The sequence below is a fragment of the Pleurodeles waltl genome, chromosome 6 (genome assembly GCF_031143425.1).
Source record: "Pleurodeles waltl isolate 20211129_DDA chromosome 6, aPleWal1.hap1.20221129, whole genome shotgun sequence".
NCBI classification, from domain to species: domain Eukaryota; kingdom Metazoa; phylum Chordata; class Amphibia; order Caudata; family Salamandridae; genus Pleurodeles; species Pleurodeles waltl.
In genome coordinates, this window is record NC_090445.1 from 1,559,431,945 (window position 1) to 1,559,576,123 (window position 144,179).

Here is a 144,179-nt window from a genome sequence, read left to right on the forward strand (position 1 = left end):
CATTATTCTCCACCTACTGCAGGTTCAGTTGTTAACTGGTTGAAGGATTGAGCCCTCTGCATGACATGCTGTGACCATGCTTTCTCCAGGACACCTCTGCCTAAGTGGAAGAACAAACACACACCATATCCCTACACCCATGCTGCAGTCCCTTCCTAGACGCTGGAGGACTCAACCCTCATGCTGTTCTGGACCCTGAAACCTCCAGCATATTTAAACATGGGATTCCCTGGCTTGAGTTCACCAGAAGATTATATGACTTTAAAATCATTGGCCTTCTTTTGCAAAGCTATTGAATTCAGGCCACTGGATTTATGCAATTCTGTGGCAGGTGGGTTTTTCTGATACCCATGTTTGCTGCATTTGCGCCATAATTCATCATCTGCTGCGTAATCTGCAGATTTTAACAATATTTTTTGTTTCTAGTTCAAGCGGATCAAAAGTTACTAAAACACAGCAATGTGTGTTGTCACACAGTGGATAAAGGTTGATTGGTCAGCTTTCAGTTACTTATTTATGTCTTTGGATGTTAAACTGGTACTAATGACATGAAGCCTTTCCCCTTACAGTGTTAAAATGTGTAAAAACAACAGACTAATGAAGTAACGGTATCGCAAAATGTGCCGTATTACGCCACATATTTTGCCTTTTCTTCCCACAGAATATAGTCAACAATGACGCATAATTTGACCTACTTCTGCCGCAGAACTCCAGTGGCTCTGGCTATAGCCTTGGTTTACTTCACGTAACTAGGCTCGCACCCTTCTAAATAATGATTTGGAAGAGGAAAGCACAGGAAAGGAATATTGTGCCCTTCGTCTCATTAGCATAGACATCAAACCCAAAGCGGTATATCTCGTGGCATTACCATCTGGTAACCTTTCCTTTGAAGTTCTACGACCGACCAACTATCAGTCACCGAATTCTGAAAAGCCTCTCACATGCAAATGAGCTTTGGGAGGACAAAAAAACAGAGGCGCTTGAGTTCTCCCGTTAGTAGACTGGTCTGTCCATGAAAAAGGAAAACAAGTAGACATCACTGTAAACAAGCAACGCAACCTTCACATTTGGTAGAAACCACAGTTGGACTGGAATGCACCATTTTCATAAATTATTTTATTATTAATGTTTTAGACCGATGACTAATAGTTGGATTGTGTCGAATATAAATAGTTTATACTAATAGGGTTTAAGGAACTTTCTTTAATGTTTAAACAAATTAACATGATGCATTTTATTTACAGAAATAAACTTTTGAAACAGACTGCTCTCAATTTAGGGACGAGTAATGTCTAACTCTTTTGAGTTGCGGATATTCCAAAAAAACACAAGCCGGCGTTTGTGCACATTGAATTGCATTCCGTGTATTTACAATTCAACTGTGACGTTGATGTATTCAGGTCCAGCGTAGCTCGCCTAATGCTTCTTCGGTGTGTTCATTTGCTGAAAGGACGGCTGTCTATTGGGGGGGGGGGGGGGGGAAGGGAGGAGAGAGTTAAAGCAATGGGGGCGGGGGGGGGGGGGTAGAGTTAAAGCAATGGCGCAGCAAGGGGGCCAGGGGCCCTAATGTTTGAAGCCTCCACCCCCTTTAGCGGCTCCCAAAATATACCCTGGCTTGGTAGTTAAAACAACTATAATGTTGATGCTGGGGGTTGGGGCTCAAAGAAATCACTGTGCCCCGGTATCACTGCACTTGCTGCACCATTGATAGCTACGGCCCAGGTTAAAGCAGTGCGCCGCACTTGTCGAGCCAACGCGTGATAGCACAGACTTTGTTGAACAAGAAACCACAGTTTGCCGGTAGGTGGCAGACTGCACTCTTATTTGGCAGTGTCGCCTATTTCGGTGGACATATTACGAATGGCACAGAAGTCTTTGGGTGCCAAAGGGAGAGAAGGCGTTTAAAATAACAAACATTATTCCAGGCGGCCATCTGAAATGGCAGAAAGACTGCGTTTGTGAAGCCCTGGAGTTTACATTGGCAGCTTGGTCTCTGACACACAGCCAATCATGTGAGCGCACGAGGATGTCCCGGCGCTGGAAAGCACCCCTCAGGTCGGTGGAGGGAAAGGAGCGGCAGTGGTGGCTGTGAAGAAGCCACACACCGTCAAGCACCGGAGGCAGCGGGAGAGAGCCGCACCGGCGGACACAGGTCAGGCTGGTACTCCAGAGACGCCCGGGTGTTAAGAGGGGCACCGCACTCCTTCCTCCCTTACTTCTTAAGTCATCTTTCTATTTTGGCATCGAGCAGCCCTAGGGCGTCTCATGGAATACGGTTTTCTGGAACACAGCGATCCCGGGGCCAGGGTCGGTGAATCCGTAATGTTGATTACTTTCTGCACCCTCGAGAGCAGAGATCTTCAAACTTTTCTTCCTCTGAGCCCTCTTAAGCGAAATGTTTTAAAGTTGGCCCCCCAACCTCCGAAACTTTATGACAAGGGTTGGGTGAGGGGCAAAGCTGAGGGCAGGGGGTGGGTCAAATTACTTCAGGGCTACTTTTTCGCCAGCTCCGAATCCATAGTAAATGTGCGAAATATAAAGGAGAACACGAATCAAACTGCTTCCCTTATTTGAGGCGATTTGAGCCCCTCGCTCCTGGGCCCCGACACAACCGCACCTGGTGCACGGATGACAGCTGCTGCTCCGAGTAGGATGTTGTCCCCTGTGCCTCTTTCATCCTTCCCCCACCATCGCTGTTCATCACTCCAACGCTGAATCACTGTTCCTTTCGCGGAAAAAGTTAGCTCCCACGTGTTGCCCCCTCTGTGCAGCAAGTTAAACGAGCCTCCTATGGCCCTTTTAAAGTAAGGCAGTTACAACTGTGATATAGTGGGCCCCTCACATCCCTGAGCCCCAGTGCTCTTGCTTCAGTAATGATAGCTGCTGCCACGAGAAGTGGGCTCTGTCTGCCTGTTATTAAAAACGTGTGCCCCATCTTGCCCCACTCCCTCCCCACCATCTGCGCCCACGCCAAGGTGTCTCCTCTGGTTCAATGTTCCCCTCCCTTGGTCCATTTCTTTGAGGCTCTGGCAGGGTAAGGAGGCATTGGTCCCAAAATGCATGCAAAAATGGATAACAACACTGCCATCATGTGGGGTTTAGTGGGCACTTCAAAGCTCTTTGCCCTAGTCCCTCTGCACCTGTAGTACCAATGATACCTACAGCCGTATCTCCTCTGCCCACTTCACTGCACCATCACTCCTAGGCCTGAAGCCCAAAGCAGGCTGTCTGCCCCTTAAAAGATAAAGAGAAAAAAGCTCCACATTTCCCACCCTGTTGCTTGCGCCCTGTTTCCTGCACAGCAGTGGTCCCAATGCTACCAAGAAAACTGGGTCCCCATTTCCTTCTTCTGGAGTAAAACAGCTGCAGATAGGGTGCAGTGACCCCCTCACACTCCTGGCTCCTGTGCCACTGCACCTGCTACACTAACGGCATGATGGCCCTTTGAAAAAAGCAAGCCCACATCACCCCGTCCTCGGGTCATCTGTCCGAGGAAGCTGTCTGTCTGTTCGTAAATTAAATAAGCATTGTCAAAGCTAATAGGACTTGCCTGTGAGAGCAATTAGTCTGCAAATGATTAGAACCCATGCTTTAGTGCAGTGCAGCTGCTGTGGGGCATGGCTAAAAAGATTTAAACAAGTAAGCAATATGACACAGCAAGCGACAATGCATTATTTTTTTAAAGAAAAAATTGGCATTAGTGCTGGGTGCGCCATAGCGCTTAAAAAAAATAATTTTAACTGTCTTCTCCCCCAGTTCCCTCCTTCTCTCCTGCCCTCCTTCCCTCGATGTTGTCTTGTCTTCCACCCCACTTTTCTCTCCAACAAACGGGGAAGTGAGTTTGGGGATGAGGCAACACTGAGGGAGGAAGGGCGAGAGAGAAAGGCCCGGGTGTAGTGAGGGTACGGGCGAGAATGGAGTGGAAGCACACAGACAACAAAGGGTGTGAGGTGTCTGGGACACGCACACGTACAGTAAGTTACAGTACGGTAAGAACCTTGACAACGGATGGTGGGCCTGAGGGGCTGAGGGATGCCCTCAGACAAGGGGGGGGTGGGCAAGAGGGGCTGTGACCAGCACATGGACAAGGAGGGTGGGCGAGAGGGGAGTAGGGGAGGTACACAGATGGAAAAGTAGTACACAAAGGAGACAGCTGAAAGCACATGCACTCCCTTACAGTGCGTAAACTAAAAGAAAAAAGAGAAGCTCTTGAAAAAGCAGACAGAGTAGAGATACAGTAATGTGTTTATGCCTCAGTGGAGGGACAAACGCAAGAAGAGAAAGGAAAGCTTACAGAAAAAAGGTAATGAATAAGAAGCAAGCTAGAGTAACAATGAAGCCAATCAATGGTAAGCAATGGAACGACCTTTAAACCCACTGTAAGGTAACCAAAAATTATCCCAAAAGACAGTGCATGCACTGTCTTAGGCAAGACCCTAAAATTAGCGCCCAAATAGTGCCCCCTCCTCTGGGCCACGTCTTTGATGGTATCCATGGGTCTCGTTCCTTTCTTCTTTCCCTTTGGGCCGTTATGGTACAGAGGTCTGGACTATCAGGTCTCTGCATCTGAATGCAACTCTGCTGACTTCCTTCATCCACAGCATTGACTCTCCTGAATGTACATCAATGTGAATAGAGGTCGGAGTGGGTGGGATCCGTAGGGACAGACGTGCATACGCTTTTTTCAATTTTACATAATTTTTGTTAAAAAAACAATCATCCCTGGACAGGTAATATAGAGTTGATATAGTGGTGCTTCTTACTGAAAGCGAAGGGGGATTCGGGCCTCCTGTGCATTGAAGCCAAGAGAGAGAGAGAGAGACAGTGAGCTAAAGAAATATATGCTCTCAGGGTGCTTGCTACCTGAATAAATATATTTTTGTGCTATTGGTACAACATCAAATGTAAGGGCAGCTTGGTAGCTTTTATGAACTTTAATTGAGTCACTTGAAGCTTCATGATGACAAAGATTTATTATTTTTGAGCGGTAATGCAAGTGGTATCAGCTGGGGTCTGCAATGCATCGTTTTAAAGGGCACATATAAAAATGCTTGCACTACGTACAGTATGTATTACTAAAATATATACTTTGAAGCCACTTGTTTTTATCTTAAATACTAAATCACGTGGTGGCAACCATCTTATATTTTTCTAATATAATTTTAAAATAATGACTTACACATTCAAAGTGCTTCTTGCCCCAGGCTGAGACCTCATAGCACTGGGGGAGTGGGCATGGCTAAAGCAGCCAAGATGGCGGACACATCTTAGAGATGCTCGCGGGACCTGCTCCGCCATCCTGCTGCATCCGTGGCACTGAGTCCTCTTTGATGGTAGCAGAGCCTTCACCATTCCCTCCCAACTGCAGGTGGCTGTCACTGGGACCAAACGACCCTCGCTGGGAGCCCCTTGGGAACAAGTGACAAAGCAGGCCTTGCGGTGGCCCAGAGAATTCCCCCTCCACTGTGTACACACCCCGGCAGGGGCCTGGAGGAACCGCTGAAGGATCTGCGTCTGGTGGAGAATTTGGCTGGCTGGCATGCATGCAGTGGGCGACCTCCTTGCCTGGACTGAGCAACACCCCAAGGCTGTTTAATCTGCTGCTTGCACGCCCTGGTGGAGGCCCGGGGGACTACTGGGGGACCTGAGGTGGAGTGCAGTTGGAGATCTGACTGGCCAGTGAGGGTCTTGACCCGTTTCCCCACCCCCCCACCTATGTTTTGTCTGCTTTGCCTGAGCGGCGCAGAAGATATGGGGAGGCCTCAGAAACGGGCCTGGATCCAGGTGGTACCCGATGGCCTCTTCATACGAACTTTCCTCCATGACCCCCCTGAACTCTTCTGCTGGAGAATAAGACATTTTCTAGCTATCACATCTCGAATTTTCAATTCTATTAAGGGCAGGGAGGCGAGAATTATGCTTCTCTTTCCATGCTTTTAATAACTCAGCAGCCAATAGGAAAGATTTTAGTACAAAAACTATAAATCCCATGAACCCATTATGACATAACCACAACCATAGAGACCAGCCCTATAAAACCCTTGTGACCCAGTGTCTCTTCCTCTTTCTTTGCAAATAGACACAGTTAATTCACTGATGCCCAAAAGTCATATAAACGAAACCTCAAGTCCAGAAAGAAACAACGGAACATCCAAACCAGGATGAAGCAGCAGGCAACAGAGAGGAAGGAACCGGGTCTTAAGGAGGTATCCAGGCAAAGAAATGCAATCACTTGTCCTCTTGACCTAAGACAAGAGCAAAAATACAGAGCCATAAACACTGCCTTGAGTGACAAAAGCAAAGTTAAATCACAACAAACTTATTTAAAATATGATTTTTTTGTGGTTTTTTTTTACATATATAATACAATGTTAAAATCAGGGTGGGAAGAACAAGTAATAACGCATGTAAAATACTTCCAGAAAGACTTTATTAATGAAATTTCCAACAAGGGAGGGATAATCCTCACCTCCATGTCCTTAATAGAATTGAAAATTCTAGACGCAATAGCTAGAAATGTTTTTATTCTATTTCAGGACCGGAGGCTCTGATTATGCTAGTTTAAAGTTTAGCCATTACCACTGAAGACACATCAAGAATAGGTTTATAATAAATCCTCTTAAACGTGGAATCAGATGACCAATCTGCTGCATTTAATATGTCCTCTAGACGAGAACCTAAGGCAAAGGATTTTGATGCCATAGCACCTCTCACAGAAAGTGCACCAAATTTGAAAACGTCAATGCCTGCTTCAGATAAAATCCATTTCACCCATCTGGCAAGGGTTGCCGAAGCAACCGGGCGAAAAGGCTTTCGAAGAGAAATAAGCAATTGACCCGACATATCAGAACGAAATTCGGCCATACTCACCTCATAATCCTTCAAACATTGCACTACGCAGAGTTTCTTGTTATCAGGAAATGCTGGATAGGATACTACCCTCGTATTGCATTTTGTTATTCTGGATATGACAAAAGTAACACCTTCTGGAGATAATCTTCTTCCTGCCAAGTCCAGAGCTTTAACATCAGACACTCGCTTACAAGATACAAGACAAAGTAAAAATGGTAAGTTTAGAAAACAGTTATTTCCTGGAGAGATACTTATTGGAAGGCCAGGAGTCTAAAAACTGCAAAACAATGTCAACATCCTAAAGATCTGAGTATTTGGGAAAAGGCGGATTCAACATTCTAATGCCTCTAATCAGTTTACAAACCATAGGCAATTGACCAATAGGTCTACCCTCAACGAACACATGACCATCCGAAATGGCTGAACGAAAATTGTTGATCGAGTTATAAGCCATCCCAGAGGCAGCCAGGGAAGCTAGAAAATTCAAAATCAAGGTGCAATCCGCAATAAGGGGATCTGAACCCCGTGAAGAACACCAACTACACCAGCATCGCCAAGCTGAGGTATAGCGTTTATGAGTGTTGGGGTCCCAGGATTGATTGATGAATTCCTGAGCTTCGCTCGAAAGGCCTGGGAGATTCCAATTTTGCCTGAAAGACGCCAGGCCAGAAGAGACAGTTGGCCTGATAAGATCAAAGGATGAGGAGATTTCCCCGGGTCTAGGAGGAGATTCCAAGACCAAGGTAAGAGGCAGAGAGGAGCGCAGGCCAACTCCATAATGATGGGGAACCATGGTTGTGCTCTCCAAAAAGGGGCAATCAACACCATTTCTGCCTCCTGTCCCCGAAGATGTGCTAGGACCCTGGGGATCATTACAAAGGGGGGAAAGACATATGCGAGGAAAGGAGTCCAATCCTGGAGGAAGGCGTCTGTAACTCTCGCTCCCGGATCTGGACGGCAACTGAGGTATGTCGGGAGTTGAGTGTTCAGGCGGGAGGCGAAGAGGTAGATTGAGCACGGACCCCAAATCCGCATGACCACTCTGAAGAAACGAGGATGCAATCTCCAATTGCTGGCATCCCTCAGATGACGGGAGTGCCAATCCGCTATTACATTTCGTTGACCCGGATGGTACTCTGCTGTCACGGAAATTTGGTTCTGGAGACAGTAATGTCAGAAGTCTTTGTCAATCTCCGTCAGTATCTGTGACTGGGTTCCCCCAATTTGTTCACATATCGAACATGTCCATCCGGAGTAGAATGCAACATTTCGCTCTGCCCGCAGAGAAACTGCTGATAGCAAAGGAACCCGCTAACAGTTCCAGGCAGTTGATATGCATCAATAGCTCCTCCTGAGACCAGCGGCCCCTGGCGGAAAGGGGGCCGCAACGAGCACCCCAACCCCAAAGGCTGGTATCTGCCTCTATGATCAGGTCTGGAGAACTGTGAAAAATGGCTCTGCCGTTCCAAGCCTCTGTGTGCGTTAACCACCAAGATATCTCGATTCTCGCCTCCTCCGAGAGAGGAACTAACTGGGAATAGGACAATCCTTTGTTCAAGTGTAAGATCTTCAGACGTTGGAGTGATCTGTAGTGCAGAGGGCCCGGAAAAATCGCCTGAATAGAAGATGCTAGCAGTCCCACTAAATGAGCCAGGAATCTCAAGGAGACAGTCGTCTTGGACAATGCTAGTCTCAATTCTCTCTTGATTTTCTTTACCTTCACTTGGGGAAGAATCACTTGAGCGGAAGGCGAGTCCACCAAGAAACCTATGAATTCTATAGATTGAGAAGGAATCAGGATGGATTTTTGGACATTGATAGCAAAACCCAGATACTGAAGGAGAGATATCACCCATTCCAGGTGGAGCATACTTGTTTGGTGGGACTGCGACATGATTATGATGTCGTCTAGGTAAATGATCAAACGAACACCCCTGGTTCTAAGGTATTCCACCACCGGTCTCATCAACTTCTTGAAGCACCACGGAGCCAACGACAGACCGAAAGGGAGAACCTTGAATTCGTATATCTTTCCTTCCCAGCGAAATAGCAGGAAGCGTCTGTGGGGGGGAAAGATAGGACTGGACAGGTAAGTGTCCTTCAGGTCCAAACGGACCATCCAATTTCCTATCCGAAGGATGTCTCGAAGTAAGTGGATCCCTTCCATTTTGAAATGTCGGTAAAGGATCCACTGATTGAATTCCTTCAAATTGAGAACCAATCTTGAACCGCCTCCCTTTTTGTCTTCTAGAAAGATGAGACTCACAAAACCTCTGGGGTGTAAAATTGTTACTTCTATCGCCTCCTTTTACAGGAGAGCAAGAATTTCTTTGTGAATGAAAGACTGATCTGAGAGGGAAAAATACATCGTGTTTGGGGGAGCTAACTGATGTGGAGATTGGAAAAATTATATTTTTAATCCAAGAATGGATTCGAGTACCTAAGGATTGTTTGAGAGTTTTTGCCAATTGTGGTAGAAAAGGCGAGTGCGACCCCCTAACGAAATCTCTTCCCAAGGAATAATTCTCACCTGCAGGAGAGGAGTCTTGGATGGCGGCTGCTGCATCTCTGAACCTTCCTCTACGAAAACGGCCTCGGAAGGACCGCCTTGAGGGATAGAAAGTAGAGGACTGATTTTGGTAACCACCTCTGCCCTTATGGCCTTGGAAGCTATCTCCGGTGAAATTCTGATATCCTCGACCGAACGGTCGCCCCCTGAAGCATCCGGCCCAAGAAAAAAGAGGGCGAAGAGCTCTCTTGATAGAACTCTGAGGTTTATCCAGACTGGAAAAGGTAGCAACAAACTTGGAAAGTTCTTTCAAGAAGGGAGCTCCGAATAATAGACCTTGGGCCACTGGGCCCGCTTCCGAAGATGCAAGATCAGCTAACTTGGGATCCAGTTTCATAAGAATGGACAGGCGGCGTTCATTTGAAATAGCGCAGTTGGTATTACCCAACATGCAAATCGCTCTTTGTGACCAACCAATAAAGGTTTCCATGTCTATCGGAGAATTGGATTCCTTCGCTTGGTAAGCCAGTTCCAAAATCTTAGTCAAGGGGCCTGACAAGTCCAAGAGTTTATCCTGACAGGATTTCCAGGCCCTGTCGCTTCCTTTCTTAGGATCTTTTGTATACTTCTTGAGGTAAGTAACCATGGAAGGATCTACTTCTGGGGTTTCTGTTACTTTGTCAGGAAGATCCGGTCTGGGACACTCAGAGCGTAAACGAGCCCGCACTTCTTTATCAAACTCTTGACGAATGTTATTTTTTACATTATCTGTTACCTCAGGGGGAGGAATCCAAGCAGTGGATCTGGGGTGGATGATCTCCCCTGGTTCAAACATTAAAGGTTTAGCTTGGTTGGCGACAGAGGTATGATGAGACTTTGCTTTATGCTTGCAGGGTTTGGAGTCACCCTTAGGCGAGCTACGAGATGAATTAGCATCAGAGTCCTCTGATAAATCATCTGAGTGCGGAGCTGTAGGAATACTATAAGGGTGTTCAGTCATTAAAGATGCCGTTAGTTTTTCGAAGGCTTCTGCATGAATGTCTTTGGTGGGAGGATTAGAAGAACCTTCAATCATGCCCCCCATGGGGGCAAGCCAGCCCTGCTGCTTTGCAAACCCGTAAAGAAGGTGTTTTAAGGGGGTTATGGCCTTGGCTAGTGCATAATTAACCGCCTGGCGCACACCTGCGTCCAGCGCGTGCACAAGGTCTTGCTCAAAGGAGCTTGCGTGGGTTTCTTCATAAAAGTAGCCTTCATCCCCCTCAAGATCTTCTTCATACATAGTCAGTATTTAACAGAATCTCTTTAAATTGGTTGAAACACCACTAAGGTAGGGGGAGAGGGCGAGCTTATCAATATATAAATATATATGAATGAACCCCAATGCAGGTGAAACTAAAATTCAAATGTGGACGGAGCACCTGCACAAAAGCTCTATGCGAAAGCCTACAAACAATTTTACAACCCTGCAGACAAATATGGCAGGGAGTTCAAAGGGAGCTCATGGCTATTAGGCAGTAGAGGTCTGACTAAGACCTTAAATTCAGGCCCAGAACACGCTGTGTGAAGGGGTACGTCTGCCAGGAGAAACGCGCGAGTCCGCAAGCCCTCAACAAGAAGAAAGAACGCCGGCCGGCTGGCGCGTGCACCGCCCGTATTAAAAATAGAAATAGGACTGCACGACCAGGTCACGCAGTCCCGCTCCCCAACAAAGGCTCCCGCTCCACATTAGACGCGGGCGGCAGGCCGCCCGTCGTCGTTACAAGACTCGCACAGGCAATAACAGTATAATACACGTGGCAAACAAACGTTAAATTTTGACAGCAAGCATCGTAACGCGCTAAGAAGAAAGAGTGACTTAAATGGCTGCGGAGCAGCAAAGAAAGTGGAAGAGACACTGGGTCACAAGGGTTTTATAGGGCTGGTCTCTATGGTTGTGGTTATGTCATAATGGGTTCATGGGATTTGTAGTTTTTGTATTAAAGTCTTTCCTATTGGCTGCTGAGTTATTAAAAGCATGGAAAGAGAAGCATAATCAGAGCCTCCGGTCCTGACATAGAAGTGACTGTGGTGCCATCGAGATAAATCCTGAGACAGGGAATGCAGCGCCTAGACAGGAACGCAACATACCATGTTGCTGGTGAGTGCTTGACCATTAGCCACCTGGGGCCTTGCTGAGAGTGCTGTGGGTGCCACATACATCGTTTGGGTTACCCCCTAGACCTAGATCTATCTGAAAGTCACCATGTAGGGAATTTGCACCATGACATGGAGCCAGTTAACAGCTGTGCAGTATGTATTATTGGGATATTGTAAGAATACTATAACACCATTTGCCCAGGTAATGTCTTATCCTTAGCTGCAAGGTCCTACTGTTGTTGCATTTTTAGGAGCAACATTGTCAACCATTACATTATTAACATAGTCTTGTAATATCACAAATTATCACAAGAGGATCTAGTGACACTCCTAACCTACTCGAGGAGAGGGACAGGGGTGGGTGTGAGCGGAAGCAAGTAGAGCCACCCTTGGTAGGAGGGGTGTGTGTCGGGCAGTAAGCTGCAGCAAGAGCGGTTAGACCAAACAGGGGAAGGGGCTCTCAAGTCTGAAAGAAGTGTGATGATCTAGGGTAGGGCAAGAGTAAAGTGGGAGTCACCTAGACAAGTAAGAGACCAGTGGGCTCCAAATGTACTCAAAACTGCTCCAGGCATCAGAGAGAATGTCTGACATGCGTTCCAAAATTAGGGCGTGCCACTAGCGAGCATGCCATTGCGGGGTAGAGGGGGACTTTGTTTTTTTCCACATGCCACAAGAGCCATCTTCGCCGCTTCCAGGAAGAGCCATGTGATGAACCTATCTCCAAAGGTCTGATGTTTAAGAGAAGGATTGCGTAGTCCCAGTAGTGCAAACGTGGAAGTGGAGGGAATGAGGAAGCTTAAGATGGACTTAATTTGGGCCAAGATTTCACTCCAGTAGGGCTGAAACATGTCAGAAGTCCCCCTGAAGCCTTCACCCCACCCCAGCATAGGTCGGAGGTGTTTGGAAATATTTTCCTTAGCTAAACTGGGTACAGGTACCATTCATAAAGTACTTTATTGTGTGCTTCGTGCACCCCCTGGGAATAGTTGAATTTAGTATTGTCCCTCCACAGTGACTGCCATTGTTTATCTGTAACCGGGGCTCAGAGTACGTATTCCCAAAAGGTAATAATGGCGGGGAATGTGGTTGCGTTGTGCTGATATTAGTAATGCATATAGGAAGGAGATATTCCCCTGGGTGGTACCTGCACGTTGCATAAATTGTTCTATGGGTAGGAGGTCTCGCGAGCCTCCCAGCCTCACAGTAGGTTGTGAGAACCAATGTCTTAATTGGGTATAGCAATATTATTCGGAGGGGGTAGGTTGAAGTTGCGACAAAATTTTTCAAAAGTGAGAATTTCCTCCCCATGGAATAGGTCAGAGATCATCAGGCATTCACCTTCACACCACCGATTAAAGGGCCCTGACTGAAGTGCTGGGGGAAAATCCACATTGTAGTGAATTGGCATAAATGGAGAGGGGAGGGTTGAAAGGGAATGTGATCTTGTTATTTGGTCCCATGTTGTTAGTGTAGTCGCGGATTGGAAGCTTAAATAGGCTTTGGGCAGTCGGGCATGTCTAGGTCTCCACAAAACATCCCATATTGTCCTACCAACTATTGCTCTATCCATGTGGAGCCAGAGTGTGTCAGATTCTTTAAGGGACCATTTAGATATTGAGTTGAGCTGCTCTCTATTAGGAGGCCAAGGGCCTGATTACGACCTTGGCAGAGGGGATTACTCTGTCCCAAACGTGATGGATATCCCACCCACCGTATTGCAAGCTCCATTATATTCTATGGAACTTGTAAAACAGCGGACGGGATATCCGTCACATTTGGGATGGAGTAATCCCCTCCGCCAAGGGCATAATCAGGCCCCAAGTCTTGTAATGCCAGTCCACCTGCCTCCTTGGGAAGTGTCATCAATTTGTGGAGAGGCGAGGTGAGCTCTACGATTTTGTCAAATAAAGTTGGTTAGCATTGCACGAGTAGTGGAAAATAATTCTGTATGTAGTTCTATAGGTAGGCCCTGAAAAAGATATAACAGATATGGAAGCACTGTCATTTTGGTGGCGTTAATACTCACCAGCCAAGAAATATATAGTGATGCCCATTGTTTGAGATCTAAATGTAATTGCTTAAGTAGGGGTGGGTAATTTGCTCTATATAGGTCAGTTACTTTAAGGGTGATTTTTATGCCCAAATATATAATTTCTATCCTTGTCCACTGAAAGGGGAAGGAGGTCACCAATCCTTCCATCTGCGCAGTGGGAATTGTAAGGCCAAGCATGTAAGACTTCTGTAGCTACATTCTAAAGCCCACCACTAGTTCAAATAGCTGGAGTGTTTCTTGCAGAGCTGGTAGAGAAGTCTGGGGAGAGATCAAAGTCAGAAGGACATCATCTACAAACAAGGATATCTTGTGTTCTACCAGCCAAACATGAGACCCGAAATGGAGGAGTCTTTCCATATCTTGGCCACCAGTGGCTCTATGCTGAGCGCAAAGAGTCATGGCGACAGAGGGCATCCCTGTTGCATACCCGAGTCAGTTCAAAACTGTCCAAAATAAAACCCTTTACCAGCACTTGAGACCGGGGGCAGGCATAGTTTGCCTGAATCATAGATACGAACTGATCCCCAAACTCAAAGCAGCACATGAAACAGTTCCAGTCAACACGGTCTAAGGCCTTTTCGGCGTTAAGTGTTGGCAAAAGTGAAGGGATTTTCTTTTTGGTAGCTTTTTCAACTTGGTGAATTGTCTGGCGCAGGTTATCGTGCGTCTGCCTACCCATAATAAAGCCAGACTGGTCCAGGTAGATCAAGTCAAGCATGGTGTCCACCAATCAACTCAACAATATTTTGCTGTCCAATTTGGCATCAAGATTCAATAAAGCGATTGGTTTATACAAGGAGCACACATGGATCCTTCCTGGGCTTGGGAATTACAGGTATGAGCGCCTCTCCCATTTAGGGGTGATTACATGGGCACTCGCTATGTGGTTAAAAGGGGCCGTCAGTTGAGAGACAAGGTCTGAGCTAAAATGGAGAGAAAGGAGCGGGAGAACTCGGCCTGTCCCGTGTTGGGAGAATAGAGTGTAGCAATAGTGTATAGGTGGCCTTTGATAAACCCCTTAACTGTAACGGCCGTCCCTGTTGCATTTGTGGCCTGAAATTTGAAATTGTAATGATGAATGGAAAAGTAGAGCCACACCATTTTGTTTAGTGGTGGCAGATAATTTGTAAATCAGTGAATATGTTTTATGGCGTAATCTGTGATCCTCACTTCATTTTAAGTGGGTTTCCTGACGGCCTATTATGTCAAGGTTTCAATCTAGGTTATACCTCCAGACCTGCTGCCTTTTTGGGGGAGTTAAGACCTTTGACATTCCATGTTAAAGTGTTACGTACCATAGCAAAACTATAGAGTCTGTCTGAAAAACCACCCTCTATTGGACTAAGTAGCTGGATAAGCAGATTTGAATCAGTCCTGCGCCACCCATAGAGCCCTTTTGAGCCCCCCCTTGAGTCCCCCCACCCACCCCAAAGCTCCCCTTCATCTGGCTGTCAAACCAACAGTTGTTAAACATGAACAGTAAATCAAGCAAATATAACACATCCTTACGTATTTTACAGTCCATTGAAAGGACATAATGGATGGGTATGTGAGTCCTACAACCACCCATCCATCCCATCATCTAAATTTGTATGTTTGGAGTGATCAAAATGTCGGGAGCTCATATTCAGCCCTGCCCTCAAACAACCTTAGGGGAGGGGGGAGCAAGGAGGGAGGGGGTAGGAAGCAAAAGCTGTTTGCTAAATCAAAAGTCAATGATGTCCAATCATGGGTATCTTGGAATGCCAATGTGTGGCCTGGACCTTGTGGGAGCCTCTGTAGATGATAACAAATGATTATAGTTCCGAGACTTGTTAGAAACAGCAATTGTAGGAATGAGCAGTGAGTGGTAGTGAGTAGTGGCCGGGAGCTAATCATCTTTTACTGCCTCTGCGTCCTTTCCTGCATGGGAGATAGTTGCTTGGCCCGAGGCCAGCGCTGGGGTCTGTAGATGGTTCGCCACTCCCCTTGCTGGGGGCTGAAGGCACCGTCAACGAGAGGCATCGCTTGAAGGATGAGCTCCTTCGTTTTGAAGGAGTGCACTTTGGCTAGTATGTCTCTGGGTCATCTGATCTCTGTAATTTACGGTGGATCCATTCTGTGGACCCCTCCAAATGCTCCGCCGGATGTTCATCCCCTAGGAGATTTGAAAATAGGCCAACTATGAATGCCTCGAGTTCGGGGCCTTACGCTCCCTCTGCTAGGCCTCTCACACGAATATTATCTTTTCAAGACCTGTTTTCCAGGTCCTCGCATTTGAAAAGAGTTCCTTGTAGTTGTGATTGTAGCTCTTTTGAGGTGTGTACTACCAGGCTCAGGTGGCATTCAACTTCCCAGTCTTTTGTTTCTAGATTCAGTGTTTGGGTGCCCACAGTCAACAACAACCGGGAGGGAATTGAGGCATAAGATTAATTTTGATTTGAAGGAGTTCAGAGAATCAGCAATATCGGCTTTGAGTTCTTCTCTGAGTTCATTCTTGAAGTCTCTCAGTGACGAGAGGAGGTCCTCTTTGGTTAGTGCCATCGTTTTGGCCACTGTAGTAGTTTTGTCTAAAGTCTTCATGTTTGTTGGAGAAAAGTAACTGGATAGCATAGAGGAATCCGGGGTGTGTCGTGTCTAGCACTGAAGGCTGGAGGGGCTCGGGGTATCAAAGCTCCCCTCGATTACTCTCTGGTACCTGTTGTCAGAGGTGTGACAATTGTGACTCTAATGTCACACTGAAAAATGTATCCGTGCTATTCTTTTCCCTTTCTGGTTATACCGCAATGGACCACTGTCCCTAGAGTATTCGGTGAGCCTTCAGTTCCTTGCGGAATATCAATATATCTGGCGGGCTATTTGATTAGTTTGCAGTGAGGGGCTCCCCTCACGACCAGCCCAGTCACTTGACAAGAGTGTCTTGTTATGCACATTTACTGATCTATAGGTTTTGTCACATAAGAGTATGGATGTCCCTATGTAAGCTGTTCCACTGCAATCTCAGGCTTCATCAATGGCAGGACTCCAAGGTCAACTAACCTACGGGTTTCGGTGTGGTGTTGAATCACCGCCTATTTCCTCTCATGGTCGAGGCCTTACCTTTTCGGTTAAAAAAGTGGGGCGTGAACACTGGCTTCCATGTGTGAACCTGAGTGAGGCGTCAGCAAGGTTGTATCAATCTTTACCCACTCGTAAGGCCCTGGGACATGCCATACTGAGCACCGTGGTGGTTGCCATGTCTGGGTCAGGCATCATGCCAGTTTAGGCCCCACAAAGTATCTGGGCGTTATTCCGACCTCCCTCCCCAAAGTCCTCAGTAAGTTCAGTTGCGGCTGGCATGCAAGAAGGTGCGGTGGTGTGGGAGGGTAGAGATGGACTACAAGGCGCTCGTCCCATCCGTATAATAGAGACCACTTGCTACCCCCAGCACTCCTCGAGGCGGTGAAGGGCCCTGGCCCGAAAGGTATTACTTGCTGTGCATCTCCCAGTGCTGACGCTGGCCTGGGTAGTCCATCCGATGCTGTCAGAGAGTCAGGGGAACATAATCACTAGCAGTCAAAGGTCCAGGCCTCCCAGCCCCGATCACAGGACAGCACCGCCGTCATGATGCTGAGGGACTCGGGAAATGAACGCTCACACTCTCAACTAATTTCTACCTTCACAGTGGCCACTATTGAGCCACTGCTAGCCCCTCGAAGTCCTATCTCTCACTGGGGCCAAGGATGGCACCCAATTAGGGCAAACGTGGGATCAATGAGCGGAGCCGCCGTGGATTACATCCCATCTGCCATGATGGCTGGCCATGCCCAGCACTTGCATTTTTCTATCAAGATGTGTAACTTTTCACATAGAAAGCAGGGGGCCCCTTATCATGCTGGTCACCATCACATAGCCCAGGTATTTTAGCCTAAAGAACATTGCATTCTTGTGTTTTCAGTTCCTTTCTTCAAATATAATGGGTTTAAAATCCCCAGTATGGAATGAGCTGCCAGGTTAGAAGGCAGGACTCGTTCAAGGTGTCACATATGACATGAATTTAGTTGGCAGATATGCTTTTCTTCGGTGCTCCTCCTTAAATATGATTTTGTTCTTGTGACTTACAATGGAAAATTACAAGTTGACCTTCATTTCAATTAGAAATCACACTTAGGGGGTCATTCTGACCCCGGCGGTCTAAGACCGCCGGGGCCAGGGTAGGCGGGAGCACCGCCGACAGGCCGGCGGTGCCCCGCAGGGCATTCTGACCGCGGCGGTTCGGCCGCGGTCAGAAGAGGCAAACCGGCGGTCTCCCGCCGGTTTACCGCTGCCCTTAGAATCCCCCATGGCGGCGCAGCTTGCTGCGCCACCATGGGGGATTCTGACACCCCCTACCGCCATCCTGTTCCTGCCGGTTCACCCGCCAGGAACAGGATGGCGGTAGGGGGTGCCGCGGGGCCCCTGGGGGCCCCTGCCGTGCCCATGCCAATGGCATGGGCACGGCAGGGGCCCCCATAAGAGGGCCCCGAAAAGTATTTCAGTGTCTGCTAAGCAGACACTGAAATACGCGACGGGTGCAACTGCACCCGTCGCACCCCTGCAACTACGCCGGCTCAATTCTGAGCCGGCGTCCTCGTTGCAGGGGCATTTCCTCTGGGCCGGCGGGCGCTCTTTTGGAGAGCGCCCGCCGGGCCAGAGGAAATGTCTGAATGGCCGCCGCGGTCTTTTGACTGCGGTGCGGTCATTCAGCGGCGGTACCCTGGCGGACGGCCTCCGCCGTCCGCCAGGGTCAGAATGAGGCCCTTAGTGTCACTTCTGTGCATTTGTGAAGATGTTGGAAGCAAGTCAGGCAAGAACACTTCCAGTTAACAAGGTTTATTGTCACTCCCGGATCTCACAGGGTTGGCAGTTGTTATGGGAACAGCCGTCATTTTAGTGTGTTATTGAAAGGACATCCTTAATTTCAGTAACAGAGAACAGCAAAGGTCCGCAAATGCAATGCCTGTCAAAAAAAGCCTAGTTCCTTGTGCATGAAATTACTGCTTCAAATGGAAGAAATATACTAGCCATACTCGCATATAGTTGCCTGATGATTTCATGCAATGGTGGTTCTTTGTTCCTAGTCTTTGGCTTTAATTTAACAAGTTAGTGCATCATTTGAGCTGTAGACGTATGCTGTAGTGGTCTTTATTCTGTCTGACAGGGTTGCGGAGGACATTTTTTGCACTGTGAGAGTAGACCACCAAATTTAGAGATCACAGTCAGCCCAGTAGTGATCTCTGTATTTTCATAGGAACTGTCATCATGGTAGCTCCTCTAAACGCACCAAACGATTGGTGGACAACCACTGTTTTGACAGCCATCCATCAAACCTTTTGTTTTTACTCAATCTAGGGTTATTAGTTTGATATTTCTATTAATCACCACGAGCGGGACAGCAAACAGAACATCAGGAATTCAGCTCTAAATAGGATGAAAAGTTTATTGCCCCTACTGCCGCGGCCTGCACTCATTCAGACTGTCCGAATAACCTTGCCATCGAAGGAGTCAACAGAAAGCTGAAGGTTCTCCTGACTTAGAATAATGTGGCTGGACTTACTGGTGGACAGGGTACTCCGTCACGTTTGTGATATACTACTCTGTTCAGCAAATTCTAAATTTAGCTTCTAGTGTAGTTCTATTGAACTAATTTGATTAACACACCTAGTGCCAAGCATTTGCAATGGTAAAGCCCAGGACTGGAAAAGCAGTGCTTCAGTGACATGGCGTGAACCTGTAACCATATACTTGAAAGTTAGAGTCCCCATCTTCACAGTGACAGTGCATTTATTATTTCTCAAATCCCAAATGAATATCTCATTTGAGGAGGCTACGCTCAAGCACATATCTACAATCTGTCTCATTTGGTGATTGAGGAGGAGATGTTACCAAATGCAGTCTTAGCTTCTTAACCGCCAGACACAACCATGTCTCACTGCTCAACTAAGACACTGATGCCAAAGAAGGAATGGTGGCTTACACCTGTAGGTAATGATACATGTTTGCAGCTTCACCAGGAAATATGGCCCAGGTTTTGGCATCTTAAACCCTATGGAAAGTGCAACTTACCACCTGGAGTCAGGACATCTGATGGACCATGGCCGCTGACCCACCGAAACACAAAGGAGTTTTTCAGCCAACCAAATAAAGTGATCACCTGTTATATATATATCTGTATCCCAAATGGCAGACGAAAGTCTCCACGGGGACCAAATGACAGTGGAGTTGACAGGTGTGGTTGACCATTATAGACAGTCCAGCTCTGGATATATATCAAGTACTGTTTTTTATATATACGTAGGCTCACTTTTAAACATACAAAACTATAGAAATTCACCAGTTATAATTATCTTAAGTAACTATAACTCGTGCCCTAAGGTAACTATAACTTGTGCTCTGTCATGCACAGTTACTTCATCAAAACTTTTACTGCAAATATTATAGTGATATCAATGATGCTATCAAATATTTCATCACTGCTGTAATTTCTGGAGTAATTAGCAGTGCATGGCAAAGGCATCAGTTATAGCTACCTTATGGCATGAATTATAGTTACTTGAGATAACTCTAACTATAACTGGTGAATTTCTTTGGTTTTGCAATTTTAAAACGTGAGCCTAACTATAACGTCCCTGAAACCTTTGTTTTTTTAAAGTAAATTTCTGTGTTTTTTTCAATTCTATTTCCTAACTATAACATCCTTGTCACCTTTGTTATTTTCAGTGAATTTCTATGTTTTTTTAGCGTATAGTTATTTTCATTACCATACGTTAATTCATCCACCACTGTGCACGGCCTTTGGCCGTGCACGGAGGCGATTGGCCATAAGGATTGGCCTGCAGCCAACCCCCTATAAGTACCCAAACTTGCACCGTGCATGGCCTTTGCAGGCCCCCCGTTAAACAGTGGAGTGTTTGCTGTGGTTTGGTTGCAGCTTCAAAGCTGCAGCCAAGCAACAGCAAACAGCATTGTCCCGGGAGTGGGCAACCCAGGACATAGCAGGACCCGGCCCTGTGGGATGGCGGTCCCCATGGCCATCAGTGGCTCCATAAGAGCGGCCCCTCTCCAACGTGACGGGAGTCCTGGGGAGGTGTTGGTCCTCGAGCGTAATGGGGGCCAGAAACAGACCCGTTTTGGATTGTTTACGGGGCTACGTGGACAGATTGGCCACCCGCAGTAAATTTTAATCAAGCCAATTTTTATCAAGCCCTGGGGAGGTGGCGGTCCCTGGGGCCCACTCCATTAATAATGTTTGCCCTGGGGAGGTGGTGAACCCCAGGGCATGGGGGGCAGGCAGGCCCTCCACACTTCATTTTAATAATGCCCCTGTGGCTTGAAAATGAAGCGCAGGAGACCGTGCTTCATTTTGTAATTTCTTTTTGCCAGATTTGCGGATCCTCCACGAATCTTTGTGAAAATTTGTTTTAAAAAATTGATTTTAGCCCTGGGTAGGGGGTCCTTCTGGGACCCCACCACTAGAGCTAAGGGGTCAGGGTGTCTGTACTCTGGCCACTTTTCTTCATTTTTTTTGTTTTTTGTGGGAGTCGGCTGAAGCGAGACCCACCATGGCTGACAATACTTCCTTGTTGAAGTGTTGTCACCAAATAAGATCTCAGCACAAGATCGGGAGGGGTCATGAATCCTTCGCGTCCCTAGATATATAAATTTGGATTTTCCTTAATTTCTCTAAATCTACTGAAAGGATTTTCACTAAATAACAACAAACATTTGAAATGCAATGGGTCTCGCATTTGCTCAGGTTACAGTTATTAGCGTTGCAAAAATGAAAAGTAAAACAGTTGACATAAGCAAGTCAATTCAAAGCACCACAGCCACCATGAGTGCGAGTGCAAGAGTTATTGGCTCCCTGCGTGAATGTCTAGAAAGGATCATGGCTGGGATGAAAGGCAAACCAAAACTGGAAGAGGGGCAATCACACGCTGTAACAGGAGAAAGCGTGAGGTAGGGTGATGGCCAACAAAAATGTTCACTTAGTGAAATCGCCTGGCAGGGAACTCAGCACACAAAGGAGGGACATTTCACCAAATGCACCAATAAAAATGAAGCATTTAAGACAAGCACAACAAAGAATGAATAGCAGTAGTGGGTGTGTGTCAGGAAGACCAGATCCTCGGGCCTGTGCACGATCCCAACATGTCCACCACTAGACAGCTCCAAAACTCTGATAGAAATATCACAGAGCCTGAGAGAGTCCAAGTGGGGGAAAAGGGGATTAGGTAGGGAACAGCTGGGAAGGAGACCTGTAGGAAGCAAAAGGTTCAACAACACAATATCAAGATATAATCACAGTGGCTTTCACTAGACTATGGTTCTAAGCGTTCTCATACTGTAACCATGGATAACCTAAGATGTTTCTATCACTAGACCTCAAGAACTCTGGGTACCTGGAAAAAATCAGGAATGGTTAATACAATGTTTCATATGGGCTTTTCATGAAATGTCACATACTGTCTAGGAATACAAGAACCTTCTAGAATAATGTTTCAGAACAAACATTGCATTTTAAACATGAGGACAAAGGCAATCTGAAACATTTCCAGGAAAACAATAGGTATTGTACTAGGAACTTAATTTGCACAAAGAATGTCACATTTTGTATTTAGCGTCTTCACAGAAAATCCAAAAGCCCAGGATAAATGTGTGCACTTCAACAAACACTACACATCAAAGTTTTAATTGCCATGAAATGATCGCGCACACTGTTGCTGATCTGAACATCAAGTTTTACATGCTGGAAATGAATCGCGCACACTGTTGATTCTAACAAGGATATGCAAATGCCACAAAATGATCGCGCACACTGTTGCCGATCTGAACATCAAGTTTTACATGCGGGAAATGAATCGTGCACACTGCCGATTCGAAACAAGAAAATGGAAATGCCATGAAATGATCATGCAAGCTTTTGCCGATATGAACACCAAGTTTTACATGCGGGAAATGGATCGCGCACACTGCCGATTTGAACAAGAATATGCAAATGCCATGAAATGATCGCGCAAGCTTTTGCCAATCTGAACACCAAGTTTTACATGCGGGAAATGAATCGCGCACACTGCCGATTGGAACAAGAATATGAAAATGCCATGAAAAGATCGCGCAAGCTTTTGCTGATCTGAACACCAAGTTTTTACATGTGGGAAATGAATCGCTCACATTGCCGATTCGAACAAGAATATGTAAATGCCATGAAATGATCGTGCAAGCTTTTGCTGATCTGAACACCAAGTTTTACATGCGGGAAATGAATCGCGCACACTGCCGATTCGAACAAGAATATGCAAATGCCATGAAATGATCGCGCAAGCTTTTGCCGATCTGAACATCAAGTTTCACATGCGGGAAATTAATTGCGTACACTGCCGATTTGAACAAGAACATGCAATGCCATGAAATGATCGCACAAGCTGCCGCCGATCTGAACATCAAGTTTCACACGAGTGCAATGACTCGCATACTCTGATAGTTTCACGAGTAGACCCAAAACTCAAGAGTCTTTGAGAACGGGGTCGGGGGCCCAGCCCGACCTCCGCCTTACCACCCTGCTCAAGGATCACCAATATAATGCGGGGCAGGCCTGGAACATCAAGGTAGGCCTCCGGAACAGGAGCTCAGGAAGTTGCTGCTGCTCTGCACCGGGACCTCTGAATACTGAGCACATGGAGCTGGGCTGGCTCCCTTATATAGAGTCTGGCCCAGCCCACAGACCACACCCAGTCATGCTGCAGGGAAAGCTTCTAGAAGATCCTAGAAAGGGACCACACCCTAACACACTCAGTAAGCCTGCAGCAATACATTGCAAATGAACAGTTATTGCAAAAATCATCAATAGTGTTTTTCAAGGTCAAAGTCTGCAATGCAAAAGGTTAACATACTGCATATAAATACAATTCATGAATTATGCTCTTGCATAAAGGCTGGGTTTTTGCATTTTTGTCGCCTGTAGAGCACGCACTGTCCTGATGTTGACAGTACTCCCCTCTCCCAAACGCGCTCTAGGGCCTGGTTTGCCTGGGTTAAGACGATGAAAACGTCTCACTTGTCGTGGAGCATGAATGTCAGATGCGGAGACCCATGAGTTACTTTCAGGACCGTATCCTTTCCAAGAGATCAGATACCACAGGTTACGACCTCTAGGTTTGGAATGCAACACCTGTTTAACTTCGTATTCCACTTCCCCCTGTATTAGAATTGGAGCTGGTTGTGAGCGTACCTTCTGGACTGCCTTTTTCAGGAGGGAAGTATGGAACACCGGATGAATACGTAGTGACTGGGGTAACTGCAGTTTATAGGTCACTGGATTAATTTTCTGGAGGACAGTGTAAAGACCTATGAATTTGGGATTAAACATGTGCTTTTTTGTGAAGTCAATATCTTGTAGAAAGCCACACTTTATCACCTGGTTGATACTGAGGTCCTTCACAATGTTTCTTGTCATAGTGCTTTTTGTATTTTTGTTTAGCTTTTTCTAGATGCTGTTGAATCAGTTTCTGGGTTTGGTGGAGGTGTTGAATGGTTTCCGACACAGCTGGTGTAAGAGAACTTTCTCGAGGAACCGTGATGAGCAAGGTATCAGGATGATAGCCAAACAAGCCAAAAAAGGGTGTGACACCAATGGAGGTTATGAAACGAGTTATTTTAGGCTAGTTCAGCTAACCAGAGCATTGATGTCCAGGAATGAAGTGCTTTCTCAGGGTAAGCAAGCAGGTATTGCTTCAGTGTCTGATTCAGTCTCTCAGTTTGGCCATCTGTTTGAGGATGATGGCTAGTAGATAGTGTGGATGTAACTTGAAGCATTTTGCAGTACGTTTTCCAGAAGTTGAAGGCAAATTGCGACCATCGATCGGAGAGAATCATTCTCGGCAGCCCGTGATAACGGACCACTCTATTCAGTAGGATGGTTGCCAGTTCACTGGAGGTGGGCAATTTCTTGCAGGCAATGAAATGTCCATATTGCGTGAGACTATCTACTACCACAAGGATTATTTAGTGCTGTTGAACCACTGGTAGTCCTGTAATGAAGTCTAGCGAGATGTGTTCCCAAGGTCGACGTGGAGTTGGGAGTGGATGCAACAAACCTTTCGGTTTTGAATGACTTGTCTTGATGCGGACACAGACTTCACAGTTAGTGACCATTGTTTTGACGTCTTTTGTCAGAGTAGGCCACCAAAAGTAGCGTTGGATTAATTCAAGAGTTTTAGGAGTGCCGGGGTGACCTGCCGTAGGTATAACATGCAGCCAATGAAATGCTAACTTGCGAAGCTTGGTAGTGGGCACGAACAAACGAGCTTGATGGAAAGGTAGTCCTTGCTTAATTGATCTTTTGGGATCTGCTTGCGCCCATGCTTGCCATTTCTCAATGGTGAAGGAACTACGGATGTCTTCAAAGAAGTCTTTGGTCTTTATAGTGCAGAGGACTTTGTCTGGAGCAATGATAGCTCTGGAAGGCTGGATTGTAGGCAACGTGGTAGACTCTTGGTGGGACAAGGCGTCTGCTTTGCGATTGTCTTTACCAGGACAAAAAGTTACCACAAAATCGAACTTGGCAAAAAACAGCATCCAGCGTAATTGCCGAGGAGTCAAAAGTCTAGCTGAACTCATGAACTGGAGATTGCGATGATCAGTATATACTGTGATAGTGTACTTGCCACCCAACAAATGATGTCTCCACTCTTTAAAGGCATCACGGATCACCAGAAGCTCTTTTTCAGCAATGACATAGTTCTGTTCGGCTTCGTTCAGCTTTCGAGACATGTAAGCTACAGGATGAAGTTGGCCAGTGTCTTTACTTCGTTGTGACAAGACTGCACCAATTGCCACATCTGAGGCATCTGCTTCAACTATGAATGGACGATCCACATCAGGGTGAATCAAGACTGGAGCAGTGGAAAAAGCTTCTTTCAAAGTTGAAAAGGCTCGGTCAACTTCTGGAGACCATACACATTTTTCTTTCTTCCTCAATAAATTGGCGCCACTGTTTGAGAAAAATGGTTTATAAATCTGTGATAAAAGTTTGCAAAACCTAGGAAGCACTGTACATCTCAAACAGTCTTTGAAGTGGGCCAATCAGATACAGCTTGTACTTTCTTTTCTGCCATGACCGTACCTTGAGGGGTAAGGATAACCCCTAAAAACTCAACGGTGGTAACATGAAACTCACACTTGGTTAGTTTGCAATATAAGTGATGCTTTCGAAGAGCTGTGAGAATCTTCTTGACATGTTGTACATGTTCGGTTTCATTGTCAGTGTAGATAAAAATATCATCGATATAGACTATTGCAAATATGTTGAGATACTCTCTAAGGACGTCATTCAGGAAAAATTGAAATGCTGCTGGAGCATTGCACACCCCAAAGGGCATGACGGTGTATTCAAAGAGATCATATCTTGTCTTGAACGCAGTTTTCCATTCGTCACCTTCTCTCATTCTGACTAAATGGTAAGCACCTCGTAGATCGAGCTTAGTGTAAATCTTTGCTTTTTTAAACTTGATCCAACAAGACAGGAATCAGAGGCAAGGGGTATTTGTCCTTGACTGTGACCTTGTTTAAACCCCTATAGTCGATACAGATTTGAAGGTCCCCATTTGCCTTAGGGACAAAAAACAAAGGAGAGGCTGCGAGAGACTTGGAAGGGCGAATGAAGCAATTCTCTAAGAATTGATCTAGGTACTTTCGTAAATGTTGATTTTCATGTTCTGACAAGGCATACACACCACAGCTAGGGAGTATCGCACCTGGAGTTAGATCAATTTTGCAGTCATAAGGTCTATGAGGAGGCAAGATTTCTGCTTCTTTTTCATAGAATACATCTTCATAGGATGAATACTACCTGGGCAACTTTACTTCTTTCTCCGCTGCAGTGGCTATGTGAGAGTTGAAATTTTTGGCAACTTGAGATGTCTGGAGACATTTCTTATTACATAGGGCGGAAGAGAACACAACTTTCCGTTCTGCCCAGTTAATCTCAGGATTGTGATGAGTTAACCATGGTAAGCCAAGGATAATTCCATACTGAGGAGCATGGATCACGTCAAAGATGAGCTTCTCTTCATGTTTGGTTCTTTGATTTCCCCCATCACAGATCACCGACAAGGGGACAGTCTGAAGAATTACTGGGCCTCCAGTCAAGAGTTTTCCATCTACTGCTTGTATTATCTCTGGAGTCTTCTTCTTGGTGCATGGGATCCCCCATGCGTGAACCAATTGGGCATCAACAAAGTTCCCGGTAGCCCCAGAATCTACAAGGGCCTTCTTGAAATGGTTCTTTTTCTTTAATTGAACTTTTATGCCCATCTTGAGATGTCTAGACTGTGAAGGGTCCACGGTGACACCCAAGAGCAACCCTTCTTTACATCTTGGGTGATTCAGTTTTCTGGCTCGACTTGTACATTGGCTGCAAGTTTCTGGACAGGACCTCGTTTACTCTTTGGTTTGATTGGACAATCTTTGGCGAAATGACCCTTGCGTCCGCAATAAAGACATTGTCCATTCTTTCTACGCAGGTCCTTTTCGTCTTTGGTCAAAGTTCTCCTGATAGTTCCGATTTCCATAGGTTCAGGAGTTCTCTCTCTCTGGGTTCTTGATTCTCTATGATCGTGAACACGCCAGGAATATTTCTCAGTCTTTTTGCGTGTTCCCCTTCGTTCTGCTAGACAATGATCCAGTCTCAAAACAAAGGTTTATTAGATCTCGACAATCTGTAGGCTGCGGGTCTATCTGGGCAAGAATGTCCTTTAACTCGTCCTTGAGTCCTTTGTAGAACAAGGCCACTTGCTTTTCTTCAGGCCAGGATGTCTCGGATACCAGCCGATTAAAATTCGCTAAGTAAGAAACTAGATCTTGCTTACCTTGTCGCAAGTATAGTAGTTCACGATCTGCCGACAATGTCAGTGCTCTTTGATCAAACACTCATTTAAACTCACAAACAAAATTTCTCCAATTGTAAAGCAGGAGACTGTCTTTACGCACAAGAGGGATTGCCCAGGTGGCTGCGTCCCCAGTCAGGTAAGATAACAAGAAGGCCACCCTGGATTTGGAATCAGGGAAAGTGTTTGGTCGGCAGGTAAAATGTAATTCCACTTGAACCAGGAAAGATTGCGCTTTCAGGGGATTGCCTGAAAAACGTTCTGGAGGAGCTAAGGGAATAGCTGAGGGAACGTTGAGGGAAATGTTCATAGGAGGATTACCTCCAGAAGCTTGAGAAGGAGGACCAGGCCAAGACACACCCAAAGGACTTTGTTCCTTCTTTTCTATCCTTTCCTGCAACTGACTCACTCTCTCAGCTAAGCTGGCTGCTATATCCTTTGATGACACTACCTCTGCTTGGAGCTGCGTGATAACCTTGACTAGCTCGTCCAATGTGGCCATGTTGAGAACACACGCAAATCAGGAGGATAATAAATTAGTGGGCTCACTATTCTGTCAGGGAGACCGGATCCTCGGGGCCTGTACACGTTCCCAACATGTCCACCACTAGACAGCTCCAAAACTCTGATAGAAATATCACAGAGCCTGAGAGAGTCCAAGTGGTGGAAAAGGGGATTAGGTAGGGAACAGCTGGGAAGGAGACATGTAGGAAGCAAAAGGTTAAACAACACAATATCAAGATATAATCACAGTGACTTTCACTAGACTATGCTTCTAAGCGTTCTCATACTGTAACCATGGATAACCTAAGAAGTTACTATCACTAGACCTCAAGAACTCTGGGTACCTGGAAAAAATCAAGAATGGTTAATGCAATGTTTCATATGGGCTTTTCATGAAATGTCACATACTGTCTAGGAATACAAGAACCTTCTAGAATAATGTTTCAGAACAAACATTGCATTTTAAACATGAGGACAAAGGCAATCTGAAACATTTCTAGGAAAACAATAGGTTTGTACTAGGAGCTTAATTTGCACAAAGAATGTCACATTTGGTATTTAGCGTCTTCACAGAAAATCCAAAAACCCAGGATAAATGTGTGCACTTCAACAAACACTACACATCAAAGTTTTAATTGCCATGAAATGATCACGCACACTGTTGCCGATCTGAACATCAAGTTTTACATGCTGGAAATGAATCGCGCACACTGTCGAGTCTAACAAGGATATGCAAATGCCACGAAATGATCGCGCACACTGTTGCCGATCTGAACATCAAGTTTTACATGTGGGAAATGAATTGCGCACACTGCCGATTGGAACAAAAATATGCAAATGCCATGAAATGATCACGCAAGCTTTTGCCGATCTGAACACCAAGTTTTACATGCGGGAAATGAATCGGGCACACTGCCCATTCGAACAAGAATATGCAAATGCCATGCAATGATCGCGCAAGATTTTGCCGATCTGAACACCAAGTTTTTACATGTGGGAAATAAATCGCGCACACTGCCGATTGGAACAAGAATATGCAAATGCAATGAAATGATTGCGCAAGCTTTTGCCGATCTGAACACCAAGTTTTACATGCGGGAAATGAATCGCGCACACTGCCGATTCGAACAAGAATAGGAAAATGCCATGAAATGATCGCGCAAGCCTTTGCTGATCTGAACACCAAGTTTTTACATGCGGGAAATGAATCGCTTACACTGCCGATTCGAACAAGAATATGCAAATGTCATGAAATGATTGTGCAAGCTTTTGCTGATCTGAACACCAAGTTTTACATGCGGGAAATGAATCGCGCACACTGCCGATTCGAGCAAGAATATGCGAATGCCATGAAATGATCGCGCAAGCTTTTGCCGATCTGAACATCAAGTTTCACATGCGGGAAATTAATCGCGTACACTGCCGATTTGAACAAGAACATGCAAATGCCATGAAGTGATCGCACAAGCTGCCGCCGATCTGAACATCAAGTTTCACATGAGAGCAATGACTCGCGTACTCTGAAAGTTTCACGAGTAGACCCAAAAGTCAAGAGTTTTGAGAACGGGGTCGGGGGCCCAGCCCGACCTCCGCCTTACCACCCTGCTCAAGGATCACCAATATAAAGCGGGGCAGGCCTGGAACATCAAGGTAGGCCTCCGGAACAGGAGCTCAGGAAGTTGCTGCTGCTCTGCACCTGGACCTCTGAATAGTGAGCTGGTGGAGCTGGGCTGGCTCCCTTATATAGAGTCTGGCCCAGCCCACAAACCACACCCAGTCATGCTGCTGGGAAAGCTTCTAGAAGGTCCTAGAAAGGGGCCACACCCTAACACACTCAGTAAGCCTGCAGCAATACATTGCAAATGAACAGTTATTGCAAACATCATTAATAGTGTTTTTCAAGGTCAAAGTCTGCAATGCAAACGGTTAACATACTGCATATAAATACAATGCATGAATTATGCTCTTGCATAAAGGCTGGGGTTTTGCATTTTTGTCGTCCGTAGAGCGCGCACTGTCCTGATGTTGACACTGTGGTTAAAAGCCCACAGAGAGATTACAACAGGGCAGAGCGCTAGCGTGCTTGACCCTAAAAAGGGCTCTTTCTGGACCAAGAGCTACCTTTCTGCCAAATGTGGTGTATTTCCATCCAATGGTTTTACCGCTATCGCTGTCCAATTTTTCTTATGGGAATTAACATTGGAAATGCTCTAAATTTCACCCCCTCTTTATCTCATCCCCAGCTTCACAGATCACCCGAAACTTTCCAGACAGCAGCTCACGTAACTGTTGAATTTGTTTTGAAATTTTTCATGAAGATTCGTCAAGTAGCAACAAAGATATAGGCAAGCAAAAAAACACTTTTTCTATAGAAACCATATATACATATATAAAATGGTGACCCCCCCCCACCCCAGAGGCGTAGCCAGGGAAACTTATCGGCCCTTGGCTACACTTTGCACCATTTAGTAGCGCCTTGTAGGTAACTTAAATTTGATAGTTAGGGATATAGAAATGTTATTATGTTGCAAGGAGGAGCAGGGAGAACCTACACAGAGTTCTACAAACACCAAAGAAAAGTGAAGGAATACGTGTGATGGCCCACCACACAGAAAATGGTAATTTGCTGCAGAGTTCAATAAGTCAAATTAATGATTGATGAAACCAACTAATGATAAAACTCCTCCTTTCTAACCCATGGCTAAATCTACTTTAGCACCAAAGTGCTTCTATTAGTTACCCAGATGTCCTTTAACTTGAATACCTCTGTTAGATAACTAAGTTGTTTCTGATCAGCTATTGCGCTTTGCAAAGGTTGCAGCCAGTCTTCATAATGGTTACCAACGGGAGATATTGAGACGAGCAGGTGTGTTTACTTTGAAAATAAATGTATCAGTACAGTAGAAATCAGAAACACAATATTGTAGTGGGGTGAGAGGAGAGGTGCAGGATGGCAAATGCACACTATCATCAAAGCAGAAGTAGGGTTTAGCAAACAAAAAATTAACATTGTTAATGTTTATGTTTACGAAGAGCAGAGATATGACTTATGACTTTATCATATAATGGTCGCACACTGTTTTATAGATGTACAATTCATTTTATTTTTTTAATTGTACTACCTGTCAGCACATATAACAAAATGTAAGATTTATATTTACAATGTACCCACAGCTGTTCACATTTTAGTTGGTGTGTACAGAAAAGTTTAAGTAACCAGTGTGCAATGTTCTTTCCAGGGGTAGAATAGTTTGAGAGCAACAGAATCAAAATTCCCATTTAGAGCTTTAATCACTTTAAGAAAACAAACAGTGCATAATCAGAAAAGTTCACTATCCCCAAATATAGCCGAATAACTGTAAAAAATGTTAGATGATATGATTAGCAAATGTTTAGTACTGTACGCTTGAGCTTGAAATTGAAAAAAAGATTAAAATAAAAATACTAAAAGAATGATGAACGTGACTGAGGAGGCATCTCAAACGTGAACTAGAAAGCCAAATAGAAGAGAACTATGTTGGTTGCTTTTCAGCAAAGAAAGCATCCTAGCAATAGTATCAAAAGAGAACATGGAAGCAAGACAGACCAGAGTAGACAAACACAGCCTACCATCTGAAAAAATATTCAGATAATCAAGGAAGGTGGGAGGGATGCACCTTGTTGATTTTAATTAGATCTCAGGTTTTCTTTACACATGAAAGAAAATCCCAATCCATTTTAAGGCAAGGCAAGAAGTTGCACATTATATGCCATTTTAAAGATCTTCCACAATGCCTGAAGCCACATGGTTCACAGGCATTCAATAGGAGGATGCTCAAATAGAGTTGTGGGATCAGTCTGCATACCTGAGAATATCATCAGAGGTCTCAAAAGTCTGGTCTGGAAGAGATACATCTGTTGCCATTAAACAACGCAAGGGGAATCAAACGAAAGGCAGTATCACTAGGTGACTCAACAGCAGGCCATTGTGGCCCTCCAAGAGAATCGAACATCATCCTTGGGAGAGAAATAGACATTTAACATCAATATTGTTTTGACAGACACTCCTGAAGGAGGCAATGCTGAGGAGGGTGGGCAGTTTCAAGGGAAGTTCATTTTGAGAAAGACCTGAAACATTCACAAAGGAGCCTACTCTGTCAACATTTATATGCAATCAACATCCCAGGTAGAGTGGTAGCTGAGAGGGGTCCTTCAAAATTCAATCCCTTTCCTGATATTATCCCAAGGTAAAAGGCATTCGAGTAAGGATGGCATGCAGCTACAACTAAACTGTAAATGTTAATAACTCTGTAAGAAAGACCCTTATGGTACTGGTCCGACAAGACATTTGTGAGGTTGCTTGAACAAGCAGTAACTGGATCCATGCTTCCATTAATCAGCAAACAAACCCAGACAGAATGGTGTAAAGGTGTACTTTCTTAATGGACTCAGCGTTCATTGGCAAACTCTTGAGTGTGTTGCCAAAGGTCTCACCATCATGCATTCCCCCTGAGACTAGCCAAGTGATGAAGATGTTCTCAAGGATACTTTTTTACAATCAGATACATTTGTTATGCATACAAATTTCTATGGATAAATGCATTTGCAGAAAGCATTTTTTTTAAATTTGACTCTGGTAAAATATTTACATTAACTGTTTGTCAAGAACATTTTGTTATTTTCACCTCTGTACTGCAGGCACAACGAGAAATGCTTAGGCCTTAGGACTAGAACTGCCATTCATTATTAAGTGGCTATGGACTGGATTGTGAGACTTTTTTTAAACAAATGTGGATTAACTCACTCTCTTTGTAGTGATGTCTCCCCTTTATGATACGGGATTTGTAAAGAAGGCAATACGGTCTACTGGGGAAATGTTTCTGAATAATACATTCTGTAAATTGATAACGTTCACCTACAGATGCTCTGTAACCCTGATGGAGTACCTTTCCTCTGTGTCTAGAGATGTCCAGTGGACACCTCTTACATTGCCAGGAACCACTGTCATGGTGATTCCTGTCAGTATATCCAAAGTTTGTCAGATGGCTCCGGTAACATGATGGTACCATTCATCAAATGTTTAACCTGTTTTGTTTTCAAAAACAAAATCCCAAAGCAGCACCTTGTTTTTAAAAAAGTAAAATAAACAAATTACCCCCGCACAATCGGAGTTGTCTCCCATTATGTGCAGGTCATTTTGCAGTTTTCACTGCCCCGTGTTACCAGGTTTTATCTGGCAGTGATAGACAGTGAAAACTAGCCATTTGACCACCCTCTCTAAATTGTGTGTGCAGTCAAACCTCTGTCAGCTCTTGCTCCATTGGACTGTCGGAGGCGTATGTCAGTAGCAGAGATGGAGTTGTCTCTGCTGACATACTGAAGTTCCGCCTGACTTTAAATGAGGCAGGCAGAACTTCAGTTTGGCAGAGAGGGTACTCCGTGGCAAATTGAGACAGAGTACCCTCTCTGACAAACTCTTAATCATGGCCCTTGTGTTAGTCAGAGTCGTTGCAAAAGAGGAAGGGTTTAAAATTCCTGGAAATTATGTCAGAGTTGGGTAAGTTCTCATCTCGATGGAAAGTGACATCCAGAATTAAGTTGCTGCTATGGTGAACGACTGTTTTATAATCCGCTCGGTTTTAAATTTGGATGTTTTGAGATGTAAGGAGCATCTGTTTCTGAGACCTGTTTGGCTGCCCAAGGTGATCAGAAGTATGGACTCCTAGGGCATTTGTTCATTTGACGAGCTTTGAAGGATAGAAAAGCTAATTAGGAAGTCATTATGACTTCGAGGGATAGCTTATGAAGCTGTTTGAGGACTGGTAGTTATTTGGTTGGTTTTTGCCAAAGTAAGGTCAGATTTCAAAAAGGTCAAAACCATTTGAGGTAGACAAATGAGCATGTTCAAAGCCCAATGTATGTCCCAAGTGGATGAATCCTAATATGTTAACTGTGTTTAACATGAACGGATTACATTAATATACGCTTTATTTGTGTTATAAATTTTGTTATCCTACTTTATGTATTCTGCTATGTTCTTTGATAGTTAAGATATACAGCTAAGAACAGTAATTGTACAGCGTGTTTGTAGTGTTGACACCTGGAGCAAGTTTAAAGAATTATCTCAATATTAAATTGATGTTGGTTAAAACATGTTTAAGATAGCTTTTGTTTTAAAGATTGTATGCATTAGTATATCTAGAATATGAAGATGAGTGTGCATGATATTCCTGTTTTGCTTCCATTGCAATATTATTTGGGTCCTAGACCTTGCGAAGGCAATTGGTAGGTCCCTGCCATAGAGAGTCCTTTGTAAATATCCTGAAGAAATTGTAACTTTGGGTTCACTGGGAGACCAGCCTGGAATTTCCTTATTATGACAGCACTCTGAACCCAGCTGGGATCTTTATGGCTTGGTCCTTAAAGTTTCAGTGATCAGGGGTCGGTTATAATTCCAGGAGAAACATACAGCCTCATTTCTCAATAATGCATGAATAAACATTTGCATTTGGCTTTATTTAAACCTTGTAAACCAGCGAGAGTGCATTTTGAGATATAAGCCTATATAAATATGTGTGTTTAGACAGAATATCAGAATGAAAAATATTGAGGGATTAAATATTGTGTCAATATACCTTCACAATACCTATATATTGAGGGAACCTAGATGTGGAGTTAAGAATAGTTAATCTATACTTACCTATTTGCACTTATCTTCTGGATATTGTGGTCCTTGATATTTTTGACATGATATTCTGTCCACACAATATTTGTGATTTCAATATTATGTTAGTGATCCATAAATATGCCTATGTATTGCTGGTAACTGCACATTTTTGGATTGTGAACAAACACATTGCCTGTATCAGTGCTGTAAGATCACTTTCATAACAACCCTCACTAGTCAACAAATCTCAGAGTGAGCAATATGCAAAGGTTACTAAGAGCAAGTTTGTAGTTTACCTGAACACCTGACACAAATGGCCCAGCATCAGGGAGTACATGGTATACACAGTATCTCTTAGGATTCCCTTCTAGACTAGACTCAGGTTTCGGCAACTTTGCGGTTTCTTTTCCATTGAAAAATATGCAATGATGAATGGATGAAATTCAGAAAAGGGGAGCGGACTGCGGTTGACCCAGTGGAGACCACTGCGCTGATATTGTTCATTTTCTTCACTTTCCAGACTGAGACGCTTCCACAACTACTCCTGTCCAAGAGATTCCAGCAGCCACCATAATGAGCAGCATCAATGATCTTCCTGAAGATGTCCTGGAAGAGGTGCTGTCCCGTGTTCCTGGAATTGACTTGATCCATTGCTGCAAACTGGTTTGCTGCAATTGGAGGGACATGGTTGACATGCCCACTCTTTGGAAAAGGAAGTGCCAGTTGGAGGGGTTTCTTTCCAATAGGGTCATGCAGCATATTGGTGACTGGAAGAACTTTTACTTCCTCTTCAAGTTGAAGAAAAATTTAATACGGAACCCCTGTGGAGAAGGTTGGTGTTCTTAAGGTGGGCCAGTTCTCTCCAGAGAACGATGGGAAACGTGGGCTTTGTAAAATATCATATATAATCATATTTTAATTGAGTGTTGGTTCCTGGTGAAGTTTTTGCATTTTTGGGTTTCAAGATAATGTCCCCCATTATGACTTTGGCAAAGTCATCCCGCCAGCAGACCACACGGGTGGCCTGAACACCACCAGCCCTCATTTGAGTTCCCCGCTGGGCCGGTGGGCGCTGGCCCAGTGGGGAACAGGCCCTTAAAATTGCAGCCTAATGGAGCCGGCGGCAATGTGGCACCGTAATTCAGGCACTGGAATGCTCAACAGGGCTGTGCATGGGGGCCTCCTGAGACCCCCATTCCGCCAACCTTTACTTGGCAGTGTAAACCACCATGGACAGGCTGGCGGATGGGGACTCGTAATCCCCAGGGCAGCACTGCTTGCAGGGCTGTCCTGGTGGATTACAACCACCGGGACCACCGGGCTGCATGCTAGCAGCAGCATGACGGTGTCTGCAGTTGGACCGTGGCGGCTCTACCATGGTCATAATGTGGCGGTCGGACCGCCATGACCCCGATGGTCCGACCACCACAACGACCCCCAATATATCAGAAAGGGAAACTGTCATCATCTAGACTCTAAACAAGAGAAAGATGAGGGGTTAGTCTATTGTACTGAACTTATTATAGAAAATACTATGGGGGTCATTACAACATTGGCGGTAAAAGCTGCTTACCGCCATGCAGAAGACCGCCAACACACCGCCGCGGCTGCGGAAATCCGCCACAGCTATTATGACCCACAGCATGTATTCTGCCAAAATTCAGACACCCACACAAGTCTGCCACACCAAAGGTCAGTGATAAACTGGCGAAACAAATCCTCCACCGTCACGCCAACAGAAATACGCCCACACTATCACGACACACGAATCCACTTGGCGGTCTTTCAATCGTGGTATTCCATTGGTGGTACACACCGCCACGCTCAAAATACACACACATATACAAAACACAGCCACATTGGACAATTCCAAATACACACACCTGATACACATACACACACTACTCCCACACACCCAATACAATATAAAACACACACCCACATCACCCACAAACCCCTACGACACAAATACCAAAAGAAGGCCAGAGAGAGACACTACAAACTACTACCAAGCATCCACAGGCACACAATACCATCACCCACATAACTTCCACGCACCTCACACAATACACCACTACATATCAGCACACTTATCACCCCACACATCACCCACACCACCCCATGGCACGGCAAAGACACCCCAGGTTCTCGGAGGAGGAGCTCAGGGTCATGGTGGAGGAAATTGTCCGGGTAGAGCCACAGCTATTCGGATCACAGGTGCAGCACACCTCAATAGCTAGGAAGATGGAGCTATGGCGAAGAATAGTGGACAGGGTCAACGCAGTGGGACAGCACCCAAGAACTAGGGATGACATCAGGAAGAGGTGGAACGACCTACGGGGGAAGGTGCGTTCCGTGGTCTCAAGACACCACCTTTCGGTTCAGCGGACAGGCGGGGGACCCCCACCTCCTCCCCCACAACTAACAACATGGGAGGAGCAAGTCTTGGCGATTCTGCATCCTGAGGGCCTCGCAGGAGTAGATGGAGGAATGGACTTTGGTAAGTCAAAACTTTACTATTACATCCCCCACCCTACCTGCATGCCATCACATACCCCCACCCTCACCCTCACCCCCATGACTCCAACTCCTCACAAATGTCCCAATATCACAAACCACCCATCCCAACACCAAGCCCTGCATGCAACAACAAAGCATGGACACCCATCACTAAAGCATTGCCACTGCACATACCCATACACCCCCCTAAACCATCATCACACAAGGTCCCACACAGGAATGCAAGCCCTGGGGTACACGGTCACCCACCCATTGCACACCATGCCACACACAGATGTAATAAACATCCTTTTATACCCCTGCAGGACCCCTACCCAACGTCACCGGACAGGAGGGTCCACACATGTCCACACCTCCAACACAAGAGGCCCACAGTGATGACAGCACCTCTGTCCAACTGGATCTAGATGACCAGCCCGGCCCATCAGGGACCTCTGGACAGTCGGTTCCCCTCACACAGTCACAGGCCACTACAGAGCTTCCTCCTTCTGGAAACACCAGCACAGCACCCACCCAGCGGGCCCATACCTCTGTCCCCAGGACACGTCAAGCAGCAGTGTGTCCACCACTACAGGGAACCCAGGCTAACCCACCACCCCAACAACAACAGGGACCTGGGGGCAGTGGTAGTGGGCACATGGTCCAGGGGACGGAGGCCCAGGAACACAGGGGAACTGGGAGGGCTGCTGTGCGACAGGGGGAGGACAGGCCAAGGGAACCCACTCTCCACGAGGCCCTCTCCTCCATCATGGTAGCCTACCACCACTCCCAGGAGACGATGGCAACGGTACTGGAACAGTATTTGGGCTTCAGGGAGGAACTCAGAACCATCAATTCCACCCTGGGCACCATCGTAGGGGTGCTGAAGGAAGTACTCAACACCAGGAGGGACACTGTGGCACAACAAGGGGCCCCTGACACTAGCATGGACGATGAACTGCCCTCCACCTCCGCCGGTGCTAGTGGACAGGACACCTGCCACAGGACCACCACACCAGCACCCCACCCCCTGCAGAGGGAGAACCACCCCGCAACCGGTCCCTGAGATCCAGGACAAAGACAGAGAACGATGCCAAGACCCCCGCCAAGAAATGAGACCACCCTGAATGTCATCTTTCTGTCCCACTTTGTCACCCTGTCCATCCTCAAACTGCCCCAGCTCCACTTCCTATGCCCATTTGGGCAATGCACCTGTGAGACTAATAGACTGGACTCTGCCATGGACATTCCTCCACCATCACCCCTGACCATTTTACAACACCCTCCAATATTTAGCACTTAAATAAACACCCTTGAAGCACAAAACAATCTGGAGTCAGTCTGTGATTTCGAAATTGTGTATTAGCAATTACAGTGACAAAATGCTCTTTCAATTGTAATGTCAACATACCTATGTCACACAGCTCTAGTCCATGAGGAAACAAAGCAGATGTCACACAGTGTGACCCACATCTGTGAAATCATAAGGGAAAGTGACAACTCAGTGACCATACACTGGGTGAAAACGACAGACAGTAGAGAGGTAGTAGTGTTAAATTACATGTAGTAGGCAGGTGTGTACTCTTACCTGTGTCTCACTGGAAATATTGCAGGATCACTGAGTTCCTGTTGTCCATGTCCTCTTCTTCTGCTTCCTCCTCTTCACTGTCCACAGGCTCCACAGCTGCAACAACACCGCCATCTGGACCATCCTCCTGCAGAAAAGGCACCTGTCGTCGCAAAGCTAAGTTGTGAAGCATACTGCAGGCCACGATGATCTGGCACACCTTCTTTGGTGAGTAGAATAGGGATCCACCTGTCATATGGAGGCACCTGAACCTGGCCTTCAGGAGGCCAAAGGTACGTTCTATAATCCGCCGAGTTCACCCATGGGCCTCATTGTAGCGTTCCTCTGCCCTTGTCCTTGGGATTCCTCACTGGGGTCAGTAGCCATGACAGGTTGGGGTAACCAGAGTCACCTGCAAATGGCGATGGACAACTGTTAGACACACACTAACCTGTAGGGATATCCTCAGACAACCATTCCTACTGTCTTGCTTCCAGGTGCTCACCTAATAGCCACACACGGTGCCTCTGGAGTTGACCCATCACATAAGGGATGCTGCTATTCCGCAGGATGTAGGCGTCATGCACTGAGCCAGGGAATTTGGCATTCACATTGGAGATGTACTGGTCTGCCAAACACACCATCTGCACATTCATCGAATGATAACTCTTCCGGTTTCTGCACACCTGTTCACTCCTGCAGGGGGGGGACCAAAGCCACATGTGTCCCATCAATGGCACCTATGATGTTGGGGATATGTCCCAGGGCATAGAAATCACCTTTCACTGTCGGCAAATCCTCCACCTGATGGAAAACGATGTAGCTCCGCATGTGTTTCAGCAGGGCAGACAACACTCTGGACAACACGTTGGAAAACATAGGCTGGGACATCCCTGATGCTATGGCCACTGTTGTTTGAAATGACCCACTTGCAAGGAAATGGAGTACTGACAGCACCTGCACTTGAGGGGGGATGCCAGTGGGATGGCGGATAGCTGACATCAGGTCTGGCTCCAGCTGGGTACACAGTGCATGGATTGTGGCACGGTCAAGCCTGTAGGTAAAGATCACATGTCTTTCTTCCATTGTCGACAGGTCCACCAGCGGTCTGTACACCGGAGGATGCCGCCATCTCCTCACATTTCCCAGCGGACGGTGCCTATGAAGGACAACAGCGAGCACAGAGTCAACCAACTCAGAGGTACGTACCCACAGCTTGCACAGAACACAAATCCTAATCTGAAAAGTGGCCTGTATGTGTGTTGAGTCTAGGATTAGGTATGTGTGACGCAGTTAAAAATGAAGCCATGTGGGCCCCTGAAATGGCGGCTGCCTGACCTCTAAAGTGGGACAATGGGATGTGAGGTAACTGCGCTGGCGCTGTACACCGTCGCGGTAGGCGGTCGAAGATCGCGGTGCAATGCTGCATTGGTTAACATTGGACCCTATGGGTCCCAGGAGCCAATGACGATGTACGTGACCGCCATTTTCTATCTGTTCAATCACTCAATACCTGATCTTTGACAGGAGAGGACCTACACTGCAAGTGCTGCTGTGACCTCGGTCTGGAAGAGACAATGGCTCGAGTGTCTGGGGAAAGGGCCCCTGCCTTCACATCGGAGGAGTTGGAGAAACGTGTGGATGGGGTCCTCCCCCAGTACACGCTACTCTACTGTCCTCCAGACAAACACGTAAGTACACTGGGAGCATGCTGTATGGGCTATGCCTGTGTGGAGTGGGGTGGAAGAAAGATGGAGGGGGAGATTGAGGCGTACATGAAACGACGATGAATGCATGTGCCACATGGCAAGGGTAGGGATGGGGGCCAATGACTGTGATGGTGCAGTTGGTTATAAAATTTCTCTTCCCCCTGTACAATTCATGTAGGTCAGAGCCCACCAGAAAAAAGATATTTGGCGTGCCATCGCCAAGGACGTCCGGACCCTGGGGGTCTACCACAGACAGAGCACCCACTGCCGTAAAAGGTGGGAGGACATTCGCTGCTGGAGCAAGAAGACGGCGGAGGCTCAGCTGGGGATGACCTCCCAACGGTTGAGGGGTGCCCGTCGCACCATGACCTCCCTGATGTTCAGGATCCTGGCGGTGGCGTACCCGGAGTTGGATGGGCGCTTGAGGGCATCACAGCAGCCACAAGGGGGTGAGTACACTCTCATCCTGCTGATTTTGCACGCAGTGGAGGTGTCTGGGTGGGGGAGGTGGGCTGTGGGTTTCCCTAGGCCAGGGCGAGTTTAGTAGGCAAGGTCACTCCGTAAGGCAGGCCATGTGGCACCCCACCCCACCTCTGTAGAGTGCCAAGTACACCTAGTCATGCCTCTGTGTCATCCATCTGTGCAGATGTCGTCCATAGCCATGTAGGCCATGTCCCGGGGATTGAACAGTGGAGCCCAAGAGCGCGGCGTAGTGCAGGGGGCTTCTGTGTCTGTCGTGTCCGCCAACGGTAGCGGTAATGCATGCACTCAACATGTCTTTCTTCTGTCGTTCCCCCCCCCTTTTTGTGGTCTCCCTGTTCTTGTGTGCATTAGCATCATCAGGCGGAGGAGCAGGGGCACCAGAGCAGAAGGGAACTGCGGTCCACATGGCCCTGGAGGGCGACACTACGGACTCGGAGTTGACCAGTGGGACGGAGGGCGAGGGGAGCTCCATGGCGGGGACAGGAGCTGACACCAGTGACACGGACTCGCCCTTTGATGGGAGCTCCCTTGTGGTGGCTGCAACATCTGTGCCCCCCGCATCTACAGGTACAGCCGCCACCCCCCCTACCAGCACTGCCCTCCCAGCAGCCCCTCAGCCTTTGCCCCATGCCTGCTCACCCAGGAGGGTGGGCATCACCTTCGCCCCAGGCACCTCAGGCCCTGCCCCAGTCACCCCTGCTGCCCTCAGTGAGGAGGCCATTGACCTCCTCAGGTCCCTCACTGTTGGGCAGTCTACCATTTTGAATGCCATCCAGGGTGTAGAAAGGCAGTTGCAACAAACCAATGCATTCCTGGAGGGCATTCATTCTGGTCAGGCGGCCCTTTAGCGAGCTTTTCAGACTCCGGCCTCAGCACTGATGGCAGCCATTGTCCCCATCTCTAGCCTCCCCCATACAACTTCCTCCACCTAGACCCAATCCCCTGTACCCCAGCCTAGCCCAAGCACACCTTCAGACCAGCATGCACACACGTCAACATACAAGGGAAGCTCAGGCAAACATAAGCACCACACATCCCACAGGCACTCACGCAAGCATCACACACATGCAGACACACCAACATCCACTGCCTCCACTGTGTCCCCCTCCTCCTCATCTCCCTCCTCCCTCCCAGTCTCGTCTACACTCACACCTGCATGCACTGCATCTACAGCCACTACTGCCATCACCAGCACACACACCACCACACCCCGCTCACGTGCAGTTACCACCCCCACTCCCATTCACAAGTCCCCTGTGTCCTCTCCCAGTGTGTCTGTGACGCCACCTCCCAAGATACACAAACACAGACACCCACCCACCCAACAGCCATCCATCTCACAACAGCCTCCAGCGCATGCACCTTCACCCAAAGTCACCAAACGAACACCTCCTACAACCACAACCTCTTCCTCCACTCCCAAACCCCCTCCATCTACCTGTCCCAGTGTCTCCAATAAACTTTTCCTGTCCAACCTTAACCTCTTTCCCACACCTCCCCCACCCCGTCCGTCTCCTAGGGCCAGATTCTCCAGGTACCAACCTAGCACCTCAGCCACAACATCTCCGGGACCAGTGGTGCCTGTAGTCACCGGAATCTGGAGTGCACCAGCCACCAGGGCAGCCAGTGTGGCACGGAGCCACAGCACGGACAGTCCCCCACCTGTCAAGCATCAAAAGTTGGCCAGTGCCCGGCGGGAGAGGGGGAAGACTCCAGCCACCAAAGCCGCTCCTAGGGGTCCCGGTGGGAGTGTGGAGTCAGCTGCAACACCTTCCAAGGTGAAGAAGGGCCACAAGAAACCCGGCAAGTCTGGGAAGGGCAGCACAGCGGAGAAGACCGCCCTCATCTCCGCTGCCCAGGAGGCCATCGCCAGCACCTGCCCTGCTGCCCAGGAGGCCACCGCCAGCACCAGCCCTGCTGCCCAAGAGGCCACCACCATCATCCCGCTGCCCAGGAGGTCACCGCCATCATCCCCGCTGCCCAGGAGGCCACCGCCAGCACAAGCCCCGCTGGGCTAAAGAGGACCGCCAGCACAAGTCCCGCTGGGCTAGAGAGGACCGCCAGAGCAAGCCCTGCTGAGCAAGAGAGGACCGCCAACAGCTGAGTCACTACAAAGGAGCCCGCCCCCACAAGCACCGCTGAACAGGGCACCGCTGAACAGGGCACCGCCGCCTCAAGCACCGCTGAACAGGGCACCGCCGCCTCAAGCACCGCTGAACAGGGCACCGCCGCCTCAAGCACAGCTGAAAAGGGCACCGCTGCCACAAGCACCGCTGAACAGGGCACCGCCGCCACAAGCACCGCTTGCCCTTGAGCGCCAAGGGCACTGACGCTACTGAGTCCGTCACGAGCAGTATGAAGCACTCTGGGCACAGAGCCCCCTCCAGAACCAGTGGAGACTGTCATCCACTACCTCTGCCCTTAGCAGGATGAAGCACTCTGGGCACTAGGCCCCCTCCAGAACCAGTGGAGACTGTCATCCACTACCTCTGTCCTTAGCAGGATGAAGCACTCTGGGCACAAAGCCCCCTCCAGAACCAGTGGAGACTGTTATCCACTTGAGAGACTGTGGCTTTGCACTCCCCAGGATGGAACAGTGGGCAACCCACCCACTGGAGAGACTTGAGAGACTGTGGCTTTGCACTCCCAGGATGGAACAGTGGGCATGTGGCCCTCTCGTGGATTTGGCGTAGTGCACTCAACGGGCTGAGGTGCCCCCCCTTTCCCTCCCCCTGAGGTGCCTGTTTTATTGCTCTCTGATGCCCCTGCAGTGTTCTCTCCGTCATGGTTGGGGATCTTGTGTGGGCCTCGCCCATACCGTGTGGGCCCTGTGTTCCACGGACTTCATTGGAGCACTACCTGGACTACTAAGCTTGGTGTATATTTTGTTTATGGTGTATATATATATTTTTGCGTACTTGATTTTAATATATTACAATGGTTACACTCATTTCCTTTTGTCTTTGCATTCTTCCGGGGGGTGTTGGGGGGCGTAACTGTAATGTATCATGCTGTATTGGTGTGTGTGTTGTAGTGGTTGAGGGTGGGGGTGTTGCGTGTGTGTGTCCCTGTTTTTTCCCTCCCCCCTCCCCTGTGTTGTAGGTGCAGTACTCACCGTTGTCTTCGCCACCGGCGTTCATGCTCCTGGTAGAGGAGCAAGAAGATAAGGGCTGGCAGGATCTGCAGCTCTGGTTCCATGGCGTCCGGATTCCTCGTGGGGTGTGTAGAGGTGAGCGTTTTCCCTTCGAAGTCCTGTTTCCGCCATGTTTTTATCTGCGGTGAATCCACCCCAGAAAAGGTGGCGGATTGGTAGGTTGTGATACTGTGGGTGGTACTTTGTCTTCCGCCTGTCTGTTGGCAGTGACCGCCGCGCTGTTTGTTTGTACCGCCGTGGCGGTCGGAGTGTTAAAGTGGCTGTCTTTGTTGGCGGTTTCCGCCACGGTCGTAATTCCATTTTTTTTACCGCCAGCCTGTTGGCGGTCTTACCGCCGCTTTAACATCGTCCGCCAGGGTTGTAATGACCACCTATGTCTTGTGTGGTAGAGTTCCATTGCATATCCAGTGGCCAAGTCAAGTCATACCATGAAGCCAGTTCAATGAACAATTAAATACAAATTAGGAAGCAAGTTGGTCAAAGAACCTAAGCCAAACAAAGGCAATCCAAAAAGGCATATTTTATGACAGTGTTTTCAAATTCTGGAAAGGAAATGAGAAGACGAGTAATACAAGACAAATATTTTGAAAAAGGTACTTTGAAGGCAAAGGAGAAAGAGTGCAAAACAATGATATCCTTGCCTTTGCCCAGTTAAAGTCAGTTTGCCAAGAGCAATATGCACTTTTGGTACCTATGCTATATAGTTCAGTATGTCTAAGGGACCTTTGCTTCCATTTGCACCTCTCATTTGCACCCTGCAGTCCCTCTTGCATCCTGATCACTCTCCCATGGCATTGATATATCCTTTTGCACACTGCGCTCCTCACTTCACAATGACAAGCCATACCATAGCATATTATACCATACCATAATATACTATAAAATGACATACCAGGGCATATCATACTATCCAGTTCAATAAAATGCCACATCATACAATACAGTACTATACAATACAGTGACAGGCTGTGCCATACCATAACATACTATAACATATAATGACAGACCACACTATATTATACCATATCATACAATAACAGACCATACCATACTATTCAAAGGCAGGCCAGGACATATATACCATACAATTACAGGCCATACTATACCATATCCTACCATACGTGTATACAATACAATGATGAGTCATAACATATCATACCAAACTATACAATCACAACCCATACCATACCATAGCATACTGTACTACATGATAACAGGCCATACCCTACCATACAATAACAGGCCATAACCTACCATAACATATATACATCAAAGATATGTCAGCACTTCAAAATAGTTCCTAAACAACAAGTCATCCAGATGAGTTTGGTTGTAGTAGGTTCTGTTTATTTGTAGACATGGACATCAAAGTAGCAAGATGAGTGTTGTTCCACAGTCACAGCCAACACATGTTTCGTCACAACAGGTTATGTTTTCAAGGCTGTAAGATACACAGATATAAGGTTGCCAGACCTAGTATGCAGATGTTGAGGATGATAGCAAAGAGATCTAAAGTGTGGAAATTTATAGTTAGGTATGTGTCCATCCAAATAAGGGGGCAGGTGGTGATGCACCCCTATACCCAAACAAAGGGAGCCAAAAGGTTGTGAAGCATGAAAGACAATAAGTGTGCAAACAAAGAGCAAAAGTTATCTGTGCCCGCTGCATAATAGTGCAATTCGACCCAAACTTAAATGGGCTTGGTCTAACCAAGCCAAAGTTAGTGGAGTTAGTCGACTATATAAGCCCATAGAAGGTGGTGGTGATTCTTGAGGAGGATACAGCGTAGTGTTGCAAGTCAACAAGACAAAAAGTCGAGAAACTGAAATGAAATGCCGTACCTAGTTGGGTAAGCCAAGTATGTAATGTAGAAAACTACACCAGCATGTGTCTGAAACAGAACAAGCACTAATAGTCAGTAATGATAGAACAGGGCAAATATAAGAGGTATGTGTAGTGAACACCAAAACTTCCGGAAACAAACCTCTATATCACAAAGTGTAACAGAAGATGGAAAAGAGATCAGTCACTCATTCATGCATCAAGGTAACTGGTCGTCCCTGAAGCAACAGATCATGGTAAGCCTAGAACCTAGAGGGGAAACAGAAAAATTGAAAAGCCCAGGCATCGATGAAAGTGATGTGCCCAAAGGAGATGCCTCATGTGAAATAACTGAGCACCAACCACAGTATCTGGTAGGTAGGAATGTTCATTCGAGTGAATGCCATTAAACCATGTGAAGCCAAACAGCTCAATATTAACATACCCATGGTGAATGGTGTGTAACCTGACACCAGTAAAAACAGCAAAAAATAGGCAAAACCCCCACGTAGCAAGGGCAGGGATATGAATGGGCATGGGGTCAAAGCAAGTGTGCACCGCTAGCATGTAACCAGGACACGGTTAAGACAACAAACAGTAGGTAAAAACACAGCAAATCAAGGTAGGAATCTGAAATTGTACATAAGAAGAGGTGACAGAATCAGTAGAAACAAGATGAATGTTGCATAATGATTGCGCTCACGTTATGTAGCAAATAGGCATGTCCCTGTATAAAAAGCAAGCAGTAGACATAGTCGGTGAGTGGTCTAATGTGAGGCAAAAAAACAGGGTAACCCGATTTAGCATTCTCTTAAGAGCGACTGGTAGTATTGACCCCAACTATGCGTGCTCCTGTATAAATAGCTAACAGTAAACATAGTCGTGAGTGGTCTAATGTAAGGCAAACAACCATGGTAACACCCGATTTAACGTTCTCTTGGGAACGACTGGTAGTAACTAACCCCAACTAGGCGTGTTACCATATAAAAATAAAACATTAGACAAAGGTCTGATATGAGGCAAGTATTCAAGGTAACACCCGATTTAGTGTTCTCTTAAGAATGACTGGTTGGTAGTCACTGACCCCAACTATGGTTGGAAGTCGTAAGAAAGTGCAGAAACATGACCGCAAAGGAGGGGGGAAAAAGTGTAAACAGAAGGGGGGAAATAGTAAGGATATTAAATAGAAGACTGTTACAAAATTGGATGTCAAAGAAAGTCTGCAATACATCACAAAGTCCACTTACCTATAGTGTCATGAGCAATAGTGTGAAAGTGTTGTCCAAACAGAGCGCTTAAATAGCCCATTGTAATAGAAGAAGGGCACAAAAGTCGTAGGGCACCCAGAGGGATGCTATGACCATCTTAAACGTGGCAGAACAGAGGTGAAGTGCAGCAAAAAAAAGGTGGCAGCTGCATTATATTAGTCTAAACAAGTAGGTAAGAGCCACAGAGTCAACTTATTATTTAATATCCACTGGAAAATGGCATCTAAAAAGTAGGATGGCGCTAAACGGAGCGCTGTAAAGCTCAATGGAGCTAGAAGAGGGAACAAGAGGCTGAAGGAGAGTTAGAGGGAAGTGGCGCCCATCTTTAAATTTACCAATAACAGAAAACCGCAGCAGAGGGGGTGAATGCTGCGTACAGTTGCTAACCCTCTTACTGTGCTCCGAGAGCAGTAACGTAGCACAAACACTGAGATCAATCTTGAGTGGCTAACAAGTAGCTAACAAGCATTCAGTAGTCCGCATGAAAAACCGAAGGTCAGAAGGGTAAGTAAACTAAGCAATAGTACAGATGAGAGGTTAGTGAAGGCCGGAAGAACCGTCTCAGTAGTGGACATGCAGTGAGGTGGGTAGGGACCCAAGAAGGGTGTGAGACTCATATGTAAAATTGTCTACATCCAGGGTACTGATGAATACACCTAATACCAAGTCCTGCGAAGCTGTTCATGGTTCAGCACAGTATAATAAATCATAAAAATTGATGATGAACAAAGTACAACATTCCACTGAATGCTTAACAGTGACAATCACATTGAGATTTTAGCAGGATAAATACATTCAATAAACTATTTGTGTGCAATGTATTCATAGAAACACATGCAATTCTCTGTCCACGTTAGGACACAGGTCAACCGCACGTAGTTTAGGATCCATTTAGCTTCACACTTTCTAAGTTTGGTAACCATGTCACCACCTCTTACATCATTAGTAATGCGTGTAATACCATGAAATCTGATGCCCGTAACCTGTGATCCTGCATGTACAGGGTTATAGTGGGCTGCCAAAGGGTAGTTAGGGTGCTTGTTTCTAATAGCTCTAATGTGTTCCTGGATACGTTCTTTCAGAGGCCGATAGTGCTGCCCACATAAATCAAACCACATTGACAGACAATGCAATACACTGTAAATTTGCTATTACAGTTGATGATATGAAAAGTCCGCCAGCTTATCCATAGCGAATTGTCAAACATTACAGCATGTGTATTTGAAGAAACCACATGGTTTGGTGCGTAACCAGTTCATAGAGGGGTCTTGTTTCTCTGACCCAATGTAACTAGGACAAAGCTTGTTCCTGAGTATGGTTCCATGGCTGTATGTGATCTGGGGTCTACCGTTAACAAATTTATGTAGTGTTTTGTCAAGTAACAATAAATGCCAGTGGCGTTTGAAGATGCGGTGTATTTCAGAGTTCTATGCATTAAACTTGGTGATCATGGTTGTGTGTCTGTCTTTGGACCATTTACCAGTTCCATGAGTCAAGAGGGATTCTCGTGGAGTGTTCAAAATTCTAGTTTTGGCTTTGGCTAAAACCTGGTCCGAATAAAAAACCTGGACCAAATTGCAAGCAGTGGATTTTCTGTACAGTTTTGACATGATTTTGGTACTGTCATTGTATGGGGTGAGATCAAAAAACTCAATTTGTTTCTTATTGATGTGTTGGGTGAATCGTATATTATACTCATTACAATTGAGGTGATCACCTAGCAGTTCAAAGTTTTTCGTACCTCCCGTCCAGATGATAATAATTTCATCTATGTACCTCCCCCAATACAAGATGTGGTTGATTAATTCATGAGGGCAGGATGCCCATAAATGATGTTTCTTGAAATGTCCCATGCATAGATTGGCATATGAGGGTAAACATTTAGCTCCCATAGCTACACCCTGCACCTGCTTGTACCTCTTGCCATCATTTAAAAACATGTTGTGTTTCAAGATCAATCTGGTAAGTTCAATCAACATTTCTGTGTGCTCAAGGAAGGTGGCACCCCTACCAGAGAGAGAAATGAGAACAGACATACCCATTTCTAGTGGAATGCACGTATACAAGGAGACAACGTCAAGTGTGGCAATGCAACATTCGGAAGTCCAATCAATATCCTCCAATTGGCACAATAAGTGCTTTGTTTCACACATGATCTATTTTGGAGTGCTGCAGTATCTTTGATAAATATATATGTGGTGTTTCTCTGGAACACTGTATTATGCATTTGGGTAGTGGAGCATATTCCACCACTGAGCACTGTGCTCTACCCTTCTTGGACTACCTTCAATACAAACTATCATTGACTGTACTTTCATAAATCCTAGGTAGTGCACCCAGTTTACCACCACTACCCATACCTTTCTATGTTTACCATACCATATGTACCCTAGCATACTATACAATTAGAGGCCATGCCAAAATATATCATATCATTCTATACAGTGACAAGCCATACCATACCATACCAAACTAAATAGTGACAAGCAAAACAATACCATACCATACCATACAGTGATAGGCCATACCAAACCATACTATACAATTACAGGCCATACTATACCATATTGTACAACATAATAAAAAATAAAAAAAATCCAATAAACCTTGTGTAGGTGAGACCCAATGCTTGTTTTTCAAAGGAACGTGTTTAAGCCGTAAGCTAGCCTATCACTAAAAATCATCAAATACTGTGGTCTAACTGATACTTAGACCATTGAAGTCTATCAAATACTGTATGATATCAGCCCATTCTCTTTCATTGGAGTTTTCTAACAGTTTTTGGTTTGGATTGTTCTGGAATACAAATGTAAAAGCATATCTCTCTATTCCCTCTCTCTGGCTTGACCACTTGAGGATGGGCACTTTAATATGTACTTGTATATTACGCAGACTGAAAAATCAATTAGACATTTGGCCTTTATTACAGCCTTAGAGCCCGCTGTAGTGGGCTCTACTGGCCATTAAAGGCCCCCTCCAGCATTACCGGCCCGAGTCGAATTCTCTGCAGGCCTTTAATTGCTGGTATAGCCCAACTATGAAGGACTATAAGGATATTAGAACATTCTGCTACTGGAGGGGCTAATGCCTAATGTTCTAATAAATAAAACAATGTTTTCACTGAGCCAAGAGGGGATTAAAATCCCCTCATGCTCCCTGAGGCCTTTGTTCACAGCTACTGCTGTGAACAAAGAACATTGGAATGTTGACGCTCTTGGCTTTTACCAGCGAGTAAAAGCCCAGAGCACTCCATTGTCTTCAATGGAGCTCCCAACATTCCAATGTTCTAATATGTGCCGATTCTTGTTCTCTTTGAGTAAAGTGCAAACCTTCTAAATTTATCATTGAAGGCCTTATTTACAAACCCTTTTGCAATCTCAGACCCAGAGGGTCGCAAAATCACAGGGTTTGCAATCACAAAAGGGCTTCTATGTACAAAGTCCTTTTACAATCCTGAAAAATTATCTGACTCATAAAAGTGCTGTTGCCATCTGTTTTTTAATCGCGAACAGGAGGGGGTGTGAAAGGGCCCCAACCTCCAATTTCGGATTCAGAAAGTAATCCATCAGTGGTTTATGAGTGTGTTTCCAATTGCAAACCATTATTCAGTTGCCGACCTCTGAGTTGAGGTGGTAACGATTCGCAAAGGGAAAGGGGTCATTTTAGGACCCGTTTCTCTTTAGGAATTGTTTTGGCAGCCTCACAGTAAAAAGGCAGAGGTCCAGGGGAAAAATGACTTCTCCCACTGAGGTGTTCCAAATTAGGACACATTTTGTTTAAAAACAACACAGGTTCCTTTAAGGAACACAAAAAAAGTTTGCAGTTTTGGAATGCGATCAGAGGGAGTGGTCTACTGTCCCTTACAAGCCACCAACTCCATCATTGCAGCCAATCACTGGGGGTCACACATTGCAAACTAAATAATGAATATTAATTAGGCTGATCATTCTGCAACTACCCGGTATTTGGTATTTTCTGAACAAATCAGTTAGTACATAGGCCACTTTTCAAAATACTATTAAATTTGCAAAAACTTGGTGCGCAATGGAATAATAGTACATGAGGCCTCATGTTCTAAGTGATGGCTGTAAAGACTTTAAAAGGTAGCTGCATTTTTTATATCAATTTTTCAAAAGAGGCATTCAAGATTAGGAGGAATTACATTTATGAGAAGTTAGTGTGAAGTTTATTGGTCAGCTAATTCATATTCATTATACACATTTGGTTCCTCTATAAATCAAAGACAGACAATGCCATTAAGGCATTTTACATCAAAGCATTAAACTGCAGAAGGAAAGCATAAAAACTTAAAATATAAATCCTCCTTCTCAAGGGTTAGAATACTAAAACACAGCTTGACAAATGTAATAAACACTGCCTTCTGGCTTGGCAGCAAAGATGCAAGTATATCTACAAAACATCATGTAATGTGTCTTCAGGGGGACAATGCTGATGGGGCTTGCTTGACAAATTATTAGAAGACACCAATGACATGACGTCACACAACTTGGAAACTAGAAACACAAAATGTGCTCATTTGTCTAGTGACCACGTCTTCCAGTTGTAGCAGAGACAGTAACAACTGTTTTTTTTTATTTTTAGACCACAGTTTAACTCCTCCAAGTTTCCTGGATCTTTCTCTAACATGATAGTTTTAGATTACTGAGTCAGAATAAAGTCCAGCTGTTGTTTATTCGGATTTTTATCAGGACCAGGAACTCTGGTAAGCTTAGACCACCCAATTAGTCTGTCTATATCTAAAGTTGGACGTCACCCAACATGAATTTCTTTCTACTGAAGTGAAGCAAAATGTGTGTTTTTATATGGTTTCTTTCAAATTCCACTGGCAGGGTCTAGCAAGTAGAGGTCCTGGACATGCTGACATTTATTTATTTGTTTGAGAACTTTGGGCCTGATTCAGAGTGTTTTGAAATGGAGTATGTGGTGTCTTCAATGTGAGGGTACTCTGCCTGCCAAATTTAGAGATGCCCATCGGCCCAGAAGACATCTCTTGCATTTTTAGGAACCGCTGTCACAGCAGTTCCTGTAAATGCAGTGAAAGTTTGTTGGATGGCTCCATCAACATGACTGATGTGTTTGTCAAAAGTGGGATTTTGGTTTTGAAAATAAAGAAAGCAATGCCCCCCCCCCCCCCTCACCCCGCCACAGAGGATATCTTCCATAGCGTGGGAGTCATTTTGCAGTTTTTACTATCCTCTTACTGCCTGGTTTTAACCTGGTGGTGTCAGACAGTGAAATCTTGCCATTTGTTTGCCCACTGTAAATGAGTGTAGGGAACAAATTGCAAAACCTCTGATGACCCTTATTCTGACGGACCGTCATATGTGTATGTCGGTGGAGATTGAGTAGTCTCTACCATTGCATTCTGAAGGTCTATCTAACTCTAAATAAGGCAGGCAAACCTTTAGATTAGGTACTCCATTGTGGCTGCGGTGGAGTCAGTGCCGTAACAAAACATGTCTTGCAAGGGGCTGAGAGGGCCTTCCCTCCAGTATAGGTAAGCCTCCCCCCCCCCACCATGGGGACTTCAGGGACGCCGTTACACCCTTGGATGGAGTACAGTCTCCACCAAACTCTAAATCTGGCTCTTTGTTCCAAAAAGCCTTTTCGATTATTGCTACACTGATTCAGCACTGAGATTTTGTGCAGCTTTGTTTAATGCATTTGTGTCTTTTGGAGGATTTCTTACATTTTTGCCAGAACTTGTTGAATTCCTTACATCTCTTACTCTTTTCCCTTTACTGTTTGATTTGCATATTATATTTACAGTATGCCATTTAAAAAACAGACATTTCTCATCATAGGTCTGATTTGCTCTTTAACTCTTACTATATCTTTTGTTAAATTCACTTACAGTAGATCAGCTCTTCAAATGTATGTTTAATGCAGGCAATGCATTTCAACAGAGGACCACAAATATAATCCCCTTTTAAGTATAGGCCTTCGGTTTTGGACATATTCAAATGTACATTTTATCCAAAATGCCTTTTACTGCTTACTACAATTGAGCATTCCTAACTGTCATGCAATTGTCTGCAAAGTCGTCAATTTCGAGTCCTGGTGGTCACTTTATGCCTCACAACTTTTATAAATGTTTAATCTGGGATCAGAGTAATTAGGCTATAGGAGTAATCAGGAATCTCTGATACTTACCAGGTAGGGTAACAAGATATGTTTTTATTTTACAAATGTTAAGGTTCTGAACGTTTTTGTCACTTCTGATGTTTTTAATATGCTGAAATAAAAGTTATATATACGTCAATGATATTACGAATGTTCTTGCTTAGCATCATATGTACAAGCCAACATTATATCTAAGCTCTGTACACTTTACCCCCCATTTTTTCTTTACGTCATGTTCGTATTATTCGCACACTACCTTCCAATGCATAATCTTGAAAATGTGAGAAAGTCTGGTTAACTCTATTACACTCACTGTGGCAGACAGTGTAGAAAACCCCCTGATTTCAGCAGTTCCAGAAGGAAATAATCGGATGCCGGGAGACAACATGATGCACACCTTGCCCATGCAGTTGCCACCAGCACACCTTCTACACTTTTCCGGACTAGCCTGAGGAGCGGAATGTGGGATTAGGATTATTTTTAAAGTCAGCAGAGGAAAGAAGGCTGGATTGTAGTCCTCTGTAAAATGTGAAGGACAATGTTTGGGATCACATTCCTAATAATTGACTAGGCTAATACATTGCTAATTTTCATAGTTCCCTGTAATTGTCTGTACGTGGGGTTGGTGTGTAATAAAGATTCTGAGTTATATTATCACTTCTCAGAACCCAAAGTGGTTGCCCCATATGAACAAATTATCATGCAAAAGTTTGTGGCATGCCTTGAGCAGCGTCCGACCTGTTTGAAGCCCACTGGCAATGTAACCAGGGGAAGGGCTAACACTGTCAATCTAACAGGCGGAAGGGCCAAAACTCTGTGGCTAACATGATTAGTCCTTTTATTTGTATAGTCCTCTTCAGCTCTCACATGATTCTGTCCAGTTGTGACATGACGTGTAAACTGTTAATCCCCAGCTTCTAGAGTCACTGTCTCGCTCTCCATTCTAAACAGGCCAGCGTGTTATGTTTCAGATACATGCTGAAATTCGAACTGGAAGTGCTTACTTGGCTATCTTTGGAAAATCTACCAGGATCTCCATCCTGAGATGCTCATGTTAAAACTACAGGGGGTTCCATGTACCTAACTTACCCTTAAATCCAATATATTTTGGCTTGTATTATTTTTCCAACGTCATGACACTGAACTCTTTAAGACATAGTGCAGGGGAAATCTACCTTTACCCTTGCTGCTGGATTGGAGGTTGTGATTAGCATTTGCAAACTTTGTTTTTGAGGGAATTACACTGTACGAGCAGCATTCATTATTATAAGAGTGAGTAATGAATCATATTAAACAAGTGTCTTTCCAAGAGCAGCAAGTGTCTTTCCAAGAGCACGGCTACATCATGTTGCTGTTTTGTGTCTCTCGTCTGCTGCTGTGAACACTCCGTTCACAGTGACTTGCCCTCTAACATGCTGTGGTGTCTTTGTTTTCAGAGAGTTTCAATTTCTGGCAAATTGATGAAAATGGAGGTGATAAATGGGCAATTGAGAACCTTCCTGGGGATCATGGCCAGCCGTTTCCTCAGCCAGAAGTCCAGAAGTACTTTGTCACATCCTTTTGGTAAGGTGGAGCCTAAGGGGAACGGGTTAGTGACATGAGTATAGTGTACAATAGAGTTGCAGTGTGTATTCACATACTATTCATTTTCCTGGTATCTAGTTTTTAATATGGAAAACTACAAGCTGTTTTTTTAAATTGCTTGGTCAGCATCGGTCTTCACTGGAGCGGCTCAGCCTCACATTTTTAGGTCTTGTCTGAGAGAGCGCAAGCACTGTCATTTGCAAGACATTTTGTTTTCTTACAGGGGACTTAGATGTTGCTCATTGCTTACTATTTGTTTGCTTCATCATCACTGACAATTGCTGGCGTGTCTTTGGTCAAGGTGTGTCAGCTTCACTTCTCATCCATTTGACACTCCTGTGGAGCGTGGCCAAAGTACTTGTGGCCTACTTGTGTCCTTCCACTGTACGTTGAGGGAGCTCCTTTTCTTATTGTACGCTTGAAGCACTTGTGAGACATCTACTTTAAAATGAAAAGTTCTTGTGCTAAGTATTACACTCTGTATGGCTAAATGATTTCTACTTGCTCACTTCATATCCACTTACTCCTCTTGTACTTGTACCCGAATGCATATGATCGCAAACAACAATACTTTTAATTTGCGTCTTTGATGTCCAGCAGTTGTCCAACTGTGCTCCCAAGGGACTGCACCATGTGTTGTTTTACGCAATCCGCATAGTACAAAACGACATTTACAAAATTATAGGTATTGATTGTTGACAACAAATATAATAATAATTGAACCCAGGCACTCGGTGAGACATTTACTTTGACATAAAACACTCTTGTGTTAACACTCCATATGGCTGTATGATTTTCACTTGCTCCCTGCATGTCCACTTCCTTCCTATTGCTCTTGTACCCATGTGCATACAGTCTACAAACCATTTTTTAAGCTATCCCCATCAAAAACATTTAGAAATAATACATGTTACGAAACTACATTTAGGAATTTACAGGCATTGGTTACTGCCAAAAATACAACAAAAATGTAAACCAAGTACTCTGTGAGATGTTTACTTTGAAACGAAACACTCTTGTGTTAAGTATTACACTCCATACCTCTGCATGATTTTCACATGCTCCCTTTGTGCATGCTTCCTTTCCTCTTGTTTTTATGCCCCCTTGCATGTAGTCCGCAAATAACAATACTTTTCATTTGCTTCTTTTTTCGTACGCTATCCACTTGTTACAAAACGAGTGATAGAAAATTACAGGCATTGATTATCGTCTTACTTGTGTGAAATCATTCTCATGCTCATAATATAAACGTAGGAAGACCCTCTGTAGGAAGCCAGGCTTTTTGCAGGTTGTTTCCGTTACTTTTTGCCCCATTTAAGCTGCTAGATGCTGGTTTTCGACTCTGATAGTGCCCTGAAGCCTGCAAACCCTAAAAGTGAAATACCCAATTGTAACCTAAATGGCAAGCACTTTAGCACCCCTGTAAGTCCCTAGTAAATGGCACCGCTGGTACCTAGGGCATGGGTACTAAAGAGAACCCCTATAGCATGTATTATGCCACCCTAAGGGACCCCCATACAAATTACACGCAGACTGTCACAGCAGGCTGCATGGTGTGGTGCAAATGCTCATTGTGTGCCATGCCAAAGTCACTACATATAGTATATCACCTCTGCAGCAAGCTAAAGGTGCCCTTGAAAACCTACTAGTCCTCTAGTGTGCTGGCTAACTGGTATCAACCAGCCTGCCACCAAAGATGAGAGTCTGACCCCCTGTAGGTGACAGCCTGCTCTCTCAGAGGTCAGAAACAATGCCTGCTCTGGAGGGAGGTGTTATCACATTCTCCAGCAGGATGGCTTGTAAATCTGCTTACCAAGGCAGGGACTTCAAAGTCCTTGCCGTCTTTGATATGTAACCCGTCTTCCCCCAGACTAAGAGATGTCACCTCCTGCCCTGAGGCCCATTGGCACCACGACAAGCAGAAAATTAGCTACGCACATAGGCATGTTCCACTACCAGGCTAATCATGAAGGAACGGTTCGACCATTTTTGGTGGAATTAAGAATTCTGGAGCAGAATTATGCCCACTCCCCACAAGATGTGGTCTTTTAGCGGGTGTAGTTACCCCAGGGGTAAGTAGTCCATTCGCTACTACCCTATGCTCCCCTAAACACCCCTAAATTGAGTATTTAGTTGATCCTGACACCACGACTTCAGATTCACTAGAGTAAAAAGAGAAGAAGGACAAAGAAGAGCCGAAGACATAAGAACGGTGGACTAACTGAGGAGTTGGCGCAAAAACCCTGTTTGCCTGCTCCTGTCCCGATAACTGCAAAGACTTTACTCATCCTGTTGCTGTGCAGGGCAGGTAACCCAAAACTGCTGGTGGTTCTAAGGATCTTGGCCCCTACTGACCTTAAGTCCAGAAGAACAGACTTTGTAAGTCGTTGACAAGTGACTCTATGCAGTGTATGTTCTCCACATAGAATAACATTACAGCATTCGATGCTCATGCCTCAAATCTGACAGCTGTATTTTCTAAATGTACAAATATTGCTAACTCGAAAAGTACTCCCCTGATCTTGTAGATCTTGGTATCTAAATTAGGATAAAAAATCTATGTTATTTGTCTAAATTGGTCTTGAGTTTTTTCTTGAGTTTGTGTGTTATTTATAAACTCTGTGTGTTCAAAAAATGCTTAGCACTACTCTCTGATAAACCTAAATTGCTCGCCCACACTACCACCAAAAGAGAGCATTTAGGGTTGTTACTTTAACCTCTGTCAACCAATAAGGGCTGCCTATATCATCTACATAGGGTATCCCTACATAGGTGCACTGCATAGATAGCCAGCTTCCCACACCTTCGAGAACCAGTTGGTGATGAGGAGGAGCGTTACTCGTTGCCTCAGACCTGGGCACTTCAGCTTCAAGCCCTGAAGCGCCCAGGGCCACGTGTCAATCAGTGACACATCATCACAGAGTGGGGTATGGTCAGCAGTCTCACTGACCCCACACCATTCTGTGACAAGGTTGGGACTACTGCTTTCCCTCAGTGGCTGACCTAAGGTTAACTAATAAGGGAAGGCAGCAGTCCCAACCCTCCTGGAACCTCTGAGGCTGAGCTGCAGGTTATGTTTTTTTTTTTTTTTTTAAATGAATGCTTGATGCATGCATGCATGTATGTTTGAATATTCAGTAATGAGTGTTGTGAATGGATGTGTGTGCGTGCATGTGTGGATGAGTGTAAAGGAGTGTGTATGTGTGCGTGTGTCCCGTCCGTCCCCCTCCCTCCTAAAATTAACGGCCGCCACTGATATCCCTAAAGAGTGCTGCACTCTGTTGCAGAGCAATATACAAATTCATTGCGTACCATATGTCAGGTGACTCATGACATGGGTCTCTTCACATAAAAACATACTGGGTGTGCCAGAATAATAAAATGAGCAGCATGTTTTTAGATGGACAGAACGCCAGAGACTTTTCTCTGTACAACCTGTTACTAAGACCAGGTGTAATGGCAGGAAAATAATGATATCAGTGAAGTTGGTCTCAGGTGGGATGAAGGAACATTTGAAATCATTTATTTCAGCCCACTGGCTTTAGCTTTTACAAGGCTTTGAAGTTGGATTTTGACCTCTTTGCTTTACCTTATAATTCTGACTTTCATAATTTTTGGGAAGAAAACCAGTGTTTTATTAAAGACATGGAGGCTAATATTCTCCTGCCCAGTCAGGTTTAGCATTTGCTTGCAGCCTTCCGGTGTTTGCAGTCATCGTTAATGCAACAATATACAAAATATAGAAATTAAAAAAGAGGGAGGCGGAAGGGTGAAATACATTTAAAAAACTTGTCTGGAAAGCCTCTATTTCACATTTTCCGAATTCTTGTTTTGATTTAGTGATTGAGAACACAATGATAACTGAAGGTGGCCAGTGGCTCAAGGAACGGTGAATGTCACTCTGCACTGATCCCCAGGAGATGGATGATGTCCTTATAAGTGAAATTTCATGCAAAACATGCAATGCCGATTCTCTACTGTTTGCAGCGCCAAATAAGACATATTCTGAGTCTGCTGCCTTTGCTGACTTTAGGTTATTGTAGTTCAAAAAGTGACTGAAATATTTGTGATCTAGATTCTGCTGGTGAGTTGGCATGAAAGTGTTTTGCATGATACAAGCATGATAAACAGGGTAAAATATGATTTTTCTTTCAATCACAACTCAAACTGGATTGTCAGGACCACCAATCCTCCTCTCACCATCCATTAATAACAATACCTAATTCATTCCACCACATGATTCTTTGTCAATAACCTTTCGCTACCGTCTTTGTTAATCTGGTATCAGATGTGCTTCACTATGAAATGAACTGGCACATCATAATTTATTATCTATTATTTTCTGAAGGAGGGAAAGCTGCATATTATTTTTTTAATTTTATGTTCTGTCTTTTGGTAAGGTACGAGGTGATCGTAGTGACTTGGGCGTCCTTGGTTGTGTTGATTGTGAGTGCAGAACAAGAATTTGACACTGCCTCAGCCTCACCATTCTCACACTTACCTTTAGGTACTGCCTAAAGTCCCAGCTCATTGACCTGAGGAAGGAAGGATACTGGGAGGAGCTACTGGACGAGGTGCAACCAGACATCGTGGTGACAGACTGGTGAGTGGGAGAAGCTTTGTAGAACTGAAGTGGAAGGGCCTCATTTATCCTGGTGAGTGGCAGCATTTAAGGGACTTGTGATTGAAAAGGTCTCTTGGAACTTTTGAGTTCTTTGGCCTCTATCAGACTTATGGGAATCAGGATCCTTCTTTTGGAAAGGGAGAGCTCTTATTTGAATAGTTAAAGGGAAGGATCCTGGTAAGGCTGGGTTCCTGTAAGGAGCTGGTGATCAGTATCCTATTTCTTGTGGCCCTTGTGGATGTGCTGGCTCACTTTGTCACTTAGCTTTGATCTATAGAACAACACTTGCTTGCTGTCTTGCCTCTTACTTAAATCCTTAGGGTACTGGGGGTGTAGGGGGCATGCGTGTATATATGCGTGTTTCTGTGTGAGTGTGTGCATGCTTGGTGCATGCACACCCTTCTGCTGCAATCGCTAGGAGACTGTAACTTTCTAGAGAATTTACAATATAGGCCTTTTTCCATTAGGTTTCATCTGGGCCCAAATCAGATGTTTGATTACTTCTCATTGGCTTTTCGCAATTGCATTGTATTTTTTTAATTACTATAAATTGTATGTTTAAATTCTGATATAGTACGTTGATTGTTCCTTAAGTGACGCTATTTCATGTTTTTGATTGAAAGGTTCATTAGAATACTAATTCCCAAAGCAATGTTATCATAGAAACGATTTTAATATCCTTACTAGTATGGCTGATAGCCGGGATCATTGCAAGTGAAGAGACATTAAAGTGTAACCTTTTTCACACTGGAGCAGTCTTGTAGTCCTCTCTGCAGACGGTATGTTACACTGTGACTTCACTTTAATTTACCTGTGATGCTGTGTTGACCATAACGTTGTGACCATTCAGGTATGCTGCCAGACATGACTGCGGGTGCAAGTACCAAGTATGTGTACAGCTGCTCTCGGATGATTACACTGTTCTGCAGGAGCTCCAGCCAGAGCCGGTGATGATTGAGCAGTGGAGTGACGCCAAGTGGAGAAAGGTCTGAAATGTCTCTTGACTAGACCCAAAGGTCATGCGCTTAATGTTCTTTCATAGATTGTAGCAAAATCAGCCACATATTTAGTAGGGGGCAGTGGGCATTTATAAACACAGCTATCCCTCATTGGACCTTGCACGGGCTCATATGCTTGAAAATCCACAGTCATCAGACTGGGAAGTGTAGTTACATTAATAACATAGGCGTTATAAAATAACACTAAGACAGTAGACTATTCCAGTCATTTAGTCCTTCTTCAGTTTCTGCAAAACTATGGACGGCCTCGCTCTCTGCCACCACAGGCCACCTTCAGATTCTTTGATGCTCCTCTAGTGAAGCAGTGTTCGGAAGAGCATTACGTCAATTTCTCTATTATTATTTTGTACATGACAACATTTCCTTTTTTGCCTCCAAGGAACGTTTAGACTAGTTTTGAGCCCGTCTGTTCTAAGGTAGATGCCAATGTTTATGGTGCTCTGCTAAAGGTGGAAGGGGGCAGTGATCTTGAGTGCATGAGGCTCTTCTTATTATCAGGAACAGCTCTACACAGCCTCGGCCGAAGTCCTGCAAACAAATGGCGAATGCTGCTAAGGCGAAATGTATGTAGTATCCCCAGAGGTGTTTAATTCCGTAATGTCTCCACTCTGACTGGCTGTCACATAAAAGTAATGTTAAAAAAAAACAACACAGGAGGGGCAAGAAAAATGGGATATTCGGAGAATAACTCCTGGTCCCGTGTGTAAGGTTCCCAATAGATAAGAAATCAAAAAAGGTTACACACGGTTCCACCTAGTGCTAAAGGGTTTCTTTCAAGGAAATAGTTCAGCGAGTCATTGAAAGGCGAACTTTATCGAAGCAAAAGCCCTCACTCACCATCCGGTGACATGCTTCATCATAGGGCCAGCTCCTCGTCTGGCCGGCACTGCAATGCCTGACGGGCCCCACAGGGGGGCTCTTTGCCGGAGATCTTTTTTAGAAAACTCGTTTCTGGCCGGTTGAAAAAAGGAATAAAGTGAAGGATTGGTAAATAGGAAAACAATTTTTTTTTTTTTTTTTTAAATATCTAGAGGTAGAATCTAATAATTTTAATGCTCATGACTCAACCTCTGACAAGATTAAAATCAAATAAAGTTGGGAATTGGTGGAGTAATGACCACAATTACCATGAAAGCCAGGTAGGTATAAACCTCAAAAGACAGAGTACACAGGATCCCCTGTGTCACTCTATATGATTGGTCAACATGTTTCTCGCTTGTTATCAAGGAATTACCTTATGCGATTCGTCAGGACCCAATAATATACCTAATCCTTTGAATTGCGAAGTTTATCACATATAAAAGTCAAAAACCTAAGGAAATATAAAAAGCAGAGAACCTCAATTAGCATTAAACACAAAACAATATATATACTGTGCAACCCCAAGATTGAAGTGCAAATTCACTCTAGTGCCAAGTGGTATATGAGTGACTAGGAAAAAATAATAATAAATAAGAGTGCACAAGCCAATTTAGGAATGTAAATATTCACAATAGCTTACCCTCCAAAAATTAATGGTAGGGCCACATCGGGGAAGTCCAGGCTAGAAAGGTCAATTCTGATCTATACATATATAAATAGATAAGGGGACATAAGATATCATTAGCGTGACTCTCATAACACTAATTAGAATAATTCAATTGAGAGCCCATGATGTAATAATAGATCATAGAGCCTACAAAGGAAAAAAACTAATTATGATATGGCCATGAGTTAATAGGTGAATGCGCAGTCAAAGGTATGTCAAGACTCTTGCGAAGAAATGCAACCACGGGACCCAGCACGTGTGTTAAAATTATTGAAAAAGAAGATACGTGTCTAGAGATTACACGTGTATCCCTGTACTGCCGAAATGGCAGGGGCATCCATTTCTTACGTGTCGCTCTAGGAATAGCTATACACTCGGGGTAGAGAGACTAATACGGGTCAGGACAGCAAGGTGCATCAAATCGAAGGCGCGTGTTATTATTGGCAAAGATATGCCGAAATACAGGGAACGCGCATGAACATCAAGTCGTTCTTAAATGTGTAAGCGTGCGAGGGCTGAGGAATAGGAATTAATCCCAGAGCCCAGCGTCACGCGTGACTCCGTAGGTAGCTGAATAGATAAAGCGGGCAATAGCAACGCTGAGGCCGCAGTAATGCGTCGAATCAAAAACATACATAGTGGACCTGTTAGTTGCTTACTTTAAAATATGTATGGGCATCGTATAAATGAAAGCGCAAATCACATACGGCAATGATGTGCCGAAATCAATAAAGCGCGCACGGACACCGAGTCAATCCTAAAAGTGTCAGCGTGCGCGAGCCGAGGAAAAGGATTAGCCTCAGAGCTCAGCGTCACGAATAACTACATAAATATGTAAGTTGCTGGGTAAACAAAAAAAGGGGCAGTAGCGAAGTTGAGGTCGCGGTGATGCCGTCAAATCAAACACATACCCAGTGAACCTGTAAGACGACACTTACTTTCAGTATGTATGGGCATTGCCAGTAAACCTGCGTCTGGATCTGCAACCCGGGATCACAAAGTTTCTGTAACCATGGAGTTTATAAGCAGACACTGGGAGTAGTGGAAAGTGAAAAGGGACTGGTCTGGAGCTATGGGAAGGAACAATGGCAGCCATTATGGCATCTAAATACATGTAAATCGAGAGCTAAAAGTGTCGGCCATTTTGGAGTATGTCAAGCACCAGGAAAACTGATCTAGGCTCTCCAGTAAGAGTTCAAGAAAATTTGTTTGAAATAAAAAGAAGAAAAGGAAACATGTCAATATATATATATTTTGGAATATGTATATATATAATCGCGGGCAATATCACAGGTAAGCATGGGAAAGAGAAATTCAGTATGATCAAGAAGGGTCTCCCACGTAATTGAGCATATCCTATTCAATTCAAGGTAAGGTTAGGATATAGAGAAGAAGGGTTTTAGTGAATGAAGTTAACCCATTGAATATCATCGTTTAGGCCAACTATGTGTGTCTTAAGTCTGAAGACCCACCGTTGTTCCTTTTCGAAAAGTTTCTTTGTGATATCAATGTTGTCTCTCATAGTTTCCAAAACAAACCATTTGATATCGTTTGGGGTGTGCTGTTTTTCGATAAAGTGGTTGGTCAATTTTGTGGACGATCTCTTGCACCTAATGGTGCTCCGGTGTTCATTAATACGGATCTTAACCATTCTTGTCGTCATGCCAATGTATTTTAGATCACATGGACAAGTGATCATGTAAATGCAGTTCTTAGTCCGACAATTGGTATGAGATCTTAATTGCCAAGTTTTTTGTTCCCCTATGTCCACTTCTTGGATGTTACGAGTCAGGGGGCACACATTGCAAGAGCCACAGGGATAATGTCCTTTAACTCTAAGCCATTGACTCGGTCCCAGGTGGTCAGGGGGCCGAACTACTGTGGGTCTAGTGTGAACCACCAAATCTTTGATGTTAGGCGTTCTTTTGAAGGCAAATAGAGGACGTTCTAGTGTAGCACCTGCACTGGTGAGAATGGGCCAGAGCCTACGGACAATACCCTTTATTCGATTACTGAGAGGAGTGAATGTGGTAACACAAGTTAATCTGTTCTGTTGTGACCGAGTGTTGTTAATCAATAGCGTGTCTCTGGGGATATTGCCAGCCCTCTTTTTTGCTTGTCGAATATTCAATGGGGGATAGTCCCGGTCATTCAGTTTACGACATAGAGTGTCGGCTTGTGTATGAAAGTCATTCTTGTCAGAGCAGTTACGTCGTATCCTCAAAAATTGGCCAAAAGGTAAATTATCTCGTAGGGCTTTGGGATGATGGCTGCTGTAAAGTAAAAGGCTATTGCAGTCCGTAGGTTTGTGGTATACAGATGAATTAAGGAAACCATCCTTAAGGGTAATTTGTAAGTCCAAAAAGGAAACTTCCTTGTTAGAGACAGTAGAGCTAAAGCGCAGATGGGTATCTAACGTATTGACCCAATGGGTAAAGGCTATTGCATGTTCCATCTCGCCCTTCCAAATTACCAAGATATCATCTATATATCTACGCCATAATTTAATATTGGAAAAGAATGGTTGCTCAGGAGTCAAAATGTGGCGTTGTTCAAAGGTAAACATGTAAAGACATGCCAGACTAGGCGCAAATGTGCTGCCCATCCAGAAAACATCCACCTTTTTAAAGGACACGAAAGATACTCTTGTTCTATTGAACAACGCCACATTTTGACTCCTGAGCAACCATTCTTTTCCAATCTTAAATTATGGCGTAGATATATAGATGATATCTTGGTAATTTGGAAGGGCGAGATGGAACATGCAATAGCCTTTACCCATTGGGTCAATACGTTAGATACCCATCTGCGCTTTAGCTCTACTGTCTCTAACAAGGAAGTTTCCTTTTTGGACTTACAAATTACCCTTAAGGATGGTTTCCTTAATTCATCTGTATACCACAAACCTACGGACCGTAATAGCCTTTTACTTTACAGCAGCCATCATCCCAAAGCCCTACGAGATAATTTACCTTTTGGCCAATTTTTGAGGATACGACGTAACTGCTCAGACAAGAATGACTTTCATACACAAGCCGACACTCTATGTCGTAAACTGAATGACCGGGACTATCCCCCATTGAATATTCGACGAGCAAAAAAGAGGGCTGGCAATATCCCCAGAGACACGCTATTGATTAACAACACTCGGTCACAACAGAACAGATTAACTTGTGTTACCACATTCACTCCTCTCAGTAATCGAATAAAGGGTATTGTCCGTAGGCTCTGGCCCATTCTCACCAGTGCAGGTGCTACACTAGAACGTCCTCTATTTGCCTTCAAAAGAACGCCTAACATCAAAGATTTGGTGGTTCACACTAGACCCACAGTAGTTCGGCCCCCTGACCACCTGGGACCGAGTCAATGGCTTAGAGTTAAAGGACATTATCCCTGTGGCTCTTGCAATGTGTGCCCCCTGACTCGTAACATCCAAGAAGTGGACATAGGGGAACAAAAAACTTGGCAATTAAGATCTCATACCAATTGTCGGACTAAGAACTGCATTTACATGATCACTTGTCCATGTGATCTAAAATACATTGGCATGACGACAAGAATGGTTAAGATCCGTATTAATGAACACCGGAGCACCATTAGGTGCAAGAGATCGTCCACAAAATTGACCAACCACTTTATCGAAAAACAGCACACCCCAAACGATATCAAATGGTTTGTTTTGGAAACTATGAGAGACAACATTGATATCACAAAGAAACTTTTCGAAAAGGAACAACGGTGGGTCTTCAGACTTAAGACACACATAGTTGGCCTAAACGATGATATTCAATGGGTTAACTTCATTCACTAAAACCCTTCTTCTCTATATCCTAACCTTACCTTGAATTGAATAGGATATGCTCAATTACGTGGGAGACCCTTCTTGATCATACTGAATTTCTCTTTCCCATGCTTACCTGTGATATTGCCCGCGATTATATATATACATATTCCAAAATATATATATATTGGCATGTTTCCTTTTCTTCTTTTTATTTCAAAAATTTTTCTTGAACTCTTACTGGAGAGCCTAGATCAGTTTTCCTGGTGCTTGACATACTCCAAAATGGCCGACACTTTTAGCTCTCGATTTACATGTATTTAGATGCCATAATGGCTGCCATTGTTCCTTCCCATAGCTCCAGACCAGTCCCTTTTCACTTTCCACTACTCCCAGTGTCTGCTTATAAACTCCATGGTTACAGAAACTTTGAGATCCCGGGTTGCAGATCCAGACGCAGGTTTACTGGCAATGCCCATACATACTGAAAGTAAGTGTCGTCTTACAGGTTCACTGGGTATGTGTTTGATTTGACGGCATCACCGCGACCTCAACTTCGCTACTGCCCCTTTTTTTGTTTACCCAGCAACTTACATATTTATGTAGTTATTCGTGACGCTGAGCTCTGAGGCTAATCCTTTTCCTCGGCTCGCGCACGCTGACACTTTTAGGATTGACTCGGTGTCCGTGCGCGCTTTATTGATTTCGGCACATCATTGCCGTATGTGATTTGCGCTTTCATTTATACGATGCCCATACATATTTTAAAGTAAGCAACTAACAGGTCCACTATGTATGTTTTTGATTCGACGCATTACTGCGGCCTCAGCGTTGCTATTGCCCGCTTTATCTATTCAGCTACCTACGGAGTCACGCGTGACGCTGGGCTCTGGGATTAATTCCTATTCCTCAGCCCTCGCACGCTTACACATTTAAGAACGACTTGATGTTCATGCGCGTTCCCTGTATTTCGGCATATCTTTGCCAATAATAACGCGCGCCTTCGATTTGATGCACCTTGCTGTCCTGACCCGTATTAGTCTCTCTACCCCGAGTGTATAGCTATTCCTAGAGCGACACGTAAGAAATGGATGCCCCTGCCATTTCGGCAGTACAGGGATACACGTGTAATCTCTAGACACGTATCTTCTTTTTCAATAATTTTAACACACGTGCTGGGTCCCGTGGTTGCATTTCTTCGCAAGAGTCTTGACATACCTTTGACTGCGCATTCACCTATTAACTCATGGCCATATCATAATTAGTTTTTTTCCTTTGTAGGCTCTATGATCTATTATGACATCATGGGCTCTCAATTGAATTATTCTAATTAGTGTTATGAGAGTCACGCTAATGATATCTTATGTCCCCTTATCTATTTATATATGTATAGATCAGAATTGACCTTTCTAGCCTGGACTTCCCCGATGTGGCCCTACCATTAATTTTTGGAGGGTAAGCTATTGTGAATATTTACATTCCTAAATTGGCTTGTGCACTCTTATTTATTATTATTTTTTCCTAGTCACTCATATACCACTTGGCACTAGAGTGAATTTGCACTTCAATCTTGGGGTTGTACAGTATATATATTGTTTTGTGTTTAATGCTAATTGAGGTTCTCTGCTTTTTATATTTCCTTAGGTTTTTGACTTTTATATGTGATAAACTTCGCAATTCAAAGGATTAGGTATATTATTGGGTCCTGACGAATCGCATAAGGTAATTCCTTGATAACAAGCGAGAAACATGTTGACCAATCATATAGAGTGACACAGGGGATCCTGTGTACTCTGTCTTTTGAGGTTTATACCTACCTGGCTTTCATGGTAATTGTGGTCATTACTCCACCAATTCCCAACTTTATTTGATTTTAATCTTGTCAGAGGTTGAGTCATGAGCATTAAAATTATTAGATTCTACCTCTAGATATTTAAAAAAAAAAAAAAAAAAAAAAAAAAATTCCTATTTACCAATCCTTCACTTTATTCCTTTTCTCAACCGGCCAGAAACGAGTTTTCTAAAAAAGATCTCCGGCAAAGAGCCCCCTTGTGGGGCCCGTCAGGCATTGCAGTGCCGGCCTGACGAGGAGCTGGCCCTATGATGAAGCATGTCACCGGATGGTGAGTGAGGGCTTTTGCTTCGATAAAGTTCGCCTTTCAATGACTCGCTGAACTATTTCCTTGAAAGAAACCCTTTAGCACTAGGTGGAACCGTGTGTAACCTTTTTTGATTTCTTACATAAAAGTAATGGACAGACTCATTCAACTCTTTGAACATAATTCACTGAGAGACCTCATAAACAAGGGATTTGCGTCTAAAAATGAATCACACGGTACCTCTCACTGATGGCCTGCCACGTAATTACAATAACACGAGCCGTTCCCAAGCCCTATTAAGTTAAACATTTCTGGATATGATCACCTCTCCCAGCAATGAAAAAACAGTGTTGTTTACAGTTTAGTGCATAGACAAAAATACTTTGGGAAATGGCTCTATCTTTTGAATGCCATTTGAAAGTCCCCTTGTAAATGTACTCTCACTTTGCACAATCCCTCTGTTGCAAATAGGTACTTCAAGCCTGAGCAAAAATGGTCACAATCTTTTTAGGGTCGAGTCTGCGTTGCAGGCGCTCGCGCATGTGTATCGCAGCGAGACTCTTTTGTATTTAGAAAAGGGCTCGGAGCCCTGTCAATTTCACGTCAGTGTTTTTTATTGGTTCGTGGGCTTCCCTAATAAAATCTGCTTGCTTTCATTAGTCGAAGGCACGCATATGTCATGCCTTTTCCGGTGGCTAGCCCTCCTCGAGCGCAGCAACCAAGTACAGAAAACATGCGAGGCTCGCTGTTTTCCATCGTGCTCGTGGACTTTTTTTTCTCAAATTTACGAGCGCGATCTTGCTTGGCAGAAGTCGAGCGCTTTACATACTTGATTTCACTTTTTCGGGTTATGTACATAAATGCACTTTTGCCCGGTAGGTGAAAAGTCGGTTTAAGAGTTTACAACGCGATTTCTAACATGAGCAAACGCGAGACCCGTTGCATTGTAAATGCTTGTTTATATTGCCATATATGCACATGGGTAAAGTAGGTTATAACAACGCTCTAGTAGCTTTAGATGTTAGCAGCTCTGGGGTTAAAATCCTTTCGGTTGATTCCCCGCCATGTAGATTTCAGTACAGCGCATGTTAGGAAAATACTTCGCTGTCCGAAGGCCTTTTGCACTCAACCTCAATTTCATCAAGCATAATTTGCCCACATCTAGCAGAAAGTGACAGATTAGGTCTTTGGTCTCTGCAATACATTCAGACAATCGGGCTATGATTTCAAACAGCAACTTTGAAGTTTCTGTTTAGTGTTTTCCAACAATTTTGTGTTTTTCTCCAGTCTGCACTCTTCATTCTCCAATCAAAGCAAAACTCTCCACTCGGATTTCCTGGCAAGAAGGCAAAATGTGGATGCTTCTCACAAAACCACGCAGGAAGAGTCATGGGACCCTTCTCTAGAAGTCTTGTGTCATTGTCCAGTACAAGCCTAGTACGATGGAGGGGAAGGGAGAGATGTCTAGTATATTAACATCCCTATTCAGCATTTTCTGGAGCAAACAGTTCCATAATCCATTTCTAAAATGGAATTCTCTCAAGCTTGAACGAAGGAATATGGGGCCAGATGTACCAAGCATCTTTCAAGTCGCAAACGTCGAATCAGGCCGTTTGCGACTTGAAAAATGCAATTTGGGATGTACAGACCCATTTTTGTGATTCGGTAATCTATTTACCGAATCACAAAAAGGATTTGCGAGTTGCAATTAGGAAGGGGTGTTCCCTTCCTAATTGCAAGTCGCAGTCCCATGTATGATTGTTTTGTGACCGCGAATGCGGTCGCAAAACAATTGCAGTTAGCACCAGTTTCAAACTGGTGCTAACCCATTCGCAAATGGGATGGGGTCCCCATGGGACCCCCTACCCTTTTTGAATGGCAGCGAAAATATTTTTTCAGAGCAGGCAGTGGTCCAAAGGACCACTGCCTGTTCTGAAAAAATGAAAAGCAAACTTCTCAATTTTTGTTTTTGAAAGGCATCTCGTTTTCCTTTGAGGAAAACAGGCTGCATTAAAAAAAACTGCTTTATTTAAAAGCAGTCACAGACATGGTGGTCTGCTGTCTCCAGCAGGCCACCATCAACGTGAGGGCGGCCATTCACAATGGGGTCGAAAATTACGACCTACCTCATGAATTTTCATGAGGTAGGTCATTTGCGACACCATTAGGAATAGCAAACAGTGTCATTGACACTGTTGTACATCAGGTTTTGCGACTCACAAATTGCAAGTTGCTCTGACTCACAATTTGCGAGTGGCAAAACCTGAATTTTGTACATGTGGCCCATGGTTACGTGTCGATAGGTAAAACCTGCGCATCAAGCAGAGTCAGAGGAGAAAGAAGGAGCCAATTTAGCGAGGATGCAACAGTCTCAGTCCCGCAACTTTAGAGTAAGCGAAAGGGGTATTTACATGATTATTGAGAGCAATAATGACAAGGATTTTATATTCACTATAGAAAAAATAGAGCATTGCCTATTGAATTCCATGGCGCAATGGGCCATAATCAGCCCTACCCCAACCTGGATACAGGCGTCGAACCCCAGAATACCCAGAGAGACCCATTAACTGTAGGAGATGAGGAAAATAACAAACAAATAAAAATAACCCTACTAAAGCCCTCTAACATGAGGGAACAGGGAAAAGGGAAAAACATGACGAGTAAGGAGTGCCAACGGTGACAAACTAATCAGATTGGGAAGATTTACAGCTAATACAAAAGCTGTCACGCAATTTTAGCTTGCTAACTCTAAGCTGAAATACACCCACTTCCTACAATGTCCTGTAAAAGAGGTGCGTAACCAGGAAGACAGTACATTAACAGGTCAGCAGTCTAGACCTTACGTTCAACTTCCATAGTTCAGTTCTCCACCACCTCCAGTCTCATCATTCGGTTCTTGTGGGTGCCCCTGGGAACTGTAGCCTGGCCTGTGTCTTTTAGTAGTCTAGTTACAGGCCAGACTGTAGTCTGGCCTGAGTATAACCTTTGTTCTCTGATGATGTTTTTACAGTGCATTTCTGTGGCATTGGCCCAACCCTGCTTCAGTGCTTAATTTGAGCTGGTGGTGTCTGGCGCGTGCACCAGCACTTATTTTTTAGGGCCAGCACTTATTCGTCTGCATCAGGCAATTACTGCGACCAAAAGACACATATGGGAAATAGTAAGGAAGAAAAAGACGGAAAAGTGTCACAAAAGGAGAAAAAAGAAAGCTGCAAGAGTGAGCTGAAGGGGCAGGGAGTGATTGTAAATGGATTAAAGAGGCCCGAGATGGCTTCAGGATTATGCTGCCTCTGTATTGTGTGCTCGCACTTTTACTTGAAGTGGCCGCGTTTCTAAGGAGAGCTTTTGGCACCAGCACGTTTTTATTTACAAATTAAGCACTGCCCTGCTTCACATTCCTGAAAAACAAACTTCATTATTTGCACTTCGAAATCAAACACATTTGAAACCTTCAGTGTATTATTTAAGGTAAAAATGTGTCATGTTAAATTTCCAGATCTTTGCCCATATGTATCAAAGTTCCATTTTGCATTTCCTAAGTAGTAAATCTGAGGTAATCGCTATATAGGAAATGCAAAGTGGTATGTAGTAAAATAGTGATTACCTAATAGCCATTCCTACAGAGTCGCAATCGCTATTAGAGAATTGTTATTAGGAATTGTGACTCATTTCATTCCAATGGGCCTAAAGGTCCACAGATGCAATGGTTTTGCATTTCCTAATTTGCAATTTCCTGTTAGGGGTCTAAGGCCCCCTTTGATGCACCCCTAAAATTAAAGGTGCACATGTAAAGCGCACACATGCCATAGTGTGCGTATTTTTGATGCATTTTATAAAATTATACATGGTTACCATCATCTTGGAGTCAATGGTAATAGCATTTCCTAAATGCCCATTTCACATTTAGGAAATGCTTGGTACATGTGCTTAGGGAATAGCAAATAGGAAATCCCTATTTGTGATTTTCTGTTTAGGGAATCGCACATTGTGATTCCCTTTTTGGAGTTGCAATTTTAGGAAAGAAACTCTAACTTATGCCAGAAAGTAACTTTGGGCAGCGAGTTATATTTTCTTAACCTAAGTATAACTATATGTATTACTATAACTGCTGAATTTCTATGGTTTTGTGTGGGTAAAACGTGAACCTAACTATAATGTCCCTGTATCCTATATATATATATAGGATACAGTAAGTTATATATGTATATATAACTTACTGGCGCTCGCCAGTAGGTAGTTATAGTTAGAACCTAGTTTCGATAGAAAAAGCATTTTTTTTACTTGCCTATATCATTGGCGCCGTTTGACGAATCTTCACAAACCTTTCCCCAAAAAAATTGATGCTCACGTCAGCTGGTGTCTGGACAGTTTCAAGGTTATCCGTCAAATGGGGGACAAATACGCGTGCAGGGAAACATATGAAAACGTTGCTCCTGCCAGCAGCAAGCTGCTATTTAAAGCAGCTCCCTGCTTGTGGGAGCAATGCCAGCTACCGTAGGACGTGGGGAGCCAGCTAGGACCGCAGGAGCCTTGGGGCTCCCCCCGCGGTCCTGTCAATCGCTCTCTCTCTCTCTTTCCTCCCATAATGGGAGGGAAGAGAGTGAGATTGTCATTGAAATGGTCTGGCCATGCAATGACTTCAAAGCATTAAACTAGCAAGATGTTTGGTACAAATGTTAAAGTTACTTTTGGATACAAAGCAGAAGAGAGTCACTACTGGCCTAATGGTCAAGGGGGTGTGCTATCACTCAGTAGGCTAAAGGTTCAAATCCTAGTATTGCTTGGGAGTGTGTTTGTTTATTTACTAGTGTTTTGACTGTGAAACCTTCCTAATGATGGAACGTTCAAGTTTCTTTGTAATCACATGCTTGGGTTGATTTTCTAGACATAGGTATTTCTGGAGGCATCACAGTATGGAATCACATACTGCCTAAAGGTTAAGGTCACTGACCCTCACACTGAAAGTTGAGGGTTCTAATCCAGGTGTGTCCGTGGTCATTTTCCTTCTTTAATTTCTTTTAAACTTCAAAAGTTTAAAATTCATACTGAAACGTAATCTCACTCTTTAACTGATAAGAAAGTTTTTTTTTCAATTTGTCTGGAAAATATCTCATTCTAAGTATATCATTTTTAAATGCCTAGAAGAGAGAGCCTCTTCCCCAATCTTTCACTTTCTGTCTGTCTGTCTCTCTCTCTCTCTCAGGGTTTGGTGGTAATAGAGGTTGGCCAAAGGGCACCAACTGCTGTCGCACAAGGCCAAAGGCTGTGGACTGAGGTGCTTGGATTGACGTGTAGTAATGAAAATTACTATACGTAAAAAAAAAAAAACATACAAATTAACTGATAAAAACTAAGGATGTTATAGTTAGGAAACAGAAAGAAAAAAAACATTAGAAAGACACTTCAAAAACCAGAGGTTACAGGGACGTTATAATATGGCTCACATTTTAAATGTACAAACCATAATTGTAGTTAGAGTTATCTCAAGCAACTATAACTCGTAATTATATTTAGGATCTAGTTTCCATAGGAGAAGCGTTTTTTGTTTTGCTAATAACTTTGCGACTATTTAACTAATTTTCACAAAATGTTCAAAACTAGTTCGTCACTCACTTCAGGTGCTGTCTTGAAAGTTTCACTGTGATTCATCAAGCGGGGGACAAAAAAAAGGGGGGCCCAAAACGTGTTTTCCCCATGCAATTTACTATAGAGATTTAAGACATAACTACAGCCTGAACCCATGAATGTTCAGGGCTGGCCAGGCCCTGTGTCCAACCCCCTGCTGCGCACAGCCTAAGGCTGCATACCAGGGGTTGGCCGCATGCGGGGTGTTGGCTGTATGCAGGGGTGCCATGCACAACCTAAGACTGTGTACGGAAGCCGTTGGATTAACGTATGGTGATTAAATATTGACATTATTAGAATGTCAACTATTAGTGACATGTGATGTAAAGGCTCCATATACCCCCAACCCCAAAAGCAATATTAACTGCATAAAATCTAATATTTTGGATAAAAGAACCTGCTCATGTTTAGTACCAACTGACTTCACCAGATGTGCTAGATAGCATTAATGGAAATGGCCTTTTAATTCAAGGAAGATTTCAGTACAGAAAAAGAACAACTATAAGAGCTATATTTACTACCAGTGTTGCTAATCTCTACATTTTGTCCTTTGAGGATACATTTGTAAATAACATATGCAATCCATAGAAAGTTAGAAAGTTAAATTAAGGTGCCGAATACTGGTCCTGGTGTCCTTGATCACAGAATCAACAGCATATCACGGGTCCTTAGGATGGTATAAGTACATTCTAGTCATGCTTGGTACGGTGTCCATAAAAATGCTGTTGCAGTGCACTCACAGTCTTCTGATAACTGCAGATGACCCCTAGTGAGTCCTAAGCACATGTATGATACTAGAATAAGAAAGAAAAAAGGCATTGAAGATTAGGATTGTGGTTGTTTTTGCATATGTTCTTATCAGCAATACATTGAGAAAGCTCATAAATAACCATTGTAATATCCACTACTCAGAATCTAATGAAAGATTACAGACACTGTTATGTGCAAAAGTTAAAGTACACCATTTCCCTAATAATGCTTGTACTTGAATCTAGTACAAGCTAAATAGTAAACGTACATAAATACATAAAATGGGCCCTCATGTGATATCACTTCCACATTTTGGGAACATGATATTAAGCATGCATTTTCATAAATAGAGACGTTGGTCTCCAAATAGGTTAGGAATGGCCCCAACAAAATATAGAAAATTCCTGTATGGATTTGCATATGTTAAGAAACAGGATCAGTTATAAAAAAAAAGTCTATGTATATTCATGTTAGAGCATTTGTTTATTTTTAGTCACAAATGTATACCAAGAAAACGAATGTCCTTCAGCTCCACTTGTATGTCTATGGAATGGATATAGATGTTTTTTTGTGTCTCCTCAGGAGATTAGTCACTTCTGTAATGAAATTTGATACTAGTCTGTTTGACTATATATTGGTGTGACCTAAAATAGAACTTCATTTTGCTACTGTTCTTGGGGCTAGATACACACACTGCATCCAAAACTAAGGTGATACACCATAAGGACATCAAACAACAACAAAAAGGAGGGGCATGTGCGGGAGGTTAAGAGAACAAACTCCTGTGTAAACGGCTCCCAATAGTTATCAAATCAAAATAGTATGTATACACAGTTCCAAAAAAGGATTTATTTCAAAATAATAGTTCTATATTGAGGTTGGTTGAAAATCAGTTTGTTTGAAGCAAGTGCCCTCACTCACCTTTCGGTGACATGCTTCATCATAGGGCTATGCTCCTCGTCAGGCCAGCGCTGCAATGCCTGACGGGCCCCACACGGGGGCTCTTTTCCGGAGATCTTTTGTAAATGATGAACAACCGGTCAAAAACAGAATAATCTAGGAATGGTATAAAGGTAGTTAAAAATGACTAGAGGTAGAAATTACAATTTATTATAATATTGAAACCTCTGACATGATTAAAAACGACATGCGGGGAGATAATAGATTGATGTCTAAACTCCCCAAAGGGAAAAAAAGTAATGTAATCACTAGGTCTCTCAATGGAGGGTAGTGAAAGTACACACAGGATCCCCTGTGTTACTCTGTATAATAGGTCAACATGTTTCTCGCTGGTTAGTCAAAAAATTATCTAGAGCGATTCATCAGGACCATGACACGTACCTAATCCTTAAGCAATTAGAGACCCATAATAGGGGATATCAGATTAACAGGAACCTAAAATATAGAAGAAAGAAACAACTGTCAAAGTAGTTCTTTGTATCAAATAACAATGTGTGCACAACGTCCTCAGTTTTAAACCCACAAACTTGTGAGAGATCCCTTCGGTGACATGTGACAAAGGTAAATCAGTGAAAGAGAAAAAGAAAACAACATGGCAAAGGTACCACAATGCTTACCCTCCATATACTAAAGGATGGGCCCCATCGGGGAAAACATCAGGCTTGAGCGGTCCACTATGGTCTAAATACGTATAAAGAAAGAATACCTTAAATATCAACAGTATGGGGTGTAATGTCACAATGTAGAGTAGGAAAATTAATCTAAATTTGACGACAAAGCCATGGGGTAATATCAGAACCAGAAAAAAGGCACTTACATATACATCATCTCATCTCAATAGTCTTGAGTATATTAAATAATGTCACCCAAGGGATCTCTCACGAGTTTGAGCAGTCATCTTTATTCTTTCTCTCAGCCCAGACGGAGGTATACAATTTTCTCCTCACATCAATATCCCATCATTTTCAATAGACAACTCATCTGCTATTTTAGAGAATGGCTGAATATTTATGGCCACCCTCCTCTAACGTAACTGGAAATCTCTTTTAGGACATCATCCTCAGTAAATGCTACATTCCATTCATGCTCTGTAAAACCACACTTGTTACATACATCAGTCATGGCTGTTAGACATTCCTCATCATCATGAAGTCCACTGGAAACATCGTTGTAATCATGGACAGGTGAAGGTGAAAAATAATCAGCTCTGATATTCTTCCCACCAGACACACGTTCAATATGAAAAATATACTGTAATAGTTTTTAACTAAATCTTGCTATCCTTGGGGTATGGTCTTTCATAGCATTACCATTCATAATGTTAACTAATAGCTTATGATTAGTGGTGGGCGGAGCGTACGGAGTTCTACACCACAGATTTCCATGGAGTTGGGTAAAAACTCAGTGGAATTCTGTAGAGTGCCGCCTGCCCTACACCCTGACGCTGAATGCCCCCGATCTAGTACTAGTACTCTTCAATAAGCATGACTCTGCTTAGCACTTCCGTGGTTAGGCACATTCAGGACAGAGTATGCCAAACTGTAGTCTGGAGCCTACTGCTCTCATCTACACCTACATGACACTTTCCTTCACCAACTGCCCTCCTTCACAAACTTGCTTCGGAGGGCCAAACACACCCCCTGTATTGCACGAGCCTTGCAATTGCTTTGTCTGCACATACACACACCCTCAAATCGCCCTTTCTTTAGGGCCCAGCACTAGCAGCAGCAAACCAGCTCACTACCAGCAACCTGCCTAGCCTTGCTTGCCACCGAGCTCCAAGGCACTCTCTCAGGCTACACACATCTCTATCTGGTGGGGGCTGCCAGACTACCACTCAGCAGCTGATGCTCCCCAGTCTCCAGCACAACTACCTTTCCCAGGGACTCTGGTGGGACAGGTTGTTTTCAAGTGGGCCTCTGACTGAAAGTTTCCTTTTTTCCAAGCACAGACCTCTCCACCCCCTCATATACAAATACTGTCTATGCCCAGTGCCGGCCTCCGTGTGCACATAGAAGAGAAAGTGAAACAACTGACTTACCTGGGTCCAGGACACCAGGATCCCCGTTGCAGCTTGCCAGCGGCCTAACTCTGTCCCATGCTCCCGGGCTGCTGAGGACAGTAAAAGGAATGAGACCTGGATCCAGTGCTGGTTCCAGTGCAGCCCCTCACCAGCAGCTTGCAGCAGCGCCAACCTCACCCATCACTGACATCTTTAGGCCGAGTGTGCACATTGCAGCCACACAGCACAAGCACAGAGTATCTGCGCTTACGTTGTATGGCCCATAACTGGGCTGTAGTGTGCATGCAGTGAGCTCCGCTCCACTGCCGGGGCTAGCAGAGTTTTTGACTGAACTCCGTGCTCCAAGGGGAGCGCGGAGTTCCAAAAACTCTGTTACCTCCACCAGCAAGCCAGAAGTTATTTTTCTATGACAGAAAATGCTTTCTCATTTTCTCTCAAGGCCCTTGAAGCAAACCATATAGTTTATTCAAAGCCCTCCCTCATCTGAGAAAGCATAGAACCCAGACCACTGCTACTTGCATCTACCATGATAGTACACTCCTTAGAGGGATCAAAAGGCATTAATACATCTGCTGAAACAATGTCATTTTTCAATGCCACAAATTCATTCTGACACTTTTCGTCCCACAATTCTTTCCCCTTTTTTAACAGCTCATGTAAACTGGATGACTTTGCAGCAAAATATTTGATGAATTTTGAATGAAATTTGCACACCCTAAAAAGGATGCAACCTGTTCACTTGTATCAGGGATAGGAGCATTGACTATAGCCCCAACCAAAGTTGGTTGTGGTTGAATCCCTTTCTCAGAGATGACATGTCCCACATACGCTATGCTGTTTTTTTAAACTCACATTTTTTCATGTTAGTCACAATCCCCGCCTCCTGCAACCTGTTCAAGACTTTATTCATGGTTCTGTCATTCTTGTCCACATTCTTTCCAATGACTAAAATGTAATCTTGAAAAGTGACAACCCCTTTAACTCCTTTCAAAACTTCCTCTAAAATCCAGTGAAAAACAAATGCAGCAGACGCTAGTCCGAATGACATCCTCTTGAATTGGAAAGTGCCTACAGGGGAGACTAAAGCAGTCAGGTGTCTGGAAGAGGAGTCCAACTCCACCTGATGATATGTGGATGCCAAATCAATTTTTATAAAAACTCTAGCACCCTTAAACATAGTGACTGTATCATTTCTTCTGGGAAGAGGATTTAAATCAACCCAAATCACTATAATAAAACTCCTGAGATCTATGCATACCCTTAGCCCATTCTTCTTTGCGAACTATGACCAAAGGAGAAAGCAACAGAGATGACTCTTCTGACTCAATCACATCATGCACACACATTTTTCCTGAGCACATCTGCTATGTCCTCTTGCACACTGAACAGCACATTACTTAACTTGTGTTTGACTGGGCTAGCATCCCCTTGAACCTGAATCTTATGTTTGAACCCTTTTATCCTGCACAGTTTCTCCCTGAAAACAGACTTGTAGGTCTTCAGACATTGTCCATCACAGATGGGTGGTCAGTAGACTCCTCGTATGCAACTACTGTTACCTGTACTTTCCTTCTTAGTTTGAGAGTAATCCAAAAAATGCCTTGATATTACCAACCAAGAATGTTGAGACCTTTTTTGCCACATATACCTTTCAATTTATTTTCCTTCCTCTGAATTCCAACAAAAACTCAAAATAACCAGTTAACTCAATCTTTCTCCAATCATATGAAACAGGATTCCTATCAGGACGACACAACTCTCTATCTGCCCAATTTTCTTTGTACAATTCACCTGAAAGCATGATCATTCTTGCCGCCCCAAATAAATCAATAGATTAAGCGCTTTTCCATCAACTGTGATCTTTTCATACAGATCATCGCAATGTGACTCACTCCCTTGAACCAATCCAATTACTTCCCTTCTAAAGCCTGGCTCATCTTCTGACTCTTCTCTGAGTTCCCTTTCTGGAACCACATTGACTTTGACCTCATTAGACTGACAGACCTTAGCAAAGTGTCCTAACTTCCCACAAATCCTACAATTGACATTTTTTCACTTGATATGGACGACTATTTGTGTATAGTTGGAGAAACCACACCTGAAGCAATTATTTTTCTGCTTGAAGAATGGATTAAAAGTTTTTCCTCCTTTTCATCCCCCTTTTTCCTGTTCTGAAAGCCCTGCTGGGCATTCCTTGAATCTTTTACTTCAACAGTCCCACATTGTTCTTTGCAAAGTAAATTCTTTATATGGCTTCTGGGATAATTCAATACTTTTTGCAATATCAATAGTCTCAGAAAGAGTGGGATTCTTTAACTTGAACAATTTTTCTTATACTTTCTTATCCCAATACCTAACAACAATCTGCTCTTGTATAAACTGTGTAGTAAAGTTCTCAAACTCACACTCGGCTGCAAGAATGCATAGCGCCACTACATAAGAGCCAATAGATTCATCCTGACTCTGTACCCTTGTGAAAAATGTTCTGGAGGTTGACAATAAGACTAGGTTGAACATCAAAATGCTTTTCTAATGTCGTCACTGCTAACGGGAATTCATCAATATCATCTTCATCTTCACCCAATTCAAGTGGTGGCAAATGCTCATAAATGGATTGCCCTTCAAAACCCAAGTTGTGTTCCAACATAAATCTCTTCCTCTCAGGGCAAAACCTGTTCCACCAATTGTCCAATATACTTTGTGAATAAGCTAAACCATGTCTTCCAAGGTATGGACGGCTCTCCAGGTATTTGAAGGAATGGAGGCGATGCACTGAACTCTTGCATGTTGGAACATAAATCTGTGCATATGATGCATATCTTGAATATTCTATGCTTTGCAAATCCTAGATAACACACTGTGGGTTTGCATATCTCTGTTAATGAATACTCCGTAACACACAAATGTGTGCATGTCACAGTTGCTAACTGACAGTTAAAGGAACAATGCCACTGTGCAAAATCTGCACTGGTATAAATATCAAGATGATTATCCTTAAGTTACTCCACAGCATGCACAGTACAAACTAATCACTGACATTGCTGACAAGTTTAATCCACAGCATGGACAGTAAATATAATTACTGCAACGCTGGCTAGGGCACGTAGGACACGTAGCCTAGCAACCTCTGAGAGGCACAGTTGCATGAATAGTTAGCAACCTTCAGAATGCACCCCTTCACTGACTTAACATAGCATGCAGCACGTTCAAGATGACAGCTGCACGGAGTGCTACGAGCAGGGGAACGCTCATAAGAGAAAACGCTCATGCGAGAAATTTAAAGAATATAGCTCAAAATGTGACTACTTCAGCATTTGTGGCGCAAGTCATTTAAAGTTACAAATCATTTGGTTAAATGCTGCGCACTGGCCTGCTTTCTGTGAAATGTCCCCGCTGATTGGCAACGTGCGCACAGGCCTGCCTTCAGTGTGCTGATGCTGCTGAAAAACAGGTCTTCTTTCTGTATACCACCACTGTTGAGTTGCCGTCATGGCTTCTAGGATTGTGGTGATAAGTTAATCACCAAAATGTGGTAGTCAAGTCCAATAAACGTCGGAGATAGTGAAAGGTTGAGACTTTACTTCATATAACCACAACCCTCTGCAGCATCAGGACAGCTGCCAATACATAGAACCCTCACAATCAACCTATCCCTAACATTCCACATTCTACCCAGAATGTTGAAATGCCATGTGTCGTTATCACAAATAGACAATTCAGAACTGGGTCCTCATAAGCCTGTTATGGTCAAGAGAGTTCGCTAGCATTAAAATTTCTTCTAGGATTTGGCCTATGGTATGTAAACTCCCTAGCCCCAAACATTTGTTGGCTCTCAAGCTACTCTTCATTTCCAAGGGTCTTTATTTATTCGCTCGTCTACCTATGCTTCATAATGTCATAATAAGTTTATAACAGGCCTAGTGATTTACAACCGAGACAGCCTGTTAATTCATCTGCATGATCTGAATAAACAAGATCTTAAGCTTAATAGTTCCTGGGCTTTGCATTTGATTGTTCCAACGAAAATATACATTTTAACGTACATATCTGGACTCCTGATTTTATGTTTTAGTTGGTTACAAATGAAATTCATTTATCATATGAAAACCTCTATATGTTGTTTCGTTTTTCGGGGTTTTTATACTGTTAAATTGATTCAATTTACTTTACATTCACAGCCTCATTTGAGCGTTCATTTTGTGTTTTTATGTGGTGCTATAAATATAAAAAGTCTTTCATACAGGCATGTTTCTGATTTTGAATAAAATTAATTTGGCAAAGTCCTCCTTTATGAAAATAGCAGTTCAATGAAACCCCCCTCAATATAAGTTTTCTTGATGCACCTGATGACGCCTGTTTCTGCAATCTTCAACCTTGAGCTTTGTCTTTTTCGAATCAGCAGAGAAAGTACTCAAAACTTTGCAAGACCTATATTTGTAAAAACATGTACTTAGCTTTTGTTTGCACATCTCAGCACACAAAATCTTTATGAGATAATTGTTATTTGGACTTGAAGTGGGGTGAACAACAGACGTATTCAGCAATGACTGGCATATCTGAATTTTTACCTCTCCTAACATATTTGAGTACCTATACCTGATATTAGCTAATCCTTGTATTGGTTCCTAGCTCTCAAGCAAGCCATGCCTGAACTCATAGCTGTGTTGCTAGGAAAGCATATTCCAAATATGGAATTATAATTGGTTAGGAATACATTGTAAATTCTTATCAGGGACATCATATGATACTTGACAGAGACCAAAGCCCGGAAACCTTCATTAGGAAAACTCTGTAGTAACTCTGCTTCCTATGGATTCTGAGAGTTTCAGTCCTCTCCACATTAGAGGAAACATTTGAATAATAGACTTAGGCCAAACAATCGGTCTCCAAGTTTGCTCACACTTGTTCTTTGACTAAAGGAAGATGTTAGCAGAAAAGCCATCTGATCTATTTCTGATCGGGGGCAAAGAATTATGTTGGGGTGACATTTGTTAAAAAACGGTAAACTGTGTGAGACATGCATTGAAACATTGCATGCCTCTTTAAAAGATATTTAAATAAGTATTTGCACATTTACATGCTTACATTGACCAGTAGAAAGGTCAAACGTTCAGACAAAAAGCATGTGCAAGATGTGAAGCATTGTTTGTGGATCCTCACTAATAAATCTATTTTACTAAGTAGATTATGGTGTGGTCATTTGAAGGCATACAAAATATATGAAGGTGAAAATGTACAATAAACACAGTGCTCATCATTAGATCCTTCTTCATTCCAATGCCATCCCGGCCCTACACCAAAGAAAATAAAAAAGTGACTAATCATGGCAGTCCTTTCCTTTAATATGCATCTTCTGTTATTTATTGTGTTAAGATGCGCAAAGAAGCCCTCCATAAACCATTGACACAGTCGCAGTTTATAAACTTTAGATGTTTTGTATTTGTAATGGTTTTAAATAACGATACAATAAATATAATCATTCATTCATTCATTAGAATTAACAATAACAACATGTGTTGCTTTTCAAGCCACAATGCTTTAGGACAATCAAAGCTGATGTCCTACTGAATATATTCTTAGTTGTTTAACTTAAGCATGAGGCATCTAGTGTTGTTCTAAGCTTGCAGCTGCCACGTTAGTTTTTTTTCCGAATATATACCTGAAATGTGTTTTCTTGCAATTAATCTATTTTGTAATTAATTAGTTAGCCACTCATGATACTGAACGTCTGGAATTGTGCAGCACTTATGGAGCAATAGTGGACAGCCATACTTTAAAAAATTCAAGGTTAACCCATGTCTTGCGTTCATCTTTTCCTATTGCCTTAATTCTGTTGTCTATCAAAGTCCACCCACCCCAGAACATGCGGGTTCAATGAACATCAGAAACATATTTAAGTAATTCGGTCCTAGAGATGTGTCAGATTCCTTATTTTATTTCTTCAACCCATTCTCACTACTTAATTTCCTACTGCTTAATTTGCAGATGTCCCACACATTCCAGAGGTATGGTCCTGGTGTCCGATACATAAAATTCCAGCACGGTGGAAAGGACTCTAGGTACTGGAAAGGATGGTATGGCGTGCGAGTGACATGCAGCAGCCTGGTGATTGAACCCCGGTAGAGGCAAATGGACAAAGACTAGATGAGCCTGAAAAGTACTCCTACCATCTACGGTATGATAAGGAATGGCAGCGCACACAACTTGTTACATATTAAGGCAGGACAGGGAACTTTTGACAGGTAGCACCATTGTTCCAGTTGTGTAGTTCATACAGACCTAATTTTCCCAAAGAGACAAATAATGGGTGGAGAAGGAAATTAGGATTATAAACTACTATAACAGATATCTCATTCCACAGTCAGTTTATGTTGGTGGCATATATTAAGAAGTTGATGTGTTAGAGGCTAACATTGTATAAAATACTGGCAGACATTGCTTATTCTGTTTAAGACTGGAATTTTCTTGTCACTTTCATTTTAACCTGCCCAGATCGCAGTCTCTGAAATATCATTTAAACATGCAATGCTGTATTAGAGAAGTGCACTATCACTTTATGAGTAATAATAATCCATACAGCTGTTTTACAGAGCTAGTCATAGTCCATTCCCAACTGCCTTTCTTGAGCCACATGCCTCAACACCTTCCTCTGCCCCCACCATGCCTTCCATGACCCCTCCCCCAACCCTCAGGCTTTCATGAAATGCCACAATTGAGTTTATTCTCTCTGTTTTTCACACTTCACTGGATCTCCATTACAATGGGAAAACTTCAAAGGTAACTGCTACCAAAAGAGACACGGAAAATGTAGACTGACAAATCAAAGTGTATGCAGAAGTATCAATCTTCATAGTTGTGACCTCTTAAAAATCCCAATTTCCAGCCCAACTGCAGCAGTGTTGTTTTACATTACTAGGCTAATCCCAGTAGCTCCTTATCTGGGAACAAGATCTTGATGGTGTGATTAAGTGTCAGTGATATGTTTTCATGGATATCATTTGAGGGTCACCAGTGGTCGCATATGCAACCCTAGCTTGCCCTTGCCACCCCTGGCACTGCCTTTGTGACCCCTGGCTTCAGTGATTGCTAAGACAATGCCATGAACAGAAGGTGAACAGCGCCCTGATCAGCACGGTTTCCTTTCTGCATCTTCCACTGCGACCTCGAACATTAAACTGTTGGTCAAGTTAAGCAAATACTTTCAGCAGTGCACCACACTCTTTCCTGATAAAATTTAGTACGACATACAATTTAAACAACAGTTTTCAGATTTTTAATTACTGTAAAAAACATGTAACATGTTTGAATAAACCTCCACCTTTGTGCGTGGCATTGGGTGGCATCAGTGAGAGTGTCCTACAAGTGGTCTCAATGAGAATGTATTAATTAAGAAATAAATTAAGTTAATAACCTAATTCACATTCAGAATATGCTCTGCAATAAGTATCACAGGTGGAGAAAAACACTGTCATTTGTCAGTGTATTAAGTTATTGGGCTATTAGAGTATACCCTAGAGGAACCAGTAACTCTTGACAGGTTCTAGTATAAATAATTTGGGTTCCCACTGTTTCTTCTTCAATCAAACACATGTATGTTTGCTGGTAAAAAGAAACCGCTGTTTGATCTTTACTGTTTCCTTTTATATTTTCAGTGTTTCTTTGTTGTTTCTATAATGTATTTTCATATGCTGGCTTTATAACGTAAGATTGAAATATTCTCATTAACAAGTAACCCCAAAAGTTAGTAACTAATATACTGTACTGTCTTGTCTGTCTTTCAGCACCACTTCTGTGTGCTAGTTATATTGTAGTCATGCTAATGCTGCATCCTGGAAACAATGTTCTAGCATCTCTGTAAAAAAAATCCAAAACCAATTAACGAAATGTAAACTTCAACTGAAAATAACAATAAATCATGGAGTGTGTGGATTTTTGCTTGTATTCTACTACAGGACTTCTCTTTCTTGCCGCACTGCAATTTGCCACACTCTTCATACATTCTGCCTGCCCATGAGAGCTCAGGAATGCAAGTATGTTCTCCCTTGGCTTCCTAAATGAGTACACTAGACTCTTCCACTCAGTGCTTTAAATGGAAAAATAGAAGTGCAGGTACTCTGTACCAGAGTACCTGCTTGTTTCTGAGAAGTGCCGGTACTCTCCAATTAAAAGTATTACGTTTTTCTTGAGATGTGCCGGTACTCTCCCTCTCAAAATAAAAAAGTGCCGGTACTCAGTACCGGAGAGTACCGGCCCATTTAAAGCACTGCTTCCACTTGGATGATGCAACACTTCACCAGTATTTTTCTCCATGATGCCAAAGCAACTGTTGTCAAGTAATTCCCATTCAATTTCACTTACTATTTGGCCATACTGCTGCCATATTATCAATGAAACATTACAGATTACATTACACATTACAAAATATGATACTCCTGTGACACGTTTTCCAAATCTCAGGGCACTCATCCACAAACCCTCTTTGACAACTCATGCGCTGAACGTCATTGCCCCAGCTGCATCGTAAAATATTTCACAACATTCCTTCCCATGGGTTTGTGTACCACAGATCACATCGTCACACTATTAAAATGCCCATCACACTTTTAGACCCGCTTTCTCTGACCCCTTCAACCTCCCATGGTGAGCCAGCTTTCCCTACGCAGACATGTCCAGTTTCCTGCAGAAAACCCCACCCGCACTCCCGACCATGCTTGCAATGTTTGCATACTTTAAAAGTCTCTGTTCTTTCACTAGCTCCAGCTTTTTCTACCCCACTGCGTCTTCACTTCGCTTAAAAATTACACCAGTTAATCCTTCACTACCCCCAGCTCCATAACTAAAGACTCCTTCTTTGATTCAGTAATTATCACCTTCAGCACCAGAAGAATCCCCAACCTGTCCACTACCTGTTGGAATTTCATCAAGACGTTACAACCTCCTTACCTGACTACAAATAAAAAATCTCTAGCAAAAGCATAGCCTTCTAAGAGCCTGTAAAAGCCACTGCACCAAAATGAAAGTGCTACAAATGGGTGATCATTCAGCAAGGCACCACGCAACAATTGGCCCTTACCGTAGTGTAATTTTATGTCAGGATCGGAGGCTTTGGATTAAGCTTCTCTTTCTTCTCTGTTTATTAAAGGTCAAACACAGCAGCCAATAAAAACAACTTTTTTCAAAACTATATTACCCATAAGTTTTATGGATGAAATCATAACATCAGGTACTGACAGGTACAATCATGACACACCAAACAATATATAATCTTTAGAAACCATAAATCCCCATCTTTCTTTGCTGCTCCGCAGAAGATGAGTATTCAACTTTTACATTTTATTCATGTATACAGGGTGACTTCGCTTGAGTGTTTACGATTGAATTACTAGTGGCACGCGACCGCTTCAAAGCGCATGATATCACTGTGGCGATAACGGCACAGGCAGCCACGTAAGCGCTCTCGATATAATTATCACTGAGTAACTCGAGCGGTCGGATTACATGGCCCCGTGTAATCACAACATGTTGCTCCTCTTGTCAACCACATTTCATTGTTGCACCCGGTGGGGGTGCTGGGAGGCCGGGGAACGGAGTGCATTAGCGCGAGGACCGCAGGGAAGGGAATTTTAAAAAGACATAAACTTCCTTTTATTAATTATAAAGGAAATTGCCTGTACCTCTCAAATCAGCCTTAAAACCCCCGGGGGTCCCCCCCCCTCTATTACTAATATCCCAGAAGGCCTATTTTTCAGACTTAGCTATAGAGGCCTGTTATTTCAATATCTCCTCAGTATTACAGACAGAAAGACCCCTGACGATGCTGCATATTATTAGGAGCAAGAGGATCTGGTCCTTGCAGAAGATATTGTACCCACCCTGGACGCTTCGGTTGCCCAATCAGTCAACAGGGCCCTGGCGTGGCGCTCCAGCCCATTGCCACGCAACTGAAGAGGTATGCCCTCATGGTCCCTCCCTATGGCCAGCCTAACCCCATGCCTCTTCCCCCCGCCCCCCATACGTACGAATTATCGCCTCCTTCCCCTGAATGGCCCCATGCAGCTCCCATGGCCCGCCAGTCACAGACTACAGCCAGCCATAGACCACAAGTACTCGGCCCTCCACCAGCACCCAGGCCCTCTCTTTTCCTTCCCAATATGACGTCTCTGTTGATTCATACTTCCCCCAGTCAGACTCGGATGACGACACCTGACATTCCCAGAGGCGACAATGCCATACATTTGATTAACTACAAGCACCTACCCTGACAGGTGATGGTCTAGACCCTAATTCTGCTCTCAGCTTCGATCCAGATGCGATCATTCACCCCAGGTCTTCAGACTGGATCCCTCTGCCCGCAGTTGCAGAGTACACCCGAACACAATATGTGTGTACGTCATTGTCACTTTTTTGCCTTTAGCTGCACAGCAGCTGCAAAAACATTTTTTTGTTGCTGATGCTGCACACAAACAGCAAAACAATGGCAAAGGCAAGGCCTATTTGGCTTGCGAATGATTGTTTAACTTAACATGTGCCTCCACACAAAGTAGGATGTGCAATGTCTTTGTGTAATTAATATTACTAATTTCTAGGGGCTTTTATTGAACCAAGAGTCAATTTTACACAAAATTCATTGGCCTTCTCTAATATGGCCAAACTAGACCTAACAGGGCTATGTACTTTATACCCTTGACAAGAATCTCCCGATATTAATCCAGAAGTAACTAATGGGGATGAAATAAACACCTGCATTCAAGTAGTGAAGGTTTAGTGGCCTACGATGCAATACAAGCTTCTTCGGAAGAAGGTCCATGTAAATATAGGCCCTCATTACAACTTAGGCGGTCTTTTTAAAAAAACCTTGAAGCTGCGGGTGCCTACATACTGCCAGTGCAGTATTTTTGGTGCCCTATGGTGACATTTCCGCTGGCCCAGCGGAAAAGTCACCAAATTAAAGCGGGCTTGTAATTGAGCCTGCGGCAATGTTGAGGTGCGTCGGGTGCAGCAGCACCCGTCGCGCATTCCACTGCCCGTAATTCGGCCAGTGGAATGCGCGATGGGGCTGTGCATGGGTGCCCCTGCAGTACCCATGCCAAGTGGATAGGCACTGCAGGGGTCCCTAAGAGCCCCCTGATTCTTGCATACCGCCAGCATTTCCATGGCAGTGTTTACCACCATGGACAGGCTGGCAGATGGGGCCGGTCGTCTCGGGCCAGCCAAACACACATGTGCACTGTGCTCTCTCCCGCCCGGCATTGTGCTGCCGGGGTGGCGAGAGCAGGCCCAGGCTCCCAGTCTGCCTGGGAGCACCCTGGCTGGGTGCTCATAGCCAATCCTAATGCTGCTCTGAGCAGCGTTAAGACGGGCCACAGGGCAGGCTGGGAGCCTGTGCCTGCAGCAGAGGAGCGGCGCGGTGGTGGCGGCAGCGAGGATACAGGTATGTGCATCTTTTTTTAAATAATGACCCGTCCCTGTGCGCCGCCCCGCCCCTAAAAGGTACAGCGAGCCGCTCCTGTTGATAACATAAGTTTATGCTTGAGTGACATCAGTGCAATCGGTACAAAAACTGTGACAAAAAAAATAAGGTCAAATGTAAAATCCCCCTTCCCAAAACCTTTCCAACTCTCCACCCCTTAATCAGTGTTTTTTTAGAAGTGGAAAGAAGGTAACTTCTAGCATGTGGGGACATCATGTTTTAAAAGGTGGCATCTGGCTCCATCAGTGTTGAGATGTGACTGTCAGGTGTAGCACCCTCAGTTATTAGGGGCAGGTGAGTTCTCTGTATTCCTGTGATAGGAAGTAGATGCATGACCCACATGTCTTCTGGAAGGGTATTTCCCATTGTTGTAGGGTGGCTGTTTCTCCATCCCTAGCAGACTCCAGAGTCATTGGGGCCACATCCCGTATTCCGGGGGCCTCTCTTTGCCCCAACGTGCCCTCATTGCCTGCTTGGCGGTGCACAATACCATAGATAAAGCTTTATCCCGGTCAGGGCCGGCTTCATGTTGGTGAGACCGGTGCGGTCGCACTAGGCTCTGATCCAGAGAGGGGGAACTGACAGCAGGTGGGGAGCTATGTTTAGCAATAACTTATGATTTAAAAGCACCTGATGCAGAGTTCCTTGTGTGACCAGTTTTCAGGCTGCAATAAAAATGTCAAGATAACTCTTGTGAATATTGTTCCCCGCCTGCTTCCTCACCCTCCGCATGCTCCGCAAGATCTTCCGCTGGATCCCCGCCGACATCAGAAAAACCGTGACCCACGCCCTCGTCACGAGCCGCCTGGACTACGGCAACACCCTCTACGCCGGGACCACAGCCAAACTCCAAAATCGCCTGCAACGCATTCAAAACGCCTCGGCCCGCCTCATCCTCGACATACCCCGCAGCAGCCACATCTCCGCACACCTGAGACACCTGCATTGGCTCCCAGTCAGCAAAAGGATCACCTTCCGACTTCTCACCCACGCACACAAAGCCCTCCACGACAAGGGACCGGAATACCTCAACAGACGCCTCAGCTTCTACGTCCCCACCCGCCTCCTCCGCTCCTCTGGCCTCGCACTCGCACTCGCTGCTGTCCCTCGCATCCGCCGCTCCACGCCGGGTGGGAGATCTTTCTCCTTCCTGGCGGCCAAGACCTGGAACTCCCTCCCCACCAGCCTCAGGACCACCCAGGACCACTCCGCTTTCCGGAGACTCCTAAAGACCTGGCTGTTCGAGCAGCGATAACCCCCTTTTTTCCCCTAGCGCCTTGAGACCCGCACGGGTGAGTAGCGCGCTTTATAAATGTTAATGATTTGATTTGATTTGATTCCCACTAGACAGAGAGCGTGGAGTTTCGTCTAGTGGCGGCTGTGACTCACCATAAAGTAGCGCAGAGGTTTAATATGCCTGCTGCAAAGAACATATCTGTATTTTAAGTGGATAGCTGAGTGGACCAGTAAAGCCAGCCTTTACCAGCACTTTAAAATAAATGAAGTGTGTGTGAGAGAGGGGCTATGGAAAGAAGTGGGGCACTTTTGCTGGGTGGGAATCTTGCAGTGAGGGAATCCGAGGAAAAGGTCATGGGGAGGGGAGCCAAAACAGATTGTTGCACAAGGCGTCACCAGTGCTAAAGCCAGCCCTGATCGCTATAGGATCTAATGGGTATGTTAACCCCTTCCCCGCCACGGACGTAATGGTTACGTCCATGGCAGCGCCCGTGTGGCGCCATGGACGTAACCATTACGTCCTGAATGCTTCCCTCGGGAGAAGCGCTAGCGCTCCTCCCGAGGGACGCCCCCCCACCCCCCCAGGTCAGGGCTGACCGGGGAATCCCTTCCCCTTCCACCCCCGACCCCCCCCCACCCCCCCCCTGTGACGTCAGCGCGCGAGCGCGCGCTGATTTGTCACAGGGGCCTCCCTAGTCGCGCTGGAAGCTCTGCTTCCAGCGCGATTGAAAAAGAAATGCAAAAGCATTTCTTTTTCAATCTCTTGGGAGGCCCGGAGGGGCTTCAAAGGGAAGGAAAAGTATTTCCTTCCCTTTGAAGTCCCTCCGAGGGTTTCAAAAGCCGGATTGCTTGCAATCCGGCTTTTGAAACCCCACTAGACACCAGGGATTTTTTTTTTTTTCTTTGAAATTGACAAAAGGGAGCGACCCCTTGGGCAAGGGTCGCTCCCAGGGGGGGCATTTTTTTGAAAAGGCCTTTTCTGCCCCCAGGGGGGGGCAGAAACCTCTAGGCACCAGGGACCATTTTTTTTTTTTTTTTTTTTTTTTTTGGTTCATTTTTTTTTATTGAGGTGGGGAGCGACCCCTTAGGCAAGGGTCGCTCCCCTTGGGGGAAAATTATATTTTGGCCATTTCTGCCCCCCTTGGGGGCAGATTGGCCTATTTTGATGAGGCCAATCTGCCCCCAAGGGGGGTAGAAACCACTAGACACCAGGGTTTTTTTTATTTTTATTATTGTTATTGACAAAAGGGAGCGACCCCTTGGGCAAGGGTCGCTCCCAGGGGGGGCATATTTTCGGGAAGGCCTTTTCTGCCCCCCCTGGGGGCAGATCGGCCTACTATTAGGCCGATCTGCCCCCAGGGGGGGGCAGAAACCTCTAGGCACCAGGGACCTTTTTTTTTTTTTTTGTTTCATTTTTTTTTTTTTTTGGTGGGGAGCGACCCCTTAGGCAAGGGTCGCTCCCCTTGGGGGAAAATTATATTTTGGCCATTTCTGCCTCCCTTGGGGGCAGATTGGCCTATTTTGATGAGGCCAATCTGCCCCCAAGGGGGGTAGAAACCACTAGACACCAGGGAGTTTTTTCTTTGCGTGAATTTCACGCAAAGGGAGCGACCCCTTAGGCAAGGGTCGCTCCCTGGGGGGGAGGGCAATTTATTTTAGGCCATTTCTGCCCCCCCTGGGGGCAGATCGGCCTATTATTAGGCCGATCTGCCCCCAGGGGGGGAAGAAACCTCTAGGCGCCAGGGCAATTTTTTTTTTGTGTTTTTTTTTTTTGTTCTTTCTTTTTTTTAGAGATGGGGAGCGACCCATCAGGCAAGGGTCGCTCCCCTGGGGGGCAAATTGTATTTAGACCATTTCTGCCCCCCTGGGGGCAGATTGGCCGATTTTAGGTCAATCTGCTCCCAAGGGGGCAGAAACCACTAGGCACCGGGGATTTGTTTTTTGGCGCCAATGTCACGCAGGGGGAGCGACCCCGTAGGCAAGGGTCGCTCCCGGGGGGGGGGGGGGGGGGCAAATTTATTTTAGGCCATTTCTGCCCCCCCGGGGGACAGATCGGCCTATTATTAGGCCGAACTGCCCCCGGGGGGGGTGCAGAACACTCTAGGCGCCAGGGCAATTTTTTTTTGTGTGTTTTTTTTTTGTTGTTTCTTTTTTTAGAGATGGGGAGCGACCCATCAGGCAAGGGTCGCTCCCCTGGGGGGGCAAATTGTATTTAGACCATTTCTGCCCCCCTGGGGGCAGATTGGCCAATTTTAGGTCAATCTGCTCCCAAGGGGGCAGAAACCACTAGGCACCGGGGATTTGTTTTTTGGCGCCAATGTCACGCAGGGGGAGCGACCCCGTAGGCAAGGGTCGCTCCCGGGGGGTGGGGGGGTGGGGGGGCAAATTTATTTTAGGCCATTTCTGCCCCCCGGGGGACAGATCGGCCTATTATTAGGCCGAACTGCCCCCGGGGGGGGGGCAGAACACTCTAGGCGCCAGGGCAATTTTATTTTTGTGTGTTTTTTTTTTGTTGTTTCTTTTTTTAGAGATGGGGAGCGACCCATCAGGCAAGGGTCGCTCCCCTGGGGGGGCAAATTGTATTTAGACCATTTCTGCCCCCCTGGGGGCAGATTGGCCAATTTTAGGTCAATCTGCCCCCAAGGGGGCAGAAACCACTAGGCACCGGGGATTTGTTTTTTGGCGCCAATGTCACGCAGGGGGAGCGACCCCGTAGGCAAGGGTCGCTCCCGGGGGGGGGTGGGGGTTGAGGGGGCAAATTTATTTTAGGCCATTTCTGCCCCCCCGGGGGACAGATCGGCCTATTATTAGGCCGAACTGCCCCCCGGGGGGGTGGGGGGGCAGAACACTCTAGGCGCCAGGGCAATTTTTTTTTTTGTGTTTTTTTTTTTTGTTGTTTCTTTTTTTCGAGATGGGGAGCGACCCATCAGGCAAGGGTCGCTCCCCTGGGGGGGCAAATTGTATTTAGACCATTTCTGCCCCCCTGGGGGCAGATTGGCCAATTTTAGGTCAATCTGCCCCCAAGGGGGCAGAAACCACTAGGCACCGGGGATTTGTTTTTTGGCGCCAATGTCACGCAGGGGGAGCGACCCCGTAGGCAAGGGTCGCTCCCGGGGGGGGGGTGGGGGTTGAGGGGTCAAATTTATTTTAGGCCATTTCTGCCCCCCCGGGGGACAGATCGGCCTATTATTAGGCGGAACTGCCCCCCGGGGGGGGGCAGAACACTCTAGGCGCCAGGGCAATTTTTTTTTTTGTGTTTTTTTTTTTTGTTGTTTCTTTTTTTAGAGATGGGGAGCGACCCATCAGGCAAGGGTCGCTCCCCTGGGGGGGCAAATTGTATTTAGACCATTTCTGCCCCCCTGGGGGCAGATTGGCCAATTTTAGGTCAATCTGCCCCCAAGGGGGCAGAAACCACTAGGCACCGGGGATTTGTTTTTTGGCGCCAATGTGACGCAGGGGGAGCGACCCCGTAGGCAAGGGTCGCTCCCGGGGGGGGGGTGGGTGTTGGGGGGGCAAATTTATTTTAGGCCATTTCTGCCCCCCCGGGGGGCAGATCGGCCTATTATTAGGCCGATCTGCCCCCAGGGGGGGGGGGGGCAGAAACCTCTAGGCGCCAGGGGAATTTTTCTTTTTTTTCTTTTTTTTTTTTTTTTTAGAGATGGGGAGCGACCCATCAGGCAAAAGTCGCTCCCCTGGGGGACAAATTGTATTTAGGCCATTTCTGCCCCCCTTGGGGGCAGATTGGCTGAGTTTAGGTCAACCTGCCCCCAAGGGGGCAGAAACCACTAGGCACCGGGGATTTGTTTTTTGGTGGCAATGTCACGCAGGGGGAGCGACCCCGTAGGCAAGGGTCGCTCCCGGCGGGGGAGGGTGGGGGTTGGGGGGGCAAATTTATTTTAGGCCATTTCTGCCCCCGGGGGGGGGGGGGCAGAAACCTCTAGGCGCCAGGGGAATTTTTCTTTTTTTTCTTCTTTTTTTTCTTTGTTTTTTTTTTTTAGAGATGGGGAGCGACCCATCAGGCAAAAGTCGCTCCCCTGGGGGACAAATTGTATTTAGGGCATTTCTGCCCCCCTTGGGGGCAGATTGGCTGAGTTTAGGTCAACCTGCCCCCAAGGGGGCAGAAACCACTAGGCACCGGGGATTTGTTTTTTGGTGCCAATGTCACGCAGGGGGAGCGACCCCGTAGGCAAGGGTCGCTCCTGGCGGGGGAGGGTGGGGGTTGGGGGGGCAAATTTATTTTAGGGCATTTCTGCCCCCCCCCCCTGGGGCCGGCTGAGCTACAGGCCAAACACCACAGGTAGGCACCTTGCAAAAAACACCTCTGTTTTCTGTGAAAAAATATGTTGTGTCCACGTTGTGTTTTGGGCCATTTCCTTTTGTGGGCGCTAGGCCTACCCACAGAAGTGATGTACCATTTTTATCGAGAGACTTAGGGGAACGCTGGGTGGAAGGAAATCTGTGGCTCCTCTCAGATTCCAGAACTTTCTGTCACCGAAATGAGAGGAAAAAGTGTTTTTTGGGCCAAATTTTGATGTTTGCAAAGGATTCTGGGTAACATAACCTGGTCAGAGCCCCGCAAGTCACCCCATCTTGGATTCCCCTGGGTTTCTAGTTTTCAAAAATGCACTGGTTTGCTAGGTTTCCTCAGGTGTCGGCTGAGCTACAGGCCAAAATCCACAGGTAGGCACTGCTTTTTATAAAAAAATGTGATGTGTCCACGTTGTGTTTTGGGCCCTTTCCTTTCGTGGGCGCTAGTCCTACCCACACAAGTGATGTATCATTTTTATCGGGAGACTTGGGGGAACGCTGGGTAGAAGGAAATTTGTGGCTCCTCTCAGATTCCAGAACTTTCTGCCACAGAAATGTGAGTAACATGTGTATTTTTAGCCAAATTTTGAGGTTTGCAAAGGATTCTGGGTAACAGAACCTGGTCCGAGCCCCGCAAGTCACCCCTCCTTGGATTCCCCTAGGTCTCTAGTTTTCAGAAATGCACAGGTTTGGTAGGTTTCCCTAGGTGCCGGCTGAGCTAGAGGCCAAAATCTACAGGTAGGCACTTCGCAAAAAACACCTCTGTTTTTTTCCAAAATTTAGGATGTGTCCACGTTGCGCTTTGGGGTGTTTCCTGTCGCCGGCGCTAGGCCTACCCACGCAAGTGAGGTATCATTTTTATCGGGACACTTGGGGGAACGCTGGGTGGAAGGAAATTTGTAGCTTCTCTCAGATTCCAGAACTTTCTGCCACAGAAATGTGAGGGACATGTGTTTTTTTAGCCACATTTTGAGGTTTGCAAAGGATTCTGGGTAACAGAACCTGGTCCGAGCCCCGCAAGTCACCCCTCCTTGGATTCCCCTAGGTCTCTAGTTTTCAGAAATGCACAGGTTTGGTAGGTTTCCCTAGGTGCCGGCTGAGCTAGAGGCCAAAATCTACAGGTAGGCACTTCTCAAAAAACACCTCTGTTTTTTTCCAAAATTTAGGATGTGTCCACGTTGCGCTTTGGGGTGTTTCCTGTCGCCGGCGCTAGGCCTACCCACGCAAGTGAGGTATCATTTTTATCGGGAGACTTGGGGGAACGCTGGGTGGAAGGAAATTTGTAGCTCCTCTCAGATTCCAGAACTTTCTGCCACAGAAATGTGAGGGACATGTGTTTTTTTAGCCAAATTTTGAGGTTTGCAAAGGATTCTGGGTAACAGAACCTGGTCCGAGCCCCGCAAGTCACCCCTCCTTGGATTCCCCTAGGTCTCTAGTTTTCAGAAATGCACAGGTTTGGTAGGTTTCCCTAGGTGGCGGCTGAGCTAGAGGCCAAAATCTACAGGTAGTCACTTTGCTAAAAACAGCTCTGTTTTCTGTGATATGTCCACGTTGTGTTTTGGGGCATATCCTGTCGCGGGCGCTAGGCCTACCCACACAAGTGAGGTATCATTTTTATCGGGAGACGTGGGGGAACGCTGGGTGGAAGGAAATTTGTGGCTCCTCTCAGATTCCAGAACTTTCTGCCACAGAAATGTGAGGAACATGTGTTTTTTTAGCCAAATTTTGAGGTTTGCAAAGGATTCTGGGTAACAGAACCTGGTCCGAGCCACACAAGTCACCCCTCCTTGGATTCCCCTAGGTCTCTAGTTTTCAGAAATGCATAGGTTTGGTAGGTTTCCCTAGGTGGCGGCTGAGCTAGAGGCCAAAATCTACAGGTAGTCACTTTGCTAAAAACGGCTCTGTTTTCTGTGATATGTCCACGTTGTGTTTTGGGGCATATCCTGTCGCGGGCGCTAGGCCTACCCACACAAGTGAGGTATCATTTTTATCGGGAGACATGGGGGAACGCTGGGTGGAAGGAAATTTGTGGCTCCCCTCAGATTCCAGAACTTTCTGCCACAGAAATTTGAGGAACATGTGTTTTTTTAGCCAAATTTTGAGGTTTGCAAAGGATTCTGGGTAACAGAACCTGGTCCGAGCCCCGCAAGTCACCCCTCCTTGGATCCCCCTAGGTCTCTAGTTTTCAGAAATGCACAGGTTTGGTAGGTTTCCCTAGGTGGCGGCTGAGCTAGAGGCCAAAATCTACAGGTAGTCACTTTGCTAAAAACAGCTCTGTTTTCTGTGATATGTCCACGTTGTGTTTTGGGGCATATCCTGTCGCGGGCGCTAGGCCTACCCACACAAGTGAGGTATCATTTTTATCGGGAGACGTGGGGGAACGCTAGGTGGAAGGAAATTTGTGGCTCCTCTCAGATTCCAGAACTTTCTGCCACAGAAATGTGAGGAACATGTTTTTTTTTAGCCAAATTTTGAGGTTTGCAAAGGATTCTGGGTAACCGAACCTGGTCCGAGCCACACAAGTCACCCCTCCTTGGATTCCCCTAGGTCTCTAGTTTTCCGAAATGCACAGGTTTGGTAGGTTTCCCTAGGTGGCGGCTGAGCTAGAGGCCAAAATCTACAGGTAGTCACTTTGCTAAAAACAGCTCTGTTTTCTGTGATGTGTCCAGGTTGTGTTTTGGGGCATATCCTGTCGCGGGCGCTAGGCCTACCCACACAAGTGAGGTATCATTTTTATCGGGAGACGTGGGGGAATGCTGGGTGGAAGGAAATTTGTCGCTCCTCTCAGATTCCAGAACTTTCTGCCACAGAAATGTGAGGAACATGTGTTTTTTTAGCCAAATTTTGAGGTTTGCAAAGGATTCTGGGTAACAGAACCTGGTCCGAGCCACACAAGTCACCCCTCCTTGGATTCCCCTAGGTCTCTAGTTTTCAGAAATGCATAGGTTTGGTAGGTTTCCCTAGGTGGCGGCTGAGCTAGAGGCCAAAATCTACAGGTAGTCACTTTGCTAAAAACAGCTCTGTTTTCTGTGATATGTCCACGTTGTGTTTTGGGGCATATCCTGTCGCGGGCGCTAGGCCTACCCACACAAGTGAGGTATCATTTTTATCGGGAGACGTGGGGGAACGCTGGGTGGAAGGAAATTTGTGGCTCCTCTCAGATTCCAGAACTTTCTGCCACAGAAATTTGAGGAACATGTGTTTTTTTAGCCAAATTTTGAGGTTTGCAAAGGATTCTGGGTAACAGAACCTGGTCCGAGCCCCGCAAGTCACCCCTCCTTGGATCCCCCTAGGTCTCTAGTTTTCAGAAATGCACAGGTTTGGTAGGTTTCCCTAGGTGGCGGCTGAGCTAGAGGCCAAAATCTACAGGTAGTCACTTTGCTAAAAACAGCTCTGTTTTCTGTGATGTGTCCAGGTTGTGTTTTGGGGCATATCCTGTCGCGGGCGCTAGGCCTACCCACACAAGTGAGGTATCATTTTTATCGGGAGACGTGGGGGAACGCTGGGTGGAAGGAAATTTGTGGCTCCTCTCAGATTCCAGAACTTTCTGCCACAGAAATTTGAGGAACATGTGTTTTTTTAGCCAAATTTTGAGGTTTGCAAAGGATTCTGGGTAACAGAACCTGGTCCGAGCCCCGCAAGTCACCCCTACTTGGATCCCCCTAGGTCTCTAGTTTTCAGAAATGCACAGGTTTGGTAGGTTTCCCTAGGTGGCGGCTGAGCTAGAGGCCAAAATCTACAGGTAGTCACTTTGCTAAAAACAGCTCTGTTTTCTGTGATATGTCCACGTTGTGTTTTGGGGCATATCCTGTCGCGGGCGCTAGGCCTACCCACACAAGTGAGGTATCATTTTTATCGGGAGACGTGGGGGAACGCTAGGTGGAAGGAAATTTGTGGCTCCTCTCAGATTCCAGAACTTTCTGCCACAGAAATTTGAGGAACATGTGTTTTTTTAGCCAAATTTTGAGGTTTGCAAAGGATTCTGGGTAACAGAACCTGGTCCGAGCCCCGCAAGTCACCCCTCCTTGGATCCCCCTAGGTCTCTAGTTTTCAGAAATGCACAGGTTTGGTAGGTTTCCCTAGGTGGCGGCTGAGCTAGAGGCCAAAATCTACAGGTAGTCACTTTGCTAAAAACAGCTCTGTTTTCTGTGATGTGTCCAGGTTGTGTTTTGGGGCATATCCTGTCGCGGGCGCTAGGCCTACCCACACAAGTGAGGTATCATTTTTATCGGGAGACGTGGGGGAACGCTGGGTGGAAGGAAATTTGTGGCTCCTCTCAGATTCCAGAACTTTCTGCCACAGAAATTTGAGGAACATGTGTTTTTTTAGCCAAATTTTGAGGTTTGCAAAGGATTCTGGGTAACAGAACCTGGTCCGAGCCCCGCAAGTCACCCCTACTTGGATCCCCCTAGGTCTCTAGTTTTCAGAAATGCACAGGTTTGGTAGGTTTCCCTAGGTGGCGGCTGAGCTAGAGGCCAAAATCTACAGGTAGTCACTTTGCTAAAAACAGCTCTGTTTTCTGTGATATGTCCACGTTGTGTTTTGGGGCATATCCTGTCGCGGGCGCTAGGCCTACCCACACAAGTGAGGTATCATTTTTATCGGGAGACGTGGGGGAACGCTAGGTGGAAGGAAATTTGTGGCTCCTCTCAGATTCCAGAACTTTCTGCCACAGAAATGTGAGGAACATGTGTTTTTTTAGCCAAATTTTGAGGTTTGCAAAGGATTCTGGGTAACCGAACCTGGTCCGAGCCACACAAGTCACCCCTCCTTGGATTCCCCTAGGTCTCTAGTTTTCAGAAATGCACAGGTTTGGTAGGTTTCCCTAGGTGGCGGCTGAGCTAGAGGCCAAAATCTACAGGTAGTCACTTTGCTAAAAACAGCTCTGTTTTCTGTGATGTGTCCAGGTTGTGTTTTGGGGCATATCCTGTCGCGGGCGCTAGGCCTACCCACACAAGTGAGGTATCATTTTTATCGGGAGACGTGGGGGAATGCTGGGTGGAAGGAAATTTGTCGCTCCTCTCAGATTCCAGAACTTTCTGCCACAGAAATGTGAGGAACATGTGTTTTTTTAGCCAAATTTTGAGGTTTACAAAGGATTCTGGGTAACAGAACCTGGTCCGAGCCACACAAGTCACCCCTCCTTGGATTCCCCTAGGTCTCTAGTTTTCAGAAATGCACAGGTTTGGTAGGTTTCCCTAGGTGGCGGCTGAGCTAGAGGCCAAAATCTACAGGTAGTCACTTTGCTAAAAACAGCTCTGTTTTCTGTGATGTGTCCACGTTGTGTTTTGGGGCATATCCTGTCGCGGGCGCTAGGCCTACCCAAACAAGTGAGGTATCATTTTTATCGGGAGACTTGGGGGAACATAGAATAGCAAAACAAGTGTTATTGCCCCTTGTCTTTCTCTACATTTATTCCTTCCAAATATAGGGGTGTGTGTAAAAAAGACATCTATTTGAGAAATTCCATGTAATTCACGTGCTACTATGGTCACCCCGGAATTCAGAGATGTGCAAATAACCACTGCTCCTCAACACCTTATCTTGTGCCCTTTTTGGAAATGCAAAGGTTTTCTTGATAGCTATTTTTTACTCCTTATATTTCAGCAAATGAATTACTGTATACCCGGTATAGAATGAAAACGCACTGCAGGGTGCAGCTCATTTATTGGCTCTGGGTTCCTCGGGTTCTTGATGAACCTACAAACCCTATATATCCCCGCAACCAGAGGAGTCCAGCAGACGTAACGGTATATTGCTTTCGATAATCTGACATTGCAGGGAAAAGTTACAGAGTAAAAAGTAGAGAAAAATTGATGTTTTTTTCACCTCAATTTCAATATTTTTCTTTTTCAGCTGTTATTTTCTGTAGGAAACCCTTGTAGGATCTACACAAATGACCCCTTGCTGAATTCAGAATTTTGTCTACTTTTCAGAAATGTTTAGGTTTCTGGGATCCAGCATTGGTTTCATGACCATTCCTGTCACTGACTGGAAGGAGGCTGAAAGCACAAAAAATTGCACAAATGGGGTATGCCCCAGTAAAATGCCAAAATTGTGTTGAAAAATTGGGTTTTCGGATTCAAGTCTACCTGTTCCTGAAAGCTGGGAAGCTGCTGAGTTTAGCACCGCAAACCCTTTGTTGATGCCATTTTTAGGGGAAAAACCACAAGCCTTCTTCTGCAGCCACTTTTTCCAATTTTTTTGAAAAAAACAAAATTTTCCCTGTATTTTGGCCAATTTCTTGGCCTCTTTCAGGGGAACCCACAAAGTCTGGGTACCTCCAGAATCCCTAGGATGTTGGAAAAAAAGGACGCAAATTTGGCTTGGTTAGCTTATGTGGACAAAAAGTTATGCGGGCCTAAGCGCGAACTGCCCCAAATAGGCAAAAAAAGGCCTGGCACAGGAGGGGGAAAAGGCCTGGCAGCGAAGTGGTTAATGGAGTAGGTAGTCCCAGTATGGCATATGTCGGAAATCTTGGTATGCTACTGTGGAATATAAGGCCTTTGATCTTGAGCACTTCCTCCCAGTAATGGGTCAGTTTGAGGCAGTCCCATATGACGTGTGTCAGTGTCGCTATCCCCCCACATTTCCTCCTGCATGTGGAGGGCTTAGGTGAGCACCATTTGTGTACACATTCTGGGATACAGTACCAGTAGTGTGCTATCTTACGAAGGGCATCTTTACCTGTATTGCTAGTAGCTGAGATACATTCTCTGGTTTAAATTTTCCTCCACTCTGTCGTCAGAGGTTGCCCCAGTTCAGTTTTCCATCTCCTCTAGGCTTTTTTGTTTTGATGGCCATATTTTGTTTTGATGGCATAGGAGTTTATAGATGTCTGAGAAGAAGCGTTTGTCATCATGTTTCTTATTAAGCCATTTCTCAAATGCGGTTAAAGGTCTATTGGATCACTTTTCGTCATGCGGTTCATGACCCAATGGCATATTTACCAGTAATGTAAATGTTCTGTCTTTAGGAAGCCGCAGATGGGTTTTAGTTGTTCAAATGATGCAATTCCGTCCATGTGAAATAGGGCCCCCATCCTCTTGCAGTTAGCCTGTTGCCAGGCTAGGCAGGCAAAGCCCACAGCTGCTGGGGCTAAGCCAGCGTTGCTCAATATTGGGGGTCATAAGTGATGGCATTGTCATTAAGCCTTGGACAATCGAGATCCTATCCCATATTTCTACAGTTGACTTAAATTCTACATTTGTTATGTTAACCATGGGACTTTCAAACTATGTATGTCAGTGACTGCTTGGTCAATAAAGCAACAATGTTTTTTTCAGTAGTGAGGCGGTGTCATTCCGCCATATAGTGGACTTGTGCTGCTGCATAGTAGTGCAATAGACAGGGGACTCCCAGGCCTCCATCTATTGTCTGGTATATTCTATGTTTTGCCATGTGGGATTACTTACCTTCCTAGATAAACTGATCGCTATAATTTATCTATTGTTCCCCCTGGTGGGGCTATGGGAATCATTTTCATAACATACAGTATTTTAAGGAGTAGGGTCATCTTGACCGCCACCATATCGCCTAGCCATGTCAGTCCATCAGGTCTCGAACTTTGAACTGCCTCACTGATGATTATAAGTAATTCTTTGTTTTTAAGTATGTCAGTCTTGTCTGTGGAGTGGCAGACTTTGATGCCCACATATTGTATGTGTTGTTGTGTCCGCAGTAGTGGATATATCTGTGCAAGAGTTTCTTTAAGGTATTGAGTTCCATTAATGCTCATGATTTTGAGTTTAAGGGTGTTGATTTTGAAGCCCAGAAGTCTTACCAAATCTAGCCAGTTTAGAGAGTAATGCTGGAATGGAGGACAATGGGTTAGTCAACATCATCATTACCTCATTGGCTCATAGAGCTATTTTATATTGATGTGCCCCAAACTACACCCCTTTTATGGTTTGATGGAGCCGTATACTCTCTGCTAGTGGTTCCATGTACATTGAGAACAGGAGGGCTGACAGGGAGCGACCCCGTCTCGTTTCCCCTAGTTACTGCAAATGGGCGTGAGAGTTAACCATTCATCCTAACCCTAGCAGTGGGAGCAGTGTAAACGCTAAATATCCACTTCCCAAATCTGGGCCATCATACTACTTTTTCCAGTCCCCTTGCCAGGAATGGTCAGTGTACCCAATCAAATGCCTTCTTGCCATTGATGACAGCAGGCACATGTGGTGGCTAGTTTGTTTCTCTTTATCCAGAAGATGTAGTAGTCGTTTAGTGTTGTCACTGCACTCTCTTACAGGGATAAAGCGAGTTAGGTCTCGATTTATCAATCTCTGCATGTAGGGATCCAGTCGTTGGGCCAGAATACCAGTGAAGATCTTTGCATCTATGTTTTGTAGTGATATAGGCCTATATGAGGAGCGGTGCCTTTGGTCTTTCCCTAGCTTGGGTATTTCAGTCACTACCGCTTCTCGCAGAGAGGGGGCCAGGGCCCTGATTTTGTGTAGTTTTTATATAGTTGCGTCCTTAGGGCCAGCAGTGGGCAGATCATCATAAAAAAGGCTGCCATGACTCACACAGTCAAAGCCTAACAGGTGCCAATATCACTTCCTCCTCTGTAATGTCTGCATCCAATGATTGAGCTATATCTGGCTTATGGTCGATAATTGGACATCCTCCAGATAGATGTATGTGTCTGGTGGAGGTATAGAGTCAGATGTGTAAAGGTCTGTGCAGAAGCATCGGAACATATCAACTACTCTGACGGTGTTTCGCTCCGTTTCTCCTGCATGTGTAGTCAGAAGTGTTATGTTACTGTCCTATAGTTTGGCTCTTAGTTTGAAAGCTAACAGGTGGTCCGCTTTATTGTCTCCTATGTAATATTTTAATTTAAGCTGCAACAGTGCTAGTTCCCCTTGGTGGTGTCTAGGGCCTTAAATTGTTGTCTAGCTAGTGTGAGTTGACACCATACATGTTTGGATGTTGTAGTTTGTGCATCCTTTCTAGGTCTTCAACCCTCCCATCTAGCTCTCTCCTTTTATCTCTTTGCTCTCTGCCCAGATGTGTTGCTTGTAAGATAAATTCCCCATGGGCCACTGCTTTGAAATGTGTCTCACAGGATTGTAGTGGTCAAATCTGGAGTGTCATGGGTGCTAAGGTAATCAGTAATGCTGTGTTGACCATCTTCATCACATTGTATGTTTCAGTAGGTTATCATTGAGTCTCCATGTCCGCTTGGGGATGTTTGTGTGGACATCCTGTAGTTCAACTGTGATGGGCTAATGGTCGGAAAGGGTGGACATTTTGATAGTAGTGCGTACTGTCATTGCATGTACATGTGTGGTGCCAAGAAAGTAGTCTAGTCTGACATAAGTCTGTCTTGAGGCTGAGTAGAAGGTGTAGTCTTGTTGCATGGGATTGAGGTCTTGCCAAAGATTTAAAAACCCCAGGTCTTTCATCCATTTTACGCTCCCATTTGAATTGCTCGTTGGCCCACCCTTTGGGCAGATTGGTCCATATTCGTCCCTCTATGTTAATGTCACCTCCAATCAGTATGTCTCATTCTGGAGATCTCAACACCTGTGAAAGGGTGGATCTGAGAAACACCTCCTGGTTCTCATTTGGAGCATATATGGGGCCCGGTGTAAGGGTTTTGGTTGCGATCAGTCTGGGTACCCCCAAAAGTTGTCCTGGAATGTCGACTAGAGTATCAGTGTTTTTACCCTTGAATTTGTTAGCATGTAGAATAGTCACGCCCTCTGAGTTTTTGGGGCCAGAGAAGAAGAGTTCTCTGAAGAACCAGCAAGAAGAGTCTCAACCAGTCCCGTCTGACAGGATGTTGCAATTTGTATCTATCAGGAAGGAGTGCAAAGCCAGCCGCTTAACCGGAGTATTTAGTATCAATGTCTTCACTACTGAGGATATGAAAAAAAACTGTGCTTATTCCCCTGGCTTGCCTGTAATAGAATGGAAGTGCCCAAGGAAGTGAAAGTATTAACAAGGCATTTATACTTCTTTTGTATTGGTTGTTGATCAACATTCACTCCCAAAGTAACAATATAATAACAGTTAACAACACTCACATCCCCTCTCTTTGAAGCGTCCAGTTTCTCAGTGTGGCCTTCAACTGGACCCAAGGAACAATGGTCAAGTCCATTTTCCGTTTGCTTGCCACATCGTCTTCTCTCTGATCCTACCCACTACCCATTCCATGCTTCTTCCCAACTCCCACACCACACCTCACCCGCTTTGGGGTGCAGTACAATACAGTGGTAGTGCCCCTAATTCATCTAGATTCTGCCCCTGCGGCAAGGTGGAATTAGTGTCTATCATTCAACATCTGTTGTGTCATTGGCCTACAACTTATCAAGGACAGCTTGTCTTTCTCTGTGTAATTCGTACTGGGAAGGACGATGGGCAGACTACTTATGGGGTATTGTGGTCCAGGGTCGTCTTTGGCATTGCTCAAGTGGTCCTATCTTCTGGGTAGTGCCTTCTGGTGGGGATCTTCTAGTGTTTCCAGCAGATGCAGGATTGAGCATGACTCTGACAGTGAGCAGACTGTATGTGTTGTCTTGGAAATACCGTATGCCTTTCTCTCCAAGATACGCCAATAGTGTGCCGAACTGTCGCCGCCTTTGGAGGGTACTCAAGGAAAGGTTTGAGAAAAGTGCAATGTTGCCCCCTCAAAGGAGATTCTCCCAGTTGTTTGTGCTGTTGCCATAGACACCACTTAGTAAGCACATCTGATAGGGGTCTCCTAGAGTCTGATGATCTACCAACTCTATGTGTGTGGTCAAGCTGGACATCCTCCTAACTGAAGCCGGGCAGAACACGATGGAAGAGACGCTTCATGTAGCCTTCCAAAGCTTGCTTCTGTTTTGACTGTATGTCTTTTATATGAATATTCAATCTATTAATCTGTTTTCCAGGTCCCCCAGGTGTCATTTGAAGATCAATATTTTGATTCAGGAGGACTTCCTGCCTTATCGCTTCAAGATTCTCTTCTCTGAAATCCCCTGTGGTTTCTAGCATGCAGATCCACTATCTCAGGAACCCTCGATTGTGCTTCATCTTCTTTATCCTTCTCCCAGGGTGGCAATGTCGCTGTATAGCTTGTCAAATAGCTCCTCCATGAAAGTACATGTGAGGGGGTGCCTCTGCTGTGTTCTGTTACAGACTCGAAGAAAGATCATCACTTTCTCCTCTCATGTCCCGTCCTCCCTCTGTTTTCTTCATGGCCACTTTGGTAAGAATGTCTTTAAGGTTTGTGTCCTTCTTGTGTTTAGAGGAGGCCATCCTTAGTGCATGCCTGTATCTGCTGGTAGGTCCAGGGGGTCTTGCACCGCTCCGCGGGTGGTCCTTGTGAAATAGCTGTCCCTACCCTTCAGTGAGGCGGGCCCTGACGTCCCAGCTCTTTGTGATTGCTACACACCAAGGATGTCCTCCTCTGCTACTGTGCCCTCTCTCAGTTATATTCTTACCTAGTTGTTTGGAGGCCTGTGATTTGCATTGTTTCTACAGATTTTCAAGATTCCATTAACGTTTTACTTATCTTTCCCTCAAAGTTCTGTTCCCTTTAGATGTGGGGTGGTTCCGAAACATATTAATGAAGTTCATATCTTTCAAAAATATTATTACACACAGCTTCTCTCACCTGAAATGATTAGAACGTTCTTAATGAAATGCCTTTCTTCCCTTTCTCTCAGTAGAGGAATTTGCTGCAGATATAGTGACGCTTTCTGTCAAAGAGATGTCACTGAATTGTTATCTTTCACTGCTGTCTCAACACAGCTGTGTAGAGTCACTGTCCATCCAGAGGCCTCTAGGTTCTAAACAGGGCAAACGCAAACATTGCTCCTCCAAAGGCCATCAACTTATGTAGCTAAGGGCCAGATGTAGCAAGCAGTTTTGTCCATTCTGTGTCTATGGAAAATGTGTTCGTACATATGGCCCTTAGTTAGTAGCGTTTGCTGTACTGTTACATTTACATCTGTTTAGAATCAAACAGGATCTAAACCTCATTTTGTGCCAAGGCATCACTTCAAGGGCATGCCAGTCATAGTGAGACACACCAAAACGTGAACGATGTTATCCTACAGATATATAATCACAGCGACGCTGCCTCTTTATGGAGCCGGCAGGTCACTGCAAAAACACATTGATAACACTAACAGCTGTAGATTTATCTGCTCTGTGTACTCGTACCTTCTAGTGTGCGTAGAAGCATTTCCAAAAGTTAAAATGACTTGTTCAGTGGCATGTTTAATTACTATGAGACCCCTTGGAATATCGACCAGTGACCCATCATGCTGTGGATTCTTCTAAGGTTTCAGCTATATTTCTAGAATAGGAATCAGCAGCAGCGAGGCACTGGTTGAGACTGTGGAGAACTTCCTGAAGTGCTTATCTCGAATAGAAGCAGATAGACTTTCGTTGTTGAAGTTGGAGCCAGTGGTGGATCCGGAGATGCCGGGATTCTATGCATTCCTTTGAATTTCAAGACATGTTTATACCTGAAGACATCATTGAAGAGACTAACCGGGGCATATTTACAAGCCCCTTGTGAGACACTAACGTCATTTTTTTTTTTTACACTAATATGGCGTTGTGGAGGCCCTTTCCCCTTGCCATATTTACAAAGTGGTGCAATGCATACATCACGCCACTTTGTAACCCCTTGTGCCACGTTATGCCGTTGCCAGGTATAATGTATCCAAGGGCAGCATCTCCCCATTAGGAGGCCCAGGAAAATGATGCAGTGAAACTTACGAGATTCACTGCACCACTTTTCCCATCATTGTTAATGCCTGTCCAAGGCAACCGCTAAAGTGACGCTCCCAGTGTTTCCAATGGGCCTCCCTATGCATTGCAGGATTAGCGCCATAATTTTGGGCGCTAGTCTACCAATGCGCCACAATAGCATCCAAAATGTTGATGCTATTGTGCTAACCTGTGCCATGATGCGCTGTATTATAAATACTACGCTACCATGGTGACGTTGGTAGGGGGGGGAAGGGGGGGCCGCAAGAAAGTGGCGCATCATGGCTGATGCAACACTTTCTTGTAAATATGCTCCTAACCGTCTGGATGATTTCTTACTATTGCAAGTTATTTCGCAGTTTTTTTTTCTGGGCTCATAGTGAGTCTTAGACATGAAAAACATCACTAAAGGCTTGCAAAGACTGATACTCAAAAGATGCAAAAGAATTGTAATCATCATCATCCATCAGATTATTCGAACTCAAGGGCCTGATTTGTAATTGGGTGGTAATGGAAATGTTTTTATTATTTGAAGTAAGGGCTAAATCTGGAGGAGAATTAACCAGTATGATTTCCATAGAGGAGTTAATTAAGCAAAGTGGGTTCTTCAACAACAAAGGAAGGATTTCTGATTCTAGATAAGTGTCATGATGTCTTCAGAGGCAAAAAGATTTATTTTGTGACAACTCTTCTCGACTTCAAGGGGGATGGAAAGAGCATTTTCCTCCTAGAAGGAGAAATGGCCACATTGAGCGCAAGTTAGATTACCGTTTATGTAAATACTGTGGGGGTCATTTACATTATGGCAAATGGTCCATCATGGGTCCAGGGAATACAGCCCGCCATAATTACAGATCACAGAGAGGCAAAGATCAACAAGTATTGAGTTTATTCTTGATGAACAAAAAAGAAAATATTACTTACCCCATTAAAGCTTGTGTTTGTGGCATGTAGTGCTGTAGATTCACGTTTATAAGTCCATTCTTTGTTTATGTGTGTATTAACTTCTATTCATTCTCTGTGTTACCACCGATGTGACATGCCTTTCACTTAATTGCTCGAGTCCCAGTTAGGACCTAATAGAGACAATGGGGGTCATTCCGAACCTGGCGGTCAATGACCGCCAGGGCCGGGGACCGCGGAAGCACAGCCAACAGGCTGGCGGTGCTTCCTGGGCCATTCTGACCGCGGCAGTAAAGCCGCGGTCAGAAAACGTGAACCAGCGGTTTCCCGCCGGTTTTCCCCTGGCCCAGGGAATCCTCCATGGCGGCGCTGCTTGCAGCGCCGCCATGGGGATTCCGACCCCCTTCCCGCCATCCCGTTCCTGGCGGTTTTTACCGCCAGGAACAGGATGGCGGGAATGGGTGTTGTGGGGCCCCTGGTGCAGGGGCCCCCTAACAGGACCCCATAATGATTTTCAGTGTCTGCTTTGCAGACACTGAAAATCGCGACGGGTGCCACTGCACCCGTCGCACCCCAGCACTCCGCCGGCTCCATTCAGAGCCGGCTTCATCGTTGCTGGGTCTATCCCGCTGGGCCGGCGGGCGGCCTTTTGGCGGTCGCCCGCCGGCCCAGCGGGAAAGCCAGAATGACCGCCGCGGTCTTTTGACCGCGGTGCGGTCATTCAGCGGTTCCCGCCAGGCGGGCGACTACCGCCACCCGCCGCGGTTGGAATGACCGCCAATATGCCATAAGATTTTTTCCCCTTGTCTACTTTTTCTATGAATACCTTTGGTAGCCAATTTACTGCTTTCGGCGTATCATCTAGTTTGCCCACTCTTCTTTTTCACCCCTTGTGCACCATCCAATCAGGGTCTTCAATAGCAATGGCTGGAATGTACGCACCAAGCCTCAATTATGAGTGGCATCATCCACTCAGTTGTAGCACGCACTCACGCCATGTTTGCATTTCAACAGTGGTGGTCGGTATGTCATGCTGTCTTGCAGTTGGAGGGAAGAGTTCTCCCCTGGTGGTCCTTCTCTTTTTTAGAACCGCTATGCGCGGTCCACGTCATACTGCACAAAACACCAGTGATTAATCTACAGGAGTTTCCTGATTTGGGGTAAGTGCCCTTTTTCCACTCATGTTGTCTCTTGAGATAATTATTAGTGCAGCTAATTTTTGGCACATCCCTCACCAATCTTTTTCACATTCTTGTGGGTGTAAGTTAGTAGTCCTCAAGCACTATGTTTCCATATTGTGCCGAACACACCCCTTTGGTTTTTGCTAAAACGTATCCATTAATCATTTCAGATATTCCCCTTATCAATTTAGTATTGACGATACCCGATTACTCAGTTTCCGGATGAAACGCCATTATTAACTATAACAAACAAGCAATGTGGTGACTTTATAAAGCCAAGGGACTATTAGGAATGATCCTTTGTGGTTGCTTATGAGAACATATGCACTTCTGTACTTGTAAAGAAAAAAAAGTTTGTCTGAATTCTTTTTTGTGATCTTGCTTTAAGGGGGGGCACTATTTCACTGTAGTTAGTGACTGTATTTTTAACGTTTTTGAATTTGTATACCAACAGATATCATAAATTTTTACATAAATTATTGCAGTGGTCTTGTGCACGATTTTATGATGACAGCATTAATTACATGAGGCTTTTTAGCCCGCTGAATAAAATATTTTTTGTAAGTGACATATCTGAAATTGGGCATCAAAAATATTGTGCCTCATCGGTCCATTTTCTACTTTGTTCTAAAGCTGGACTGCCTGGGGGCTTGATCCTCGTAGAAAGGCTCGGAAACGTGACTTTAATGATTTTCTCATCTTTGTTCCATTTTGTTCCATTTTGGTTTCTCTAAGCTAAATATTTAGGCAGAGACTGCATCTGCCTCGCATACAGCATTATCCAAGTAATGAAAAAAATCTTTTTGGCCCTGGATTTGGGCAGAATGGTCTGATCATCCACAAAATTTCATGACAAACGTTTTGTTGGTAAAATCCATAGTGGAGTGCAAAATGTGTTTTGACGTGGTGAAGCCATGTATGGCAAAGGTACTGTAGGAAAGTGCCTCTTTTTGTAACCCCCCCTCCAGATTTTGGTTTTTATCCTTCTTTATTAAAACTTTTTATTAAACAAAGGAGGTACAAAGTCATGGCACTATAGTGCACTGCGTTCATTACAATGTCACCCAACAGTAGCAGTAAACGGAGACATATCATCTTACCAATCAGCAACCTTGGCGCTTGTACAGCCAAATCATTGTTCCTTAAAAACCCTGTCAACCTTCCACCATCCCTCCCTCACTCCCCTTCTCTCTATACCCTCACCTATGGGCCTGGCCGATCTAAGCCTCTATGTACCATCCAAGCCTCCCATATTTTCTCCCACTATATAGTGCATCCCCTACCCTTGTAAATCACTCTCTCCGCCCTGCTGGCCCCAGGTTTTAGCTGTATTTCGCTTCGCAATTCCAATGGCCAGTTTCAGCCAGATTCCCTGATATTTTGGCCACAGAACCTCTCCCTGGACTTCCAACAGCAAAATCTCGCCTCCACTGAGATCTCTAACTCCACCACCTGGGACATCACCCGGGTTAGTTTGGACCAGTACTCCTGCACCTGGGGGCATCTCCATAGTATGTGAAAGAAAGTGCCTTCTTCACCACCGTCCCTCAGGCAAAGCGGCAAGTCTGCTCTTCCAATTTTGTGCAATAGAGTACGAGTATAGTATGATCGATGTAGTATTCTAAGTTGCACCAATCTGAAGCGAACCCTTATGGCAATCTCCCGGGGCTCCCTTAGTGCCACCCCCCATTCCTTATCGCCCAGAGTACCCAGGTTCGCTGTCCACCTCTCTATCACCCCCCCCCCAAGAGGTCTGGCGAGTTACTGACCCAATTTTTTATAAATTACCGAAACCCCTTTTCCAAGTATGGGCTCTGTTAACACCTGGTACTCTTAACGGGTAAGATTCAGGTATTCAGGTGTTTTGTAGTCATTTTAGTTATAGCTCTGTACACAATATTTTAGCAAAACTAGGCCTGCAGCTGTGCACTTTAACCTAGATATTTTTTATTTAGCTTTGCTTATTATTTTAACAATAGCCACATTTGTGGTCTTGTTTTATTTCTCTCTATCTAGCTGTTCTTTGCCTAGGCCAGCACTGCGTTCTTAAACAAGACATTTCTTTCACTCTGTGCTTTTCTCAGGGCTGCAGTAAGATAGGTTGCCGGTAAACGTGGTAACACTCTGTCTCTAGTGTCATAGAAGCATACACATCCTTACGTAGGAACATCAGCTGATTTATTATAAAAACACTTCTCTGTCCAATGCACGGTAGAGGGAGATTCCAGCCAGATGACCACGACTGGCTGGAACAGCTTCGCTACAGCTACCTATGCAGACTTCAGACCTCTTGCTCAGGTATGAAGGATGATGTCTTCCCAGGGGATCAATAAATAGGGGGATAGGGAGGGTTGTTGGTCCAGTGTATAGCCTCCCAACAGTCATATAAATACAAATAATACACTGTTCCAGTTGGAGAACGAAAGGATACTAGGTAGGGAGTCCTAATCTTTAGGAGCAGAAACCTCACACACCCTGGAGGGTGTCATGCTTCATCATCGGAGTTGCTCCTCGTCAGACTGGCACTGCAATGTCTGACGGGCACCACCCCAAACGGGGGGGCTCTTTGCCGGAGATCTTAATAGATGATGCCACTACCCTATATAAGAGTGAGAGGTATGGAGATCAAAAAAGAGAGGTAGATAGCAATTAAAATTGACTCACTGAAATCAGAATGAGTGATCTGTTTAATAGTCTATCTTGAAGTCAGAGGCCAAGATTAAAAATAATCAGAGTGAAACAGAGACAATGGTCAATCACTCTGTGATAAAAATAGGAAGAAAAAAGAGAGAGGAGGCAGGGAATTACCTAGCCGTCCCTCATCAGGGTCAACATGTTTCGCGTCGCTGGTGGCCCAGCCGGGTCCGGTGACGCTTCTTCAGGACCAATTTGCAAAATGTATCTCCAAATCTTAAATACTATGGATTATTGAACACTGTAATTGTCAATACAAAAGTATCCAGTCACTTACAATAATATGTTGAGGAAAAACTATTCCTATCAGTCGCCCATCCCTGTTTAAGGAACGTGCTACGTGGGACAACACGGACCAGTCATCTGGTTCACAGTTTATTGTGTGATGGTGCTCCAGGCGGCGACTAACCTACCCGGGTCCGCGCTTCCCGTCAGGAAGGGGAACCTGAAGAGCAGAACTGGAGCTTAACATGCTGTGCTCTAACATAGCCTAGGTAGGAATTACTTTACTGATTCTAGTGACAATATGGTAGCGTTATTTTTATGCTTCACTCTCCTCGTCACAATTTTAATCCTGTCATGCTTCATCATCCTGGTTATTGCAGTACATGCTTTATTATCCTAGATGCAGTTGCTTCATTAAAACCTTACTGAAACGTATGCTGCCTCTGCTTGTCCTTGTATATATGAGACTAATGTAACTGAGAGAAATGGATGTGATCTGAGTGACCACGATTTCCCTGAGGAGTCAATTGTGTCATGTGCTTGGCTGCCCAATCATCCCTGCTCTTGGGTGGAGATGAGGTACTGCTAGTTAGCCGGAAGCAAATCCCGGATTAGGCCGACAGGTGTCTCCTGTAGTGGGTTAGACTCAGTCCCCCCACACCGCAGGTGATTCTGCCGCTCAAATCCAGTAGTCTCATTAGAATAATGAAGGCCTATGCAACACAGGCAGGGGTTCTTCTTCCGTGATGTGTCTCCTAAGTGGCCCCCTAGGGCCTGAATTCTCCCCACCAGTGGGTCACAGCGGACCCATGCCGCGAGCTACTGACCAATTTTTTATAAATTGCGAGCCGCCGCAATGCCAGGGTGAAAAGCATGGGGGACAAAGGACAGCCTGTTGGGTACCCCTCCGCAACCCAAAACTCCTAGATACCACTCCATTTACCCGCACCATGGCCCTGGGTGTGTTGTACTGGAGCCCCACCCAGGTAGAGAAACGGGGCCCAAAACCCAATCTCTGCAGTAATTCCATTCAAGGGAGTCAAAAGCCATCCTGGCATCTAGTGCCATTATGACCGCCTGCTCTGCCGATGCCTTTCCTGTCATATGGAGCACCCCATATAGGCGGCAAAGGTTAAGCCTCATGCTCCTATTGGGCATGGAGCCCGACAGGTCGGGATGGATATGTGAAGTAACCACCCCGAAGTCTAGATGCCAGAACTCTGGCCAATACTTTGACCTCCACATTCAGTAAAGAGATCGGCTGATAGAGCTACACTCCGTTAGAGGCTTGCCCTCCTTGTGCAGGCTGGCTGTGTCATAGTATTCCTTCAACATGGCCAAGATTGGTTTTACTATTATACTGGCCAATCCCTTATACATTTCTGTCGGGAGTTTGTTGGGACCGGGAGCCTTCCCCGACTGCAGGCCCTGTAGGACACCCACAAGTTCCTTTTCAGTGAGATCTGCCTGAAGAACCCCCTTCTCTTCCCTGGAGAGCTGCTGTAGGGGAATGTACTTTAGAAAATCGGCACACTCCTCCAACTTCATCCTCCTTTTGGAGGCATATAGGCCCTCGTAGTATGTTGCGAAGGTGTGGCAATGGCCGCACTCAATGTCTGCAATACTCCATCCCATGAGGTAACCCCGAGCACTCCCTATCCCTACGCTCCAGCCAGGCCAGTAGTTTACTAGCCTTCTCCCCAACATCATACAATCTATGCTGCGTAGCTAAGGCGTGCTTACGCGCCAGGTGCTCTGCCAGAGGTCTAAGATCTTGTTGGCATAGCTGTAATCTATGGAAGTCGGCCTGGGTCCCAGAATCTAGAGCCAGTGCCTCCAAACGAGCTATGTCCCCTTCAATGGCTGCACATTCCAACCATAGCTCTTTCTTTCGTGCACCCAGCATGGCCTGTGCCTGCCCCCTTATAACTTTCTTAAAGGACTCCCGTACAATGCCCGGAGAGGGAACTGAACCCATGTTTTCTTTAAAGTAGAGTTCTGCTCCTTTCTTAACTTTCTCCTGGACCTCCCTGTCTTGCAAGTTGCAAGCATCTAACCGTGGTGGGAGCATGAAGTCTCAGGAAGGGCCCTTTAGCAGGACCTCAACTGGGGAGTGGTCGGAGATTCCCCTGGCGTGATGGACCACTGGTCCAAACTGTGAGGTCTGTGCGCACAGGGTGAACATACGATCTATATGAGGGAAACTCCCATGTGCCGCTGAGTAGTATGTATAGTGGCACTTTAAAGGATTGCTTCCCCGCCACAGGTCCACTAGACCAAAGGCTCTCACAAATTGAGGCAGTGGGCCCTCCCCCTCCTCCTTCTGGTACTTTTGTCCTATCTAACCATAAGGGAATTAATGTCTCCCCATCACAAGAGTGCCCGGGGGGAGACCCACCAGCCAACCCCCTACTTCAGGGACAGTAGCACCCTGGAGACTCGGTGGGATATACAGGGAGCAGAGGTTAAGGGATATGCCCTCGCAAGTGCCAGACAATGCCATGATGCACCCAGCCACATCATGCCACACATGATTAGGGGGTAAAAGCTACAGTTTTTTAAAATCAGGATTCCCACGCCCCTCAAGTCTGTAGTGTAGCCAGAATGTGCCCTCGATATGTAACCAAACCTGTCCTGGGCCTTACAATAGTTCCCGTTTAGATGAGTTTCCTGCAGGAAGATGATATCCGGGGCACGTCTCTTCAAATATTGCAGGACTAGTGTACGGTTCACTGAACTACCCAGTCCATTGACATTCCACAAACAAGACAGTCAGGTGTTTGTTCCCTTAGTATGACATTGATACTGGCCTAGGTTGGGAATTGGACATCTCCATTGCCTAATGTTTCCCGGACCTCCGTAGTGCAACTGTGTGTGCAGTGTCCCAGTACCACGAGAGTCCCCCCAGATTGAAACAGAAACCAGCATAAAACAGAATATAAGGAAATACAACCCAAAAAACAATCCCCTCAACTCCCCCCTCCCCTGCTCAGTGAGTCTCGAAATACTAACCTCCCCAACTTGCAGAGCGCCTGTTGGCGCAAACCAAACATTTTGCCTGTTCAACATGAACTTGGATCTGGATCCTTATATTAGTCAAATCATCCCCCAAATCACCTCAGAGAACCACTGAGCCTACTTTCTACTTCAAAGCAATATGTCCCAGGCATACCTGCCTATTCTGTGTCTGCCTCTAAGATCAGCCCCCCAGAGTGAGCAGTCCTTATGTTGTTTGCTGCAGATTTCCACAGACCACCACTGATCCTACCCATGGTCCCAGCGCGGAGTGGCTCATCTGGCACTTCCCATTCAGATTAGAAGGGCCTCCTTCATCCTTGTCAACGGGTTGAGATGTTTCCTTCCCTCAAGGATGTTTCTTGTCCAAACCTTCCACCCCTCAAGACATCCCATGCCTCCTCCGGAGACACAAAATGCCACGACTTCCCATCAGCCACCACCTGCAGCTAAGTAGAAAATAGCATCCTATATTTCACCTCTTTGGCCCGCAGTGCTTTTTTGACATAATCTAAGCTCTTACTTTGGCTTTGCACCTGAAGGGTGAAGTCGGAAAAAAGGCAGATCACAGCATTGTCCACTAACAAGTCCCCTTGGGATCTGGCCGCCTGCAATATTGCATTCCTGTCTCTATAATTCAGGATTCTGGCAATAATCGTACGAGGCAGAGCTCCTGGCTTGGGGGGCATGCCCGGTATCCGTGTGCATGCTGGACCTTGAAGAAGCTTGATAGCCTCTTTGGTTTTAGTTTGTTGAGGACCATATCCTCGACGAAGAGGTCCACACTCTGGCCTTCCATGCCCTCCGGCACCCCCACTATTTTAATGTTGTTCCTTCAGGCCCTCCCTTCCTGGTCTTCCAGTCTGGCTGCCATTGCTGAACTTTGTTTGGGGAGGGACCAAACCTGTTCCTTCAACCTCTTTGTGACCAACAATAATTCATCAATGTGAGTCTCCACCACCTTCACCTTCTCGGAGATTTTCCCAAAGCCGACCTGCAACACATTGACCTTTACCGTCACGGCATCCAGTTTTGGTTCTATGGGTGAAATCGATCCCCAGAGGTCCTGAATAGCTGCCATAATAGATCGCAGAGACGGTTCACCAACCTATGCCATATCTTCGTCTGTGACCCGGCCCCTCAGGCCCCCTGGCTGCCCCCCGGGCGCTGCCATCCTCACCACATATCTGCCCAAGCTGTTGGCCTGCACAGATTTTAGCATCTTGCCTCTGATCATGGCCGTGCCCCTCAACTATTGCACTCTGTTGACGCGAGGTCCCCCGGGCCGGGAGTTGCCGTCTCCTTAACCCCAGCCCCAGTGCTGGTGCCCTTCACCATCCAGCAGTCTTTTAGCGGCCCCAGGGCCCCCAGAGGAGACCGACCCTTGTTCTTCACAGGAGTATCTCCCATGAAGGCCCCGGGGCCCCCCGGGTGCACAAGTCAATCAATCTGCCCCAGTCAGTCTGCTGTGGTGGTGGTAGAGGGGTGTGGGAGGCCCAGGGCCCACTGGGCGCCCGCAGCTGCCCCGGGCACCCACGGTGGGATGTGCACCTCAGTCGAGCCATCTAACTTCTAGGGGGCCCTCTCTGCATGGCCCAAGCAGGACAGCACTCCTCCCGCACCCAAGGGCGTCGGGACCCCGGGCCCACACCAGCGCATCCCAGTCCCCTCCGGGAGCTCAGTGCAGACCTGAAAGGAATCAGGGGGGAGACCACTCCCTCACTCACCTACCCCCCCAACCGAAGATCCGGTCCCAGGTCCTCCACCTGAATCCCGGGCACGCCTTTTCCATCCCGGATCACCTCCTTCGCTGGGCCGCCTTGGCCGCCACAAGTCTGGGTCCCGCTCTGCTAGGGCCCAATCTTCCTTAATCTGGTCACAGGCTGGGGAGCGGGCAGACCACACCCCTGCCACAGCTTCACCTTGCCTCCGCAGCCACCTGCTGTCCGCCAGCCGCTTCACCACGCTCCGGCCGCCATCTTGTCTAAGGCATACGGGAGGGCCTGAGCAATTCTCTGCCACCTTCTCCACAACTGGTGTTTTATGCTTTCCGAGCCGGCCTAGCCAGTCAGTGGTTTCTCCCTGAGCTATTTTCTCAGAATCGTTGCAGGATCTAGGGGGGTAAGAGCAAGCTGGAACGTAGCTCTTAGCCTGCAGCCATCTTCGCAGGTGGCTGGCCATGCACCCCCCCACCACCCCACCTCCAGATGCTACTGGTTTTCTGACTCTGCCGTGTCCAGAGTCCTGCTGCCCAGGCCCAGTGCATATGCTTTGACCTCCCAAAAGTGTGTATATACAAATGACTAATCCCCAAATGGCATATTTAACTTACCAGGAGGTGCTACTCAATGCCTAACGGCTGCTGGATGCCAAAGTGCCTCCCAGGAGACAGATTACTGACCTTCCTGAGGTTTCCCCAAGTAGTTGGGACCCATAGCCTAAGTGGACCCTGGTCCCCAGAAATAAAACTAAATGGCTACTTAGCAGTACAAGTAGTTTTGCAGCTTGAAAAACTTTCTGGATTCACATGCTGTGCATTATTCCACCATCTAGTGGTTGGGTCTGTAATCACTTGTGTTTGGTAGTAGTTCTCTTTTTTTAGGTCAAGGTTAAGCGTACAACCTCTTGTATACTTTTAAGTATACTTGTTCTGTGGGCTTCCAGCTATTTCATTTGTTAGTTTCAGTGTCATTTAAAAATCCTTGCTTGCTAGTGGTCAGTCATGTCTCTTTGTTCCTCCTTCTTCTGTGTGACAGAAGGGAGCAACTACTGTATAATTACGCTTTGTTCTGTTTATCTGGTCTCTAGGAGACTTTTTTCTATTTTCTTTCCTGCTCCTGTCCAGGGAAGGTTCCCTTTTCATTTGCAGGTGCATTCTTGCTCTGAGCTTAGCTGTAAACAAGGCTCTAAATCAGGCTGTTATCCTGGTCACATTTGGTCTTTGTGGGCTCTCTGAACCCTCTATCAGCTGCATGGCTCCTGGCCTTTTTTTAATTGGATTTTCTTTACCAAGTGTGCTTGCGTGTGGGGTGCTAAGAGCAGGGCGACGGATCAGTGCTAATTGCTTTAGCCTACGCATCCAGCTATACCAGGGCTCTGCAATCCTTGGAGACAGTGCCCACTTCTGCTCCATACTGGGATGCCACTCGCAGCTCCATCAGTGCACCTCAGTTCACACACTCCAAGCCCTCAGCTGTGTCAGTGCCAGGAACCCCACACGCATTGTCCGCCAGAGCACCTCAGTTCTTCCAGTCAGTACACTCTGCTGCTCCAGTACTGGGACCTCGGGCTCAGCTCTATCAGTGCGTCTCAGTTTCAGAAATCCAAGCCCTCAGCCGTGCCAGTGCCAGGAACCTCACACACGCTATCTGCCACAGCACCTCAGTTCTTGCAGTCAGTACACTGCCCCTTCAGTACATGGACATCGGCGCAGCTCCATCAGTGCATCATAGTTCATGAAATCCAAGCCCTCAGCCGTGCCAGGAACCCCACACATGCCGTCTGCCACAGCAGCTCAGTTCTTGAAGTCAGTACATTCTGCTGCTCCAGTACTGAGACCTCGATCACAGTTCCATCAATGAATCAGAGATTTGTAGAGCGCGGCTAATCACTCATAGGGTCTCAAGGTGCTGTTTGTGGACGTGCTGCCCAGTCGAATAGCCAGGTCTTGAGGTCCTTCTTGAACTGCTTCAGTGATGCGGTCTGCCTGAGCTTGAGAGGTAGCGTGTTCCACGTCTGGGCTGCTAGGTAGGAGAAGGATCTTCCTCCTGCTGGGCTTTCCGGATCCTGGGACTGCTGCAAGGGCTAGCTGGAAAGCAAGGAGATGCCTGTTGGGTATGTAGAAGACGAGGAGGTGGCTGAGGTATGCCGGACCTATGTTGTGCAGTGCTTTGTAGGTGTGGATCAGGAGTTTGTATGTGGTGCGCTTGTTGACTGGGAGCCAGTGAAGGTTTCTGAGGTGGGATGTCCAGGATGAGTCTGGCTGCATTCTGTATTCTTTGTATTCTTGATTGAAGTTTCTTAGTGATGCCAGCATATTGTGCATTGCCGTATTCCAGTTTGGTAGTGACAAGTGCGTGGGTGACTGTCTTCCTCGTGTCGGACGGAATCCACTTGAAAATCTTCCACAGGAGTCGTAGGGTGTAGAAGCATGTCAAAGAGATGGTAGTGACTTGGCGGATCGTGGATAGAGAGGAGTCCAGGATGATGCCTAGGTTGCGTGCATGGTCCATGAGGGCGGGGGCTTTTCCCAGAGCGGGGGCCACAAGGAATTGTTCCAGGCAGAAGGGGTGGAGCTGATTACAAGGATCTCTGTCTTGTCCGAGTTGAGTTTGAGGCAGCTGGCTTCCATCCAGGCGGCGACTGCTCTCATCCCATTGTGGAAATTTTTCTTGGCCTTTGCAGAGTCCTCGGACAGGGAGAGGATCAGCTGGGTGTCGTTGGCGTAGGATACTATGTTTAGCCCATGTTGTTTGATAATCTTGGCAAGCAGGGTCATGTAGAGGTTGAAAAGCGTTGGGCTGAGTGAAGATCCTTGGGGCACTCCGCAGCATGTGTCTTTGGGTTCTGATGTAAACGGCGGTAGTCTGACACTCTGTGTTCTTCCAGGGGAGGAAGGGCCTGATTCAATCCAGTGCTTTATCTCTGATGCCGGCATCGCGTACTCTGTCGCAGAGGGTGGAGTGGGAGACAGTGTCAAATGCAGCAGAGAGGAGGAGAAGATGAGTGCGGCTGTGGCTCCGTGGTCCAGTATGATGTGTATGCGTCGGTGACTGCTTGGCGTGTGGTTTCAGTGGTGTGGTTGCTTCTGAATCCGTATTGGGATGTGTCTAGGATATGGTGTGTCTCGAGAAATTTGTGAGTTGCTGGTTGATGGCCTTCTCCGTTACTTTGGCTGGGAAAGGGAGCAGAGAGATGGATCTGGAGTTCTTCAGCTCCGTTCAGTCGGCGGTGGGTTTCTTGAGTAACAGGTTGATCTCGGCGTGCTTCGATCTGAGGGGAAGGTGGCAGTCTCGTAGGATTGGTTGATATTTCAACAGAGCTCCGGTGCTATGGTGGCGCTGGCCAGGTTGAAGATGTGGTGAGAGCACAGATCCGAGGGTGCTCCCGAGTGGATGGAGTTCATCAGTCTTTGGGTATCCTCTTTGGTGATGGGAGTCCAGGAGTTCAGGATCTGGTGAAGTGCTAGGTCCGTGGTGGTTAGCGATGCTGGCGGGTTTTGGCTCCTGAAGCCTTTGTAGATGTTCTGTATGTTTTGCCAAAATTGGACCTCAGTTCACGAAATTCAAGCTCTCAGCCGTGTCAGTGCCAGGAACCCCACACGCGCCGTCTGCCAGAGCACCTCAGTTCTTGCAGTCAGTACACTTTGCTGCTCCAGGACTGGGACCTCGGGCGCAGCTCCATCAGTGCACCCCAGTTCACAAAATCCAAGCCCACAGCAGTTCTAGGGCCAGGAACCCCACACGCACTGTCTGCCAGAGGACCTCAGTTCTTGCAGTAAGTACACTCTGCTGCTCCAGTAGTGGGACCCCGGGCGCAGCTCCATCAGTGCACCTTCGTTCACCAAATTCCAAGCCCTCACCCATGCCAGTGCCAGGAACCCCACTAGTGCCGTCTGCCATAACACCTCAGTTCTTGCAGTCAGTACACTCTGCTGCTCCAGGACTGGGACTTCGGGTGCAGCTCCATCCGTGCACCTCAGTTCAGGAAATCCAAGCCCTCAGCCGTGCCAGTGGCAGGAACCCCACACGTGCTGTCTGCCAGAGGACCTCAGTTCTTGCAGTCAGTACACTCTGCTGCTCCAGTATTCGGACCTTGGGCGCAGCTCCATCAGTGCACCTCAGTTCACACACTCCAAGCCTTCAGCCGTGCCAGTGCCAGGAACCCCACACATGTTGTCTGCCAGAGCACCTCAGTTCTTGCAGTCAGTACACTTTGCTGCTCCAGGACTGGGACCTCGGACGCAGTTCCATCAGTGCACCTCAGTTCTACCCCAGCAAGGTCACTTCCTTTCCTATACTGGGACCTCACTCACATACCATTCCATTACAGCTGCTCAATTCTAATATTCAATCCCAGTGTCAAGCTAATACTGAACCCAAAAGAGCAAAACACTGCTGAGCCAGTGCACCTCAAGTCTAACATCCAACGCCACTGTTGATGGCAACCACAACAGCTCCTCCAGAATCCATCAGTTCTAACATTCAGTTCACATTTCTTCTCAGGACTCCTCGCTTCTGTGCTTCAGAGGCAATGTCATTCCCATGCTGGGCCCCACTTGCAGCTTCACCAGGGCACCTCCAAGCTAATACTCGGCAACAACGGCATGCCAATATTTGGTTTCACAAATGGCTCCATTAACATACCTCATTTCTGACCTTGTGTGCCTATTACTATTCCAGTACAGCAGCCCACACACATCTCTGACAGTGCACCTCAACCCTAACCTGCAGCGCCCCGTTATTTGAATACCAGGAAATACACAGAGCTCAGTTTCTCATTCCTCACCAGCTACTTTTCTATTATTCAAACACTGGGACAAGACACAGCTCTGTCTATACCCCCAGTCCTGATCTGAAGCGCCCCAATATTGCTACATTGGGGTTCACATACAACTCTACTAATTCACCTCCTGCTGTTCTGAAGTGCCCCCTCCTGTTCCACTCTCTGACTTCTGTTTGAGGAAGTGGGGGAACAAATTAAATCTATTCTTAGTCTCCATGTTTATTTGGGAGGGTCTGTTTCACCTATCTCACTCCGCTCTTTCCTTTACTCTGTTTACTCTCAATGTTTTCTTTCTCCCTCACTTTTCTCTTTCCAGCTATTAAAATCCACATTTGCTCTTTCTTTCCAATGTTTTTTCCGACTGCTCTCCTTTTTTTATGTCCCACTTTCTCCTGCTACCTCCTCTTTCAAACTCACAAAAACATGGTTATTTCTTTCCTTGTTTTGTTCCTCTCTTTTGTCTTCATTCGGCATTCATTCTTTCACAATTATTTTCTCTTCCCTTCATTCTTTGTTTTTTTTATTTGCTCTTTCCTTTGACTCGGTATGCCTCCTTTCACTTTTTTTTAGATCTTCCTTTCACTGGTGTTTTTCTTATCTTTATCTGTTAATTAACGTTTTACTATAAATACCTCTTTTTCCCATCTGTACGTGGAAGCCACAAGTTACTGTCAGGTCCAGAAGTGTCAAAATGGTTTTCCCATTCTGTCTGTGGGAAATGTGTCAGTACATAAATGTCCTAGTTCTTTTGCTGCTTCTTTCTTTCACCATCTCCTTTTTCTTCAATGTTCATTTTCGCTTTCATAATTTTTTCCTCTTTATCGTTCGTTCGCTAGCTTCCTTCCCTTTTATCTTTTGTCTCACACGTTTGCTCTAGTTCTTCTCTTAGTTGTGTTTTCATTTTCTCGTTCTTTCTTTCCCTTCTTTTTCTTCCTTTTTTCTGATGACTTTTTCTGTCCCATCCTCTTTCTCTCCTGAGGCCTAGTTATCAATGGAGCAACAGCTATAGTAGCACTAGGGCCAACAGACCTACGGACCTCACTCAACTCTAATTACTGGTGTATTTTCCTACTGAAATTCCAGTCAATCATATTCCTTTCTTGCTCCAGAGCCCATGACACCGTTACTACACCACTTGTCCTCTCCATTGCTATTCCCTACTCCCTCTTTCCTTTCACCCTCCAATCCGTCCCAAATTAAAAAAATTCTATGGTGTCTTGAGCATTACACTCTAATGCCAAGTTTATTTCTGATAAATTTAAGATAGAGGAAGAAGGTAAATTGGAGTGTTTTAGTAAAATGCTGGGCCACTGGAATTATATGGCAACAATTTGACAAAATTATGAGGCAGGGTTGTCCAATTTATGTGGCAAGAAAAGTCCAGTTATGAATTTACAATGCCAATAGCTCTAAGTCAAGAAACTGCGAGACCTATTGCATTTCAAATGCCTGTTTTGTTGTTGTTGGGCGCTGACAACTTCCACTATTTGCTGCTTGGACCATCCTCTTAGATGTCATAAATCCTCCTCAGAAGCATTCCTCTTAGTCGCTATCTTCAGATTCTTTTTTCTTTTTGTTTTGTTTTTTGAGTTCATGTTTTATCTTGTATGTATGTCCTGTTAAATTGTATTGTCTCATCTTCTGGGGAGGGGGGGGTGTTGCCTATGAATCCAGAAAATTCTTCAAGCTGCAAAACTACTCCTACCATAACTATTTTGTTTTGCAGCGTTAATCTTTTCTGGATTCACATGCTGTGCATTTATTTTGTAGCAGTTTCCTTCACTGTGGTGGTTGGTTTACAGATGAGATAAAACCTGTAAACAGGTGCTTTAGAACTTTCTCTCACAACTGAGCTTCTCTGTTTATCTGCACAGCAATGCAATGTTTTATGAACGTATGTATTGATGACCATGTGGCCTCCATACAAATATCATTCAACGGTCTGTTTGCTAAAAAAAGGTAATTGCTGTTCCCTTCTCCATTGTGGAGTGTGCTCTTGGTTTTCCTTCTAACTGGAAGGCAGCCTTCTTGTGACATATTTTGATAGTCTGTGATATCTATCTTCGGGTGGTATCATTTATAACTAGTTTCTCCCATGTTGTTGTTTTCAAAGGAAACAAACAGTTGTTTCCCTTGCCTGATTTTCTTTGTCTTTTCTATGTAGTGCATTTTTGCTCTGCGTGCAACCAGTGTGCAGAGCCCTTTCCGCTTGAGTTTTTGGATTTTTTAAAACAACTTAGTAGTTGGTTAGTCTGGTTTATGTGAAAATGTGAAATGAACTTTGGGCTAGTTCTTAAGACTACCCTGTCCTTGTGTATCCGAATATATGGTTCCTGTAAGGTGAGCGTCTATAGTTCACTTACACTGAGTGATGTCATTGTAGTTAGGAAGGTGGTTTTAAATGTTATGAATTTCAAACCTGCGTTGTATATTGGTTTGAAAGGATCCTTCATTAGTTGTGTGAGAACCACACTGAGATTCCATGTAAGAGTTGGTGCAGTTCTGGGTGGTGCTATCCTTTGCCCCTTCTAAGAATCTTTGGATCACTGCAGCTGTGAACAAATTTTTTCCTATGAAGCCCCTCGTGTAAACTACTATTGTTGTAAGGTGTGCTTTAAGTGAAGCATAAGTTAGTCCCTAGTCTAGCAAATGTGTTAAATATCTAATTATTGTAGTTTTTTCAGTCCTGGAGTAAGTTGTATTCGATGCACGAATATGTGAATTTTCTCCATTTGTCTGTGTAACATTTCCTCGTTGTTGGTTTTCTGAGAGCGACCATAGACTTCTCTGGCCCACATGACCAAATTCTGTCTTCAGACACCATGACCAAAAATTGAATGTGTTTGGTTCTGTATGTAGAACCCTTCCCTCTTGCATGGAGAATAGGTCTTGTGTTAATGGTAGTTTTAATACTTCTTGCACTATCTCCATAAGGTCTGAATACCAAGTCTGTCTTGCCCACTGTGGAGCTATCAGTATAAGTGCCACTTATTTAACCTTAGATGCTGACATTGCTCTGCCTGCTGATGCTGCTGCCTGCTACTGCTTCTGCCACTGGGTCCGCATTGCCTGAGCCACGGGGGGCATCATGGGGGAGAGAACTGAAGAGCGGAGGGGGCCGTCGGACCATAGTGGAGGAGCTGTTCTGTTAGTGCTCTTTGAGGGCTCTTTGAGTGCCGCCCTAAATTTAAGCTAACGATCCAATGTCTGTCTGCTCTCTTCTATCTCCTTCTGCCTGTTTGGACTGCACCAGGCTCCAGGAGACAGAAGATGAGGTACAGGAGCAGACAGCAAGAGATCACAGGTTGTGAGAAGGGTCTCTGCCCAGGAAGTTTAGACCCAGCTGAACCCAGCTGCACGCATGGCAGTGGCCCGCGTACGCTGGTGTGGCACCCCTGTCTCCAACCAACAAGGAGATGGGTGTGGCCTCTACTAGTGCCCCCCCCAACCCCTTTTGTGGGTCACGGTGAGCACATCCTGCTCTTATCATGTAGGTAGTAAGAGTTTATTTGTTTTCCTGTGGTGGTGGTGGGGGGCAAGAGGGATCTCTGGGTTGAGTCAGGTAGGAAGAGTGCTTGGCTGCAGGTCAAACTCCTGAATGTGGGGGTCATGAGCGGGGTTATGCTGGGCTGGTCGGCTGGCGGCCTGTGTGCAGCGTGTGGGCTGGGCTTTGTCCCTGATATGAGCACTTACACGTCTTTACAGGGGTGCCTGTAGGGTTCTTGGACACCTGATATGGACGATGTGGAGTCTGAGGACCCTAAAGAGTTTGAAGCTATGGAGCGCCAGTTCCTACCATCATGAGTGTGCCTTAAGGATATTGCGAGAGAGTCTTTGCATCAGTTAAATTTTGGGTACAAGGCTGAACAAGCCTTTTTTCTCCTTCAGACATTTTTGGGTGGCCCTGTTCTGGCCTGACCTTGTGTATTGGTTTTTAGGACTGACACCTTGTGGCAGAGAGGCTTAAGGTTTTGTTTTTTTGTAGATCATAATTTTGGTAAAGAGGACCACCCAAAAATTGAGGTTAGACCGTACCCTAACCGCCAGACTATGTCAAAAGATCAACCAACCCAGTAAGGAAGCATGCCCCCAATTTAGCTATACTTAAAGGAGTGGATGGGGGGGGGGAAGAGGGGGACAAGCTTTTTTCCAGAAGGTATCAGTGGACAACTCCCATGATGGAGAAGTTGGACATAAAACTCCATTGGAAACAGCAAACAAGGTCAGCCCTCCTAAGTTAAAGGAGGTACAGCACCGGAGGTCTATTATTCCTTCTCCTACTCAAGCACAAGGGGTATTCCTCCAAGGCAGATGAGGGACTCCATTCAAAGGAATAAAGACGTGGCTTTAAATGTCCCTATCAGGTCTTGGGGAATCAGAGAGGGGGTCAGTCCGGCAGGCACTCAGAGACCCTGCTTAATAGTTGTAATACAACCATAATAAATGGTACGGGTCCTGGAGATCAGCTGGCTCAGTTATTTTTGTAGGTAACTGCGGGGGTAGTGATCATAAGCCCCTTGTCCTTACACTGCTTAGGGAGACCATGATAAGAGATAGGTGGTCTAATAGCTGGCCCTAGCACTGTCAAAAAGGGGCGTACAATTGTGTGGGCAGCTAAATTAAAACAGCATGCTATAAGTGGCCTAAGGGGGCTACTTTCCGACCAACTTAGTGCACCCTGACATGACACAGTAAAGGTGTTTGAAAAACATATCTCCTCCATGAAGGATTGGGTGGCCGCAGGCCTTGTAAGGGCAGGGTTAGGTTGGATTTTTTGAGCATGGAATAGTTACAGGCCAAAGTTTCGCTTAATAAGAACATAAGGGAGGCATTTACAGCAGGTGGGCAATAGAGGGAGAGCTTGATCAAACAACATAGGAAAGCATTTCGAAAGGAAATGCGGAAAATTAATTGGAGGGAAAAGAGAGCTTTTGGACTAAGGTTATCTCTTTCCTGCGTGCTGGCAACCTTAAGGACTTTTGTCGCATCTCTAACCGTATACTTGGGTTTGTCACACACACATCCCAGCAGTGTCAATACCTGAAGACACTTGGGTTAGCTACATCTTTATAAAATCAAAGAAAGTGATAGGGTCACCCCCAGTATGTTACAGGCAAGTCTACAGGTCACGGGGTCGACTGAGAGCATTCCGCCCCAATGCTAGTGAACATTAAGCAGTGATTAAAAGCATGAAAAGCTCCAGAGCTCAAGATCCAGATGGTTTTCCAGCAGATATTATTAAACTCAATCCTCTCCTTTGGGTACAGGCCTTGGCTCCATTGTTTTGAGAAATAATTGGGGAACAAAATTTGCCGGAACCATGGAAAGGTAGTATTAGGGTACCTCTGTTTAAAAAGGGCAATAGCGCACAGCATTCTAATTATCGTATGATTACCCTGTTGGATATTATGAGTACAATGTTTGCAAGGCATCTATTAGGCCTTTTGGAAGATTGGTTGAGTCCAGTTATCATTTTACCACTGACCCAAATGGGCTTTCGGAAAGGGTACTCAGCCACGGATTAATGCATAATATTAAAGTTTCTGGTGGAGGATTATGCCCGCTTACGGAACCAGCCCCTGTATTTAACTTATATTGATTTGTATATTATATTTCACACCATACATAGGGCTATTTTATGGGAAGATGGCCAGATGGAAGTGACCCCGTGTCTTCAAGTTGACAGTCCAACTGCATGAGGACTCCTGGACTAGAGTGGAACTTGGGGGGAACAGAGCCCTGTCCAAAAAGGTCAGTACACCTAATGGGTTGAGACAAGGGAGTATTCTGGCCCTGGTCTTCGAAATGGAGGTGGTTAAGGAATACAGATACTTTGGTGTGTTATTTAGCCATAGCTTTGACTTTCAGGGTTGTGTCTCCTCGCAGGAATCAAGGCCCAAGGCCATCACATGCTCACTCCAGAGATTAGATTCAGCTTTGCGACACAGTTAAAGTGGTGAGAGAGGCATATAATGCGAAAATAGTCTCCCTGTTGCTTTACCGATGTGAGGTTTTGTTACAAAAAGATGGTAAGAGCTTGCAAATCATTGAAATACCCATCTGTAAGAAATGGTTGGGGTTACCTACAGGCTCAGCGAATAGTGCGCTGAGATTAGTTGGGCCTCACTAACATTATTTTCAAATATAGCCAGAGATTGCTTAATTATTGGCAGATTTGTTGAAATCGGATAAAGGCTTTCTGAGATATCTTGAATTTGCCTACCTGGTATTCTCTCTCAGTTATGTCAGTGCTCCAGCAAAAACAAGCATTAAAACGCTTTATAGTGTTTCAATTGACTTGAGTAAGATAGGTAGTCTGCAGCACCTAGTGGAAGTTGATTAGTGTGGCCGAATTCAAGCTGACTTGAGGGACATCAAGAGTAGATTTGTGAGATGGGCTCTAAAGGTTCGGTTGGGCCCGGTTCCTGTCTTCATATAATGGATTGGGTTCAACCAGAGGGAGAGGAACAGGGATCTCAGCCCTTTTTGCATCTTATTGTTTTTTGTGCCTCTTTTACTAACACAAGACAATGCTTACTATTATCTGTTTTTTAGAGTTGCAGGTCCATCATATTAGCGACTTCATTAATATCATTTTGCACTGTAATAATACGGTGGTCTGGTGGGCTCTGGCAAAATTGTGTAGCCGGTGAATCCTAACCTAATAAAGTGACTTTTTTTCTTTTTTGCACAGCAGTGTTGCTCAGGGGGGGTGTAGCTATTTCTATTCTATTTTAGAGCTTCATTGCGCTTTTTTAATTCAAAGAGTGTGTATTTTGACAGTGTTGCACTTCTTTGTCAGTGTGTATCATCTGAGGGTTGTAAACAATTTTCTCTTCATATGAATGTTTTAACACATTTTCACATAGGTTTCCATATTGCACTGTCTGTCTTATCAAAGTTCCCATGTTCTCTGCTGCAATCATTGCCCACTATAGTATTTGTGTGGTTTTTAAATGGTCGGAGTTGAGGTGGGTTGTGCTCTAAAAGTTGTTGTATATCTAATTTACGGTTGGAGCTGGCTAATGCATCCATTTTAGAATGTTTTATGGGTATTTTTGTATTGTAGGTGTGCATGTTTTTTGATTGCCCCGATAAATATATATATATATTTCTTTGTTTTTTTTAATCAGAGGGACCTAGTTGTGTGTGAATAATAGTGGCTTTTATTGTGGATTTAATGCATTCCTGGTAATTATTTTTTGTTGTTTTTATTGTGGCATGTGGTTGTATTTCCTAATTGGCATAAGAGCAAACTAATCATTTGAAGTTGAGTCTCATATGTGATGGTTTGCACTTGTGTATCACTCTTGAGATCAGTCGTACTGGGGGGAAAGTGTAGATAAATTTATTTGACCAACGTGTCAACAGTGCATTCCCTATGGCCTGGAGGTATGGATGTCTGGAAGCATAGTTTGGGCATTTTGAGTTTTCAGATGTTGCATAGAAGTCTATTTTTGGTGTTCCCCAAATTCGAAACAGGGTCCCCAACACTATCTCTTTTCGCTCCCTTCTGTGTGAAATGAATGCTTGCCTGCTCAGTTTGTCTTCTAGCATGTTGTCCACTCCTGGAAGATGTATCATTGTTAGCATTATCTGTATTAAATGGCCCATTTCCATCTATGTTGCACAATCCTTGATAGAGGAAAAAAAAATGTACCCCTTGTTTATTTAGACCGAACACTGTTGTTGTATTGTCTGTCTGTATTTGTACTTATTTGTTCCACAACTGCTGTCGAAAGGCACTTAAGGCTAGAAACTCTGTTTTAACTCCAGCAAGTTTATGTATTGAACTGCCTCTTTGGGATTCATATTTTTCTCATCTTGAGTTTCCCCGTGTGTGCTCCCCATCCAATATGTGAGGAATCTGTAGTAATGGTCAGTGATGGAGCTGTGGTCATAAATGGTTTTCCTTTTGTCTTGTTCCACCAGCTCTTCTCCCCGTGTCCTTTGCATAACAACAGCTAGATCGGGGGGAAGCGCGTTTGTTTGGAGGAAGGAGGGGCAGGAGCCCTTTATCAGGACACTCGTGCTCCCGCTTCGTGGGAAGCGTGTTTGTTTGGAGGAAGGAGGGGCAGGAGCCCTTTATCAGGACGCCCGCGCTCCCGCTTCGCGGGAAGCGCGTTTGTTTGGATGAAGGAGGGGCAGGAGCCCTTTATCAGGACGCCCGCACTCCCGCTTCGCGGGAAGCGCGTTTGTTTGGAGGAAGGAGGGGCAGGAGCCCTTTATCGGGACGCTCGCGCTCCCGCCTCGCGGGACGTGCGCCGGGGGCGCCCGGGCCAAGGGCGGGCCCGTCACCGCCAGGAAGAGACTGGGCTGGGCCCCCTCCCTTTCATTTTTTCTATCGAAGGGGCTTGATTTGTGGTGAGTTGCTGAATCAAGGAAGGCGGAGAGGAGTCCTCGTCATTTGTGTCTGGAGTATTTAAATCTACTTTAGTTTAGCCCGCCCGCTGTACTCTGTTGACTTATATACATACAAGACGACAGTAAGGTCTATTCTGTTATAACCCCAGGGGCTTTGGTGACTTTTGTGGTAGGAGGTCGCGGCCGGACAATTTCCCCAAGACAGAGGATAGAGTTTGACTATAATTTGGCCCCACTCCTCCCTAGTTTGGGGCATTGAGACCAACATATCTATTAAAGAAATACACGGCGTTTCTTTCTTTGATAAAGGATTAGCCTGCCCTAATGCTAAAACGTAAGGGAGATAGTGGGGGAAGGGATCCCACCCAGGAGGTCCCTCCACCCAGGCTGATAACAAGCTACTTAACCTCAGTAATGGGCGCTATTGAGTCAGAGATAGGGAGAGTAGAGGCTACTTTAGAGTCGTCTCTTGAGAAAGTAGGATAGGGTGGGGGGGAGGGAAGGACTATGTCTGTAACATCTTTATTAGGCAAGATATAGTCAGGAAACCCATGTGTAGCAACGGAAATTGATCTAATCACTCCTACAACTCCAGAGAGTCCACCCCCAAAAAAAAGTAGGCAAGTAATTCCCCCCCCATACTGCAGTAGCTCCCATAGATTCAGCTGGATCTTCTAAAGACAGTCATGCGTTTGGAAAGTATCTGGTAGGAACAGAGAAGAAAAAGAGGAAATGTCTATCTAACCCCTTAAAAAAGCAAATTATAGGGAAACAGCCAAAAGATAGGAAAAATCCGGGTCCACTCAATACCTGTTTTTCTCAGATTGAAGACCAACTCAGAGATATAAAAAAGCTGTGTTCATTGGTTCTGGAGAGAGTGGCTATCCTTGAGCAGAAGGTCGAGCTTATAACAAATATAAACCCTATACCATCGAGGGCAGAACTTCAGAAGAATCTTTTAGCCCCTGAATGCCCACCAGCCCCGGCCATTAATCAGCACCAAAACTGTAGACTGATTCCTGCTCAGAACCCAACACTAAAACCCTTGAATTCAGAAGTATTCCAAGATTTTATAAATCCACAGTTTCAGTGGGGCACAACCAAGCCAGAAGGCTTAGTGGGGCAGTAGATTACAAGAACTCAAATAGCCTGCCCGAGGATCCCGCTGGCATGTGCTCCCTATATTTTAATCCTGGAAAATGGCCCTATATTAGAAAATACTCACCATGAGTCCCACGTATCACTGTTAAATAAAGTCACACATTGGGTAGGAAAGCACTCGGGAGGGCGGGTAGATTTCTATAGGGACATTTTAAATGTAAGAAGGGTCCCTTGGGTTGGTTCATCTCCTAAAGCATCATCTGGGGATTGTATCATCATAAACTTTAGGAGCCCCTGGATCGTCAATGCTTTGTATTACCATCTTTCGACTACGAGTCCATCCGTAGGGCCTATAAGAGCACAACGTCTGTTCAAGTTTATTCCCCCGACTTTTAATCCATGCTATCCTGATTCAACTCGCCCTGGGATTCAGAATTTTAGCAATCCTGGCCCCTCTAACTCCCTCGATACTGTCCTGGCATTGTCTAATAGATATGAGCCCTTGGCCTCACTGGAGCAGCTAGATTGACCATCAGTAAGTTAGCCTTTATTGCAAGACCCCTTGGAGACAAATATACTGCCACAATCCTTCTCGCAACCTAAGGGAGCTTCCGATATAAATGACACACAGGGTATGTCAGCCCTAGGGATTATTTCCTGGAATGCAGGCCTAAAATCAAAAATTGGAAACCCTGACTGGACAAAATTAGTGACGGAAAATCTTTTTATCTGCTGCCAGGAAACCTGGCTCATAGAATCCCCGCACATTAATGGCTACACTACATATAGTGTCCCTGCAACTAAGGCCTCCGCAGGTAGAGCTAAGGGTGGCCTGGCTACTTTTCTATCTGTAAAGGCCGGAGGGATGGAAGCACGTTTGTGGGAACATCTCCCTTTTTTTTGGCTTTATCTCTGAAGTTAGCAGAGCCATTAGACATACTACTGATCAACTATTATAATAATACTTTTGACAATTCTGATACAAGTGTGGTTGGTAGCTTGGAGACGTTAAATACAAAAGGTAACAACTATTAGTAGAAAGGACCTAAGAATAATCTGGGTCGGGGATTTTAATGTTCACTTGTGTGACCCAGAGTTCTTGGACTGCTGTGGACTCTTGGACGAAAATGATAACCCCACTCAACATTTTAAACATTCTCCATATGGGAACGCTCTTAACTCTCTGATAACAGCTAATTCTTTACTTTTCCCTATACCAGCTGTTAGAGGGGTACCAACATTCATAAGGGGAGACACTCATACTACAATTGATTATATTATCTACTCTAGAGATTTATCCTCTATTGCAGGGCAATTTAGGGTGACCCGACCTGTATTAGTGACCTTAACCCCCTATCTATTGTGATTAATTTGGATTTGACGAGCGACTCAAGAAGAGGGAAGCAACACCCTGCTATGAAGTTCTCAACCCAAAAAGGACTCACAATTAAATTGGGAAAGATAGACAGCAATAGTTTTTTTAAAGACCTATTGTTGAATAACCGGTCAGACGTTATGACATCTCTTGATGAAGATAGGGCCCCTCATGAAATTGTCCGTGCATTTTCCTCTTTGACAAAGTATATGGCGGAGAAATTACAGCCCTCTGGCACTAATAAAGTTTATGGCCCAAGATCGTTTAATCACACATGTACCACATCCTTAAGCAAGCTAAAGAAAACAATTAGTGCATCTCCCCAAGATCGACAAGCAATTAAAATTGCCAGGAAAAATTAGAAGGAAGCACTTGCCAAGAGGAAAGCCAAACTAAGTGAGTCTGCGTGGGAGGAACTGATGGAAGCAAGTAAAACTAAAGAGACAACTGCATTTTGGCGTGTGGTAAACTCTTCATTGCTGAATGATAAATATGAGATGTCCATGGATACTGTCATTCCAGACAAAACTTGGGTGAATTATTTAAAAAAAACTTTTGCTATAGAGACAAATGTTCAATTAGAAAAGCCAAACTGTTTGATGTTCATAGGAAACGACCAGTCAAGTGTGGCTTTTAGCAATATTATAAGTGTGGACGATGTTAAACAAGCCATTCAAGATTGCCCTTCTGAGAAAGCTCCAGGCCCAGACAGAATCCCTGCTGACTTATATAAAGCGCTTCCAGATCTCTGGGGGCCACTGCTTACCAATGTCCTGAGATCAGCTGTGACAGGCCCCTTGGTAGATACCTGGAAAGAGGCGATCATCGTCCCGATTTTCAAGAGGGGAGACAGGGCGGACCCTTTGTGCTATCGCCCAATCTCTTTATTGGATAGCTCAGTCAAAATTTTAGGCCGAGTGATCCTAAATAAGCTAGAAAACTGGGCGGCTGAATCTCACTCCCTTTCAGAAATACAATTCGGCTTCCGGCCAGGTGTGGGCAGAGTAGAACAAACTCTTAATTTGACCCTCATAGTCCAGAAATATACCAAAGTTAAAAGGGGGTGCATACATTTAGCATTTATGGACCTGTCATGTGCCTTTGATACAGTTAACAGGGAGAAATTGTGGATGGTAATGCTGGACATGGGCATGGATAAAGATATAGGCGGTCATTCTGACCGCGGCGGGCCGCCGAATGACCGTCCCGTGGTCAAAAGACCGCGGCGGCCATTCCAACTTTCCCGCTTGGCCGGCGGGCGACCGCCAAAAGGCCGCCCGCCGGCCCAGCGGGAAAGCCCCTGCAACGAGGAAGCCGGCTCCGAATGGAGCCGGCGGAGTTGCAGGGGTGCGACGGGTGCAGTGGCACCCGTCGCGATTTTCACTGTCTGCTAAGCAGACAGTGAAAATCTGTATGGGGCCCTGTGAGGGGGCCCCACGACACCCGTTCCCGCCATCCTGGTTCTGGTGGTGACAACCGCCAGAAACAGGCTGGCGGGAAGGGGGTCGGAATCCCCGTGGCGGTGCTGCAAGCAGCGCCGCCATGGAGGATTCCCTGGGCCAGGGGAAAACCGGCGGGAAACCGCCGGTTCCCCTTTTCTGACTGCGGCTTTACCGCCGCGGTCAGAATAGCCCAGGAAGCACCGCCAGCCTGTTGGCGGTGCTTCCGCTGCCCATGACCGCCAGGGTCGGAATGACCCCCATAGTCATCTTACTTAGTAAACTTCACGCCTGTACAGAGGCTCGGGTTCGCTATTCCCGGGAGGTAGGTTTGACAGAGAAATTTCCCCCACTAAAGGGGGTCAGACAGGGCTGTGTCCTGGCCCCTTTTCTTTTTCTTTTGTACATAAATGGGCTAGAGAAATTTCTTTGTGAATCAGGGAAGGATTCTCCAGTTATCAATAATTCCCCAATTCCTATACTTTTGTGTGCGGACGATGCTGTACTCCTATCAAGGACAGCAAATGGCCTCCAGATTTTATTAAATGCTTTTAATACTTTTATGGGGTACCTTGGTCTTAAAATTAACAGAACTAAGTCATTTGTGATGAAGACTGGACCCAAATTAGCAAAAACGAAAATATTTGCTCTAGATGGGCATGAGATACTCAAGGTCCCACATTTTATGTATCTGGGGCTCCCCATTGATGTAGATTTTAACTGGAAATTTTTAGTTAACATACGTTCAAAACAATTCCAAAAAGCCATAGAGGCAGTTTTTAGGTTTGCTAAAAGACTTCGACACAAGCCTGTTAAAGAAATGCTGACTGTTTTTTCTTCCAAGTGTCTTTCTATTGCGACATTTGGAGCTGGGGTCTGGGGTTATGCAGAATGTTCAGGACTCCAGATTGTAGAAAATAAATTTCTAAGAAGGTTATTAGCAGTCCCCCAGTCTACATCAGTAATGTTTTGTCATAATGAAGTAGGCCTGAGATATATATCTAGTTACATAAAGCTTCAACCTGTATTATTGTGGCTAAAAATCTGGACTAAGCCAGAAGCATTTTTATGCAGAAAGGTGATACAGGATTGTCTCCTTTTATCACGATTTTTGGATATACCCTGGCTTAGATATGTTTATCTCTCCCTCCTCTCATTAGGATTAGGAGAATTTTTCTTTAAACCGGATACTTTAACTAAACAGGACATTAAAAAGGTTAAAGATATATACTGGCAGAAAAACCAGGTCATGAAGCCAGCCTCGGGTGTAGCTAGATTATGGACGAGGCATGAGACACAACAACGCCAACCAAAGCTATATTTGACTAATATTAATCATGAGCGACAAAGGTTTTTACTTACAAGGCTACGTTTAAATACCTTACATTACCTGGCAGCATTTCCAGTATGTGGAACCTGGTTTAAGAACCTTCCTCCTTGTCGCTGTGATGGAAAGACATCTCAGAGCACATTGCACGTTATGCTTTTTTGCACTTTATATGTTGCCCCGATAAAAAGGTTTTTACGTCCACTATTTTTATCTAAAAGTATTAGAACTAGCCAGCTTGCCTACTCATATTTACATAATCTGGGAAACATGGACATAATTCAGGCTGTGTTAAATTTTATATAAGCTGCTCATGGTATTCGGAAAATGTATTAACAACGTTTTTAGTTATTTTATGATTGGGAAATTTGTATGTATTATTTATTGGATGCCTTTTATGGTCTTTTTGAACCGAATAAAGTAATAAATGAATGAACAGCTAGATCTTCCGAGCTCCCTGTTGCTTGTGACCATGGACTCTGTAAGCATTTTTGAATGGGTCTTATGTGAAGCCTTGCATGTGGAATTAGTGGTATGCACGATGCCAATATTCCGAACAGCGTCCCCACTTTCCTCCCCGTCAAAGACTGACCCTTCTGGAAACTGAGAGCTTCTTGCATTAGCCCTAGTACCCTCTTGTCACAATGAAAACCTTTCCCTCGAATTGTATCTATCTTCTCTCCTGTTAGAAATGGGGTCTCTAGTTGGCAGTCGGTTTGCACCCTGTCCAAGTAGGGACCCTCACTCTAGTCAGGATAAGGGAGATACCCGGTCAGACAACCCCTGCTCCCCCCCTTGGTAGCTTGGCACAATCAGTCCGGCTTATCTCAGAAGCAATGTGTAAAGCATTTGCACATAACACACAGTAATAATTGAAAACACTAGAGACACCACACCAGTTTTAGAAAAACAGTCAATATTTATCTATTTAAAACAAGACCAAATACGATAAAAATCCAACATACAGTAATAAAAATATGAATTCTGCAAGATTTACTCAAAAATACAGTTCCTTGAAGTCGATAGCTCCAGCTGGAGCTATCACGGCATCGTAATCAACAAAACCAACAGTTCAGGCCGACCCCGGCGTTGCAGGCCAGCTACGGTGTCGGGAAGACCCACAAACAGTACCTTGGATTTGCAGGGCATTGTGTTCTTCGCAGTGAGCTCCGGAGAGCGGCGTCGCTGATGTCGCGGTGTCGGTTCCGGAGTCGGTGCAGGAGTAGTTGGGCCCTTGAGGTCACACGCGTTGCAGATCGAACTCCAGGCTGATGAAGTCAGGTGCACCGGCGTGGATGGCGTTGGGGCTGTGGTGCGAAGCGGGATGATGCGACGCGCAGTGCCCACATGTCACGGTGCAGGCAGTGGCTCGGTGACTACGTCCAGCAGCATCGGTGAGACCAGGGCTGCGGTGTGAAGCGGGGCAGTGCGACATGCAGTGTCCACAGGTCACGATGCAGGCAGCAGCGCCGTCGTTGCTGAAGCGCTGTCGTCGGTAGGCCCAAGCCTGTGGTGCGGGATGGGATGGTGCTTTGTGACCCTCACGAGCGGCATCCACAGGCCACGGTGCATGCAGGATGCCTGGTGATGACATAGGAGTCGGTGGTGCTGGCGTCGGTGGACCAGGGCTGCGCTGCAGGACGGAACGGTGCTTTGTGTACCTCACAAACAGTATCCATAGGCCACGCTACAGGCAGTGGGGCCGGTGTTAGCAGGAGCGTCGTCGTCATGGATGGCCAGGCTGCGGTGTCAGCAGGTGATGCCAGAGTGCGGGTCCCACAGGTCATGGTGCAAGCAGCAGCTCGGTGAAGTCGTCCGATGACGGCATCTGGGAGACCAGGGTCGCGGTGCAAAGCGGGGCAATACGACTCCGTGTGGCGTCGGCAGGTCACGGTGCAGGCCAGCGGTATCGCTGTGGTTTCTCCTCTTGAACAGCACAAAACACACAGTTCCCAGTGCTGCAGGTCGAGGAAACTAAAGTCTTTGGTGTCCCGGAGACTTCCAACAGGAGGGACAGTCTACTCCAAGCCATTGGAGAATTTTCTGAAGCAGGACACACAGTAAAGTTCACCCTTTGCACTCTTTTCAGGCAGAAGCAGCAACTGCAGGCCAGTCCAGCAAAGCAACACAGCAAAGGGACAGTAGTCCTTCTCCAGCTCTTCTCCTTGCAGAGGTTCCTCTTGATTCCAGAAAGATTCTAAAAGTCTGGGGTTTGGGGTCTTCTTCTTATACCCAGTTCTGCCTTTGATGTTGGCAAACTTCAAAGCAAAGTCTCAGTGTTTGCAAGATCCTTCCTTGTCCAGGCCAGGCCCCAGACACACACCAGGGGGTCGGAGACTGCATTGTGTGAGGGCAGGCATAGTCCTTTCAGGTGTGAACGACCACTCCTCCCTCCTTTCTAGCTCAGATGGCTCATCAGGATATGCAGGCTACACCCCACCCCCTTTTGTGTCACTGTCTAAATAGGTGCAAAACAGCCCAACTGTCAAACTGACCAAGACAGACAATCCACAAACAGGCAGAGTCACAGAATAGTATACGCAAGAAAATGCCTACTTTCTAAAAGTGGCATTTTCAAACCGACAATTTAAAAACCAACTTTACTAAAAGATATATTTTTAAATTGTAAGTTCAGAGACCCTAAACTCCACATTTTTATCTGCTCTCAAAGGGGAATCTGCGCTTTAAGGATATTTAAAGGCAGCCCCCAATGTTAACCTACGAGAGAGATAGGCCTTACACAGTGAAAAACGAACTTGGCAGTATTTCACGGTTACGACATATAAAACGCACTAGTATATGTCCTACCTTAAACATCCACTGACACTGCACCCTGCCCATGGGGCTACCAAGGGCCTACCTTAGGGGTGCCTTACATGTAGTAGAAGGGAAGGTTTAGCCCTGGCAAGTGGGTACACTTGCCAAGTCGAATTGGCAGTTTAAAACTGCACACACAGACACTGCAGTGGCAGGTCTGAGCCATGTCTATAGGGCTACTAATGTAGGTGGCACAACCAGTGCTGCAGGCACACTAGTAGCATTTGATTTACAGGCCCTGGGCACCTCTAGTGCACTTTACTAGGGACTTACCAGTAAATCAAATATGCCAATCATGGATAAACCAATCAACAGTACACGTTACACAGAGAGCATATACACTTTAGCACTGGTCAGCAGTGGTAAATTGCCCAGAGTCCTAAAGCCAACAAAAACAGGTCAGGAAACATAGGAGCAAGGAGGCAAAAAGACTGGGGATGACCCTGCAAAAAGGGCCATTTCCAACATCTCCCAAGAAAAGTTTCTGTTGTTCTGGTTTTGATGAAGACTTCTTCAGGTCTATGGTGAATCTTAGTCTGTGTAGTGTTCTTATTACTGTCTTATGTTTTTTTTTGCACTTCTGCTCTGAGTTTGCTTTTCTCATCAAGGTATGGGAACACATGTATTCCTTTGCTTCTCAAATGTGCTGCTGCTGCTGCCGCTACTACTACTACTACTACTACTACTACTACTAGTAGGCACTTTGTAAATACCCTTGGCGCCGACTTCATACAGAAGGGTAGTATTTTGAACTGGTAGTATGTTTTTGCTTATAATGAAGCACAGATTTTTTTTGTGTGTTTTGGGTTCACTGTAATGTGAAGATATGCATCAGTTCGGTCTATAGTTGGCATTAAATCCCTGATTTGAGGAATAACTCTTTGCAATGTTGTCATCTTGAATTTGTGCATCTTTATGAATTTGTTTAGAAAACATAGGTCTTGTATAGGTCGCAGTGGCTTGTCTTGGTTTTGGAACCAGAAATGATGTTGAGTAGATTCCTTGATTTTTCTCTCTGCAGGGTACTTCCTCTACTGCATGTTTTTGTAGCAGATTTTATAACTCCTTCTGTAGGTATGTTATCTCTTCTTTTGAATGTGTTTTTTTTTGTTTTGGGTAAAGTGTTGCTGGATGTTTCTCCAACTGTGTACAATATCCGTGTTGTATTATATTGAGTACACACTTGTCCAATGTTACCTTCATCCACTCCTGGAGAATGTTTCCAATTGTTCCCTCCACTGGTGTTGCGTGTGGGTGGGTGGTCCAATTCTAGTAGTCACCTTGAGGGTGTTGCTGCTCCTCTTGATGGCATGCTTCTTCCTCTAGATCGTTCCTAAAAGAACTGCCTTTGTGGTGTCTGAAATTGCCACTGTTGTGAAGTTGGTCACATTTGACTTGAGCCTTGGAAGCTTTGTTGTGGTATCCCAGCGTGGGAAAAAAAAAAAAAACCTTGTCCTATAGATCTCATGGTTGAAGGAGTCTCCCTTCATGGTTGGGCCATAAATTGTAGTGCCTCCATAGAGTTTGCAGTCCCATTGTCTTTATTTGTTGCAGTGTGTCATCTGCAGCCTTCCCAAACAGATGCTCCCTGTCAAAGGGAATATTGTGTTGTACTCCATTTTTTAAATCTGATGTACATAGTCATGCCTGGCGTCTCAACGTTGTTCCCATCACCATCTGCCTTGCAGCCATGTCTACCACATCAAGCACAGGCTTTAGGCATTTGTTGGCAGTGCCTTTCCCTTCTGCTAGAGCTTTTGCCCTTTTTTGATGCTGCTCAAGCAGGGTCAAAAAGAACAGATGATGGACGGAATGCTGAACAATGCAAACATTCACCCCAGTTGCAAAGATCTGGGTTGAAGCCATCCTTTTTTTGCTCACCACGCCACCTCAGTTTGGACCCTGCCATATGCAATTCAGTCTTGACCCTGTTCCTCATGAGAACAGTCCAGACCAACTGCCAAGCCAGGTCCTCCCTGGACCGGAAACAAGCATCCTAGGACCGGTTTCAGGGTATCACCCTTCATCAGCTAGGCTAGCTTGAATCCAGTGGTGCAGTGAGCATGGGACCCACGACTGGGCATACACTTCCCACTTGGGGCGACAATTGCAAAAAGAACAGATGATGGACAGAATGCTGAACAATGCAAACATTCACCCACAGTCACAAAGATCTGGGTTTAATCCAGGCAGGTGCTTCATGAGCTCCGCCGCTAATGCCCCCCCCCCCCCCCCCCCACCTTGTTTTACCATGGTACCAGAGTTTCCAGCAAAAAAACATGTCTTTGCTTTTTCTTACTCCATTGTACCCTATACCTTTCAGCTGCTTTCCTGACTTGTTGGTTACACATGGTCAGATCATCTGAGGGTTATGGTCTCAATGGGCATGTGCCGATGTCTTCTTCAGGGTAATCTGCCTCGAGGTCTGGTCACTGATCTTCGACTCCTTCGGACTCTTTGACCTCTTGGTATATGCTCTGTCCCTCTGTCTCTTCCTCTTCGTTGGCGAGCTCTTGTTCTTCCTCCTCTTGAGGCTCAGGTGTAAAGGGTGGCTCGAGCTTCCCCGTGTTTGTCATCTCTCTGGACTCCTCCATCGAGGATTTCATTGAGATCCTGAAAGTTTGCAAGGCGGTGTTGAACTACTTTTGTAGTATGACCACCATTTCGGCTTCAAGCCTTCTTTTGTTGGGCTGTACTTCAAGTGAGCATTCTTCGAAGTTGAGAGTTTGTGGAGTTCTCTTTTTCAATGTCAATGCTTCCGCTGCAGCGGTTTTCTTTTCTGTGGGCTTGATTTAGACCATGGGGTAAGGGGTTACTCTGTCACAAACACAACAGCTATCCTGCCTGCCGTATTACCATCCCATTATAGCCCATGGAGATCATAATGTCAGACAGGATATCCGTCACGTTTGTGATGGAGTAACCTGTCTGTCAAACTCTACATCAGGCCCTTTGCCTCAACTTTATTAGTCACTGGAGTTTTTTCAGCACTTCTTCCCCCTGCAGTATCCTTTGAATGGGGCCAGAAAGAATGTTTGTGCTTTGTCTTACCTTAGGTTGCTGAGATCTTTGGCAAACTAGCTGACTATCTTTTGTAAGTCTGTTTTTGATTCCACCACCAGCATCTTTTTCGGTGTTACCTGTCTATGTTTTTCTTTCTCCTTTGGTCTTCTATGTTCCTTCTGGCGTCAATTATGTCTTTTTCAACGTTCAAGTCTACACCTTCTGCTTCCTCAGTGGCATTATCTTCCTCCTCACTGGACTGTCTCAGTGCTAAGAGTGAAGTAGTGTCCTTCTGGCCCTGCATAGCATAGGGTGCGCGCCTCTGCTTGTCTCAAGTGTTCAGTGTCTTTGCCTTGAATTGAGCTTAGGCCTTGCAGGATTTTGAGGTGTGGTCGATTAGCAGACAAAGGATGCAAAACTGGTGGCTGTCCCTCTGTGCCATCTTGTGGTGACACTATGGACAGAAAGAACAGTGTGTTCCACATCTCAAGTAAAACAGGGAGCCCCCGGTTCGAACATTCTCTTTTTTGGGGGAAAAGAACGAGTTACTTACCTTCGGTAACGACTTTTCTGGTGGATACATTAGCTACCTGTGGATTCCTCACCTCATGAATACTCCCATGGCGCCAGCATTCTACGGAAATCTTCTTACTAGTCTCTGCACGTCGACGAGGACGTCACTGTCTCGCACGCGACGCCGTCTGACGTCATACAGGCAATAAGAGGTCCTCGACGACGTGCGGACGTCAGTACCAATCATTTTTTACGTGCATGAGAACAACCAGGCAATGCAATGAAAGAACAAAGCAACATCCATTATATTGTAAAAATACACCACATTGTATGAATAACTGTAAATCTTTTTATGTACATATATATATATATATATATATAAAACTCTCTTTTAAAATATATACACACACCAAGTATATACATAAAGATATATACACATATACCTATATATATATATAAATATATTATATTTATACATCTATTGCACCCTCAAAGACCAAGAGGAGCACACTCAAGGATTACTTGGCAAGACCATAAAGGCAACGGGGAGGCGGGTGGGACCGTGAGGAATCCACAGGTAGCTAATGTATCCACCAGAAAAGTCGTTACCGAAGGTAAGTAACTCGTTCTTCTGATGGATACAACTACCTGTGGATTCCTCACCTCATGAATAGAGTCCCAAAGCAGTACCACGCCCGGCGGTGGGTGCCTAAATGGTCAAACCAAGAAATCCTGCAGCACTGACCGTGCAAAATGGCCGTCCCTTCTAACCTCAGAATCTAAACAGTAATGTTTTGCAAAAGTGTGAAGGGACGACCAAGTTGCGGCCTTGCAGATGTCGACCACAGGAACACCTCTGGCTAAGGCCGAAGTGGCCGACTTAGCTCTGGTGGAATGAGCTCTAATGCCCTCAGGAGGATCCTTCTTTGCCAAAGAGTAACATATTTTAATGCAAAGAACAACCCACCTGGATAGTGTTCTCTTGTGGACTGCCTTTCCTCTCCTCTTGCCCACGTATCCAATAAACAGCTGATCCTCCAGCCTGAAATCCTTTGTTCTATCGATAAAGAAGCTCAACGCTCTCTTTGGGTCCAGACGGTGCAGTCTTTCTTCCTCTTTGGAAGGATGAGGCGGAGGATAGAACGTGGACAAAGTAATTGCCTGAGCCAAATGGAAGGGTGAAACAACCTTCGGGAGGAAAGCAGCCTTGGTCTTCAACACCACCTTATCCCCATAAAAAGTTGTATAAGGGGGTTTTACTGATAAGGCCTGCAACTCACTCACTCTCCTTGCTGATGTTATAGCTATCAGGAAGACTGTTTTTAAAACCAAATACCTCAAGGGGCAAGAATGCATAGGTTCAAAAGGGGACCCCATAAGGAAAGTCAGGACTAAGGACAAATCCCATTGCGGCATAACGAATGGCTTTGGAGGATATTGATTTAGAAGACCTTTCAAGAATCTGATAACAATAGGGGATTTAAATAAAGATGGTTGGTCTGGAAGACATATGAAGGCTGACAAGGCCGATAAATAACCTTTAATGGTAGCCACTGCACAACCTTTCTGCGCCAGAGATAGAGCAAAAGACAAAACGTCCGATAGATGAGCATGTAAAGGATCAATCTGCCTCTCTCCACACCACGCAACAAATTTAGACCACCTATTAGCGTAGATAGATTTAGTGGAGTGTCGCCTGGCCGCTAATATAACATCCACTACCTCAGGCGGGAGAGAGAGAAGGAACTCAGGTTGCCCCGTTCAATCTCCAGGCATGTAGGTGCAGACTCTGGAGGTTGGGGTGTAGAACCTGCCCCTGCGACTGTGAGAGGAGGTCTGCCCTGAAAGGGAGACGGAGCGGCGGGCACGTTGAGAGTTGGAGAAGGTCGGAGTACCACACCCTCCTTGGCCAATCCGGAGCTATTAAGATTACTAGAGCCCGGTCTTGGCGAATCTTCCTCAATACTCGAGGAATCAAGGGTATGGGAGGAAACGCGTAAAGCAACTGGCCGCACCAGGTCATTTGAAACGCGTCCCCCAACGCTTCCTGCATCGGATACTGAAGGCTGCAGAACAACGGACAATGCGCGTTCTCTCGAGTGGCGAACAGATCTACCCGAGGAAACCCCCACTTCTGGAAGATTAAACGGACTTGATCTGGATGGAGACGCCACTCGTGGTCTGCCGAGAAGTGGCGACTGAGACTGTCCGCACGCACGTTCAAAACTCCGGCCAGATGGTTTGCTATCAAGCAAATCCGATGGTCCTTTGCCCAGGACCATAGTCGAAGAGCTTCTCTGCAGAGAAGGTACGACCCCACTCCTCCCTGCTTGTTTATGTACCACATCGTGGTAGTATTGTCCGTTAGGACCTGTACCGACTGACCACGAAGGGAAGGGAGGAAGGCCTTGAGAGCCAGACGTACAGCCCGTAACTCTAACAGATTGATGTGAAAAATCTGTTCCTCTGGAGACCAAAGACCTTTGATCTCCAGATCCCCCAGATGAGCTCCCCACCCTAGAGTGGAAGCATCCGTTATGACTGTGGCCACTGGTGGCGACTGCTGGAACGGCTTTCCTTGTGAAAGATTGTTGCTTGCAATCCACCACTTCAAATCCACAGCAGCATCTCTGGAGATCTTGACAGTACCCTCTAGATCCCCTCTGTGTTGAGACCACTGCCTTCGGAGGCACCACTGAAGAGCCCTCATGTGCCAGCGAGCATGCGTGACCAACAGAATGCAGGAGGCAAAAAGACCGAGCAGAC

The 144,179-nt window shown here is 45.4% G+C and overlaps 1 protein-coding gene across 1 annotated transcript; it reads left to right on the plus strand.

The window, feature by feature from the left end:
* Positions 1–1,849: 1,849 nt before the first annotated feature.
* LOC138301116 (F-box only protein 6-like) lies at positions 1,850–85,150 on the plus strand. Its single transcript, XM_069241246.1, has 6 exons — positions 1,850–2,152; positions 35,104–35,415; positions 54,665–54,791; positions 59,320–59,415; positions 60,287–60,422; positions 83,207–85,150. The coding sequence occupies exons 2-6, from the start codon at positions 35,157–35,159 to the stop codon at positions 83,342–83,344; spliced, it is 756 nt and encodes a 251-aa protein (XP_069097347.1). The 5' UTR covers positions 1,850–2,152; positions 35,104–35,156; the 3' UTR covers positions 83,345–85,150.
* The last annotated feature ends 59,029 nt before the right edge of the window (positions 85,151–144,179 follow it).

What these genes read in the sequence shown, in the direction of transcription:
- LOC138301116 (XM_069241246.1), top strand. Translation starts at nt 35,157, where the DNA reads ATGAGCAGCATCAATGATCTTCCTGAAGATGTCCTGGAAGAGGTGCTG. An exon ending in ACGGAACCCCTGTGGAGAAG is followed by an intron (nt 35,416 to 54,664) that starts GTTGGTGTTCTT and finishes CTTTGTTTTCAG; the next exon opens with AGAGTTTCAATTTCTGGCAA. An exon ending in GACATCGTGGTGACAGACTG is followed by an intron (nt 59,416 to 60,286) that starts GTGAGTGGGAGA and finishes GTGACCATTCAG; the next exon opens with GTATGCTGCCAGACATGACT.